We start from the raw sequence: 144179 nt of genomic DNA, 5'->3' as shown, positions 1-144179 counted from the left end.
TTAGTTTTAAGCTTGTTGGCATGTAAAAATTGACCAATTAAAGTCAGATTTTGGTGTTGTCCTTGTACATTTCTGGTCCAGTTTTTGATCTGCTTTGGTGCTAATTTATGTGTGAAATAGTGGTGCTCTAAACACTTTGATGTGCAGTCCAGTTTTTTCACATTTTCCAACTAAGGTGGCATCTTAAGAAGTGAAGAAGGACCAGAATTTGTCAATTCAAACAGTGAAGAGGTGCATCTTCTATTAGTCAAGAGAAGAGGATTTTAGAGAGAAGGAAGAATGGTAAGATGGAGAATGCTGCAAAATCAATCTTAGAAATCAGCTTGGAAGTAGATAGGCTTGCAGGGAAAAAATAGTGTTGTGGTTGAAGGGGATGTGAGTTATTACTGAATCAATTGCTTACACTAGATGGTATAATGGTTGAAAGGGATGTGAAATTAAAGAGGAAAATTCAAGTCATGCCAAATACTGAGATGCATTTTACTGAATTTTGTTTATCACTGTATCTCAAATTACATTTGTTTAAGCACTTGTAGTTCTAATGTTGGTGAAAAATTAATTTTGAAGTTAAAAAGAGTTCAAAACTATGTTGAAACTCTGGATTAGCTGAAGATTAAGAATTCCTTGCTTGGTAGCAATGGACATCATGCACCATTGAGAATGTGTGTAGTACCATAAATAGTTTAAGGTACTTTTATCCTTCTAGTGAATTGAAAGGGGCTGTCAATTTTTCAGTTCTAGGTTCTTGTCGTAGCTTGAGTTTCTAATTGGCTGGGTTCTAGGTTCTAACTCTAAAAACTCTTACATATTTGACAATCAAATTCAAACAATTCAAAACAAATTTTCACAAAACTCAATGTATACAGTATCATAAACTCCATTCAACATAACTTAACATTGAAACTGGACATTCACAACATTTTATAACAACATAAAATTCATGAAACAAGAATGAAAATAACATATCACATATAATCATGCAATTTCAGTTTAGGTGATCATACCTTCGCCTTTGTTATCCTTTATTGATCAAGTCTTCTTTGTAGACTCTCTTCCTCCCCTTCTGGCCATAATTCCTTTAAAAACTCACCTAAGACATCAAATACAAGTGTATTTAAGGTTATTCATTAGATTTTGTTCCATTAATTTAATAAGCATAGCAACAGTTTAAGCATTAGCTAATAGTATCCAAAAAGGAATAACAATAACCAACTAAAACATCACCAAACAAATTTAGCATACTGCACCAGAATTCAACAAACCAAATTCTTTGAATTTTGACAACTTTTGGCCAAAGAAATTAATCAAACAGTAGCTTCAACAATGTCCTTATGAATACATATGTCTAGTTTCACTAAATACAAATAAGAAAACAAAGTCCTTGAGTGTGACAAGTTACAGTGTGTAGTCTTTAACTTAGATGTATATATAATGATATTTTGTAATTGAATTATCCTTACACTAACACAAAAAAATGTCTTTGACATCAAATGATCTATAAATAAAAACAATAAACATAAAAAATGTGTAATGATACTTTTGTAAATAAGTGAAACGATTTTACATCATATCATTTATGGACTGACATAAACAAGATAATTTAGGTCAAATTGTTCAATTACATCCACATTTCTCTCCTTATTTTCATTTCTGAAAAAGCATGTTCAAATGCTCTTCCAACTTAGGACTTCATCTCTGGTGAATGGTGGTCATTTGATGGTATCTTTTGAACAAGTCTTCTCGTTCATTGATGGATGGGAAGTATTTCTACCCAATTGGTTTCATCATTGAGATTTGTATACTAAAGTTTCTATTTGTATTTGTAACTTGAAACGTAAACATAAAAAAAGAAGAAAAACTCTAAACACTTAGAATACTTATATGATTCAAGTCACTAAGAAAAGATTGAATCTAATGAATGTCAGCAGTAACAACAATTAAACCCTTTTACTTTGCCTCGGTACTGCTCCGATAAATAGCTTTTTGTTTTTGTGAAGACCAAGACACAAGATTGTTCACAAAATATACACAATACCCAATTATGGACTTCCTATAATCCAAGTCAGACGCCCAATCAGAATAAGAGAAGCCAAATAGGTTGAATATGGTGGTTTGAGAAAGTACAGCCCATCATGAGTGATAGTTCCTTCAACATATCTCAAAATCCTTTTTACAACTTTCCAAGGATGATTTTGAGGATCATGCATAAATTGGCAAATTTTGTTAATTGAAAAGGATAATTGTGGTTTGGTAATACTAATATATTGTAAAGAACCAATATTAGATTTATAAAAAGAAGGATCAAAAACAGATGCAAAAACCTTTGGTAGTGAGCTTTAAACCAGAAATCATACGACTGGGTTGAGGCTTAGAATTATCCATCTTTGCTCGATGGAGGATATCCTGAATATAGTATTTTAAAGAGAGAATAAGTCCTCCATCAAGGATGGAGAATATGTCTACCATCAATCATTATTTTGATTGATCTACATTTTAATTAACTAAGAGTAAAAAAAAGGTTGTGAGTGAAATGAAGTTTGAATGCACTATATTCAGTGCAACTTACTTATAAGGTTATGGGTATTAGGTATAGGACAGAGATATCAGTGTCCATGTAGGACAGGCTTACCTTCTATAGGTCTACTTCAATCATATGACTGAAACTTGGGACCTCATTTCACGCCTACTGTATATGTCACTAAAGAATACCTTTGATTGTTTGTTTGTTTTGACCGTAATAGAATGGAATCGTTTGTAATCAAACTTTATAAATAGGTGCAGTAAAAAGGGAAAAAATATATCGGTACTATATATCTAACAATGGAATTCACACGGTACTCTTCTCTTAGAAATCAATCTCAACATTATAGCACCATAAAGAACATACAATTATTTTCATAACCAAATCACAAAAACACATACATATGAACTTAACTCAAATCAATAACCAATCCGAACATGTAAAGTTACTTCCATCATGAGGCTTGTTTGAATCCTCTATGATGTAGCCTTTTTTTTCTTTAATATTAAATTGAAAATATTTTGTATGTTTTTACAAGGGTTAAGATTAGATACATCTTCAGAAACGAAATTCAAAGTCAGAGTTCTAATTCTAACCCACTTGTCACTTGTCATAATGCAAAATTCTTCCTTCCCAACTCTAATATTCGATCAAACTTTTCAAAAAGCCTTTACTCTGATCCTACTTTCCTGCCTCCTATAACACCTTTAGAATTTAAATCAGTATATATATATATATATATATATATATATATATATATATATATACACACATAAATTGGAGTCATGGAAAGCTCAATTTCTTTGTAACAACCCCACTTGGATAATCATGCTGATGTTAACATCAGATACAGTGTTGCAGTCACTGAATTTGTTCCAGGAACTTGTTCTCCAAACATTATTTTCCACTATGTTAGGAACTTGAAATTGAATTATATACCATGTTGGACAACACAAAGGAAGAAATTATAGTTGTTCAACTGATAGACTGATTTTGGAACATTTGTTGTTCTTTTTGCATGGTTAGAGAAATCATTTTTACCCAGTAGAGATATAGAGTGGTACTTTTTTGGACCTCGGGATAGGAAATACCCGATTGAGTTTAGAACAAATAGAGAAACTCCTGCAGGCTACTGGAAGTCCACTGGAAAAGATACGAAGGTGTACTATAAAGGCATAGCTCCTCAAGGAATCAGAACTGATTGGGTAATGCATGAGTATTGCCTTGATGACAAAGAGTGTGAAGACACCACTGGATTACAAGTATGTGTGTATATATATATCTTTTATATCTTTCTTTATGACACATTTATTAAGTTATCAATATCACATTATCATCTTTTCTTATGTAACCTTTCTATCACATAATATTACTTCAGTATCTCACATAGTTATCATTTTCACCTCTGTCTATCTCTCATAGTGTGTGCACACAGGCATTTGTATTCAAAATATGTAACTATTAGCCCATCAAGTAAAGCTCTCAATGCCCACTCATATTCAAAAGTGATTAAAATAAGACAAAAGAACAATAACCCTGTAGCCACGGCAGACCTATTATACAAAACCAGTAGCAATTCAAATGTAAGATACATTAAAATAATATTTAAAGAAAGTTGATAAAGTCATTCTTTGCACTATCAGAACATTCTCGGCTTCTTCCAATCAGGAGGCCAGGATCATTGGATTTTGACGGAGCATGGTAATTCAATTCACTAAATTTTTCAAACTCTGATACCCAACCAAACAAATTTTCTCAGTTGAACAAAAATGTCAAAAAAACGAATCAAACTTTTTTATGTTATTTTCTTCTTGGGTAAATTCTCCTAACTCTGTTCCTTCTTGGTCATCGTTGTACAGGCTATTCGGATATGGAATTGGAATTCACTTGCTTCAAGTAGAGGACCCCAACAACATTCCAAGAAAGAAAGAAATTAATCCGAAAGATCATCACATATCATTCCAGGCAAGGTTTCAGTGTGAAATGAAATTTGTTTCATACCATTACTTGAAATTAATTGCAGTGTGTTTGACAAAATGACTGAACCAAAAGGAAACTGACATGGTTTGTTTGGTTTTTGTGATGAATGAAAACAGTGTGAAAGCATGGGAGCAGTGAAGAAGAAGCTTGAGGAAATGGAGATAGAATACGCGCGTGGAACAGTGGAAGAAGGCGGGATCAAAGTGGATCAGTTGTTTTTTCATGACCCAGATGGGTTCATGATTGAGATATGCAACTGTGATATCCTTCCCGTGATTCCCTTACCAAGTGACATGGTTAGGTCATGCTCTAGAATGAACCTTCAGATGCTTCAACAGAGACAGACACACCAAATTGTGAAACAGGACTCAGCTTTAATGTTATCTTGAGTATTTCGCTAGTTATGCTTATTGAAATTGGCTTTTTAGGTGTACCAGTAGCTTTTTACTCTGATCCAGTATTTGTTATCAGTTTTCATAATCAACAGATATTAGCTTGCTTTATTTTAAAATGGCTATTTCTAAAAAATGCATTAGCAATCAAAATTACTACTTTGAACAATATTTTCTATAAAAAATCATATTGCACAAACTAATTCTGAGCATACATTGAACGAAGTCAGAACACATTCTTCTTAGCTTTTATAGTTCATCAATCAAAATGACAACTTACCTCGACGGTAGCCCCTTCAATAGCCTCTGAAGCGGTAGTGGAAGACCTTGACACAAAGCGACACTCCCCTGGTTGCGCCGCGTCGTCTACGCCGCCTCCTCGAATATCCTCCCTCGACAATGGTAGCCTTCAACTGAACCACCCACCACCTTCCTCAGCTCAGAACACTGCAAAACGCTACAAGAAAAAAGGTTCCACCACTGACGCGTAATCGAAAACAGTAACAGGAAAAGAAAATGAGATGGGAGAATGGGAGACTTCACCTATAATGGAGGACTGGGGAAGAAGCGTATCCAAATTGTGGTTATGGTGGGAAGCAGTCTGCACACGCGACACAGTCAGTTCGTCGACGGAGGTAGGGCACAGAATCTCAATATTGGGGAAGAAGGAGTTTTCGCGAAATGAGGGGAGGGAAATATGTCACTTTCTAATTTCATATACATCATTATCTTACCGACGGTCGTTTGCCTTCGGTAATCACTCCTGTCCATTACAGACGGCCATTATCCTTCAGTAAAGTGATACTGGACAAGCCTTCGGAAAAGCCTTCGGTAAACTACATTTACCGAAGGCCACAAGGCCTTCGGTAATGCTTCGCCGGTAATAATTGTTTTTCTTGTAGTGTGAAACCGGCGTTGATACAATTGGTGAAGAGAAACCAATTTAATGGACTGTCACATGAAAGTCCATATGAGCATCTAACCACATTCAACGATATTTACAACATTGTAAAGATCAATGATGTGCCAGATGATGCTATAAAGCTTAGTTTGTTTCCTTTCTCATTGGGAGGCAATGCTAAGCTATGATTGAATTCTTTCCCGGAGGATAGCTTTACTGAATGGGAAACCGTGGTTTCAAAGTTTCTAAACAAGTACTTCCCACAATCAAAAATCAACAAAGAGAAGCAAGAAATTTCTTCTTTTAGACAAGGCATGGAGGAGACGTTAGGTCAAGCATGGGATAGGTACAAGAGTTTGTTGTGAAAGACACCCACTCATAGCTTTGATGAAGCAACAATAGTCATTCTTTTCCTTGGAGGTCTTGGTTCACAAATCAAATTGATGCTAGATGTCTCAGCTGGAGGTAATATCAAATGCAAGACTCCAGAGGAAGCTTTTGAATTGATAGACAACATGGCTACTAATGACAACAAGATGCATAGTGAAAGAGGAGCTCCAAATCAACAGAAGGGAGTCCTACAATTGCAATCTCAAGATGCCTTGCTTGCACAAAATAAAATCATAACTCAACAGTTGGAGAATTTAACAAAGACACTCGCTCAGTTGCCAAAGGAGCTAAAGAACGTTTCACAGGTTCAACAAAAACTCTGTGAATTGTGTGGTGGTGACCATATCAATGGTCAATGTGCTTTTCCGGTGGAGGCTCTAAAAGATGTCAATTTTATGGCCAATCAATTTCAAAATCAATTTCAATACCGCCAAGGGAACTTCAACCAAGGGTGGAAACCTCACCCAAGCATGGGTCAAGGTCAGAATGGACAACCTGGACAAGTTAATAGACCACAACAACAACCATCATTATGACAATAAGTATCTACGTTAAATGAGAGATCAACAAAGCTTGAAGGAACTCTTCAACAATTTATTCAGGTGACCATCTCCAACCACAAGAGCACTGAAGCTGCAATTAGAAATCTGGAGATACAGGTTGGCCAAATGGCTAAAAAGTTGGAAGCTATGTCTGACAGGAGTTTTGAGGCTAATACTGAGGTTAACCCTAAGGAAGAGTGTAAAGCTATTGTGAGTACATGTGATGAGAGGGTGGACGAAAAGAAAGAGAGAGTTGAATTAGAAAAGAGAGACGAAAAAGAAGAGAGAAAAGGTGAGGATGAGAGAAAAGAGAAAGAAAAGAAGAGGGGAGAGAAAAATTGTGAGAAAACTGAAAGAGTTCTTCCTTATCCTAAGGGGAGTGAAAAATTTCATAAAGAGAGACAACATAAGCGTTTTAAAGAGATCTTCAAGCAATTGGAGATTGAAATACCTTTGACCGAGGCACTATAACAAATTCCTGGTTATGCAAAGCACATGAAGCAAATCCTCGCAAAGAAGAGATATCTAGAAGAGGAAACTAGTGATGAACAGGGAGATTGCAGAGCTATTTTGGAGAAATCACTTCCTCCAAAAGTGAAAGATCCAGAAAGTTTTACTATTCCTTGCGTCATTGGGAAGGAGAATATAAGGAAGGCCTTAATTGATTTAGGGTCAAGTATTAATTTGATGCCCTTATCTATGCTCGAAAGGATTGGTGATTTTGAAGTCAATCCAACCAAGGTGACTTTGCTCATGGTGAATGGATCCTCCAAGAAACCCTATGGTGTAGTGGAAGATGTTGTGGTTTGTATAGAGCAACTTAAATTCCTTGTGGACTTTGTGGTGATGGAGATGGAGGAAGATGAGAAGATTCCAATTATTCTTGGAAGGCCGTTTATGAAAACAACAAAAGTAATCATCAATGTGGATGATGGGTTGATAGTGCTTCAAGACCAAGAAGAAAAGGTGATCTTTAATGTCTTCAAAGATGAGCAACAGATTCAAGAGAAGGAGACTAATCACAAAGTTGCATGTAAGGATGCATCAGTGACTAGCCCTAAAGTTGCAAAGCCGGTCACCAAAGGTAAAAATTGTTTCTTGTCACAGGTTAGAGAAGAAGAAAAAGATGGAAAAGGAAGGATGGTTCATGGTGACTTGATGGATGCACAATTCAAATTTGGCACACCAATAAGATTCAAGAACAAGTTGTGGATTGTGAAAGATTTCAAAGAGAATGGAGCGATAGAGATTGAAGCTCCATATTCAAGGAGAGTCAAGAAGGTGGACCGAAAGCAATTGATGAGTTGGTGTGATGAAAGCAAGAAGAACACCAACATTAAAGAGGAAACTTGAGTTTTATTGGGTCAAGCTAATGACGTTAAAAGAGCACTTGCTGGGAGGCACCCTAGTGATTTGAGAACATTAATTTCTTTGAATTTATTTATTTTGGTGATGTAATTTGAAACTTTGGAACATTGTTATATTTGGGTTTAGCATCTACTAATGGATGCTAGGTTGATAAGTATTTACTGAAGGATACTCAGAAGGTACACCTACTGAAGGGTGATGGTAAGATATGCCCCTACTGATGGGTGTTGGAAGATTTTGGGTCAGGCTCGTCACGTTAAACAAGCGCTACCTAGGAGGCAACCCAGTTGATTGAAGTTGTTTTTGTTTGTTTGATTTGGTTTTGTTCTAGGTGCATTATAGGGTTTGATTGTTGAAGGTTTGAGTGGTGTGACAGACTAAGTGAGTTGAAAAATTGAGGGTTGAAGTTGAGAGGCATTGGTAAAGGACGCTTAGGGAAAGCTAGGAAGAAGGAGAATGAGTATCGCTCTTACCGCTCAGCGGAACCTACCGTTGAGGGTGAGCGCTGCAGATTTGTCTTTTTGGGTTTTAAAAAGTTGGGCTCAGCGGGATTAGGCCCATTATGTCTTTTTCTAACCCTAGGGCATGTCTAGGCCGCCACTTTCAGATTCCATTTTTCCCAAGCACTCTCAAACACTCTCCAAAGAGTTCTCTCCACTTTTCCTTTCATCCCCCTTCACAAAACCTCTCTTTCAACCATTTTTGCATCAAGTTTCCATCCAAGTTTGGGGTTGTGTGAAAGCATTGTTGTTAGGGGCTGATTTCTTCACATTCCTAGAGCATTCTACACATACTTAGCATCTCCACCCAAGTAAGTACATGTATTTTACATTCTAGGGTTTTTGAAAGCATAAATTGGTATAACATGGCTGTCTAAGCATGATTCTTGAATGATTTTGAATTTTATGCATGATTATATGAATTAATCACTATTTGGACCAATTAAATTGTTTGATTTGGGACTGGAACTAGGAAGAATGCATGTGGGAGGAGATGAGAAGCATTTTTTGGGCAATTTTGGCAAATCTGCAGAAACGCCGCTCAGCTAATGACAACATTATGGCAGCTTTGACCTTTGCTGAGTGTTTTACTTATAACTTTTTGCACAGAACTCCAAATGAATTGATTCTTTTTTTTTGGAAACTAGACTCAAAGGGCTTTCATTTGGATATTTTTATGTATTTTTTGGACAACTGGGATAGATGCAGTTTAAGTTTCAAAATCGTCCCAGTTTACTACCAGAAAAAAATGATAGCTGGAAAAAAAAAACAAGACAAGTACGGAAAGCATTAAACAGCAAGGAAATAACAAAGGATCAAAACCAAGAAACTTAGCTCTTTGAAGAACCAAGGCTCTGAAACCAAATGATGGCAATGCTCCAACTAGGACAAGCCAAATCTAGAAGCAACCAAGACATGTAAAGATGCTCACGGTTTTGATGATAGTTTGCGGAATGGTGGTGGATGAAGATAGAAGGCTCACAGTTTTCGTGAGTTGTATGGTGAGGGAAGATGTGTTTAAGGGTTCTCTAAGAGAGGTTGGGCCAACTCTTGAAGGAAGGTGGCTAAAGGAGGCCACTTGGGTTGCTTGATGACAAATTTATGAACGCCGAGAAACGGCGCCACAAACTTGTTTAACCCTCGGCAAGTATGACCGAATCGTATCAAGTAATAAACTCGGTAAGACCAAGTATCGTTCTCCCAAAGGACTCACGGCCTAGTTAGTTATATGATTTGTTGATTATTTAAGACTTGTGGACAATTGATTATAGGTTTCAAATGCAAAAGACAGTAATTAAACATGTATGCATGAATTTGATCAATGGAAAAGAGGAATACAAACACTTTAATGAATTAGATGGATGAGTATGTTGTTGGGGTTATCAATTTCATCTTATCCACTCTCATATACTTTTAGGAATTCATCATTCTTTTCATCAATTGCTAATGCCATTCTCTAAATCCCCTTGCAAGAAGGCCTATCCTTAATTACGAGTTCATACAATTCCTAGCATCCATAATAATTAATTCTGAAGTGCAGAAGCTTAACGGCAACCAACCCTCATATTCCTATGTCTAGGCAATATGCTATTGGGAGAATTTCCCTGGATCTATAATTCCCCGTACGTTCTCATATCGACAAAATCAATAATCATGGCATTGAACGAGTTAAACAATGCAAGCTTTAAGCAAAGAGGAAAAACCCTAACTAATGATGAAAGAAAGCATGTATCTTAAAATAAGATGTTAAAACACAAATTCCATATATGAGAGTTTCACAAGACTACATTGATTCCCCAACAACAATACAAGGTTTAGTTCACCATATTCATGGTGAAACTAGATGAACAATAATGAAAGAATGAAAGATAGAACCCTAGAAGGATGAGTAGGTAGCCTCAGCATCCAAGATCTTCCTCCAAGGGGTGGAAAAGAGAGTGTTTGCTTCGTCTCTAGCCAAAGATACAAACCCTAGGAAGACCTAAAGCTTATATACTATTCGTAATATTACAAAAAATTAGGCCCAAGCCAAAAATAGTGCCGCTCAGCGGTAAACTATCGCTCAACGGTAAGTGCGTGAGATTGATTCTTCCCCTCAGTGTCATTTTCACCCCTCAACAGAGCCAACGTGGGTTTCTGAGTGCCGCTCAGCGGTAGTTGCGACTTCTATTTTTGCACTTTTTGAATTCTTTTCTGATTCCATATCTATCCTTCTTCACTTCTTTCACCAAATTCACCTTAAAACCTGCATAAAACACTGAAATCAAGCATAAACCTGTCCAGCTCTCTTATTTCCAAAAATATGAACAAAAACATGATTCCAAGCTAGTTTCTAAGTGTTAAAGGTTGCTTTTAGTATCAGTTTTAAGCACAAAAATAACAGTTTTTCAACTGTTATCATTGCTCAAGCCTAGGGTGACCTTAAAAGAGTAGTATGGCACAAAAATGGCAGCATAACTTTACTCTAAATCAAAGGTGGTTACATGATGGAGAGCACCTCTATTTATAGGCCAAGGTGTCTCAAAATGGGTGAAACTTTAACCTAAAAGATCCACCTTGGTTGTCTTGGAGAGCAAGGAGAAATCCTCTCTAATAGGAGGGAGACAAGTGGCAAAAATCCTCTCAAATGAGAGAGTGACATGTGGCCACTACCTATGGAAAAACTCTCCATTCCTAGAATGACACATAGCCACTAACTAGGAGGAAAACTCTCCAATGGGAAGCTTCCACATGTTTAAAACGAAATTCCTCTCCCTTGTTCTCCAAGCTTAGCCAAAATGTTGACCCCTTAGTCAACACACCCATTTTGGAGGTCCAAGCATAGTCAACTTTGGGCCTTGACCCTTTGTTGACTTGTTTGGTCAAAATCCTATTCTATTTGGCCTAAAATACAAGGCCCAATTGAAATGCTACACTACTAGGCCCATAATACCGAGCCCAAATAAAATCTAGACTACTTAGCTCATAATACAAAGCCCAAATAAAATATAGACTACTTGGCCCAAAATACAAGGCCCAAAATTATTCTTACTCTACTAAATCTTCATGATGACTTAAGATGGCCCAAACGAAAGAGTCTAGGCCCATCTTCCATAGATGCCTCCAACACTTCATTAATGTCCTAGGTTATGGCAAGGGGTATGTCATCATCCCCTCCCTCTTGAAAAGGATTTTGCCTCAAATCTTCAACATGGCCTAAAGGCAACTTCATTTTATTCATAATCTTCAATTCTTCCTTAGTTTTCCACCAGGGTCAAATACCCATTTTATAACACAAGTTAGAACAAGTGTTATAATAGAGAGTATGTGAAGGATGTAGCTCCTAATAAGGATACATCTTAAATCAAGTGAATGATTAAGGTCTTGGAAAGTAGGAGCATTTTTCTTGAAAATTTTATTTCCCACACAATGAGGCTTTAGGTCTTTTCTTGCCATGCTTTTAGAGGAAGATGGAAAGGAGACCTTTACACTTTTACTCAAGCTTTTGGTCCTTAACATCATAATTTTCTTGTTTGAGAATTCTTGAGACTTGTGCACCATGCTTTGACACTTAGAACAAAAGGTGTCTTTTATTTTCGTTTTACCTTCTTCTTTTTCTCTTTCTTTTTCTATTTTCTTTGTCATTTGTGCTTGATCCTCTTCCACTTGAGAAGGTGTGAGAGGATGAAGTACAAACTTCTTTTTATTGTGAATGATGGTTATTTCATTGGTGTGGCCATTATGTAGAGATTCTCTATCAAAAAGCCAAGGCCTTCCTAATAAAATGTGACAAGCATCCATAGGTACTATATCACATAGCACACTATCTTCATAATTCCCTATGGATAGCTTGACCATGACTTGTTGATTAACTTCTAATTCCTTGTCCTCATTGATCCATTGAAGTTTATAAGATTGAGGATGAGGAAAAGTAGCTAATCCAAGCTTGTTAACCAACCTAGTGCTACAACAATTTGAACATGAGCCACTATCCACAACAAGGGAACATGTTTTGTCTAAGATTTTACATCTAGTGTGGAAGATGTTATCTTTTTGTGTGTGCTCTTGTGAACTAGGTTGATTATGGAACCCTTCTTATCATAAGAAGTTCTCCCTCACAAGGATGGGTATCCTTACTTGGGCTTTCTTCTTCTTTCTTTGCACCACTTCTCTCACTCTCACTATCACTTTCCTCATCTTGGCTACTATATAAATCAATACCCCTTAAGATCATGGTCTTTTTGGTGGGGCATTGTGATGCAATGTGACCTCTACCAAGACACTTGAAACACTTAATTTCACTAGTGTGAGTGTGAGATGGTGTTCCCACCCTTGGCCTTTCCTTTTCTTTCTCTTCTCTCTTCTTCCTCCCTAGATTCCTAGAGGGTTCTTCTTCTACCACTTGCTTACCCTCCCTCTTGTAGTCTTTCTTAACACTAGAGTTAGAGTGGAAAGCTTTCAAACCTTTTCTTAAGAGTTGTTGCTCTACCTTAATGCAAATTTGTACCAAGTCATTTAAGTCTTGGTAGGGCAACAATTCCAGTCTATCCCTAATCTCAAGATTAAGACCACTTAGAAACCTAGAGATGGTGGTCTATTCTTCCTCCCTAATTCACGCCCTCAACATGTAGAGCTCCATCTTGTGCCTATAGCTCTCAATGCTCATGTCTCTTTGTTGGAGTCTTTGGAGTTTGTCCATTAGCTCCCTATGATAGTATGAGGGAATGTGCCTTCTTCACATGGCACTTTTCAAATCATTCCAATAGGTGACTTGGGGAAAATTAGAGAGTCTTCTCTCTCTCACAAGGGAGATCCACCAATACATGGCATTCCCTTAGAAACTCAATGTGGCCAATGTGACCTTTCTCCCCTCACTCACTTGATGGCACTCAAAGAGTTGTTCAACTTTCATCTCCCAATCTAAGTATGCCTCAACATCTTCTTTACCATGGAAATGGGGGAGGTCTACTCTAACCTCTCTTGGAGTGTTCTCTCTATCATGAATTCTATGTGGGTGAGGTTGATAGTATTGGTTTGCAAGCCTACTATCTACCTCATGATGTGTGAGTTTAGTTGGAGTTTTGGAACTCCTCCTTGTATGACTCTTACTTCTCTTTATTTCCTCTTGGGCTTTTTGTTGTTTCGCATTAAGGACTCTAAGTTCTTCTTCCAACTTAGCAAGATACTCTTCTCTTTCAATTCTTTCTTTTTCTTTGAGAAGGGTTTCTTGCATTTGCCAAATTTTAAGTGACTTTAGCTCTTTTGCTAAATTTTTCAAAGTGGGTTTTACATCCTCACTAGAGTCACTTCCAATTTCAAACGAATTAGTCTTAGACATCCTTAAAGGTTTTCAAAAAGATGCAATGAAACAAACAAATACTTAAATTTCAATGAAAGTTCCTTAAGAGACCTTAAGGAGGCAAAAGATACCCAAGTTCACTTCTAGGAAAGGGAGGTGAATCACAATGGATTTCTTAAATACCAAGCCTTTGCTAGCCAAAGTTTACCTTAGGCACTTTTGAACCAAATTTCTCAAAGGGAACTAAAGTTGAAATTAAAGTTGACACACACTAAGTTATCACAATTAAAGAAAGCAAATAAACTAGTTATGCGACCTAATGATTAAGTTAGAAGAACTCTGGTTCCTCCAACCAACCAACTAAAAAAACGAAAATTACTAAGAAATAAAGGGTCTTCCACATGATTTTTGTCCACTGAAAAGAAAACAATTTGTTTTGACCTTTGAACCTTGAGCCTTATGCAATTTTTGAGAAACCTTTGTGAAAATCTTTACCTTGAGTTAAGTTGAGAACATTTGAGGTATTGATAAAGATCCAAGTTTGGGGTTGCTGGAAAGACTGCAAAAGGAAAAAGAAAAAGCATTAAACTAACCAGTAAGTATTTGAAAAGAAAAAGCAAAAGAAAAAGAAAAATGAAAAGAAAAGAAAAGAAAAGCTCAATGCAAGGGAAAGCTAGGAAAAGAAGGTAAGTCTGTGTGCTTCAATGATGAAATCACAAATGTCCCTCTTAACTTAAGGATTTTGCTGACTAGAAAAACCAATTTCCTTCTTAGCCCAACCAAGATACAAGCCATGAAAAGCCCTTATGATGAAAACTTGCTTGTGAGTTTGTTTGATTGTGGTTAAATGAAAGGCAAAGTTAATTTGTGTGACATTGTGATAGCAGAGTGAAAAAGGCACCAACACCTCACTATACACCTGTGAGTTGAGTGATACACTTTTGAGTGCTTGAGTTATAAACTTTTGAGTGCTTGAGTGAAACACTTTCCTTGGTGATGAGTATTTCTTTGAATATTTTATTACATCTTTGCTTGGTTGATTGATCATTCTTAAGGATAGCATCTGTTAAAGTATATGAGCAACACAATGATTTTGATTGAATTAAGGCATCTGCACATCTTGACTAAGTTCTGTATGCTGAGTTGATAAAAGTGATTGCTTGTCTGAAAGAAAAAAGTTTTTGAAAAAGGTCGAGTCATTGCAGTAATTGTTCTGAAAAGCTGAGTTACAGTCTGTTTTTCTTGAGGACAAGCAAAGTTCAAAGTTTAGGGTTGTGATAATGGTTGAAAATACCGTTATCTGTGATGTAATTTTGATACTAAATGCACCCTTTTCTGCTTAGAAACTTGGTTGGAATCATGATTTTCTGTTAAGTTGTGTGAATAAGAGAGTTGAGGTTGAATTTAATGGTTTTATGACTAATTTCTCTTGTTTTGATAGAAAACGAGATAATATGGAAAGCAGGGATGAAGTGCCATGGAGATGGAGCTCAGAAAGGCATGGAAAAGAACCAGAAGGGAGGAGTGCTCGAAGCTTGGGCGCCCTTTTTGGAGGCTTGAGCGCAGAAGACCACCGCTCACCGCCCGGGAGCCCTAAGTGGGGCGCTTGAGCGTCACTGACTCGGGCTTAGGCTTTGTTTCTGTTATGTTGTCAATCTATTTAAAGGACCCAGACGTCCTAGGTTTGGTATCTCTAGCTGGAGAAGCACAACAACACTCTCTTCCACTCTCTGAAGGCGGATTTAGATGCGAAAGCGTTGTTCCTCTATTTTTAGGGTTTTGCTATCTCATGCTTTTCCATTATTCATCTAGTCTCTCCATGTCTATGGGGAACTAACCCCAACAACACACTCATCTCATTACAAACAACATCCGTTTATCATTGTGTTCTTCTGTTATTGATCAAATTGCATTCATATTTAATTTTCAGACTTTTGCATCTTAAACCAATTATCTCGTTTTATTTAAGTCTTAATTAATCTAGTTATCACACAACTGTCTAATGCCGAGAGTCTTCTGGGATACGATACTTGGGCTTACCATTTTATATTACTTGTGCGATTTGGTACACTTTTTAATCCATTAACACTTAGCTCAATGCTTTTTCTTTTCCTTTTTCAATCTTTCCACCAACCCCAAACTTGAACCTTTATCAATACCTCACAAATGTTCTCAACTTAACTCAAGGTACTTAACTGAAGGTAAAGACTTTAACAAAGGGTTTTCAAAAATTGCATAAGGCTCAAGGTTCAAAGGTCACAATAAATTGTTTTCTTTTCAGTGGACAAAAATCATTTGAAGACTAATAAGGGATAACAAAAGATGACCTTGATATATGAAACTTGCAAGCAAGTAGTTCAATCACAGAAAATTCGGGTAAAATCATTATGCTTCCAAAAAAATAATAAGTATTCAAAAACAAACTCTAAAGCCCAAACCTCACACAGGTAAACTCTCAAGTCCCAGAATTCAGAAAAACACCCTGCTCAGTATCTCAATCAAGTTTTACATCAAGCACCTATTTCATACACTGTGAGCCATCACCTGTATATCAACACATCATATATCATCTCAACATCAATCAGCACACTAGAGTATCATAAAGCAATACTTATCACAAAACACACCAAAGTTGAACCAAAGCAATGTAGTTCATTCAAGCAAAGTACAATCAACAAAACAAATAATTAAAAGGAAAACAATAAAAACAGAAACAAAATAAAGTCTAACAATCTAAACAATAAACAGTAAAATAACAAAGATCCTGTTCTGAAACAAAAGTGGCATCCATTAGTAGATGCCAAGTACACTCATCACTCGTCATCAGAGTCCTCCTCCTCAGCCTCAGCATCATCATCCTCATCCTCAGCATCATAATCCACGGCTGAAGCTTCAGTTGCTTCAGCTCTACCACCCTCCTGTGTTGGGTCAGCGGGCCACGCCACATGGGCTGCAAAGTGATCTTGAGATATGAACTGTCTCTCAGGGAATGCAGACGTTAGTGTCCTCAGCAACTCCTGCTCGCCCCTGTATAAGGCAGTCAGTCTATAATCAAGCAAAGAATAGTACATGTCCCGCATCTGAAAAGGAGCGACATCATGAACTGGCTCCTGGGCAGGTGGTGGTGCTCTCCTGTGTGTCCTGGGCTGCTATGGTGGTGGCATTGGCTGCCCTGGCTCATCCATTGCATAGTAGTGTGTAAAGTAAGCTGCGTTCAGCTTCTTTCTTGGACGCTCCAGTGGTGGCCTAGAAACATCAATACCAGCAGCCTCACAAAGATGAGTGATCAAGGAGGGATGTCCTAGGGGTGCCTTGCTGGTAGCACCACGGGCACAACTCTAGATCTCATCAGCTATAACCTGCCCAATATTAATGTTGAGGCCCCTGAGAACACAGTAGAGGAAGATGGACCTCTTGATAGTAATGTCTGACACATGGGAATATGGCTGAATGTTGGCATGAGAGAAGGCCATCCAATACTTTGCCAGTGGCGTCAAATGGGGTCTAATGATGTGGATGGGTGCCCCAGACTTGTTCCTATGAAAGTGCCCTCCAGGCACGCATAAAGTCCGCTCCACGTCCTTATAGTCAACTCCTTCCATCATGGATGTGGCAAACTAGCACTATGCTCCCTCCTAGTCTACGCCAAAAAAAGTGTTAATGGTGTCAGCATCAAAGGCAACTCTCTTACCCCTTACATAGCTAAAGTACGTCTCATCCTCTCCCCCCAATGCTTTTGCATTTGTGTAGAATTCTTTGACAATGTCTACATTGGCAGGAGAGGGGTAGGATGCCAGGTGGCCTTAGTCTCTGTTGTTCAACTTCCTTTCAAATTGAGGAGCCAAAGAACGTATGTTGGCCACCTTCCTTTCCATCAGCAATCTTCTTCCCTCCATAGGTGGGAAATATCTCTCATGAGCAGAAGTTCTGAACTTATTTGAATAGAACTGCTCCTTCTCCTTCCTCTTTGTTCCCTTGTCTTTGGTACCAAGAGTTTTGACCCTTTTTCCTGAAGATGAAGCCATTTGTGCACATAGAGATTCACAAAAAAAAAACACAGATATCATCAAGCATTAGCCCCAAAAATCAAAAAATTCTTCTCATTCAAAAAGAGGGAAAAATTGAGAGCCCTCAACATCACCTACACAGAACCAAACAGCTAGAACAGAACAAACCAGGAAAAATAGTCACTGCCGCTCACCGCTCGAGCACCCCTCAGGGGGCGCTTAAGCAGCGCGCGGTGCAACCAAGCGTGTTCTTGCTGTATTTTTCACTTCCCAAATCAATTTCAACTCACTCCAAACCACAATTATCACAATTTAATCGGTCCAAACAATGGTAAATCATGCATAGACAGTGCCAATCATCAAAATCAAACTTTTTCATCCACATTCTTAAAAAATCAAACTTTTTAGAACTTAAAACATTAAATGGCATGACTTACTTGGTTGGAGACAAGTGATTAGTGGATAATGATCAATCAATTGGAAGAAATCTGAACTTTGCAACAGCCATACACACCAAAACCCTAAACTTGAATGATTGAATTGTGTAAAAAATGGTGAGAAAGAGGGTTTTTGGTGGATGAATGAGGGGAAAAGTGAGGAGAGGACTTAGGAGGAGTGTTTAGGGAGGCTAGAGTGAAGGAAATCTAAGAGAGGAGGCTTGGTCGAACCCTAGGGCGTAAAAAGAATGAAGTGGGCCAAAATCCCGCTTGAGCCCCAAACTTAAAACCCAATATGCAGTCGCGCCGCCCTGGCGCCCCTTAGGGAGCGCTCAAGCGGCAAGTGGCACTTTCCTACCTTAATTTTTTGGCTTGTTTTGGGCACTTCTGGCCCTGGGTTCACAGATTCTTCTTAGAAATTTTCCAGTTTCTTTTCCCTAGCTCACAAAACAACACTCAAACCAAACAATTAATCTCTCTCCACCCCTCAAACATTCAGTTATTACAGACTAAGCACACCTGAATTACAAAAACACAAATAAAACAGAAACAAAATTCAAATGACAAAAAAAAATAAAGAAACAAAATAACAGTTTGTAAAACACTTAGTTGCCTCCCAGTAAGCGCTTCTTTAACATCACTAGCTTGACCCAATAAACTCATATCACATCTTTGATCTTGGTATTCTCTTTTCCTTCTTTACACCAACAGTTCTTCAGTAACTTCCTGTTCACCTTTTTTATTCTCCTGGAAATTGAAGATTCAATCTTTATCAGTCCATCAGTTCTGAGTTCTTTCACAACCCACAGCTTTTTGTTGAATCTCACTGGAATGCTTGGTTTAAATTCTTCATGTTTCTCTAGGGAGTCTTGATGAACACTTTTTCCTTTGCTATCTTTTTCTTCTTCTTTTACCTGTGACAGAAAACACTTTTTACCTTTCTTACCTGCCTTTGTAGCTTTAGTCCTAACCTCTGGTGCATCTCCACATGCAGCTTTGAGACTAGTCTTCTTGATGAGTCAATATTTTATCGATTTCACTTAGTTGAGTGTACCGAATTTAATCAGGGAATTGTGCTTAAATGTCCAGTATTTTTCCATTTTTGCTAATTGTACTTAATTTGACCAAAAATTCTTATTTTAATTAATTTGAATTATTTGAGCTAATTATTTTCATCATTGATTGCAAGAAAAATTTTGGAAATAGAATTTGGGACATTTAAAGGTTAAATGAGGTGTGTGCTTGGAGAGACCGTGAGGTGCATCCAGCACCAGCGGGCTTGGATTTATTCACATTTAGCATGGAGTGTGGTGTCATGAAGAAAGATTAGGAGGTGCAGCCTTCATTTTAGTGAGCACACGGAGCATCCATATTGGAGAAGGGGATGCGCTGTCCAATACGGCCCACACTTGGAAGCAGCACATCAATGGACTCACGACCTTGGTCCAGCAGCTAAGGGGTGCATCCAGCAAAGCAGCTTCCGTTCTTCATATATCACGGCCCATGGCAATTAGCACAGCACAGCGGAATGGAAGCACACAGCAGCTTGGCACAGGAGCCTGATAACGGTTGAAAAACCGTTATTTTTATGCTTAAAATTTATACCAAAAGCAACCTTTAAGACTTAGAAACTAGCTTGAACTCATATTTTTTCTTTAGTTTTGTGAATAAGAGAGTTAAAGGTGAATTTAATGGTTTTGTGCAAGATTCCCTTGATTTTGTAGGCTAATTGAATGATTTGAAAGAAGAATTGAAATACCGAATGATTGTAATGCTGAAAAGTCAACCAAAAACCAGAAAAGTCAACAAGTCAACCAGAAAAGTCAACCAATCAACCAGAAAAGTCAACTAGTCAACCAGAATGCTGAAAAGTCAACCAGAATACAGAAAAAGTTCCGCTGAGCGGCACTTTTCAGGTGCCAAAATCACCGCTGAGGGGCAAAAACAGCAGCTAGTGGCAAAATGGATCATGCGCTATTACCGCTCAGCGGTAAAATACCACTGAGCGCCATTCTAAGTGGGCTTGGACCGGTTTTCTTTTGTTTTTATGGGCTTGGGCCTAATTTTCTGTATTTTTAGAATAGTATATAAGCTTTAGGACGTCCTAGGGTTTGTATCTTTGGCTAGGAGGAAGCAGAAACACACTTTTCACCCCTTGTGGGTAGATTGGGAGATGGTGACGGCTCTCCTCTTCTCTTTCTAGGGTTTTTCTATCTCTTTCATTCTTTCATTATTGTTCATCTAGTTTCACCAGGAATATGGTGAACTAAACTTTGTATGGTTGTTGGGGAATCAATGCAGTCTTGTAAAACTCTCATATATGGAATTTGTGTTTTAACATCTTATTTTAAGATACATGTTTTCTTTCATCATTAGTTAGGGTTTTTCCTCTTTGCTTAAAGCTTGCGTTGTTTAACTCATTCAATGCCATGATTATTGATTTTGTCGATATGGGAACGTACGGGGAAATCTAGATCCGGGGAATTTCTCCCAATAGCATATTGCCTAGACATAGAAATATGAGGGTTGGTTGCCGTTAAGCTTCTGCACTTCAGAATTAATTATTAGGGATGCTAGGAAATGTATGAACTCGTAATTAAGGATAGGCCTTCTTGCAAGGTGATTTAGATAGTGGCATTAGCAATTAATGAAAAGAATGACGAATTCCTAAACGTATATGAGAGTGGATAAGATGAAATTGATAACCCCAACAACATACTCATCCATCTAATTCATTAAAGTGTTTGTATTCCTCTTTTCCATTAAAGGGAAGCCACGTCCTTGAGGGAGAAGCCCACACTTGGTTCGTCCAACAGCAGCTGTTACGAGCTTGGATTCATGCAGAGAAAAGAAGAGGAGGCAGCGTTGGTGTGTGCGCTCACGGTGGGGGCTGGAAGAAGCACAGAAGTGGTGATTCATTTCGTGAAGCAGCAGTGGTGTCACATTTTGGTCCAGCAAGCATGGGAGGTGCCAGCATTCAAGTCTTCACACGGTCACTTGGGAGAAAGAAGCCTTCAATTTGGAAGAAGGGGGCTGGAATGGGAAGCACGGTTACAAGCTGGAAGATAAAGCTCTGAAGTTGTTATCTTAGTCCAACAACTCAAGGGATGTATTTAGCTAGTGCACGGTGAAGGAAAGAAGGAAGGCTGATGCGTTTTTTCTTAAAAAGAGAGCATGGCAAGCTCAAGCAGGATTTTTCCAACTTTAACAAATAGAAGCACACGGTGAAAATGGGTTGGTTTTTGGGTGCAAAAGAAGAAGTTGTCCAGCAGTTGCTGCATCCAGAAGCTGAGGTCCAACACGCTCACTTTGGAAGAGAAGTCCAACAAGCACAAGCGGACAGCAGCTTGGAGTGTGGGCACCACCGTTCAAGGAATTTGGCAACATCCATGGAAGAGGGAAGCAAAAAAAACACATGGACACCAACAAATGGAGGGTCCACCTTTTGCTTACTTTTGGCACATTAGAGAAAGAAAAATGTTAGGAAGACAGACACACGCAAAAGCTGCTAGAAAAAGCACAATTTTATTTTTGTCTTTCTTGGAAAAGCACCTCACGGCAACAATAAAAGGGGGAGTGGGAGCAGCCAGAATGAGTATGGAGTGACGGCCTGGGAGAGCCTCTCTCTTCCAGTAGGCTCCAGTAGTGTAGGCAGCAGAATGAAGAGTAGGTAGTGTTCTTCCAGTAGAGAAATGGAGTGTAGGGTAGAGTAAGTAGAGAGTGAGAGGCCGTGAAGAGGAGTTCCAAACAGAGAGAACAGTGTTGGAGCAGCAGAAGCTGAACGGTGAAGAATAGCACAGTACAGAATGGAAGGCTACGGTTGAAAATGGTGTACACACTAGGTTCCAATTTTATTTTCTTCTTGTAATGAATTTTAATTCAATGAACAGTTTGATTTAATTTTCTATCACTGAATTTTCAATGCTATTTTACTGTTCCGTTTCTGATGTGATTTAAATTCTGCTGCGATTTGATTTATGTTGTTGTTTGTGTGCCGTTTAATTTCTATTGTGTTTTCACTGTGTTGTTGATTATTTCACTTTAAATCATTCACTGTAATTTTTTTCTCTATATTTGATGCAATAATGTTGATTCCATTTTCATAATTAAAATTTATTGTGCTCTATTTTTACTGTTTACTATATTTTCGTTTTTTGTATTTTCGTTTTCTGTATTTTTTGTTTTCTGTTCCGGATTTGTTTTTATTGTTTCGTGTTCATTGTACCAATTTCGTTTTTACTGTTTTAATTTCGTTTTATTGTATTGAAATTTACTTCGACGTTTTTAATTCTGTTTTATTTAAATTCCAGTTTCCAATTTAATTTTTCCTCATCAAAACAAAATCACAAAAACCCCCCACCTTCGTGTTTGATCTGCGACTGAACCACAAATTGGTCCTTGAGAGACGACCTAGGAGTCACTTCCTAGTACTGTACTGCATTCTTTTATGCAATCAAATTTGATGGGCCGCGACAGCCCGCATCACTTCTTCACCTGGATTTGCTGCTCAACATTAAAGACATTGAAAATCACCTCCTCTTCTTGGTCTTTGAGTGTTATAGTTCCATTATCAACATTAATGATCACCTTGGTCGTCTTCATGAATGGCCTTCCAAGAATAATAGGGATTTCTAAATCTTCCTCCATCTCCATTACAACAAAGTCCACCAAAAATCTGAGATGGTCAGTTTGTGCCATCACATCCTCCACCACACCATAGGGCTTTTTGGTGGATCCATCCGCCATAAACAGAGTCATCTTTGCAGGTGATGGACAAATTTATGAACACCAAATTATGATGTCACAAACTTGTTTTCAATCGGCAAGTATGACCGAATCGTTCAAGTAATAAAACTTGGTAAGACCAAGTATCGTTCTTCCCAAAGGACTCACGGCCTAGTTTAGTTATGTGATTTCTTAATTAACTAAGACTTACAAACGAATTAATTGGGGTTTAAAATGCAAGACAGAAAATAAACATGTATGCATGAATTGTGATCAATGGCAAAAAGCAAAAGATAAACACTTTCAATGAAATTTATGTATGGATATGTTGTTGGGGGTCAATTTCATCTTATCCACTCTCATATATTTTAGGAATTCAACAATCAAATCACCATTGTTAATGCCACTCTCTAATGTACCTTTCTAGAAGGCTTCTCCCTAATCACGAGTTCATACAATTCCTAGCATTCCTAATGATCAGTTCATAAGTGCAGGAGCTTAACGACAACCAATATCAAAATTGGGAGAAATTCCCCGGATCTAGAGTTCCCCGTACGTGCCCGTATCGACAAAACCAATAATCATGCATCGAATGAGTTAAACAATGCAAGCATTAAGCAAAGAAGAAAAACCCTAACTAATGATGAAAGAAAGCATAAGTCTTAATTAAAAGATGTAAAAACAGATTCCATATATGAGAGTTTCACAAGATTACATTGATTCCCCAACAAACATAAAGAGTTTAGTTCACCATATTCATGGTGAACCTAGATGAATTACAATGAAAGAATGAAAGAATAAACCCTAAAAAGGTGAAGCGGAAGCCTCAGCATCCAAGATCCTCCTTCAAAGGGGTGGTAGAGAGAGTGTTTGCCTCGTTCCAGCCAGAGATGCCTAACCCTAGGAAACCCTAAAGCTTATGTATCATTCGTAAATTACAAAAAATCAAGTCCAAGCCCATTAAAGTGCCGCTCAGCGGTAAACTACCGCTCAGCGGTGAGTGCGTGACTTGTTTTCTCCCCTCAGCGGCCATTTTGTCCCTCAGCGGATCTCCCGTGACTTCCAGAGTGCCGCTCAGCGGTAAATTACCGCTCAGCGGTGAGTGCGTGACTTGTTTGCTCCCCTCAGCGGCCATTTTGCCCCTCAGCGGACCTCCCGCAACTCCTGAGTGCCGCTCAGCGGTAAACTGCCGTTGAGCGGTGACTTCGGCTTCTCCTTTTGCACTTTTTATTGTCTTTTCTGATTTCATCTCTCTCCTTCTTCACTTCTTTCACCAAATTCACCTTAAAACCTGCACAAAAACACTGAAATCAAGCATAAACCTGTCCAGCTCTCTTATTTCTAAAAATATGAAGAAAAGCATGATTTCAAGCTAGTTTCTAAGTGTAAAGGTTGCTTTTAGTGTCAATTTTAATCATGAAAATAACAGTTTTTCAACTGTTATCAGCAGGCTGGACTTCAAGACCACCAATCTTTTTAAGAACAGATGAGGGTATCAAATTAATACTGGACACTAAATCAATTAGGGCTTTCCCTATTTTATGGCTCTTGACAGTGCAAGGAATGGTGAACCTTCTTGGATCTTTAACTTTAGGAGGAGGTGCCTTCTGCAAGATCACACTACACTCTCCCTGTACCTCAATTGTTTCCTTCACTAAATATTTTCTTTCTTTTGAGGAGTTTCTTAAAAAACTTAGCATATTCAAGAATTTGTTGCAATGCCTCAGTCACAGGAATTTTTATTCCTAGCTTTCTGAAAATTTCTTCAAAGCACCCTGATTGCATCTCTTTTTCTTTTCTGGAGCACTCTTCAAGGTGATGAAGATTTTTCTCATTCTTTTCTTTTTTTCTCTCACTCTCTTCTTTTTCTTTTCTCTTTTCTTTTTCTTCTCTCTCTTTTAACTCAACTTTTTTCTTTTTTTTTTCTATCTCTTTCTCTTTCTCCCTCTCATTTTCTGCACTCACAATAACCATTCATTCTTCCTTGGGGTTAACTTCAGTATTAGCCCTAAAACTTTTGATAGGTATTTCTTCCAACTTCTTGGCTTTTTGACCAACATGCATCTCTAGATTCCTTATAGCAGCTTCAGTGCTTTTCTGGGTGGAAAGAGTTGTCTGCATGAACTGTTGGAGAGTTTCCTCAAGCTTTGTAGTTCTGTCAGCTAGAGAGGGTTGTTGTTGCCACTGTTAATGTTGTTGTTGTGGTGGTCTATTTAATTGTCCACCAGTTTGCCCAAACTGACTTTGTCCCATTCTAGGATGAGATTTCCACCCTTGATTGGAATTGTTGGAACGAAACTGGTTGCCCATGTAATTAACTTCTTCATTGAGATTCTCAAGCACAACACATTGACCATTAATATGATCACCACGACATAGTTCACAAAGTTGTTGTTGAACTTGTAAGACATTCTGGCACTCCTTTGGTGGCTGAGAAAGCTTCTTTGTCAAGACTTCTAGTTGTTGAGTTATAATTCTTTTTTTGAGCAAGCAAGGCATCATAAGACTGTAACTGTAGAACTCCCTTAGATTGGGATGGAGCTCCTCTTTCACTTTGCATCTCATTGTCATTGGTAGCCATCTTGTCAATCAATTCATATGCTTCCTCTGGAGTTTTACATTTGTTGTTGCCTCCAACTGAGGCATCCAGCATCAATTTGGTTTGTGAACCAAGACCTCCAAGGAAAAGAATGACTATCGTTGCTTCATCAAAACCATTGTCAACACTCAATTTTGTCCGGGTTGTAAAAAAAAAATGTGTGTTTTTATTGTTTTTTATTTTCCTTTTATTTTATTTTACCATTTTTGTTTTATTCTATTTTGATGTATTTAGATCTTTGCTTTTAATTTAATTTCTATTTTATTTCTTATATTCATTTTGTTTTAATAGAGTTAATTAATCAAAATAATTGAAAAATTGAAAAATAAAATTAAAATTTAAAATAAAATAAAAATAAAATTGAAATAAATATATGTAATAAAAAAAAAAAGAGGTGGGGAGATGAGGTAGGGGATGCGTGTCTTGGAGTGAGGGAGACAGGTGGTTAGGGGGAATATTTCCAAGATTTTTGGAAAGAAAAGAGGGAAGAAACCGTTCCTCCAGGGGAGGCAGCATCATCCTCCCTCACACGCATAATGGCACATGCTCCATAAGCTCTCCACACCTCCGCTCCTCTAACCGGGAACCACCCAACAACATTTCCTTTCATTCCGAATTCCCCACCTCCAAGATCCCCATCTTCATCTAACCATTCTCCATCACCTCCAACAACCATCATCTTCATAAAACTCTTCATTCATCTCCAACCCCACGGCCTAACTCCAATCTCCTGGATTCCCTCCCCCTTTTCTCCTTCATTTTGAACTTCATTATCTTGATCCTTAGACACGACCAACTTCATCATCTTCATCCTTTTCTTCCTCATTTTTTTTTTCTTTCCCTCTCAGACTTCCCTCACTTCAATACCATTATCATTCACCCATCAGCTAACTTCACCTACAGCAAAGAAAGAGTACAGGGCCGTGTTCAGAAAAAGTGCTTGAGTAAGGAGCACTGACCAACAATTACAAACCATAACACAAGTGCAAAATCGATCTATAGTGAACCCTGCGTGAAGAAAAGAGAAAGGGTGAACCCCTGCCTTTGGGCGATACCAAGAGCCTCGCCAACGACATCACCGGCGGCGAGGGTGGATTCGGAGAGGGTCTCGACGGTTTGGACGGCGACTCGCAGGGGGCGGCTTCGATGGAGGCGGCAGCCCATGTGCGTTCGAATCCGCGTGACTGAACCAGCCGTCACGACACCACCATCGATCTCACCTGCTCTCTCCGACTTCACGTAGAACCAAAGGAGGCTGGGTCGCGGTGGTGATCGGGGGCCAATTAGGCAGACGCGACGTAGAGAGGGGAAAGCTTGGCGCGGCAACTGGCAGGATCTAAGGCAGCCATCGGCGCATTGGCGGCGGCCGGTCTTGGCGGAGATGACGGCGCACGTGTAGAAGAAGCAACCCCCTCCTTGGGTTGCCGTTTTCGAACGGAGAAGAGGGAGAGAAGGTGGTGGCGCCACGGCCGGCAGTGGATCCGGTGGTGTTCGGTGTCGCTGGCGAAGCTATGGGATGAAGTGGCTGCTTGAGTGGTGGAGCGAGTATGTGAGGGAGAGATTTGGATCTTGGATGTTGAGTGCAAGTGATAAAATGAGAGGAAGGAAGAAGAACCCCTAATGATTTTCTGAGTAAAGAAGTTTTGGGCCTAGGCCAAGAATTGCGTAGCGCACACCCACTGCCCACTCGCACCCCTGTTCCGTTTTGGGCTTCAGCCCTTTCTGCAAACAAAAATAAAAGAAGAATTGGGCCTGTGCACACTATTTCGGGATGCACCACCATTTTCATCTTTACACCTTGGCAGATTCAAAGTTGGAGAAAAAGAACTTTGACCCAAACCAAAAGAGCCTCAATTTCACTCCACACCTCTGGTTTTTATTTCTGTACCCCTATTCATGTTGGGCTTTTCTCTTGCTTTATTTTTATGCTTTTGTTTTCTTTTTATTAGTTAGTTTTTTATTGCATGTAACCCCTTTATGATAGTCCACGCGCTTTTGTTTTTATTTATATCGGTTAGACTTGTTTGTTTTATTCTCCATAAAAATTACCAAAAAATATTTTGAAAAGGTTTAAGCACACGTGCGACCGCTCGCGTAGGCCTTGTGCTGAAAATCTTTTCCCTTTCTCTTACAAAAGTTAAAAATCAAATAAAAATATTTTGAAAAGGTTTAAGCACACGTGCGACCGCTCGCGTAGGCCTTGTGCTAAAAAACCTTTTCCTTTTCTTTTACAAAAGTTAAAAATCAAATAAAAATATTTTGAAAAGGTTTAAGCACACGTGCGACCGCTCGCGTAGGCCTTGTGCTGAAAATCTTTTCCCTTTCTTTTACAAAAGTTAAAAATCAAACAAAAATATTTTGAAAAGGTTTAAGCACACGTGCGACCGCTCGCGTAGGCCTTGTGCTGAAAATCTTTTCCTTTTCTTTTACAAAAGTTAAAAATCAAATAAAAATATTTTGAAAAGGTTTTAAGCACACGTGCGACCGCTCGCGTAGGCCTTGTGCTAAAAAACCTTTTCCTTTTCTTTTACAAAAGTTAAAAATCAAATAAAAATATTTGAAAAGGTTTAAGCACACGTGCGACCGCTCGCGTAGGCCTTGTGCTAGAAAACCTTTTCCTTCTTTATTAAAAATACTAAAATATTCCCAGCTACAAGTAATCTTTCAGCTAGAACTACGTAACCCTGATTTCTCATTTTGAATGAGAATACGTAGGAGCAAGGTCAATCCTTGTCGGGCCCAAAAAACTAAAAAAAATATATTTTTGTTTATTTATAATTTTATTTTAGGGGATAGTTAAACATTTTGAAAACCACATCATATTCGTGCATTTAGTTAAAGGTACTGCCTTAGGGCAGGCGTTGTAGGGTGCTAACACCTTCCCTACACGTAACCGACTCCCGAACCCAGAATATGGTTTTCGTGGACCGTGCTTTATCATTTTGAGGTTTTTCCATAGTTTTCCAAAATAAACTATGGTGGCGACTCCAAATCTCTTTTTAAAACCCGTTTCTTATTTGGATCGTCGTCCCGTCGCGATTCCGGTTGCGACAGATGGCGACTTCACTGGGGATGTCTAGAGAGTCGAGCCATTTAATTAGATGCGCGAATTCAATGTGGTTTTTCTTTATGTTTTTCTTCCCTTTTTCTTTATCTCTCTTTGATATTTGAATAATCGCATGTGAGTAAATCTGCCTGTTGGATATTGAACCCTAGGGTAGACAATATGTTTATATCTGCCTGGGGATTTTTCTGGTTGTTTTGCAGGTGAGGGTTTGGGTATGCATTGCATTCTCCCTTCACACACGCACATTATGCATATCATGAGTGAGGCCCTATACCCGGGTCTGAGCGCAACTTAGAATTAGAGGGGTTGTGTAGCGGTGTCACTCTGGGATGTACTTCCTGTTTGGCTATCGTGAGAACCCCAGCTAGAGTCTGTTCTCTTCATATGTGTTTTCACACCTAGTTGATTACTCGACTGTTGTGGAAATGCTATAAAGGGGGCCATAGCTCTAGTGACCGTCGACCTTTAAGTTTAGGGAACCATCCTGGTGAGATTGCATATGGTTGACCTCGAATCCGAAGCGTTGAACCTTATCTAGGGCATAAAGGGAGATGTGTGCAGCCTTATAATCCTCATTGTTTCTTAATAAAATCCAACACCTTGTATATATCTTTATACCGTTTTTATACACCTTTTTCTTTTCTTTCTTTCTTTTTCTCATGCATTTTTATGGTCTTGTCACTGGTTCTAGTCAGGAAATTATAAATTTGTGACTAAGCCTTTGAGATAAAATGGAAATTAACATGAGATCTGAAGTCAAGGGGGCTTCAAGTTCAGACATTTTAAAGGAAAGGATAGCCATTGAAGTAAAGGAGGGTAATATGGATGGCCTAAGAGAACCGCTGAAGAAAATGGAGACAACCCAAAAGGATGCATTCAGGAAGGAGTATGGGAATTTGTTGAGCCTGTTAGAGGTGGAAGTTCAAACACCGGCCATTACTCTTTTAGCCCAGTCTTATGAACCACCATTGAGGTGCTTCACTTTCCAAGATTTCCAACTAGTGCCATCAGTGGAAGAATTCGAGCAAGTCTTAAATTTGGAAAAAACTCCATACAACTACTTTGAGCAGTATATCCTTGTCTTGCAGTGAGCGAGGATCAGGAAAATACACCTAATGAAGTTGGAAAGCGAGTTCAATCAAGGGCAAAGTGAGGGGCCTTCCTCAAAGATACTTATAGGAATACCTACATCATTTGGCTTAAGAGGAAAATTGGGAAATGTTTACGAATGTATTAGCTCTTCTCCTCTATGGTGTCACGCTTTCTCCTAAATGTCAAGAACCTCGTCGACTATGCCGCTATGAATGCATTCGTGGGATACGAAGAGCGCTGTGAGAATCCAGTCGCTACCATCTTGGCTGAAGTTCATGGGACCCTTAATCATTGTTATGAGTTGAAGGGAGGGAAAGTGTTATGTTGTGTTCATCTCCCGTGTGACTGAGGACGCCTTAAAGGCCACCTGTCCCATGTTTGAGCTATGGCAGTATAAACCAAATGTGAAAGGGGCAAATGAATGGGCGCAACTTTGTACAAGTTTAAACAAAGAACAATTTAAATGGTGTGTCCCTTGGCAGCATAGATCGCAAATTATATATCATTTGCAGGAGTTAAAAATGAGCTTGGAAGAGTCTCCAACAAAATTATAGAGATGAATCAACAAGGCACGCAGAAACGCTCGTCACACATGCAGAAACGCTTGGCGCAAGGGTGACGCCAAGTGAACGTTCGTCCAGCTCTCAAAAGACAACGCTCGTCCTGAAGCAGAAGAGGACGCTCGTTTTGAAGGAGACGTTCGTCCAGATGACGTGAGAAGAGGACGTTCGTCCAGGACTCTTAGAGAGGACGATCGTCGAGGTAGAAATGGACGCTCGTCACATAGCGAGCGCACACAAGTATCGCGGACGCTCGTTGATAGAGAACGAACGGCAGAAGAAGCACAGGACGCTCGTCGCAAGAGTGGCCGCTCGACCAGACATCTCGCACAAGTGGACGCTCGTCCTAGACGCTCGTCCAGACATGTTAACGCTCGTTCAGAAAGGGAGCTCGTGCAGGACGCTCGTCACTTAGCGAGCGCACGCTCGTTTCATGGCGAGCGGACGCTCGTTGACAATGAAAGTGGACGCTCGTGTAGCAGAAAACGTTCGATCAGATAGTGGACGCTCGTCCAGACATCCAACGCTCGCACACGGACGCTCGCCGAACACAGCGCTCGTCCAGAAGAGGACGTTCGTCCACATTCGTCTGCACGTTCGTCCAGAAATGGGACGCTCGTCCAGGAACGCTCGTCCAGAATCCAACGCTCGTCCAAGGACGCTCGTCCAGAATTGGGTCGCTCGTCCAAAAATTTGGACGCTCGTCCAGAATTGTATCGCTCGTCCAGAAAATTGGACGCTCGTCCAGAATTGGGCCGCTTGTCCAGAATTTGGACGCTCGTCCAGAGATGACCCGTGACTCAATTCTTGTACCCTTCTTTATATCAGAATCCAGAGGCAGTTGGAAAGGGGGATCTAGAACGGGGAGGAGACCAGGGACGCTGCTGCAGCTGCTCCAAGGGGCTTCCATGGTGGAAAAAATCCAATTTCCACCACCCAATCCATCATTTCTCTCTTCTATGTTGTATATGTGTAGCTAAAACACCATTTCACTGGGGTTAATAAAGATTCCCTTGGCCAATGAATCGTAGAGAGGGTTAGGACAATCAAGTTACCATTCAAGTCGATCCCTCCTTACCGAAGCAAAAAAAAAAAAAACTTCGTAGTGCTGAGCAGCGGATGGAATCAGCGGTTGAGAAGTTGGAAAAATGTAGCATCAAGTTAAAAAGGAGACATCTGTAAATAATGATCTATATAAGAGTATTTCGTGGAACAAGGACAACTTACAAAGAAGTGGAAGAGAAGTCTCTCATAGCTAGCTTCCCTTGCCAATGGAGCTATTGAAAATGTCCCTAAGTTCTTAGCTGATGCTGAGTCTGTAATGTCAATCATCAACCCGCCTAAGGGGATTGAAACATTTCTCAATTGCTGCAAGAAACTGATAAGAGAAATGAAGAATGTGATGGCTAAAGCCTGAGGTGGTTGACCAAGACTTCCTGTGTCTCACGTTTTGGGAACTTCTGAATGATGAACCGCCTTATGGACTCCGTTTCGTGTTAATTTCCAAATTATACCAAGGCAAAATTTTCACAGCTTTATAATTTCCGACTAGAGTATTTAAACTACATTGTCTCTTCTTTTTCTTTTCATTTTCATTTTCATTTTCTTAAATTGTTTCATCTAAAAAAAATAATATACCTAAACATCCAAGATACCCTAAAGGACTTGAACCAGTTAATAAATCTTGGAGAACCAAGGAGAAATTCAAGATGGGATGAAAGTCGATATCCAACAACTGAAGGGATAAGTGAGCCAAATCCTAGAGGCTCTGAATGCCTTACAAAGCCCTGAAGATTCGTGTGCACCACGACTACAATACAGAGTTCGAGAGGCCTAAATTTTCTCCTCATATGGTCTTCCCCTACATTACACTTCACCCTTGGGAGAGGAATTGAGGCATGTTCACACTTAAAAGGCAGAAAATACCGTAGTTGAAGGAAGAAACAAGCTTGGGGCAACCACTTTCATGGTCCCCTAGGAGATGATTCAGCCACGCCTTGTGAGCAAGATAATGACGAAGCAACCCGAGTTGAAATCTTTCCCTCATTGTTGTTGCACCAGTGGATGTTGATGCTGACAAGCTTAAATTTGAAATACTGGAAAAAGGATAAGAGTCATGGAAGGGGGAGGAAGCTCTAAGTTTGCAAATGTTGCAGGGTTATGCTTAGTCTCAGATGATATGCTGATACCTCCCAAATTTTAAATTACCCGGAGGCACCACTTGTCCAAGAGCCATCTCATGATGTACAGAAAGAAAATGGTTGTGCGTTCCTATGATGAAAAGTGGTCAATTCGTTTTTCTAAGGTAGATTAGCTGGCATGACACCAAACTGGGGCACTCATCTTGAATCTTCGTGCATCCGGTCTTGGGGAGATTTGGTGGATGCTCTCTTGAGGTAGTACAAATACCACATGGACGGGACATCTCATTGATTACAACCACGAAGCATGGTGAAGAAGGAGTATGAATTATACAAAGGATACGCCCAAAGGTGGAAAGAGATTGTTGCTCAAGGAAAGTCTCTTATGAGTGATAACGAGATGGTTGACACATTCCTAAATACTCTGCAATCACCCTTCTGTGAGACCATGATGAGCAGTGTTTCCCTAAACTTCTCAAACTTGGTGATAATTCAAGAAAGAATTGAAATTGGTGTGAAGACTGAAAAGATCGCACAAGGTTCTACTATGACAACAAATGTGAACAAGTTTGGTCTAAGCCTGGGATAAGGAGAGAAGAAAGAGCTCAATCACATCCCACTGCTCAAATACCATTGGCCTACCCTTTGAAACTGCTCTGAGACAAAAATGGACTCGACCCAAATTCAATTTCCCACCAAACTGTTAGGCAAACATGCTGATCAAGACAAAGGGCTTATGAGTTTCACTCCTAACCTTCTGACTTATGCAACATTTCTTCCAAGTCTTCTGCATAAAAAGCTTGGTCTTTACTTGTTACATGAAGCCTGTAAAGCCTCATTTCCACAAGACTCGTGATGCATCATATACAAAAGGTGATTATCATGAAGGGGCTATCGGTCATTCCACCAAAAGTGCTGGTGGTTCAAGCGCAAAGGCAAACTTTGATTCATTCAAGATGATTAAAGTATGAAGAAAGTCAACTAGACACTAAGGCAAGGCTTGTGAATGCCTCTACAAATGCCATGAAGAAATGAAGTGGGCTTTAAGACCACATAAGAAAGCATAAGTCATTGTACAAGTAAATTTGATGTTGTGAAGTGTCTTGCTACCAGGGAAGTATGCGTTTTGATATCGCACTGTCATCCATGACTTGCAATGCAAACACTCACTACAGGGTTTCTCCAAGTAGTGCTGGAAATCGAGTCCTGAAAGGGTATCGTGAAAAAAAAAAAAGAAAACAAAATTGAAAAGAAAATGAAATAAAGTCAATCTTGAGTCACTTATCTTTCTTGCAAATCGTCAAACTTTTGTTTTTCGAAAATAGAAAAGAGCAAAAAAAAAGAAAAATGATGAATAATCAAAAGGAAAATTGGGATGTCAAGTTTTTCTAAGGTCAAGTGTTTAATCAAAAATAACAATTTGACGCTTTCTCCCGAGACGTTTGTGCGCATTTTGCTTGAAAACCTTCACCCTTCACTGTTCCAAAATAAAGGATGTTCCCCAACAAACACTGTCACTGCCCTTAGTAATGATGTAAGCCTTTACACTGGGGCAGATTGGCCTGGCCAAAATTTTCCTTGCTTGCGCTAGTAGGGTTATCCCTGAACCCATTGAGACAAATAAAAGAATTTTCAAAAGGAGAATAAGTCCACTAGATTGAAAACCCAAAAGGGCGGTCTAGAAAGAAAAGGAAAGGGAAAAATCACTCATGTTGAGGTCATCTAGTCGTAGAATTAATCTTTTGAAAAGAAAGCAATCAGAATTTGAAATGATGTGTGGCCATTTTTTCTTTACCAAAAAAAAAAACAAAATATATCCATTGTCACCCTGTTTTGAGCCAAAAATAAATCCTTTTTCAAAATTATTCCCAAGCAAGGATTGTCATCAGGCAGGAGTCAACTTAGGAAGCAGTTGAAGAGCACTCAATGATCAAACGGAGGAATCCTTCAAAATGGTAAACAAAAACGAAAAAAGAACAAAAAATCACAAAGTGATGAGGAAAAAATAAAAAAAATGGAGTTCAAGGAAAGCAAAGTGCTCAGAAGGTCAAATAGTTGACACAATGCCAGATGACAACCCTTGTTTCAAAAAAATGTATCCGACAAACATTTATTTGGGCCTTTATACCCCTTCCTTTCAATACCTTCTAGCCCTAGCCACATTACAAGCCTAATAAAGTCCACGCAAATTGAATAATGTTTGCTCAAATTTTCATAAAGCTTAATTTTGCGATAAGACAAAATGACTTACAATGAGTCCAAAACAAAAAAAAAAAAAAAAAAAAAAAAAAAAAACAAAAAAAAAAAAAAAAAAAAAAAAAAAAACAAAAACTTTGAAAAAAAAAAAAAAAAAAAAAAAAAAAAAAAAAAAACGAAAAAAGTAATGTCTCAGGAAGAAGGGATCTCTTTGCCAACTAAGCAAAAGCATGCAAAAGAAAATCAGACCAATTGGGGTCATCCTTTTAGCTTATCCTTTTCATGCCCACTACCTCTTCCAGGTAAGAACCCATACCCGAAAAACTGAGGCAGATTTGTGAATCTCACACGAATTCTTCGCCTTGCAACTCATTGACACATAATCCCAGACTGGGGCAGCTTTGCGGATCTTACTTGAATTTTTGACCCGAATTTTCAAAGATCCATACCCCATGCTCATTTCCCCAAACACCAAACTGGGGCAGCTTTTGGGTGTCTCGTTTCCTTTAAGCAATGTATAAGGAATGATGTGCTTATGTGGTTGTCCCAGACTTCTCCAAACCATTCTAAATAGCTCTCATTCTTCACTTGCCAGTAAATTCAAGCAGGTGTGCGTCGATGTCTCGAAAGGAAAAGTCAACATGAAATCATATCAAACATTAGACCTCGAATGTATGACATTCCTCAAATTCACAAAACATTGAAAATAAAGATCAGTTTGATGATGATTGCAAGTAAGATGAATGACTCAAGCAAAAAAGAGAGACAAAACACAAAATAAAGCAAATGTTTTCCATATGTGTGCATTCATCCATCAAAAGAAAATCTTTCAAATCGAAACCCTCTTCATTCATATGAATGGTTGTCGAATCCTTCTTCGAAAATACAAAAAGAATAACGTTATGGTTTTTTCGTCAGGTCATGTTGTTTCATGGTGATCATGTTTTTTCTCTCATTTTGGGGTTTTGACATTCACATTCTTATACCCTATTCACCGCCTTTAAGTTAGTGTTTCAACATTCTACCATGGTCTTTATACTTTGTTTCTCCTATCCTCATATTAGGACCTTCTCTTTGGAAATGGTCACTGATAGCTTTTCAAAAATCAAAATTTTGTCAAAAATTATAAAAAAAAAAAAAAAAAAAAAAAAAAAAAACATTTCACAAAACTACAAGTTTCAAGAATTTCCAAATCCTAAAGCCCAGTTTTCACACTGGCCCCCAAGCCTAGTTTCCACACTAGCCCAAAAGCCCAATTTTCACATTGGCTCCCAAGCCTAGTTTCCACACTAGCCCAAAAGCCCAATTTTCATATTGGCCCCCAAGCCTAGTTTCCACACTAGCCCAAAAGCCCAATTTTCATATTGGCCCCAAGCCTAGTTTCCACACTAGCCCAAAAGCCCAATTTTCACATTGGCCCCCAAGCCCAGTTTCCACACTGGCCCAAAAGCCCAATTTTCATATTGGCCCCCAAGTCCAGTTTCCACACTGGCCCCAAAAGCCCAGTTTCCACACTGGCCCAAAAGCCCAATTTTCACATTGGCCCACACAGCCCGGTCCCCATACTGGCCCATAAGCCCAGTTTCGCCTGGCACCCTAAACTCATGTTTTTTCTTTTTGTAACGGCCCTCTGCTTGGCAATGGTCGGATTTAAATTTCTGTTCTGTGAGTTTGGCCCTCTGCGAGGCAATGGTCAAATCCAGGTTTTAGTTTTCTGTTATCGGCCCTCTGCATGGCAATGGTCGGATTTAAATTTCTGTTCTGTGAGTTTGGCCCTCTGCGAGGCAATGGTCAAATCCAGGTTTTAGTTTTCTGTTATCGGCCCTCTGCATGGCAATGGTCGGATTTAAATTTCTGTTCTGTGAGTTTGGCCCTCTGCGAGGCAATGGTCAAATCCAGGTTTTAGTTTTCTGTTATCGGCCCTCTGCATGGCAATGGTCGGATTTAAATTTCTGTTCTGTGAGTTTGGCCCTCTGCGAGGCAATGGTCAAATCCAGGTTTTAGTTTTCTGTTATCGGCCCTCTGCATGGCAATGGTCGGATTTAAATTTCTGTTCTGTGAGTTTGGCCCTCTGCGAGGCAATGGTCAAATCCAGGTTTTAGTTTTCTGTTATCGGCCCTCTGCATGGCAATGGTCGGATTTAAATTTCTGTTCTGTGAGTTTGGCCCTCTGCGAGGCAATGGTCAAATCCAGGTTTTAGTTTTCTGTTATCGGCCCTCTGCATGGCAATGGTCGGATTTAAATTTCTGTTCTGTGAGTTTGGCCCTCTGCGAGGCAATGGTCAAATCCAGGTTTTAGTTTTCTGTTATTGACCCTCTGCATGGCAATGGTCAGATTTTAAATTTCTGTTCTGTGAGTTTGGCCCTCTGCGAGGCAATGGTCAAATCCAGGTTTTAGTTTTTTGTTATCGACCCTCTGCATGGCAATGGTCAGATTTTAAATTTCTGTTCTGTGAGTTTGGCCCTCTGCGAGGCAATGGTCAAATCCAGGTTTTAGTTTTGTGTTATCGACCCTCTGCATGGCAATGGTCAGATTTAAATTTCTGTTCTGTGAGTTTGGCCCTCTGCGAGGCAATGGTCAAATCCAAGTTTTAGTTTTCTGTTATCGGCCCTCTGCATGGCAATGGTCGGATTTAAATTTCTGTTCTGTGAGTTTGGCCCTCTGCGAGGCAATGGTCAAATCCAGGTTTTAGTTTTCTGTTATCGGCCCTCTGCATGGCAATGGTCGGATTTAAATTTCCGTTCTGTGAGTTTGGCCCTCTGCGAGGCAATGGTCAAATCCAGGTTTTAGTTTTTGTTATTGATACTTTACTTGACATTGGTCATTCGGCATCGTGACTTGAATTATTTTTGTTCGTTTTCTTTCATGATTGAAACCCGGACAAAATTAGTGTCTTTATCTTTACTTAGCTTTACTTAAATAATATGAAAAGATTAAATTTTCATATTATTTAGTAATATCTAAGTAAAGAGGGGCAGCTGTCAACACTCAATTTTGTCCGGGTTGTAAAAAAAAATGTGTGTTTTTATTGTTTTTTATTTTCCTTTTATTTTATTTTACCATTTTTGTTTTATTCTATTTTGATGTATTTAGATCTTTGCTTTTAATTTAATTTCTATTTTATTTCTTATATTCATTTTGTTTTAATAGAGTTAATTAATCAAAATAATTTAAAAATTGAAAAATAAAATTAAAATTTAAAATAAAATAAAAATAAAATTGAAATAAATATATGTAATAAAAAAAAAAGAGGTGGGGAGATGAGGTAGGGGATGCGTGTCTTGGAGTGAGGGAGACAGGTGGTTAGGGGGAATATTTCCAAGATTTTTGGAAAGAAAAGAGGGAAGAAACCGTTCCTCCAGGGGAGGCAGCATCATCCTCCCTCACACGCATAATGGCACATGCTCCATAAGCTCTCCACACCTCCGCTCCTCTAACCGGGAACCACCCAACAACATTTCCTTTCATTCCGAATTCCCCACCTCCAAGATCCCCATCTTCATCTAACCATTCTCCATCACCTCCAACAACCATCATCTTCATAAAACTCTTCATTCATCTCCAACCCCACGGCCTAACTCCAATCTCCTGGATTCCCTCCCCCTTTTCTCCTTCATTTTGAACTTCATTATCTTGATCCTTAGACACGACCAACTTCATCATCTTCATCCTTTTCTTCCTCATTTTTTTTTTCTTTCCCTCTCAGACTTCCCTCACTTCAATACCATTATCATTCACCCATCAGCTAACTTCACCTACAGCAAAGAAAGAGTACAGGGCCGTGTTCAGAAAAAGTGCTTGAGTAAGGAGCACTGACCAACAATTACAAACCATAACACAAGTGCAAAATCGATCTATAGTGAACCCTGCGTGAAGAAAAGAGAAAGGGTGAACCCCTGCCTTTGGGCGATACCAAGAGCCTCGCCAACGACATCACCGGCGGCGAGGGTGGATTCGGAGAGGGTCTCGACGGTTTGGACGGCGACTCGCAGGGGGCGGCTTCGATGGAGGCGGCAGCCCATGTGCGTTCGAATCCGCGTGACTGAACCAGCCGTCACGACACCACCATCGATCTCACCTGCTCTCTCCGACTTCACGTAGAACCAAAGGAGGCTGGGTCGCGGTGGTGATCGGGGGCCAATTAGGCAGACGCGACGTAGAGAGGGGAAAGCTTGGCGCGGCAACTGGCAGGATCTAAGGCAGCCATCGGCGCATTGGCGGCGGCCGGTCTTGGCGGAGATGACGGCGCACGTGTAGAAGAAGCAACCCCCTCCTTGGGTTGCCGTTTTCGAACGGAGAAGAGGGAGAGAAGGTGGTGGCGCCGCGGCCGGCAGTGGATCCGGTGGTGTTCGGTGTCGCTGGCGAAGCTATGGGATGAAGTGGCTGCTTGAGTGGTGGAGCGAGTATGTGAGGGAGAGATTTGGATCTTGGATGTTGAGTGCAAGTGATAAAATGAGAGGAAGGAAGAAGAACCCCTAATGATTTTCTGAGTAAAGAAGTTTTGGGCCTAGGCCAAGAATTGCGTAGCGCACACCCACTGCCCACTCGCACCCCTGTTCCGTTTTGGGCTTCAGCCCTTTCTGCAAACAAAAATAAAAGAAGAATTGGGCCTGTGCACACTATTTCGGGATGCACCACCATTTTCATCTTTACACCTTGGCAGATTCAAAGTTGGAGAAAAAGAACTTTGACCCAAACCAAAAGAGCCTCAATTTCACTCCACACCTCTGGTTTTTATTTCTGTACCCCTATTCATGTTGGGCTTTTCTCTTGCTTTATTTTTATGCTTTTGTTTTCTTTTTATTAGTTAGTTTTTTATTGCATGTAACCCCTTTATGATAGTCCACGCGCTTTTGTTTTTATTTATATCGGTTAGACTTGTTTGTTTTATTCTCCATAAAAATTACCAAAAAATATTTTGAAAAGGTTTAAGCACACGTGCGACCGCTCGCGTAGGCCTTGTGCTGAAAATCTTTTCCCTTTCTCTTACAAAAGTTAAAAATCAAATAAAAATATTTTGAAAAGGTTTAAGCACACGTGCGACCGCTCGCGTAGGCCTTGTGCTAAAAAACCTTTTCCTTTTCTTTTACAAAAGTTAAAAATCAAATAAAAATATTTTGAAAAGGTTTAAGCACACGTGCGACCGCTCGCGTAGGCCTTGTGCTGAAAATCTTTTCCCTTTCTTTTACAAAAGTTAAAAATCAAACAAAAATATTTTGAAAAGGTTTAAGCACACGTGCGACCGCTCGCGTAGGCCTTGTGCTGAAAATCTTTTCCTTTTCTTTTACAAAAGTTAAAAATCAAATAAAAATATTTTGAAAAGGTTTTAAGCACACGTGCGACCGCTCGCGTAGGCCTTGTGCTAAAAAACCTTTTCCTTTTCTTTTACAAAAGTTAAAAATCAAATAAAAATATTTGAAAAGGTTTAAGCACACGTGCGACCGCTCGCGTAGGCCTTGTGCTAGAAAACCTTTTCCTTCTTTATTAAAAATACTAAAATATTCCCAGCTACAAGTAATCTTTCAGCTAGAACTACGTAACCCTGATTTCTCATTTTGAATGAGAATACGTAGGAGCAAGGTCAATCCTTGTCGGGCCCAAAAAACTAAAAAAAATATATTTTTGTTTATTTATAATTTTATTTTAGGGGATAGTTAAACATTTTGAAAACCACATCATATTCGTGCATTTAGTTAAAGGTACTGCCTTAGGGCAGGCGTTGTAGGGTGCTAACACCTTCCCTACACGTAACCGACTCCCGAACCCAGAATATGGTTTTCGTGGACCGTGCTTTATCATTTTGAGGTTTTTCCATAGTTTTCCAAAATAAACTATGGTGGCGACTCCAAATCTCTTTTTAAAACCCGTTTCTTATTTGGATCGTCGTCCCGTCGCGATTCCGGTTGCGACAACCATGAATAGGTGTCTTTCTCAGCAAGCTCTTGTATCTATCCCATGCTTGCCCCAAGGTTTCCTCCATGCCTTGCCTGAAAGAAGAGATTTCCTGCTTCCCTTTGTTGATCTTTGACTATGGGAAGTATTTGTTTAAGAACTTTTCAACCACATCTTCCCACTCAGTCAAGTTATTTTCAGGAAAAGAGTTCAACCACGGTTTAGTATTGCCTCCCAATGATAAAGGAAACAAGCTCAATTTAATAGCATCATATAGGACTCCATTCAGCTTCACAGTATTACAGATCTCATTAAAGGTTGTCAGATGCTCATATGGACTTTCATTTGACAGTCCATTGAATTGGTTGCTCTTCACTAGATGGATCAACGCATGCTTCATCTCCATACTTGGGGCATTGACCCTCGGCTTTGCCATGCTGTTAAAATGGTGAGGGCCAAGTGGGAAGATGTGGTGGCTAAGTTTCTGAACAAGTACTTCCCTCAATCCAAGATAAACAAAGGGAAGCAGGAAATCTCTTCTTTCCAACAGGGCATGGACGAAACCCTAGGTCAAACATGGGATAGATTCAAAGGCCTATTGCAGAAAACTCCTACTAGTGAATTTGATGAACCTATAGTAGCCATTCTTTTTCTTAGAGGATTAAAATCAAAGAATAAATTAGTGTTGGATGTCTCAACTGGAGGTAACATCAAGAATAAGACTCCAGATGAAGTTTATGAGTTGATTGAGAATATGGCTACCAATGACAATGAGACACATAATGAAAGACGTCAAGTCCAAAAAAAAAGAGTTCTCCAAATCCAATTTCAAGATGCTCTTTTCGCTCATAATAAGATAATGACTCAGTAACTTGAGGCCTTAATGAAGAAGCTCTCTCAACTTCCTAAAGATCTTCAAAATGTTTCTCAAGCTGGACATCAACATTGTGAGCTATGTGGTGGAGATCATATTAATGGACAGTGTACTATGCAAGCCAATACCCAAGAAGAATTGTATTATATGGAAAATCAGGGCTGCCAAGGTAACTATAATCAAGGGTGAAAACCTCACCCAAGCATGGGTCAAGGACAAGTTGTATAATTTAATAGACCACCACAGCAGCAATGGCAACCACAACCCTCTTTATCTGATAGGACTGCAAAGCTAGAGGAGACACTTCAACAATTCATCCAAGTGTCTATCTCCAATCATAAAAGCACTGAAGTTGTCATTAAAAATTTGGAGATGCAGGTTAGCCAACTAGCTAAGAAGTTGGAGGATAAGTCTAAGAAAAATTTTGGGGCTAATACTGAAGTTAACCCTAAGGAGGAGTGTAACGCCATTATGAGTATAAGTGGTGATATGTTAGTTGAGAGAGAAATTGAAAGAAAAGAGAAAGCTGAGTTGAGTGAGAAAGAAGAAGAAATTGAAGAGAGAAAAGAGGAGGTTGAGAGAAAAAAAATTGAGAGAGATGAGGGAGAGAAAAAGAAAGAAGAAAAGGAAGAGAGAAAAGAAAAGAAGAGAAAAGAAAATGAGGAAGAAGAGGGAGAAAAAGGAAAAGAAATTGAGAAGTCCCTTCCTTATCCAAAGAGCTTTTCAGATACCCTTGACTGAAGCATTGTAACAAATTCCTGCTTATGCAAAACACTTCAAGCAATTCCTCAATAAAAGGAAGAAATATCTAGATGAAGAAACAATTGAAGTGCAGGGTAATTGCAGTGCCATTATGCAGAAGACTTTTCCTCCAAAATTCAAAGATCCGGGAAGTTTCAATATCCCTTGCACCATTGGTAATCACGACATAGGAAAGACTCTAGTTGATTTAGGGGCTAGCATCAATCTGATGCCCCTATCTATGCTCAAGAAGATTAGTGGTCTTGAGGTCAAACCTACAAGAATGATCTTGCAAATGACAGATAGATCCGTCAAGCATCCTTATGGTGTAGTAGAAGATTTTGTGGTTCCAATTGATAAACTCAAATTCCCAATTAATTTTGTGGTGATAGAGATGGGGAAAGATGTAGAAATCCCTCTCATTCTTGGAAGACCATTCATGAAGACAACCAAGGTTGTAATTCATGTAGATGATGGAGTTTTAATATTGAAAGATCAAGATGAAGAAGTGACTTTTAATGTCTTTGAAGATGTGCAGCCAATTCAAGCAAAGAAGACTAGTCCTAAAATAACAGATGAAGTTCTATCAATAACTAGTCTACCTAATCAAGATGCTAAAATGGTCAAAAGGAGCCATAATTATTTTTCTCCAAAAGTAATTGAGGATGATGAAGATAATGAAGAGCAACTAGTGCACCAAGACTCGATGATGGACAAAAATGAACTCAAACCTGGTAAACCAGTGAAATTCAAGAACATGTTATGGGTTACCAAGGCTATCAAAGCAAATGGAGTTGTTGAGATTGAGGCTCCTTATTCTAGGAGAGTCAAAGTGGTGACTAGGAAGTTGTTGAAATTATGTTGGTGTGATGAAATAAAGAAGCATGCCAATATCAAGAATCCAAATTAAGCATAATGGTGTCAAGTTAGTGACGTTAAAGAAGCGCTTACTAGGAGGCAACCCAGTTTTATAAACCATTCTTTTTAATTTTTTATCTTGTTTGTGTTTGTTGTGTCTAGTGTGATCTAGTATGCAATGGTATGTTCTGGTTTGGGGTGAATGTTTGTGGTATGATGCATAAAATTTTAAGATTCAAATGTAAAATGTGAAACCTTGAGTTGGAGAAATAGGAAGCTTTGAAAGTGTAGTGGAATTGTCATCTTAGACTGATTGACGCTGAGGGCCCTATGCTTGTGGGCGCCCAAGGCCAGCAGATTAGCTTGGAGATTGCAGGACTGAGTCGCGCACAGCGCCCTTCTGGGTGGCGCGCAGTGCCGACATTAAATGTAATTAGGCCCAACCAACCCCCTAACCCTAAAAGACTCGACCAAACCCTCACTTTTCACTCTCACACTTTCTAGTCACTCAAATCCCTTACCCTAAGAGTTCTCTCTCAGTCTCTTCTTCCTTTTGATAACATTTGAAATATCGTTATTTTTATACTTAATTTTGACATTAAAAACACCCTTTATGACTTAGAAACTAGCTTGAAATCATCTTTTTGCTTAAGTTGTGAGAATAAGAGAGTTGAAGAATGTATTATTGGTTTTATGCTTGGTTTTCCTTGTTTTGACAGGAATTAAGATGAATTGGATGAAGAAGTTGAAGTAACAAGGAGTTGGAGTCAAGAAAGGCTGGAAAAGTAGCACATAGAAGAATCGTAGATAGCGTTGAACATCATTTTGGGGCGCTGAGTGCTAATTTAGAGGTGCAACCACTGTTTCACGCTTGAGCGCCACCATTGAGCGCCAATTTAAAGGTGCAACCACTGTTTCATGCCTGAGCGCCATCGCAGAGCGTCAGTTTAGTGCCGCAACTACCGCGGGGCGCCCTTTTGGGGCGCTGAGCGTCGACGACGTGGGCTTTGGACGACCTAGGATTCATATCTTTTGGCAGAAAGAGGCGCAGAAACACTCTTTTCATCCCTCGGAGGCGGATTTTGGATGCGGAAGCTTCAATCTTCAACTTTTAGGGTTTTATCTTTCATTCTTTTCCATATTTTCATCTAGTTTCACGATGTCTATGGTGAACTAAACCTCCATTGTTGTTGAGGAAATGATGTAATCCTTTGAAACTCTCATGTATTGAATTGATTTATATTATAAATGCTTTACTTCATTAATTGTTAGGGTTTTTCCTCTACGCTCTATGCATGCTTTGTTTAACTTATTCAATTGCATGATTATTAATGTTGTCGATATAGAAACATATGGGGAAATCTAGAACTAGGGAAATTCTCCCAAAAGCAATACCTAGACATAGGGATAGGAGGGTTGGTTGCCTTTAAGCTTCTGTGCGAATGTAATGCATAATTAATTGCTGAAGATACAAGACATTGTGATCTAGTAATTAAGAGTAGGCTTTCTTCACCGAGACATCGGGTTTAAGGTAAATTAGACATTAACATTAACGAAGAAGATGAATTCATAAATACATGAGAGTGGATAGGATAAGTCGGAAACCCCAACAACATAATCATTCCATATTTTATACACCAATCACCCGTGCATTCTTCAAGTCAATTGATCAACACTTGCATTCATATTTATTTTCTGCATTACAAACACCATGATCTTGTTTACAAGTCTTAATTAATCAATAACCTACATGAATGTCTAGGCCGTGAGTCTCTTGGGAAACGATACTTGGTCTTACTATTTATTATTACTTGATACGATTCGGTACACTTGCCGGAGTGTTAACACATTCTTGATGCGACTGTCGCGGCCCATCAAATTTGATGTGCATTAAAAATGTAGTATAGTGCTAGGAAGTGACTCTTAGGTCGTCTCTCAAGGACCAAATGCGGTTCGAGTCTTAGGTCAAACACGTAGTGGGGGGTTTTGAAAGTGTTTTTGTGCTTAGAAATGAACTAAATTAAAACCGGAAATTAAATACAACCAAACATTAAAATAAATGAACAAAGCATGAAGACCGGACGATCCTACATATGACCGAACTATTGTACATTAAGACCGGACGGTCTCTAAAGCAAGTGAGAAAATTGAAAATGCAGAAAGATAAAGAACCCGAACAAAATAGACAGCATAGTGAACTGAAAAAGTAAACTGAATGGTCCAAAAGCAAGATGTTCAATCAGGAGCAATTGAAATGCAACGAAACTTGAAATGAAATTGCTAAATCAGAATTTAAATGCAAATTGTAGCTTTGAATAAAAGAAGCAACGTTTAGCTAATAATCAAAATGCTCATTGCAGCAGAAGTAAAAATTTAAAGAAGACACATTGATGCTTTTGAAATGCAGCGGCTAAACTAAATAAATGAAATGCGGATTGTAATCTTCTATCAATGCAAATCCATAAGTGAAGAAAGCGTCAGCCATGGGAAGCATACAGCAAAAAAAAATGCAACATTCATCACTAAAACGGTGTTCAAAAAAGGCGTGAACAGTAAAGTAAAATAATTATAAATGATTCAGCTGCTTGCTTTTCAATGCATATGTAGAATATAAGAAATATGTTTCAGTTCATGCGTGAAGAAAGAAAAAAAAATGAGGAGACCTCGTGAGCAAACCGTGTGCTGCTTCTGCTTTCTAAAAAAAACTAAAACGTTTTAACAAAAACTATGAGGGTGGCGGCTCTGCTCACACGTCTCTGCACACCACGTTCTCCACTAGAATACGCTACATTTTTCTCTTCCAAACAAAGATAAAAAATTCACAGCCTCCTTCTCTCTATCCTAGAGTTGACAGCAGCTGGAAAAACTTCTGTTCCATTCTAAAGAAAAGCCAAAAAATTCCTTCGGTAGTGGCGGCTGTGTATCTCATTCCATCCAGTTCTACGGGTCTTGCTGGACACAACCCGCTAGACGTGTGTTAATTGCCATGTGCCCCCTTTGCTGGAATAAAAACCGAGACTCTTTATCTATGAATAACCATGCACACCTCCAGGCCGTGACACCTTGCGCATGCAGCTGGTTCCCCTCCATGACACCACACACTTCTCAATGTGCTAAAATGAAAAGGGCGGAACCATAAAAAAATGCAATCAAAAGCCACTAACGTTGAGCTTTCATTTCTTTTCCCATAACAGCGTAAACAAAATTGATCCATTATAAGCATAGAAGCTCTCAAAACAACATTCCAAGCAAAGCCAAAAAAAAAAAATCTGAGAGAGTGGCAGCTACATTCCCTTAAGCCAAAAAAATAAAATCATCTCCAACGTGCTGCTGTGCCCGAGAGTTTCAAAATGAAAAAATATATCTCCATCCCCTAGGTGGCGGCTGGACCATCTTCTCATTGCTGGACACCACCCTTTGCTGCTGTGCTGGACTAAGACCGTGACACTTGCTGGACACAACCCCTGCTGGACCAGCTGCTGTCCGCGTGAAGGCTTGCTGGACTTTTGATGTGACCTGTTGTACGCTGCTGCCAAGCTGGACCTGCAACCAAGCTGCTAGATTCTCCTTGGACGCGTGTTGCTGCTGCTAGACGTGGGATGTTACTGCTGCCCGCGTGATGCTGCTGGGCTCCCGTGTGCTCTTTCATTTTGCTGGACCGAATCAACGTGGATCTTCCAATTGAAGCATCCCTTTTTGCTGCTGTTATGGGCCGTGACCTCTTTCTTCTGCTGGACGTGGTTGCCATCTGTTGGACCGCTTCTCATGTGGCTTCTTCGTGCACCTCCATGCTTCAATGTCCGTGTCCTGCCAAAAAGAAAGTGAAGAAGTCTCTCCGTGGCGGCTGCTCACTTCAAAAATATACGGGTCAATGACCTGCTCTCCTTTTCAGCTTGCTGGACGTGCAGCCCATCCCGTGTGCACCTCTCCAAAGCTGCTCCTGCTGGACCAAGGCCGTGACACTTCCTCCAAGCTCCTCTTGGACGTGTGCTGTCTTCTTCAAAGCTGCTGGACCACTTCTTCTTTTGCCACCACATGTTGCTGCCCGTCACACCCTTTCTCTCCATTCACACACCACTTCCATGTGAGTCCGCGTGAAGATAGTTGAGTGCTATTGTTGGGTAGAGTTTCCTCTCCGAGCCGTGGCAGCTGTTGTGTGCACCAAGCCAATTGCTAATTCAACAATTTCTTCAATGTGAAGCCCTCTGTACGCGCGCACTGCAATGCTAATTGCCTTGGACCTTCTCTAAAGCGTGACATCTCATGGACGTGCGTGTTGTTGCTGCCTCTCCGTGTGCACTCCCATAATTGAAATTCACACCTCCTCTTTCATTTTAGCTTAAAATATAATTGATGTGGCATTTCTCTTTAAGTCCCAAAATATTATCCAACAATTTCCCTACAATTAATAATGCAAATAATTAGTCTCAGATAATTCAAATTAATTAAAATAAAAATTTATGGTCAAATTAAGCACAATTAACAAAAATGGGGAAATACTGGACATTTAAGCATAATTTCCTAATTAAATCCGGTACAATAAACTAAGTGAAGTCAAAAAAATATTGACTCATCACCCACCACCAAAGATCATTCCTTTCACTCAGATTTGCTTCCATACTTCAGATTTTGGGGTGGTTTCAAGTTGTTGCTACTCTTATCTAACCAAGCCCTAAGTTTTCCAACTCTTTTGTGCATCTTTCAAGCTTTGCATCTCCACTCAAGTAGGCATCTTCATTTTTTTCTTAAAGTTTTTGATTTATTGATGATGTTTAATTCTATGCACTATATAATGTTGACACTACTGTTTGAACTAATTGGGATGGAGTTTTGACTGATAATTTTTGAGTGAAACATCTGCATTGATCATTAGAATTGTCAAAACACCATGTTAAGTTTTCTGTCATGACGCTGAGGGCCCCTTGAGTGGCGCTCAGCGTCGACAGGTCTGTGTTTGCCATGATTTTGATTTTTGTTGGTTTTATCTAAGGTGCATATGGCATTGAGGGCCTCTGTGAGGGGCGCCCAACACTGGCAAAGATGATTTTGTGATTGTTTGATTTGTGCTTCAATTTTCAGAGGCCTATGCTTGATGTTCTCTGTGATTCATTTGGGAATATGAATTATGTTTTGGCATATGAAAGCATATTTGTGACCTTGGATGAGTAATGGGTATAATTGGATTGTTATGTTGCTTACTCATTAGTGTTTTGCGTTGTGTATAATTATGGTGTAGATATGGCCTCATCCTTAGGTTCTAAACTTATAAATACTATTGTTGCACAAACAGATAAAAGGAAGAAGAGGAAAGAACATGCCTATTCCAACAAGTTCCTCTCACATATGCATGAAATACATTTTGAAACGGTTCAAAATTGTAGGTTACTGATGGAGAGGAAGGTTGGGTTGATAGCTCTCATGACCCCTCAATTTGAGAGGGAGTTGGGAAGAAGGCAATGGGAGCAGCGGGCTTCTTACCCTACACCTGCCAACATTTTAGTAGTTAAAAGGTTTTACGCTAATGCAAAGTCCTTTGGTGTTGACTGAGAGATGTATATGAGCTATGTTAAGGGCAAAAGAATCCCTTATGATGTTGACACCATCAACACTTTCCTGCGTACTTAATGGACAGGAGAATAGTGTCAGTTTGCTTCTTCAATTGAAGAATACATCAACTATGCTGAAGTGGAGAGGACCTTATGCATCCCAGGGGGTCATTTTCAGAGGAATAGGAAGAATGTGCCTATTCATATTAAGAGGTCATTCCTTACCCCCTTGTCTAAATATTGGATGGCATTTACACATGCAATTATTCAACCCTGCTCTCGTGTGTCAGATATCATCACACATCAAGCCGTCTTCGTCTATTGTGTCCTCAGAAGATTGAACATTAATGTGGGGCAGGTTATAGCAATTGAAATCAAACAATGTGCCCATGTTATAAGTAATAAATCTCCTCTAGGGAACCCATCTCTCATTACACATCTTTGTGAGTTAATAGGGGTGAACATATCTACTCATCCATTTGAGACACCGAGGAAGGAGATAGATGTCTCATACTATACCCAGTACTACATGCTGGATGAAGAGGGGTTACCAGTACCAGCACCTCAGCCTCCTAGGTAGGGATGGCAACGGGTCAGGTCGGGCACGGATAGTGCCTACCCGCAACCCAACCCGCATGCAAAAAAACCGTACCCGCAACGCGACCCGCTACCCGCTGGATATCCACATAAAAAAATCCGCGAACTTTTTTCAACCCGCGGATACCCATTGGATACCCGTTTTCAACCCACAAATATTTAAAAAATATATTTTGTGAATTTTTAAATAAGGTTTAAATTAAACTACAGGTTAAACAGAACAATTTAATATATTTGCTACATATTAAAAAGAGATAATGTAATTTTTAAACAAGTTAAAGAAAACAAATACTGAAAAAAAAAAGATATGAGGAAGAAACACCACATAACTGAAGTCTCAATTTAGTCACAAGATTAACCCACAAATACCTATCAATGTATGAAACAGAGAGATAAAGAACTTCCAAGAGAACGCAAACAGGAACCCTAAACCCAAATTCTGAAAACGAATGCAATCACAAAAATCTCCAAACCGCGATAACCACCAAAGTCTTAAAAAATCCAATTTGCATCAATGAACTAAAATCCAAAAAAACTCGAAACACTCATTCGAATCATAACCCCAAAATCGCTTCACCAATCAACAGGGAAGAAATCAAGAAATGAACTCTCAAAACACAAATCAAAACGTACAAAAGAAACCCCCAAAATCAGAGAACAAATAAAACCCTGATTTTCAAATCCCAAATCGGAACAAAACCCCAATCAGAACCAAGAGAGAGGAAAAGGGAATGGAGCCTACTTCCTACGCGAGATGAACCAAAAGCGAGAAGAAAAGAGTCATCCATTAAGAGAGATATTTCTAATGAGATTCTATGTATATGTTTGATATCTCTATTAGGGTTTTAGGTCAAAAGTAATGTAACCCCTTTTTTCTCTTTTTCTTTTAAAAAACGGTAATTGAAAGGAATCCTAAGTCATTGTTATTAAAATTTCCCTTTTTTAAGAGTAATAAAAAAATTAATTTTAAAAAATATTAATTAATTTTTATTATTTTTTTTCGGGTAATGGGTATCCGCGGGTTGGATAGTATAATACCCGCATCCGACCCGTTTAGAAGGGGTATTAAAATACCCGATACCCATTACCCGCTGGTAATAAATATTCGCGGATAGTAACTATCCGTCACGGGTTTTATCCACAGATATCCGCGGGCGTAGATTTTTTTGTCATCCCTACTCCCAAGATCCATAGGAGACCTCCGTCTGCTCAGCAAGATCTGTTTTAGATGGGAGACATGCACATGGCATTAGTGAATGCCAGGTTTGATGCATTATATAGAGGTCAGAAGGCGTGATTGAGGAGCATGACATTCGCCTTTCCTGAGCGTCAGTTTATGTCTCCGGACGATTTTTCAGCCTATGTTGCATGGCCCGGAGTTGTGATAACGGTTGAATTTACCGTTATTTGTGATGTTATTTTGATACTAAAATAACCCTTTTTCACTTTGAAGCTTGCTTAAACTCTTGTTTTAGTTGAATTTGGTAAATAAGTGAAGAAAGGTTATACTTTATGATTTTTATCACTAATTCCCTCAATTTTGTAGGTTATTGGTATGATTGGAAGAGGAGCAAAAGTATCCAGGAGTTGGAATCCAGGAGGGACAACAAAAGCACCGGAACAGAAGGCTGTAACAAGGTTGAAGAAGGCCCGTAGGGCGCCTAGTTGCCCTTTTCTGGGGCCCTAGGCGCTGGTTGTCACGTAGCCATGCCTGGTTGCCCTCTTTAGGGGCCCTCAGTGTTAGAAGTCTTGCAAGGGCGCCTGGTTGCCCCATTTGGGGCGCTGAGCACCACTCACCTCGTAAGCACGCTTGGGCACTCTCTCCAGGGGCGCTGAGCGGTAGTTAGCTACACCGTAGGACGCCTGGTTCCCTCAGCTAGGGCGCTGAGGGTCAGTCTCTTTACAGTCACGCCTGGTTGCCCTTAGTTAGGGTGCTGAACGCCAGCGAAGTTGGGCCATGATCCAATTTTGATCTATTTAAAGGCTTCTACACTCTAGGGTTCACATCTTTGGATGGCTGAAGCAAGGAAACACTATTTTTGACCCTTTGGAGGGAGATTGGGCATGTGGGAGCTTTCCCTCTCACTTTCTAGGGTTTCCATTCTTTCATTCTTCCATTGTAAGCCAAGGTTCTCCACGACAATGGAGAACTAAACTCATTTGTTGTTGGGGATGATGTAACCTCTAAACTTTCATGTATTTGAATATGATTTAAACATTTTATGCTTTTTTCATTGAATGTTAGTGATTTTCTCCTATTCTTAATGCTTGTTATGTTTTGGTCATTCATGACTTGATGTTTGATTTATTTGAGTATTGGGAAATATCTTATGAATCATGATCTAGAGGATTTCACCCAAAGGAAATATTGCCTAGGGATAGGGATAGGACGTTTGGTTGTCTTAAGCTTCTTTTCTCAGTGCGGAATTGATTATTAGGGATTCAAGGAATTGAGGTCTAATAATTAAGACTAGGCCTTTTATGCCGAGGGATCAGTTTTAAGTAATTTCGTAAGTGACATTAACATTCCAATGAAGAAGATGAATTCTAATATGCATGAAAGAGAAGTAGGTGAAATCTAACCCCAACAACACCATCATCACATATTATCAACTTCATCCATTCATTTTTGTGTCAAGCCTCAATTGATCAATTTGCATTCATATTTACTTTTGTTGTATTTGCATTTAAACACCAACAAAACAGCTTTTAAGTCTTAATTAGTTAAGGTATTACACAATTGTTAAGTAACACGAGTCTCTTGAAAAACGATACTTGGTCTTACCATTTTATATTACTTGATACGATTTGGTACAGTTGCTAATGAGTTAACACCGACGACGCAGCATAGTGAGGCAGTGCGACGACTAAGGTTTATGTTTGGAGAAGGGTTGAAGGAGATGCTGACGTAGTAGGGGTGAGGATGTGGCACAACCGTTGGTTCTCTGTGTTAGTGATGGACTGTCACGTGACACCATCTTAGGAAATATGACTTAGTAGTGGTAGGAGAGGTATGTGTAGGAAAATTTAGGGTGTAGGAGAAAAGGATTAGTGTTTGGGCTTACTTGTTGGGCCTGTTTCAGAAATAGGAGTGTATATGTAAAATCCATGGTATATTCAGTAAAAACTAATGGGAGAGACCCATTTTGTGTATTGGACTTTTAATTCCACAATTTAAATGGATAGAACTTTAATTTCAACTGCACAAATAAACATTAAAACATCCAAGAATAATTTATGCGCTAAAACTCACTTTTTTCGTCTTTTTAATCCCCAAACCCACTAAATCCAATCGCTACAAATTCACTTTAATCAATAATTTAAGCACATGAATCTCATAAAAAATTTTAATTTTAAAGCATAAATGTGGGCATAAATATGCACTCATCACACCCCCACACTTATCCTTTTGCACTCCTGGGAAAAATTGACTAATTTCAAGACTTTGTTCTGGGTTATTTTATTCCATATTTGCATTTGGATCAAAAGAATGAATAGCACCGGACATAGATCAATCATTTAGATACCACTTTGTCATGGACATGCAAATGAAATCACTTTATTCTTCACACATGAGTTAACTTTTTTTTAATTCCCAAGAAAATCAAATATGAAAGATAACACTCAAGTCAAAATGTATCTATTTCTCTCCTTCTCTCAAGTGTTTTTGGCTTGTGTTTACGCTCAAAATACTCATGTAAGTAAACACCTTTGATATTTAGCAAGATTCTAACATTCACATACATCAGAAAACATGCATTTATTGATCATGAGGGCTTTTTAAAGGTTTTATTGAGGTCAAGGCAAAGGTAGGAATATTTTTTTTGGAATTTCTGAGTTTTTAAAATTGATATAAAAGGAGTAATGACACTTTATTTCAAAAACAACTTTATTTCTTACTCTTTTAAGGAAGATTTATTTTTCTCTCTATTTTTTTTGTTTTCTTTTTCCTTTTTTTTTCTTTTTAAAACTCCAACTTTTCATCTTCCTTTCTGTCCTTTTTATTATTTTGTGGGTGGGCTCACCCACACACTTATTTCTAACAGAATTCATTACTCCTTCTTCTTTCCTAAGGTAAGGAAGATATGATTTTTCTTCTTTTCTCATTTTACAATGACTGAAAACAAGAAAAATAGTCTTAAGGCTCAAAGGGGTTTCCAATAGATTAATGTTAGGACAAGTTTATTTGGCCAAGTAGCTAAAACAAGAAATGCCTCAATCATATCAAATCATGCATATTCACCTCAATTGCACAACATAGAATAAAGTTAAATATTAGAGTATCAACAAAACATAGGCAAATCAATCAAGAAAATTAGGTATGACACATGGTGGTCCATCCTATGGACTGATGTCATAGATCTCCCTTCACCCTATGAAGAACTTTCTTCCCAATAACTTACTCCCTTCACACTCGACGGTTTTCAAAATCCAATTAAGGTCTTAACAAATTTTGAAACCTTCAAATAGCTACCTCCTTCTCCATTTTTCAATTTCAAATAATCAAAACCTCCTTCTCCAATTTTCACTTTCAAATAATCAAACCACGAACAGATCATGGAAAATCTAAACGTGAATGAACCACTTTCCAGAAGCAAAATAAAGATGAAGAATACAAGGGTCTTATGCAAAGATGAAAAAGAAAAAGAATATGGTGCACAGAGTGAGACAAAGATGAAGAAAAGAAGAATGGGATCGTGCAACTACGAAATGAAGAAAAAGAAGAATAGGATGCAAACAGCGATGAAATGAAGAAGAAGAATGAGTGAATGTATTAAGAGAGAAAGGTTACAAGAGTTTACTTAGTTAAAAAAAATTATAGAGAATAAATGTAGAAGTTTTAATAATTTTGAAAGCACATAAAGCTTTAGAGGTGCAAAGCATTGAAAAACAAATTTGTTAAAAAAAATTATAGAGAATAAATGTAGAAGTTTTAATAATTTTGAAAGCACATAAAGCTTTAGAGGTGCAAAGCATTGAAAAACAAATTTGTAGTACTCCAACTATAAAATTGATTGAGTCTAAACAATAAGAATAAGAAAAATGTGATATGGACAAAAATAAAACCCATGCATAGCAAGTGTGATGGATTGTCTCCATGATTCCTAAAACTCTCCATACGGGGAAAGACAGATTGATAAAGCTAACACAGGAAATCTTTATTCGAGAATTGAGAGTTCACAGCCCAAATGTCATAGAAGGTTAACAATGTTTTCTTTTGATATTTCATCAATTGATTAATTCCTTTATTTTGTCGAATATTGGATTCTTATCAACGTAATTGCTCCAAGGATGTCTTCGATATGAGTAGAAACAAAATAGACCGGCGATGCCAATTTACATGTTTCTTCTTCTACATTGACCTTTCCAATCAAACAGCAAACCCTCAACTTGGTTTGATTAAGTGATTAATTTTAACATTTCTATTTATTTGGACCAGCATAATCCCGAATTAAATTTCAAAAGGCTTTCACAGATTTATGCTTGGCATCTGTCCATAATTCACAGATTTCTAAAAGAATTCGCTGCGACATCCGACAATTGTTAGAAAATGGACGCATATTAAGATTAATTAATCTAATTTTAAAGCACATAAAACAAAAGCAATATTTTCAAAACTTTCTCCAATTAAACATAGTGTCATCTGTTAATATCTATGCATTTCTAAACGTACATTCTGTTTGCTGCGTGAAATTTGTTTCAGCTAGTTTATATTCCAGTTCTCATTTCCACCTTCGAAGATGGTGCAATTTCTTGATCCTGTTCGACCCATACACCAAAGTAACTGGGATATGTTAACCAACACATTTAATACTTCAAGCACAAGATCATCGAAAAAGTTATTGAAATTACGTACTGGCTACAAGTTATCCTGGCATCAACCAGCATGACAATCTCTCACCACATAAATTAATTCAGATTCCAAATGAGTTGGAATAACCAAAGTCTACATGAACACAACACAGAACAATCCCCAAATTCTACATGAAGACTTGTCGACCGTTCCTTGCATATCTCCATCACTATGGGCATTGTGGCAAATGCTCTGAATCAGAATCACCTCTCTGTCGTTGCATCACTTGTCTTTTCGTTAGACGACTGTCGAACAAATTGTCCACGAAGTCGAGGTCGTTGTTCAGCTAATTTCTTTCTGCTCTGATATCGAACCTAAATTAAAACGACGTTGAGTTAGCTCCACAAGACAAATATATCATCCAAATACTAGAAAACCCTTACTCTACTGAGTTGACACAAATAGCTCTTCTAAATGTTAGGGAGTACTGGTTTTAAAAATTGTTTTTTCTTTTTCATTTTCATTTCACTAGTTACAAAACTGGTCTTATTTTCACTTTGTTTCATACTTTCAAATGTAGTATATGAAATTACAAAAAGAAAAAAATTCGTTTCATGTTTGAATCTTTGAAATAAGAAATAAATTGAATAAACGTACATGTTTAATTCATAGAGTAAACAAGAAATGAAATTAGAAGCGCTTTCTCAAAAACACAAATAGATAGTGGTTAATGTGAATATTCTTGAAAAGTTTTGTATTTAACAGAGTAACAGAGCAAGAAAATCTAATATCAAACCATGTGTGGCTAAGTAGTAAAAGAGATTACCTAATACTGGGAATCACAGGTGTAGCTCAGTAAAAATATAAAAATGGTAGAGCTAATGGTTTAATTCCCTTGTTAGTACTCTATTTAAATAACTCCAAACACAGTAATTGACTCCTTAAAAGACACTTGAGCTTTACGAACCTTTTCGTGTATAAAGTGTTTATTAATAAAAGATCAAAAAATAGTCACTACAAAAAACTCGAGTAGATGCCTTTATTGGTTGACCAATTCGCACAGGAAGGGAAAAGAAAAGGGCGTGATCCGTTTTCTTATTTCTTGTTTCTTATCTTTGGTAATCTTGGGCAGATTTACTGCTTAGAAAACCCAGGCTAGCCATTACCTCCTTGCTGCTTACATCGAGATCAATTGTTGCCTAAAAATCTATGGAGTTTTCACCCACAACAAAACCGTAGCCACCTACACCATGACCACCCCTAGCTTGTCTTCATCACAGCCATCATGTTCAAAGCACTACGACCTGTTTATTTGGTAATTCAACCACCTCAACTGCTGCTGACCACACTTCACATCAACCACCCTTCTCGGGTCAGCGACCAGACTTCACATCAAATCTATAGAACTGGCTACATCACATAGATTATAACCAGACCTGCCCTCCTGTGTGTACTTTTCAGAGCTTCTGGGGCACATGAAGATCAGATGCTGTCCTGCCATAGTCAGTTCTTGATACAATTGGCCCCTTTACTCTCATTGGCCTTACCTCTTTTGCAAGGTTATTGTCCTATTTGTGGCCATTAGTGGGATCCATCATCAAACCTTGGGCGCATATTCATTTTTTAAGCCCTACTTTTTGCTACTGCAGTGTCTGAAGGAGAGGACCCGAGGTCAATCTCGAACTCAATATGGTCCAAAGTATACATGTCCAAAAACCCTCATTAATTTCGACATTGCCTTCTTCTAACTAGATCAATGGTTTAACTTGGTAGTGTACACAAAAAGCATACTACCCAGGGTAAATTTTTGGTACGAAATCCATTTCAAGGTATTCTTAGGTGAAATTTTGGTGACATTGAGAAAAGGCCAAAAGTATTTGAAAGGTCGGCACAATTTCAAGTATGGCTCAAAAGATTTATTAATTGTTATGAAGATCATTCTTGACAAAATAATAATGAAGAAGTTGCTTTGAGACAAAAGTTGATAGTTAAATTGGTAGAAGCATGTGTAAATCAGAAGAAAATTACCCTATGTAATGGAATTAGAGAAATCAAAAAACAGTGACTGAATCCAGATAGAATTAAACTCCTTCCAAATATGGAATAGCCACTAAGCAAGTAAAAACAAACCCCTGGATGATGAGAAGAGCCAGCATCTACTCAAAATCACCATCAAAAACTTCGAAAGACCCCCACCCCCCAAACCCATTTTCATTTGGGTTCCCTACTTATATACCCCTTTTCTCTCTCCCTTTAGCATTGCAGAAAAATTGGTTTAGCATGATATGACAACATTGAGAAAAGATAAAGGACTTTACGATGAAGTTAGGCGTTAATATAAAGTCTATCAGCTTTAGAAAATGCAAAGAACCGTTGTGCAAAATAATCAATCGTGACAAGCAGTTGTGTGCCATTACACAGATTGTTGATTGGTGGGCAGAGCAGTCGCAGAATCTCCAAAATACCCTTATTTTGTTATGGTAATTTCAAAAATTAACATACTTATTTAGGTAAGTTTCTAAAACTATTTTCTCTCGTGCAAGCCAATTCTTTCTTCTATACCCAAACCTTCACTCCCATCTGCACACTATTTTATTCTCCAGCAACCAAGTTCTTTTCCAACTAATTGACCATTAGGCAACACTTCATTTTTTCTTTCAGGTTTCTTATTTTCTTTATTTTCCATATTCTTTTCTCTGTTTTTTTATAAAACTCACGTTAAGCATCATTACGCTGACACCCCAAACGACAATCATTTGTCATCATATGAAAATTTATTAAACAAAAAGATAAACCCTATTACGTACCCGAGTAGGACACGTAATTAAACACGATCACAGTAGATAGAAAAAACAATGACTGAATGATAATGAAGGAACGAATTTCTTTTATTGATGGTAATATCTGAATAAACAAAAGTAAATGAGGGTAATTGGAAGCATAACCGCCCTCACAGGAGCATAACCGCCCTCACAGGAGCATAACCGTCCGTCAACAAAACTCAATAATAAAAAACATGCCCTAAACAATAGCATCTAGCTTTATTTATATTAAATATTTCCCTAGAATATAATTCTATTTACTATAATTAACTTATACTGAATATTTTATTTCTCTAGAATATAATTTTATTTACTATTTTATACTGAATATTTTTCTAGGATATAATTCTATTTACTATAATTAACTTGTACTGAATATTTCCCTAGGATATAGCTCTATTTACTATAAATAACTTATACTGAATATTTTTCTAGTATATAGCTCTATTTACTATAATCAACTTATATCGAATATTTCCCTAGGATATGGCCTTATTTCCTATAATTATTTCCCGCCCATCCTAACTGTTGTCCCAGTTAGGATAGTCACTCTTCAACCGATCGGCTCTAGCTCTTCACCGCCTTCCGTTCGGCTCCAACTCTTACCCACCTTCCACCGTTCGGCTTGCTTCCCCTGCCTCCTACCGTTCGGCTCCAGCTCTTCACCGCCTTCCACCGTTCGGCTTGCTTCCCTTTGCCTCCTACCATTCGGCTCCTGTGCCTTCTACCGTTTGGCTCCCGTGCCCTCTATCCTATCACCCAGTATCCTATCAAACCCATTCTTTGTTTTTTTACTCTCTTTCCCTTTTTTTTGTTCACGCATTTGTTATGATTAATTTCTCTGTTTTGTTACTTTTTATTTACTTATTTTCCCTTTTATCCCTCTTTTTAATTTTTTTTCTGTCCTATCCTCTTTTTGTTTTTTCCTATGTCTGTGTTTCTTTTTCTAGATTTTGGGTCGTTTTTGTATTCTATCCAGCAAAAACAACTATGGCATCTTTCTCCTATCAAAACACCGAAAATAAAGAGATTCCACATAAAAAATAGCAAACTCAACTGCTAGCACATCAATGGCATCTTCAACTGCAGTGTTAAAGCTACAAGTAAAAATATTGACAAAGCATTTAAGTGGAACATCTTAAAAGTGTGACACGTGCTTTTTGTGGAAAAGCATCTAGTGGGCGAATTACAAGAGCCCCAATCATCAAATCCCAGAAAGAGAGAAAATGTGAATGCTATTGGAGATCAGCGCATATCAATCAGAATCTGTTGGAGATCAGCACATATCAATCAGAATAATTCAATTCTGATTTGTACAGCTGATAATAAAATTCATTGTAAATAAGATCAGTTTTAATTCCTTATTTAGGTAGAGCATTTATAGGGAGACTCCAAGTGTCCAGAAAAGGATGACCCCAACCTCAACAAATGACAACTAGAAAACAGTTTGGTCATGTTACGGTTGCTTGACATCATGACCAGTGAAATTGGGGAAAATTTCATGTACTATGGCCCTGCCAAGGAGATGTGGGATGTAGTGAAATAAACCTACTCAAATGTGGACAATATGTCTGCATTATTTGAGATTAATTGAATATAGTAAAACTAAGTATAGGATTAGTAGAAAATATGTTACTAGACTATCTCCAAGAAACACACAATACCCAGAAGTAGATTCTCTGTCAATAATAGAACCTGCATAGTCAGCATCAGTATATATCTTCATAGTCCATGTGTCTTCCCTTAATAATAGCCCCTTTCCTGGACTTGGCTTAAAGTATTGGAGAATTTTGTCAACTGCTTGCATGTCTCTCTCTCTTGGATCATGCATAAATTGGTTCACTACACTAACTGCATAAGCAGTGTCTAGTCTTGTGTGTGATAGATAAATCAATTTTCCTACCAATCTCTGATATTGGGCCTTCTCTACAGGAGCACTTTCTTCACTTCCAATTCTGTGATTCTGTTCTATAGGAACTGTTGAGGTTCTACATCCCAATTTTCATGTTTCTTTGAGGAGATCAAGTATATATTTCCTTTGGGAGATGAAAATTCCGTTCTTGGAGTAGGAAACCTCTATTCCAAGAAAATATTTGAGTTTTCCTAGGTCTTTCATTTCAAATTAAGCTGCGAATTTATCTTTTAATGCCAATTTTTCTATTTCATCATCTCCTACAATAATCATATGATCTACATAGACAAGCAATAGAGTGAGTTTACCTGTAGAAGAGTGCTATATGAATAGAGTGTGATCTCCTTGGCTTTGTCTGTATCCCAAGGACACCATTGCTTTTGTAAATCTTCCAAACCATGCTCCAGGGGATTGCTTAAGCCCATACAATGCTTTCTTCAAGAGGCATACCTTGTTTCTTTCATTTTTCACTTCAAAGCTTGGGGGAATCTCCATGTACACTTCCTCTTCTAGATTTCCATGAAGAAAGGCATTCTTCACATCTAGCTGGTGTAAGTCCCATCCAAAATGAGCAGCCAAAGCGAGAATAACTCGAACTGTATTCATATTTGCCACTGGGGCAAATGTCTCCTCATAGTCAATCCCATACGTTTGGGTATATCCTTTTGCCACCAATCTAGCTTTATATCTTTCTATTGTCCCATCTGCCTTATGTTTCACTATGAATATCCATCTACACCCTGCTGCCTTCTTGTCTCTTGACTTATCAACAATCTTCCAAGTTGAATTTCTTTCTAATGCATTCATCTCTTCTTTCATGGCTTGATTCCAATGTTCAAGTTTCATGGCCTCCTGGATTGAGGTAGGAATTTTTGTGGCATCAATGGAAGCAATAAAAATAAAACTTTTGTGCGTATCAGAGAGATTGTTAGTGCAAACATACTAAGAAATAGGATATTTAGCACATGATCTTCTTCTTTCCTTTCTCAATGCATTGGGTAAATCCTCAGTAATACTTACCTCCTCCTCATTGATATCTTCAAGGATCCTCATCTCCGGATTAGACAATTTTTCTTACTCGAGAGTCAAAGTGGGTTGTTTTCTTCTTTCATATGTTTTGCCAAAAAATTTGTCTTCTTCCTCTTCTTTCTCATTGTGGACTATGGTAGCTTCATTGCTCAGGTCTTGGACATCCTACAAAGACAAACATGGTAATGACAAGAAGGAGAGTTCATCCACTTCAAGTGCTTTCTCCCCTGAAGTGGTGGACTGACATAAAAGGTTTGTGTTTCATGAAAGGTGACATCCATGGTGATAAAGATGCGACGACTCTGAGGATGATAACATTTGTACCCTTTTTAATCAGAAGGACACCCAATAAAGACACATTTAAGAGCTTTGGGATCTAATTTACCACGGTTAGGATGATGAGAGTGAACATAAACAACACATCCAAAGACTCGACTAGGTAGACTTGTTATTAGGGGAGAAGTAGGAACAAAAGACAATAGAACTAATGTCATTTAAGATACGAGTGGGTAACCTGTTGATGAGATAGGTGGCAGTTAACACACCTTCTCCCTAGTAATTATTTGGAACAGACATTTGAAAAAGAAGATGACGATTCTTTCTTTCTGCAACCCCATTTTGTTGAGGGGTGCTAACACACATTAGTTCATGAACAATACCATTATGAGACAAAAAATTGAGAAATTCATGATTCACATATTCAGTACCATTATCAGACCTGATTCTTTTGATATTTTTTCCAACTTGATTTTGGAAAAGACGGAAAAAATTGACAAAAATTTGAAAAACTTCGGATATATTTTTCATGAGGTATGTCCACGTGACACGAGTACAATCGCAAATAAAGATAACGAACCATTTGGCTTCAAAAATAGAATCCATGACACGACCCCAAACATCAGAATGAATTAAATCAAATGGAGACATACTCTTTTTATCACTACAGGATAAGATGCACGATAGTGTTTTGACAATTGACAAATATCACAAATAAAAGACTTAACCGACTCTTTAGTAAACAAATGGGGAAACAAGGACTTGATAAGACTAAATGAAGGATGCCCAAGGCTTTGATGACGTAACCATATTTGGGAATTTGCCCACGTCTCAGATGTAGCTTGTTGACTCATGATTTTTGTGTATCTTTGGTCATCAAACTTTAAAAAATACAACTCACTCTGCTCCTTAGCAATTAAAATCGTCTTCCCCGTGGCAAGGTCCTCAAAAACACAATAAGTTGGAAAAAATGTTACTGAACAATTTAAATCCTGAGTTTTTGCACAGAGATAAGACTATTAGCTAATTGAGGAACGTGTAAAACATCCTTCAATACAATAGATGAGTCCAAAATTATATTCCCAGAGCCGCATATATGTATACCTTGACCATTCGCAACTGTAATAAGTTGTTCTTTATTTCTTTTACAATTAGTCGAAGGACACACTAAAAGGTGTCATATGATCAGTTGCACCCGAATCAAGGATCCAAATACCTTGAGACACATGACCAACAGTATTGAGACAAATCTTACCTTTTATGGACAGAGTACATGATCTAGAGGGCTTACTCATTGATTCAACCATTGCTTTCAAGCGCTCGAGTTCCTCCTTATAAGCTTTCATATCAAGATCTAGTGGTGGTTTTAATGAAAAAGCACTTTGTAAATCATCCCATATTTTTTTGCAGAAGAATGAAACATATAATTTCTACTTATCTTAGGAATCATGGATTGCCACATCCAAGTCATAATTAGTGAGTCTTCATTGTCCCAAATAGAAAAATGACTGTTGTCTGGTCCTGGTCCTCCTCTATCTATGTGATCAAGTCTTGAACAACCCTTGAGAATCCTTCGAATAAATTGGCTCCATTGTAAGAAATTATGACCATCCAACCGACAGGTACCCCCTATATTTGGTAGGTCATTAGGACCTAAAGGAATAACTTTTACTTCAGACATTCCATAGAACGCAACCAAGAGGCTCCGGTGACCTTTTCCGAGAGGACAACGGCATGTGGGTCACACCGAAAAAAGGAGTAAAACTTAAAACTCATATCTACTCAAATATAGGCCAAACGGGTCGTCATCGACCCTAGGAACAGACTCAAGAGGCTCCGACGACTCTGTCTGTGGTGGTAGCGGCGAGTGGGTCTCACCGGAGGTGGGCGCATGGGGACGCGTGGCGGCTTCTCTCCCGAAGCGACTTTCGGCATTGTGGAGCTCCAAGATTGGGAGCTCTGACACCAAGTAGAAAATAGGATTGATTTTTATTATTCTAAATCATAAAAAATACATTCTCATATCCTCTATTTCTAACAATCTAATTCTCCTAAAAAAGGGAAATAGGGAAACTAGGGTAACAAAATAAAATAGAAGATTATACATCTATTTTCTCTAATTAGGAAGATTCTAAAGATATCTTCTCTAATTACAACAGGATTAATCTCCATTGTGTCTAAAACACACATAGGGTAATATATTTATAATGAAGAATGATACAAGTATATATGGCAACCAAACATATATATGGTAAATAGAAAATATTGTTAAAAAACAATATCAACAATATCTACCAATATCAAACAATAGCAAAAGTTTATGTTTCCCTAATTAACATAAAACATGATATATCTAAGAAAGCATACTTCATGAAATGCGACAAGGTGATTTCTCAGTCACTGAGTAGTTTAATACACTCAGTAAACATTGGCAACAATTGGACATACTACATCCGTTAAAGGCCCAACAATGGCAACAACAGGGAACCGGCTTTGTCCACCTTGTTAGTTTCCTTCGTCTCATGTTTTTGTTGCGTTTTGGGATTGCTTGAAGCACCTCCTTTTGTGATTATGGAGACCCTTTGAAGAGATGTATAGAGTGGGGCAAATGGCCTAAGCTTTTTGAAGTGCTTACGAGTGAAAATGGCCATAAGACAATGAATGGCATGCATCAAACGATACCTTGTTAAGGTAGTTTTGAGCTAAAAGGAGGTATGATCCTTTCCAGCTTGACACTATGCTTTGAAATGTGGTGTTAGAGAGTAGACAAAGGTTATGAGTCGTAACTTATATGCATGGTGATATGTTAGCTCATGTGTCGAACAATGTATTTGAAATTTTTGATGTGATATACATGTATGTACATTCGTTTTTCTTTTAGTTAACTTACCCTTTTTGCTTCATGTTTGTGATCTTTGTTGCAATAACTGTGTTGGAAAATGCGAGCAGAGAATACAACAGGTGCTAAGGATGGTTGGCAATAGCGAAAGCAAGAGGCCTTTGTAGTGTAGCTAAAATTTTTGTAACAAATCATGTTTTGTAAAACCTCTTTTAAATGTTAATTAGAGGAATGGATTAAATGTGTATGTTAAATTTCCTATAGATGGGCTATAATGCAGTAGACATGTCTGTAGGGCTATGATTCATTAGACAAGGGATATGAATGGCATTGTACGGGTAATGTGACACTCAATTGCGGGGTTTTACATTGGACTTTACCTCCTCCAAGCTAAAGCATTAGAAGTTGAACCCAATACCAACTATTGTGCAACAGTACCTCCAAATAGTAAAAGTTGTGCCATATTGTGGCATTATCGACAAGGCCACCCAAACTTTACATACTTGAAAAGAATGTTTTCAACATTATTCATTAAAAATCAGGAGTTGTTTCAAGGTGAAATAATGCAATTGTTCAGACATACCCACCTCAATACTATAAACTGTCTCAACCTTTATCCCTTATTCATAGGGATATATGGGTCCATCCCAGGCAAATAATGTCACTAGATCAAAGATGGTTTGTCACCCTCATTGAGGATCACAAACATGTCATTTGGGTTTTCCTAGTGAAGGATAAATCAAAAGTTGGTAGAATATTTAAATTGTTTCATACTATAGTGGAAACACAATTTTAAAGCACCGCTAAGGTGCTGAAAGTGGCATATTCCTCAGCTAGTCCCCCCACCAAAAGGGATACAACTGCTATTCACATCAAACCAAGAAATTTTACCACACCATGGATGTCATGTTTTATAGAAATCGGCCTTATTACCCATATGTTGGCATTCAGAGGGAGAAGAGTTGTCCAAGTAAAGTAGTAGAATCCCAACTTTTGGGATTTGACCTAGCCGAATTGGCCTAATAATGCAGAGCTAATTAAGAGTGCACCTGCAATAGCAAATGCAGAGCTAGCCAAGACGGCATCTGCAGAGAGGAAACTACAGTAGCAAATGCAAAGGCAACTGAGACTGCACTTGTAGCAAAGCCAACTAAAAACTACATTACTTGCACTAGAAACTAAACCAACTGAAGCTAGAGAGAGGATTGCATCTCAGCAAAATCATGGTCCCAGCTACATGAGAAGACAACTGGACAACATACTTCAAGAAGAGAAGGAAGGGAGAAGAGTGTAGCACAACTTCCAAGGCAAAGTAATGAATCCAACCAAGCTTCAAAATATGAGTTTTCCTTAGGTAATATTGTTTCTAATCCTGAACTTAATCATGACGTTGACAATCCCGATTGAGAAATGCGTTCTACAGAAAATTGTCACGAGGTATAGGTCTTTTGTGGCATCTCTTGACAGCACACATATCCCAAGGAATGTTTAAGTGGCACTCCAACAACTAGAATGGGTAACCGCAACAGATGTCTAAAGTGGCACATGGTAAATCACTCTACCAGAAGGGAAGAAACCAATTGGATGCAAGTGGATATTCTCCATCAAATACAACGCTAATGGTAGTATAAACTGGTACAAAGCCCGATTGTGGCAAAAGGGTTTACCCAATCATATGGAGTGGACTACGAAGAGACTTTGCATAAGTGGCCAAACTCAATTCAATTTGGGTCATACTCTCTTTAACTAAATTTATATTGGCCACTTTATCAACTAGACATCAAAAATGTCTTCCTAAACAGTGAACTAGTAGTCTTTTTGCAAAATTACCCTAGGACTTGAATCATCCAAAACCTCAACCATGGTGCGCAAGCTCAGAAAATCTCTATAGGCCTTAAGCAATCACCGAGAGCATGGTTCAATGGATTGACTTAAGATGTCAAGGAAGACAGGTTCAAACACTCCATGGAAAGGAAGGTATTGTTTATGTTGATGTAGTTATCACAGGAAACGATATGATCAAATCAAGCATCTGAAGGAGCTTTTGGCCAAGGAATTTGAAGTGAAGAACTTGGGTCGGCTCAAATATTTTATGGGGATGGAAATTGCTCGGACAAAAAATGTTATTTATGTATCTGATACGTACCCAAGAGTTTATAAAAATAGGTCGGGCAGAGTTTATAAGAGGAGAGAAAAGGGTGACGTGGCTTTGTGAGGGAATTGTGTTAGTTCGAAGAGAGAGAAAATGAGGTGTAGGCTGTGAGGGGGGAGACGTTTTGGTTTTTCGGTGGAGTGGGAGGAGAAGAATTATTACGATTCTTCTCAGGAGCGACGCTCTGGGCAGAGGGTCTTGAACCTTCTGAGTTTTCTGTTTTATAATAACAGTGAATTTTCACCATTCTACTTTTCACACTTCATATTCTCGATTGTTCCATTTATTCCTAAACTCTGATTTCTATTAATTGGTCCGACCTGCCAGATCAATATTTCCCGATCGGAGATCATGCCACCAAGAAAAAACAATGTCCAAGGAGAGCCAGCGGGTGAGGAGAATGAGGCAGATCTTGTTGTGGGTGAGGTCGCTAAACTCAAAGCGGTGGTCGAGGAGCTTGTAGCGCAATCGCTGCAAAGTCAAACCAACTTGGAGAAGCTGCGTAAGGATTCAGCAGAACAGATCGTAACCTTACGCCGAGAAGCCGCTGAGAATCAATCAAAGCTCCTTCACTTAATTTCGAAGTTCACTAATATAAATGAGGGGGAAAACGAAGAGTTGGGGTCAGGATCGGTGAATACGCAGAGAACGAAAAGTATGAGACAACTCGAGGGGGACGATTTAGCCGAATTTCGGCAATCGATGAAGAAGATAGAATTACCACCATTCTATGGAGAAGACCCAGCGGGGTGGATAGCAAGAGCTGAAGTTTATTTTAACGTACAAGAGACAAGAGAGGCAGTCCGGGTGAATCTCGCACAACTGTGTATGGAAGGGAGCACGATTCACTTTTTCCATGCTTTATTAAATGAATATGATGAGTTAACTTGGGAAGATTTGAAACGAGAGATGCTGGAGCGATATGGAGGCCAAGGAGAAGGGAGTATTTATGATCAATTGGCTGCCATAAAACAAATAGGAAGTATCGAAGACTATATTATAAGTTTTGAGTGTCTCATTGCTCAGGTGCCACGAATGCCCGATGAACAATACTTTTCTTATTTTACACAAGGTCTGAAGTACGAAATACGTGCGAGAATACGAAGCTTACACGTGGCACATCCTATGTCCAGGGGTCGCATGATGAATGTAGCTCGCGCCATCGATGTGGAGATATCAGGGAGAAATAAAATATGGCAGGGAAGGGGAGAGTCTCGAGGGGATAGGTATCAAGTAGGGCATCGACCCATTTCAACTGTGGTGGGAAAAACTGGGCCAAAACAGAATGGGGGAAGTTGGGGAGGAAATGGGCCTGGCCCAAGTGTTCAGAAGGATTGGGGTGCAAAGAATAAAAGGGGGGTCACGTGATAGAGGAGCAAATCATCTTTGTTATCAAGAACTTCTCGACCAAAAACAAAAGGGCTTATGTTTCAAATGCGGTGGGGTGTACGGTCCCCTTCATCAATGTCCTATTAAGCAGCTAAGGGTGGTCATGGTGAATGAGGAAATCCAAGTTGAATGTGAAGGAGATGAAGAGGAAATGAGGAGAGGGATGACGAAGATGAGGTGGTGGCAGAATGTACAACGTTAAATCTCTACTCTCTCACGAGAGACCGAAATGATCAACCGAGGACTATGAAGTTACGGGGTCTGATTGGGGAGATTCCGATGTTGTTCTTGGTCGACAGCGGAGCCACGCACAATTTTATTTCACGAAAACTTGTGGAAGCTTTGGGTTGGCAGTGGGAAAGAACCAAGCAAATGAAGATTCTGATGGGAGATGGGCACAAATCCGAGACTCAAGGGATTTGTCGAGGTATCAAAGTAAGGATTGATGATGGTAAGTTTGAAATTGATGCTTTTCTCTTCGATTTGGAGGACATGGACGTGATATTGGGGATGTCGTGCTTAACGACGTTGGGAGAGACCACTGTGGATTGAAAAAAACAGCAAATGAAGATCCAGACTCAGCAAGGAGAGAAACTGCTAAGAGGGGCCCCTCATGGGGATTCATTGTTAATTTCAGTGTGTGGGGTGTTGGAGGAAAAAGAGAAGATGGAAGTTGCAGGGTTGGGTCCAGAGCAACGAAGCGTCTTAAATCACTTGCTGCAGTATTTCAAAGATGTGTTTGAAGAACCTAAGGGGCTACCCCCTAGACGTGTAAAGGAACACAAAATTCATCTCAAACCAGGACAAGAACCTATTAACGTGAGGCCTTACAGATATGCGTATCATCAGAAGAATGAAATTGAGAGACAAGTGCAAGAGTTGATGGAAGTGGGTCATATCAGGCATAGCCAGAGTGCTTACTCGAGCCCAGTCATTTTGGTGAAGAAGAAAAATAACAAATGGCGCATGTGTGTTGGTTATAGAGCTCTGAACAAGGTCACTATTCCAGATAAATTTCCAATACCAGTTATTGAGGAGTTATTGGATGAGTTGCATGGAGCCAAATATTTCTCTAAATTGGACCTTCATTCAGGATATCATCAAGTCAGAATGAGGGAGGAAGACATTCCAAATCCGAACCCATGAGGGTCACTATGAGTACCTCGTGATGCCCTTTGGACTTATGAACGCCCCGTCGACATTCCAAGCTCTCATGAATGAAGTTTTTCGGACGCTGTTGAGACGAGGGGTATTAGTGTTTTTTGATGATATACTCGTGTATAGCAACAGTTGGGAAGAGCATATGCAATTGCTTGAAAAGGTGTTAGAAGTGTTGAGGGATCACCAATTATTTGCGAACAAGGAAAAATGTTTGTTTGGCCATGAGAAGGTGGAGTATCTGGGACATTATTTCCATACATGGAGTTGCGGTGGACCCAGCGAAGGTTAATAGTGTGTTAGAGTGGCCAATTCCCAAGAACGTAAAGGGAGTTCGTGGATTTTTGGGTCTTACAGGCTATTATCGTAAGTTCATAAAAGATTATGGTAAGATAGCTAAACCACTAACAGAGCTTACTAGAAAGGATGGATTTGGGTGGAATGAACAAGCTCAAGAAGCATTTGATGAGCTCAAACAAAGGGTCACATCAGCACCAGTGTTAAGGCTCCCAAATTTTGAAGAAGAGTTCGTCCTGGAATGTGATGCATCTGGGACAGGGATTGGAGCAATCCTAATGCAAGGAAAAAGACCTGTGGCATACTATAGCAAGGCCTTGAGTTCACGCAATTTGACGAAGTCAGCCTACGAAAGAGAGTTGATCGCAGTGGCATTGGCTATCCAACACTGGAAGCCTTATCTTTTGGGTCGCAAATTTACTGTTTTTTCAGACCAGAAGAGTCTTAAGCAATTAATGCAGCAAAGGATAACGACAGGTGGACAACAAAATTGGTTGGCTAGACTATTAGGCTATAATTTTGAGATTGTTTATAAGCCAGGCAAAGAAAATCAGGGGGCAGATGCTCTATCCCGAAGTAGAGATGAAGAAGAAATGAAGAGCATGGTCTCTTTTCCAGTTTGGTTAGATGGGCAAGAGCTTAATGCAGCGGTACATGTTGATGATAAATTGAAGATAATAGAAGAAATAAAGGCTGGACAGGTTTATGTGGGATATGAATATAAACAAGGCGTTTTATATTATCAAGATCGCTTAGTGATACCGGAGAAATCTGTGTGGGTCAATAGGTTATTGGAAGAAGCTCACTCTACTCTGCAAGGGGGTCACTCAGGGTTTTATCGAACCTACAGAAGGATTGCAGCCAATGTGTACTGGAAAGGAATGAAGAAAGATGTCCAACAATTTGTCCAAGCCTGTGATACATGTCAGAGGCAGAAATATCTAACAGCAGCCCCTAATGGTTCATTACAGCCTTTACAGATTCCGGAAAGAGTTTGGGAGGATATCAGTATGGATTTCATTACTGGATTGCCCCGGTCTAAAGGCTTTGAAGCAGTTTTGGTAGTGGTGGATCGTTTAACAAAATACTGCCATTTTGTTCCCCTTAAACATCCTTATACGGCAAAGTCATTGGCTGAGATTTTTGTAAAAGAAATAGTAAGGCTGCATGGAATACCGAATTCGGTGGTGAGTGATAGGGATCCGATATTCATGAGCTTGTTCTGGAGAGAGCTCTTTAAGATGCAAGGAACAAAGCTGAAAATGAGCACGGCGTATCATCCGCAATCGGATGGACAGACTGAGGTAACTAATAGATGTCTGGAGACTTACCTCAGATGTTTTATTACTGATCAACCCAAGACGTGGGTGATTTGGATGCCGTGGGCAGAGTTGTGGTTTAATACCACTTATCACAGTTCCACAAAAATCACTCCTTTTGAAGCGGTGTACGGAAGAAGTCCTCCTAAGATTGTACAGGTGGTTCAAGGAGAGGTGAGGGTAGCAGCTGTTCAAAAGGATCTTCTAGAGAAGGATGAAGCACTGAGACAGTTGAAGTCTCATTTATTACGTGCCCAAGACAGAATGATGATGCAAGCTAATAAGCATCGAAGGGAAAGACATTTTTCGGTGGGAGATCTTGTGTTTTTGAAGTTGAAACAGAATAGACAGCAGTCGGTCATGAGCAGAATTAATCATAAACTAAGTGCTAAATACTATGGACCATTTGAAGTAGAGGAGAAAGTAGGAGAGGTGGCATATCGTCTAAAATTACCACCTACTTCAAAGATTCATCCTGTTTTTCATGTATCTTTGCTGAAGAAAGCGGTGGGCAAGTATAAGGTTGAGGATGCTCTCCCTACCAGGTTAGATGATGACAGAGCTGAAATATTAGTTCCCACGGCCATCTTAGCCACTAGGAACTACACCAAAAGAGGAGAAACTAAGAAGCAGGTACTGGTTCAATGAAGAGAGCAGAATGCAGATGAAGCCACTTTGGAAGATGAAATAAATATTCGAAGTCAGTTTCCAGAGTTTAGCCTTGAGGACAAGGCTTTAGTTCATGAACAAGGCATTGATACGTACCCAAGAGATAATAAAAATAGGTGGGGCAGAGTTTATAAGAGGAGAGAAAAGGGTGACGTGGTTTTGTGAGGGAATTGTGTTAGTTAGAAGATAGAGAAAATGGTTTGTTATATATTATGAGGTGTAGGGTGTGAGGGGGGAGACGTTTTGGTTTTTCGGTGGAGTGGGAGGAGAAGAATTATTACGATTCTTCTCAGGAGTGAGGCTCTGGGCAGAGGGTCTTGAACCTTCTGAGTTTTCTGTTTTATAATAACAGTGAATTTTCACCATTCTACTTTTCACACTTCATATTCTCTATTGTTCCATTTATTCCTAAACTCTGATTTCTATTAGTATCACAATGGAAATACAAACTGGAATTACTTCAAGAAACCAACATGCTTGGGTGCAAGGCAGCCAATACTCCCATAGAACTGGAAAAGAGAGGTAAAGAAGAAAGTCCACCAGCTGATTAAGATAGATATCAAAACCTAGTTGGGAGGCTAATCTACCTAACTCATACTAGGCCTGATATGTTGTGAGCTTGGCTAGTTGCTATACATCTAACCCAAATGAAGCCCACATGAAAAAACGGCAAACAGAATCCTCCAATACCTCAAAGGCCCACCAGGTCAAGGACTCTACCTCAAGAAGAACTCAAACAGAGGCATTGAAGTCTATACTGACTCGGATTGGGCAGGATGCCCCTCTGTTGTGTGGGGACACTCCATGACTTGTAGAAGCAAGAAGCAATTGATGGTGACAAAGAGTAGTGAGCACCAGAATTCAAAGCTAAGGCTTATCTGTTAAGGAATCTGGCTTAAGAGGATGCTGGAGGAAATCAGAATTCCTATGAATTATATGAATTACGCTATTAGGATATTATGTGACAACAAAGCTACTATAAGCATTGCAAAGATCCCAGTCCACCATGATATGACAAAGCATGTGGAGATTGACTGACACTTCATTAAAGGAAAAAGTGATCATGATATTACAAGTGTTGACCATGTTTCATCATTCAGACAAACAGCAGACATCCTGACAAAGGCTCTTCCAAGGAACACGTGAAAACATTAGATCCACTGTGAGTATGATAGAAATCTACCACCCAGATTGGGGGAGTGTTGGAGATCAGCAGATATCAATCAGAATCGTTCAATTCTGATTTGTACAGCCCATAATAAAACTTAACATAAATATGATTAGTTTTATTTCCTTATATATGTAGAGCATTTATTGGGAGAATTATTTCCCTGGTTTTCAGGGATAGATTAGTGTACAAAATTATTCCCTTGTATTCTATTTATACCTCTTTTTGTATATTTCACAAATCAGAAAATATACATCATATTTTCCTCAAATGCTTTAAGGAAAACATAGGAGGATGTTAAATTACAATTGAAGGTGTCTTATGTGCAGAATAAAGGAGAAACAATGTTGTATTTGGAGGGGGTGCAAGAAATTTCTTGGCTTCAAAATGGGAAAAGGCCTCTAACATCATCAGCTGAGGTGCTTTACCCTTTGCCAAGGAGAAAATGTTTAGGGCAAGATTATTAAACAATAGTGTTAATTTGTAAGCTCAGTTTTCTGCTCACACAGGCAAATTGAGCTGAAATGATTTTGGAATCAAATCTCAATACTAACATAAACTCATGCGGGAGCATATAAAACTGTTAAAAAGTACAAATTCATCTCCAAGTTAGCAAGTCACCTCCATACCCATTTAGAGCGTTGCAACACCCTACCACTCCTCCAAAGATCGTTGGGTCACAGAAGCGGCACATTTTGACCCGAATTCATTTTGGCAGCTAGCTGTTTCACTCATGACAACATCTTGCTAGTTCTGGACATGACTGTCACTTGAAGGGAGTGCCACTGTCTTTACATGTCACAGCACAGAAACGCTCAAGAATATTGTTTATGGCAAGAACAGCTGGATGGAGAGAATAGAGATAGGAAAGACTATAGTATCACCACCAGAAGGTTGGATATATTTGAGGGGTGGGATGGTGAGAAATAGTTAGGCAAAAAGGGGTTTTAGGAATTCTCCCATTGTTATATTCAATTTCTTTTGTTGAAATTTTCTCGAGAATTATGTTTACAGAGGTCAACCACTGGGAAAAAGAAGTATATATAGTCTAAAACATATAATTTCCAGTTTCTACATCATAGCAATATATATTAAATCACTTACTTATGTACTCTATGGACTGTTACCTTTTTATGAAAGCACCTCTCCTTTCTTTCTTTTCTCTTTTGGCGAAATTTAGTTAAGGCTGCTTCCCTTTGAGAAGTCTTGTTTTGATCTCCTCTGTTGGCACTTCTACTTCCACTAGCATCGCCACTGCCACTATTCCCAGGGAGTCCATTGTTGCTTTCCATGTTTGTTCCTCCAGCATTAACTGCTGTGCTGCCCCCATTTTGGCCATTGCTTCCATTGTTGCTTCCTGAAACACTTCTATTGATACTGAGGTTTCCAACATTACCTTCAACTAGCACTTCTACCACATTTGATGAACCACAATGTGGAGTAGCAGCAGTAGCCAATTTCTTTGCAGATTCAGCATCATGATCAGGTGGCAGCTGGTGCATGTCATCAGTACAGTTATTGTTTTCATAATGGAGATGGAAGTCTGGAGCAGCAGAATCTCTATGTCTGTCTACTTTAGGTAATGCCAGCATTGTTGCTGCTTTATCTTCAGTGTTATGTAAGATGACTTGTTGAGATTTACAGACAAGGTTGTTTTTTATAGGCTGGAAAGCGGATGTTGGGTACAAACATTTGGTTGAAGCCACTGCTAGCTCACTTATAACTGCAGATTTAGCATAAGCATTATTAGTAGTGGAACCCATATCAATGTTATTGCTAGCACCATTTGAATTTTGGTTAGGAAGATTGCCGCTTGAATGAGATTGAATATCATGAGATGAATCTTTCTTTGTAACTTCTAAGCTATTATTATAGGGAGAATTGCTTCCAACACATCCAGTGGGAGATTTCTTAGCGTTAGAGGCTGCATTGTACCTGTAGCAAACGAGTTTTAACAGTTAAACAGTTAGTTATCCACCTTAAAATGAATTCAGAACAACAAAAAAATAAACAGTAACATAGTATCATTATACCTTGAGAAAGCAGACTGATCAGAACGTCTTAAGACATTCCTATCATCCTGAATTATAATACCAGTATCTTTAACTCCTCTAGGCCTCTTTAAACTAAGGTCAAGAGATGGCAATTCTTCATCATTATTAGTACCTTTATTTTCACTATCTGAGGACTTCAGCCTTTTATTTAAGGCTTCAAATTCTCCACTATGCATCTGATAATCAGAACTGCTAGTAATGGCTTCAGACAATGATAAACCTTTGCACCTTAGCTTGATTGATTGATTTTCACAATTAAGGTCCAGTGATTTAGAGGGGCCGGCATCAGGTGCATTGCTATGTTTAGAACCTGCAGTTTTGACTGGAACCCCATTGATATAGTTGACCATGAAGTCAATATCTCTATTGAGTCAACTTTCATCTCTTCCAGGGAAAAGAATTAAATACGATAAATCATCCCAAAATAAAGGTATACTCATATACAAGCATGGGCAATACAAACATGAATGCATGAACAGCCGGCGACCCGCACTTAGGGAATCAACTCTCACCATCTCTTTCACATTGTCTAGGGAAAAATAAAATAAATCTTCCCAAAAGAAATGTACATGCATATTACATAATCTGCAACAAGTACATGAATGCATGTATGAACAGCTGGCAACCCACACTTAGGGGAGAGGTTACACATATTAATCGAATGAGATCAATACGTATGAAATGTAATAAGAAACAAAACTAACCTCTACACCCTTTTTTATTAGCAAAAGACAATCAAGTACCCACATTAAAGGGTCTAGAACTTGAGTTTTTCTCATAGAGACTGGTTCCTAAATGAATGTCACCTACAGGGAATTTAACCTATGTTCTAAAGAATCATGTGCTACCAAAAAGGGTACCTAAGGCAAACCCGAAAGCAGAACAACATAATGAAAACAACGAAGAGAATATTAAATCCAATGCTAGGGAAGAAATTTTTTTCTACAAATCCCTAAGCAAGATAGGACATACAATTAATGCCATGAAAAAATTCACTCAACAACACATCATAAAATTGACATTATCGTCAAACACATACAATTTGGTTGACTGTAAGTGAGAAAGTTAAAGCAGTGACATGAAGATCAAGACACTTCGGCCTTACCAAGTTGTTCCTTCTGTTCTGAACACTCCTTTGCACCTAGGGAAGCCACCTTGTTCCCACCGAGTTCAGCATTGGAGTGAACAACTTGAGCACAAGTACTGTCAGGGCACTCAGCTATTTGATCCCACTGAGAGACAGGTTTGGGACTATCAACTTCTACAGCACGTTTGGTCCATGAGCTCTGCATAAGAAGAAAACAAAGAACTTGTCAAGTAGCTCTTGGTTACAGGAATTAGAACATGACCTCCACTCAATAACACTGTCTCAGTTAGTCCCATCCAAGTACGCTGACAATTTTCTGTGGTGTTTGCTGTTTAACTGTTTACTTCACTAAGATATTTGAATTTAGTGATGTTTTAATGAATGACAAGTAAAATTATGAAGGTTTCTAGCCCTTTACTTTTTCACAAACTAACAAGTGAAAACAGCATCTCATGCAAGTCTCATATAACACCACAAGCAGAATCACAGGAAAAAAAAAAACAGAGAGAAATGCAAAATTAGGTGTATTATACAATTATCAGAAAGTACTAACGAGAGCACAATTCCTCCAGAGTTACAACTATATTAGAGGTTTCCCTCCTCTCTCCAAGTCACACAATGTCTTCCTACTCTCCCATTCCCACCTCTTTCCCTATATTCACTCCTGTAAAGAATTCTCACTCCCCTGCTGCCAGATTGGCATTCTCTCTTTAGACTAGACAAGGCACATAACGGGCTTCGTGAGATAGTAGCAACTACATAAACCACTTATTTTGCATTAAATTAGTGAAACACAATGCGCTACACTTCCTACTCAATGTAAAAAGATTTTTTACAACATTACAATTCGTAAAATATAAAACTTTCAAATTAACAGGTTGCGTCCAAAGTAAACCATTCATTTGAGTATGTGTATCAGTTATATTTAAGGAGAAATAATCAACTTTCTGATGTACATGGCTGTAAGATTAATTACACCCTGGCGTAGGTGGTTTACATGTAGATACAAAATGAACATGATACTATACTGTGAATGTGTAAGTGGCTAAGGTTAGGCAGTTCAATCTAATTTAAGACCCAACACCATGAAACATAGTCGGGTTGGGTCAATTGACTAAATTGGTCATATATTTTTCAAATTTGAAACAAAAAATCATAAAAGAAACGACATTTATGTACCCAAAATTAGAAAAAGCACATTACTTAAAGTATAAGTCCAATTGTCTACATCACAAGATCTTACACGTACCCTGAATAGCATAATACATGTCCCAAACAACATTAACAATTAATTTACTATTAATGTCAAAACCATGATGGTCATTATGCATTTTAGGAATTTTTTCCTAACTATAATTTTAGGTTAGGTTGCTTTTGTCTCCTCTGATATTGTATACAAGAGAAACTCTCGTGGACGACTAATTTCTGAATTGTCCCTAACTCGGGAACAAAGATGCCCTTGCCAGGAGTAGCTTCAGAAAGATGACTAATTTTTGGAGCTGACCTTGACTCGTGGAACACCTTCTCTATCTACTACTCCTACCATTACTTCTGCAAAACTCAACTGAAAAACTATTTAACTTGGTCTTCTTCCATGGAGTTATGGTTTCTTGGTCAAGGATATCATGATCATCTTGAACAAGATGTTTTCACTATATCTGATGAAGAAATATCTAAGTGGCAAAAGCTTGACTTTCAATTATGCATTGTCCTATGGCAAGGTCTTAGAAATTACGAGACCTTACAAAACTTGCTCCTCTTTTTGGAAAAAGATAGGAGATATTTTTACTAATTGTTAGATATATTATATCTTTTATCTTTTAGTTAGTCGTTATTATTTCTCATTTGTATTTTGGGCTTAGCCCATATTTCTTCTATTATAAATAGAGAACCCTATGTGTGTACAACATCTCTTTGATGCAACTCAAAGGGTGACTTCCCTCAAACAAGCCAATCACGATATGGTCGCTCACATAGGAAAGGCTCGTGCTACTGTAGAAGAGTTAAAGAATTTCTCTGTAACTGATTCTTTAGAAGGTATCAACAAGAAGCTTGATAAGTTTTACATGGTCCTCATTCTAAGAAGGTCGTACTTAGATTTTGATCATGTTCGTGATCAAATTTTAGCTAGTGATCAAGTCCCATTAATGGACAACTTAGTTACTCGACTTCTTCGGGTGCCTACATTAGTAAACAACAAGAATTCAATTGATGGTATTGAAACATCAGCTATGGTAGCACCACAAGGAAGAGGAGGCAGAAGTAACCGAGGAGGACGTGGTGGTCGTAGTATGTGTCCTCAATGCACATATTGTAAGAAAATAGGCCATACCCAAGAGAAATGTAATGCATTACATGGCTATCCAGACAGACAAAGTTGCTCAAGTTTCTAAATCTGATCATCTAGAATCCAGAATTTCAAATGAAGAGTACCAAGAATTTTTAAGGTACAAGTTTGGAAAATCTTCTAATCTTAGCCAATCCTCCTCCATGTCAAATGTGTCAACTGCCTACATATCCAATATGTGGAAGGTCATAGTCTATGGATTCTTGACTCAGGTGCCTCAGACCATATCTCTGGTAACATTCCTTCATTTTCTTCCATGTTCTCTCCGAAAATTCCTCATTTTATTACCGTTGCCAGTGGATCCAAAGTGGCATATCAGGGAATTGGCAAACTTTCCTTATCTCCTTCACTAAATTTAAATTATGTTTTGTATATTCCTCATTGTCCTTACAATTTAATCTCCTTGACCTAATTGACTTGTTGCTTAAATTGTTCTATAACCTTTATTGTTAATTCCTTTGTTATACAAGAACATGGTATGGGTCGTCTAATTGGAGAAGGACATGAGTCTCAAGGACTTTATTTCTTAAAACCTAGTTCTTCAGTTTCATGTTTTACAACTTCATTCCCAAAACTTTTGCATGATCGTTTAGTACACCCAAGTGTGTCCAAGTGGAAGATGATGGTTCGGAGTCTCAAAAACATTTAAGTCTTACATTGTGAGTCTTGTCAGTTAGGAAATAATGTTAGATCTTCCTATCCTAAAAGGTATGAGACACAATGTATTTTTCCTTTTTCAACAATTCACTTTGATATTTGGGGACCAAGTCATGTTACTTCGTTTGGTTTTAATTATTTTGTAACCTTCATGGATGAACTCTCTAGATGTACTTGGGTTTATTTAATGAAAGAATGATCTGAACTTTTGTCCATATTTATGTCCTTTTTTAATGAGATTAAGAACAAATTTGGGAAGACAATTAAAATCCTCAAAAATGATAATGCTAAGGAATATTTCTCTGGAACATTTTCTTCATTCATATCTTCCCAAGGAATTTTACATCGGTCAAAATGTCCCCACACTCCACAACAAAGTGGCATTACAGAGAGAAAGAATAGACATCTTATTGAAACTGCACGCTCCCTAATGTTGAATATAATATTCATGTCTCATCATTAAGGCAATGCTCATTGTCTATTTCCTTATCAATAGGATACCTTCTTCCTCTCTTGAGAATAAAGTTCCCCACTCTATCATTTTTCCAAACGACACTCAATATCGTGTCTCCCCACATGGGTGTACTTTTTTTGTTCATAATGTTTCTCTCTGCAAAAGCTATTAAGTGTGTTTTCTTGGGATACTCTCATGTTCAAAAAGGGTATAAATGTTATTCTCCCTCCACCAAGAAATATTATATGTTTGTTGATGTCACATTCTTTGAGGATACACCTTTTTCTTGTTGTCTATGGAGGATCGTTCATCTGCTCAACAAAATGTTTCCCCTACCATTATGTGATCCCTTGGTTATTCCTGCTTCTTTACCTCAAACTCAATGCAAATGACATTGTTCCTCCACCTCTTCTCACATATCAGCGTCGGACATGATCTCAAACTCAAACCACTGAAGATTCTCAAGACCTAGATACTCCTCCATCAGATTCCCTCACCATGGATCCTTCATCCTCCTCACCTTCTCTTGACTCAAATGATAATTGTCCATTGCTCTTCAGAAAGGTATTTGCTCTACTCGTAATCCATATCTTATTCATAAGTTTTTGAGTTATCATTGTTTGTCTTCTCCATATTTCTCTTTTGCTTCTGTTTTATCTTCCATTAAGGTTCCTAATAATGTTCATGATGCACTTGGTCATCCTAGATGGTGCTAAGCCGTGGTTGATGAAATGTAGTCACTTGAACACAATGGCACTTGGGACCTTGTCCCTTCCACCTGGTAAGAAGGTTGTTGGTTGTAGATGAGTTTATGCTATTAAAGTTGGTCCTACTGATACAATTGATCCTCTCAAAGCTCGTCTAGTAGCTAAGGAATACACTCAAGTTTATGGCCTTCACAACTGTGATACTTTTTCTCCTGTGGCTAAAACCAGTACGGTTCGTATTTTCCTTGCTATGGTTGTCATTCGTCAATGGCCCCTTTACCAGTTGGACATTAAAAATGTTTTTCTTCATGGTGATCTAGAAGATGAGATATACATGGCACCAAAAAGTCAGTGACGTCCCGTTTGGCCCATATTTGAGGGACTTCCAGAGAAAGAAAGAGCACTTCCAGACGCCATTCTTTGATAAAAAGAGGAGAAGGAACCAGAAAAACCGTGAAGAACCAGAAAAAACCGTGAAGAACCAGAAAACCCTAGGGGGTTTCTTAGGGTTTTCTTAAAGGGGAGCTTCTGGACACGCCAAAGTAATATTTTGAGGGGCAGAACAGACAGAGGAGCAGAGGGCGACAGCTATGGAGGTGACGCGGCGACTTTCGGGTGAGCAGAGGGCGGCGCGTGGACAGCACGCGCCTGTTCGCAGCGCACAAAGAGGCGGCGCGTGGCGGAGCATGGAGGAGAATCAGGCGAACCCACCGGTGGGGTTGGCTGTCGCGTGAAGAGGCGAACCAGATCCAGTGGTCGCCGGACGGAACAGTGACGGCGGCCGGCGGCAGACGGCGGCGGACTGTGGCGAACGGCGGTGGACAGCAGCGGACAGATGCGAGGTGGCGGACAACCAAGTTGAAGAACTACAAAATGCAGTTGACAGCTGCAGATAGTGGCGAGACAGCCGCGGACAACGGCGAACAGCACCGGACAGATGCAAACAGCAGTGACAGTGCTGGTGGACAACCTAGGACAGAAACCAGAGCAGGATGAACCTGCTCTGATACCAACTTGAGATCTAAAACTGAGAAAAATAGTTCTGAAGGGCTTGTTAGACCCTTCTCAATTCTCTTATTTATATAGATAAAACTGACACAATAGATGGATGGAAGATGAAGAGATTGTCCTAGACTGCTAGGAACAATCATTATAGATAACCCAACACACAACTACCTACTTTAGGCCCTGCTATACTAATCATAGGTAGACTTAATAATTATTCTAACAGAAGCCACCAACACAATCTAGTCCTTCACCACCACCAGATCTTGATATGAAAGCTTATAAGGAGGAACTCGAGTGCTTGAAAGCAATGGTTGAATCAATGAGTAAGGCCTCTGGATCATGTACTCTATCTACAAAAGGTAAGATTTGTCTCAATATTGTTGGTCATGTGTCTCAAGGTATTTGGATCCTTGATTCGAGTGCAACTGATCATATGACACTTTTAGTGTGTCCTTCGACTCATGGTAAAAGAAATAAAGAACAACTTATTATAGTTGCGAATGGTCAGGATGATAGAGTATAGGTTTATGAGAGGAGAAAGAAGAGTTAGGGGGGGGGGGGGGGTAACCGGGAAGTATTTTAGAAGCCTAACTATTACAGTTAGGGGGAGCGGGAATAAGCTCATATAAATAGAGTTGATGTACTTCTGTTTCGAGTTAGCTTGGAATTCTTTTGTAAAGACAGGAATATCCCGTGGAGGGGGATTAGGCTCCCTAAGGGTTATTATACGTGTACATTGATTGAATAGCAATACAGAAATTCTTTCTTTGTGCCATCAGAGTTCTTGTTGTGTGTGTGTACTTGGAGTTGGATAGGTTTCATATTCAGAAACCTATCACAGGGTATACCTATATGCGGCTCTGGGAATATAATTTTGGACTCATCTATTGTATTGAAGGATGTTTTACATGTCCCTCAATTAGCTAATAGTCTTATCTCTGTGCAAACACTCACAAAGGATTTAAATTGTTCAGTAACATTTTTTACAACTTCTTGTGTTTTCAGGACCTTGCCACGGGGAAGACGATTTTAACAGCTAAGTAGCAAAGTGGGTTGTATTTTTTAGAGTTTGATGACCAAAGCAACACAAAAATCATGAGTCAACAAGCTACATCTGGGACATGGGCAAATTCCCAAATATGGTCACATCATCAAAGGCTTGGGCATCCTTCATTTAGTCTTATCAAGTCCTTGTTTCTCAGTTGTTTACCAAGGAGTCTGTTGAGTGTTTTAATTGTAATATTTGTCAATTGTCAAAACACCATCATGCATCTTATCCTATTAGTAATAAAAAAAGTATTTCTCGATTTGATTTAATTTGGGGTCCTGTCATAGATTCTATTTCCAGAGCCAAATGCCTAAGAAAAATTTGAGAGAACCTAAATCTTTGGTATAAATCTGCTGCGTAGGGAGCTCTAATGCCTCAGTTCACCCGTCTTTTGTAAAAGACTAGAATAAGACATCATGGAGATGTAAATCAGCAACTGGTTGTGTAATGGGTGATTTTACAAAGAGAAAACAGCAATAAGGGTTGCTAAGATGAAATTGCAGCAATGAAGGATTGCACCCTCTTGAAGATAAAATGGAAATGAAGACTGCAAGGGGTAAAAAAGACACCGGGGAAAAAACTTAGCTTTCTGATGCCATGTGAAAAAATGTATAGGCAGTAAGAAATAATCATGGGATACTTTTCTGGATATGAAAAAAAAACAAACATTGGTATTTATAGGAAAAATGAAATCCCAATAAAAGGAAATAAATCTCGAGAAATAAAACTTTTCATCCCAATCCCTTAACTTTAGGGACATATTACAAACAAATCTATATTTATTATTCAATCAATCTATATATCTATATTGTTTAATATTTACACTCATATTTCAACAAGTATGAATTGACAAATAAAAATAAAAGAGATCCGTAAAATCTAACTTTACCCTTAAGATCCATGCATGCGTGATTTTCAAAAAATACTGAATTTATACCTGAGTGCCACTACCATTGTCACTTCCATCCCCATTATTCAGGCCTACACTTCCATTATCATCTTCATCGTTGCTCCCAGAATTATTCTCAGACTTCTCAAGACTCTTTGATTTAACAGACTTCTGTGTTTGCGTTCCACTTTCACTGCCACTCCCGCTAGACTGCAATGCTCATAATTGACAAAGTAAACAAAGGCCCACATCATATGAAATAGACAATTTTAAGCATGAAATAAAGTATCACAAATCTTACATTGACATTGAGAAAAAATCCATGGACATTTATTTAATAATAATAATAATACTAATGGTAGTAGTAATAATCAGTAACTCTCGCGTTTACATCAATCCTACCATAGTATTTTTAGCCCATAGATTTAGCAAAGGCAACAGACTGCTTGTATCTTCATACATATTATTGGCCATAAAGAAAAGGAAATAAAAAATATAGCGTGAGGAAAGAAAAATTCAAATCAGCTTACACTGTGACATCTTCTCCAAACGTGCTGCCACAGGTTTTTGAGCTCATTCTTTCGAATGGGTTTGACTAGAAAGTCAACGGCACCCTTTGACAAACACTTAAAGACTAAACCCATAGAATCAAGAGATGACATCACTGCAGACCAATTTCATTAGAAGCCATAGAAAAGAGTAGCTCTTTTACGGTATGTGATGAGAAAAAGAAATGCTTCAAACAAAACATATACAAGCACTTGGAAAAACTTACTAACTACTGGAATATTTTTCCGAGTTTTGTGGCCCATAATCTTGTACAGAAGACCAATGCCTGATAAACCAGGCATTGCCACTTCAGTTAAAATGAGATCAATATGATTGGTTAAATCCTCCAATATCTTCCAAGCTTGCAATCCGTTAGCTGCTTCAATAACTGAAAAAAAAAACAAAAACACATTAAGCTCTCATGTAACAGTATTACACTCGTCACAGAATTATATTAAAAATTATTAGTCAATCGATACATAAGAGCTTGCTTTACAATAATTAAACATAACAACAGAAACTGAACTCTTCAAAACTAAAGTCAGGCAGGCTTTACATGCTTGCTTGGCCTATATTGTAAAGGAGTCCAATAGAGCACCTCTATATTTAGGGGCAACCAGGTCCTTTCCCTGTAGCTGTTTCTACTTTACCATGAATAAAATCGGGACCATAGTTGTATAATGTAATAATCCTGTGCGTGACAACAGATTGCTTTTATGCCATATACTTACAGGAACTAGGATATAAATTTTCAATATAATTATATATTTATTTTGTTGTAATTTGAGATAATATCTTTAAAATCTTCCTAATTAGAGAAAATAGATACATAATCTTTTATTTTATTTTATTTCTCCTAGTTTTCCTAGTTTTCCTATTTTCCTATTTTCCTATTTAGGAGAACTAGATTATTACAAATAGAGAGTATGAGAATGTATTTTTTATGATTTGAGAATAATAAAACAAGTCTTATTTTAAACTTGGTGTCAAAGCTCCTGGGCTCGATTCCGCTGCAACAAGTCATACCGCCGCCGATGTCCGACAACAGCCCCTGCCACCGTCGCCGGTTGGGGTCATTGATAGGGCAGAAAGGTGCGCCGAACACCGCCGCAACAGACAGGGTCGTCGGAGCCTCCTGAGACTATTCCTAGGGTCGATGACGACTCGTTTTGGCTGTATTTGAGTAGATCTGAGTTTTAAGTTTTTCTCTTTTTTCTCGGTGTGACCCACTCGCCGTCGCCGCCACAGAAGAGTCGTCGGAGCCTCCTGAGTCTGTTTTTAGGGTTGGTGATGACCCGTTTGGCCTATATTTGAGTAGATTTGAGTTTTAAGTTCTGCTCCTTTTTTTCTCGGTGTGACTCATACCCTGTCATCGTCTTGGAGACTCCTGGTTGCGTTCTACGGGATGTCTGAAGTAAAAATTACTCTTTTGAAAGCAATGGATGAATTAATGAGTAAGCCCTTTGGATCATGTACTCTATCCATAATAGGTAAGATTTGTCTCAATATTGTTGATCATGTGTCTCAAGGCATTTGGATCCTTGATTAGGGTGCAACTGATCATATGACACCCTTCAGTGTGTCCTTCGACTCATATGGTAAAAGAAATAAAGAACATCTTATTACAGTTGCGAATGGTTAGGGTATACCTATATGCGGCTCTGGGAATATAATTTTGGACTCATCTATTGTATTAAAGGATGTTTTACATGTTCCTCAATTAGCTAAAAGTCTTATCTATGTGCAAAAACTCACAAAGGACTTAAATTGTTCAGTAACATTTTTTCCAACTTATTGTGTTTTTCAGGACCTTGCCACAGGGAAGACAATTTTAACTGCTAAGGAGCAGAGTGGGTTGTATTTTTTAGTGTTTAATGACCGAAGCAACACAAAAATCATGAGTCAACAAGCTACATCTGAGACGTGGGCAAAATCTCAAATTTGGTTACATCATCAAAGGCTTGGGCATCCTTCATTTAATCTTATCAAGTCCTTGTTTCCCCACTTGTTTACCAAAGAGTCTGTTGAGTCTTTTAAATGTGATATTTGTTAATTGTCAAAACATCATCGTGCATCTTATCCTATTAGTCACAAAAAGAGTATTTCTCCATTTGATTTAACTCACTATGATGTTTGGGGTCCTATCATAGATTCTATTTCCGGGGCCAAATGGTTTGTTACCTTTATTGACGATTGTACTCGTGTCACGTGGACATACCTTATGAAAAATAAATCCGAAGTTTTTCAAATTTTTGTTAATTTTTTCCATCTTGTCCAAAATCAATTTGGAAAGAATATCAAAAGAATCAGGTCTGATAATGGTACTGAATATGTGAATCATGAATTTCTCAATTTTTTGTCTCATAATGGTATTGTTCAGGAACTAACTTGTGTTAACACCCCTCAACAAAATGGAGTTGCAGAAAGAAAGAATCGTCATCTTCTTGAAATAACTAGAGCTCTTCTTTTTCAAATGTCTGTTCCAAAAAATTACTGGGGAGAAGTTGTGTTAACTGCCACATATCTCATCAACAGGTTACCCACTCGTATCTTAAATGGCATTAGTCCTATAGAGTCTTTATTGTCTTTTCTTCCTTCTTGTTGTTTTTGTTCACTCTCATCATCCTAATCGTGGTAAATTAGATCGCAGAGCTCTTAAATGTGTCTTTATTGGGTATCCTTCTAATAAAAAAGGATACAAATGTTATCATCCTCAGAGTCGTCGCGTCTTTATCACCATGGATGTCACCTTTCATGAAACAATCCTTTTATGTTAGTCCACCACTTCAGGGGGAGAAAGCACTTGAAGTGGATGAACTCTCCTTCTTGTCATTACCATGTTTGTCTTTGCAGGATGCCCAAGACTTGAGCAATGAAGCTACCATAGTCCATAGTGAGGAAGAAAACAGATTTTTTGGCAAAAAATGTGAAAGAGAACAACTCACTTCGACTCTCGAGCAAGAAAAATTGTCTACTTCGGAGGTGAGGATCCCTGAAGATATCAATGAGGAGGTAAGAATTACTGAGAATTTACCCTTAAGTATTATTGAGGATTTACCCATTGCATTGAGAAAGGGAAGAAAATCATGTGCTAAATATCCTATTTCTGAGTATGTTTGCACTAACAATCTCTCTGATAAGCACAGAAGTTTTATTGCTGCCATTTATGCCACAAAAATTCCTACCTCAATCCAAGAGGCCATGAAACTTGAACATTGGAATCAAGCCATGAAAGAAGAGATGAATGCATTAGAAAGAAATTCAACTTGGGAGATTGTTGATAAGCCAAGAGACAAGAAGGCAGTAGGGTGTACATGGATATTCACAGTGAAACATAAGGCAGATGGTACAGCAGAAAGATATAAAGCTAGATTGGTGGCAAAAGGATATACCCAAACATATGGGATTGATTATGAGGAGACATTTGCCCCAGTGGCAAAGATGAATACAATTCGAGTTATTCTCGCTTTGGCTGCCCATTTTGGATGGGACTTACACCAGCTGGATGTGAAGAATGTCTTTCTTCATAGAAATCTACATGACGAAGTGTACATGGAGATTCCTCCAGGTTTTGAAGTGAAAAATGAAAGAAACAAGGTATGCCTCTTGAAGAAAGCATTGTATGGTCTTAAGCAATCCCCTAGAGCATGGTTTGAAAGATTTACAAAAGCAATGGTTTCCTTGGGATACAGACAAAGCCAATTTATGCATGATCCAAGAGAGAGCCACATGCAAGCAGTTGACAAAATTCTCCAATACTTGAAGTCAAGTCCAGGAAAGGGGCTATTATTCAAAAGAGAAGACACATTGACTATGAAGATATATACTGATGCTGACTATGCAGGTTCTATTACTGACAAAAAATCTACTTCTGGGTATTGTGTGTTTCTTGGAGATAGTCTGGTAACATGGAGAAGCAAAAAGCAAGATAAAGTATCTCGTTCTAGTGGGCTTTTTAGGAATATAATGTATAAAACTGGTTATCATTATTTTTGTTGAAATATAATGTATTTTCTAGTGGGCTTTTTAGCGTGGGCTTTTTAGGAGCCTTATGTTTTTTGTTTTTATGTTGATCAACTATCCCTTAAATAGGGTAGTATGTGTATTAGGGTGAAGAAGACAATAATAATAAAATATTTTCAGTTTCTCTCTCAATTCTAAGTTGGTATCGAGAGCCAGTTAGGTTTAGGTGTCATCGGTTATCATAAATTGGATGCATCGTGTTCCTTTATTTGTCAGAAATTATAGTAGAGATGAGTGTTCCCAACCTTCTAGTTCTTGTCCAGCCAAGGAACAAGATGACGATGCTAAGCGTCTATGGACATATCTTACAAAGATAATAACTGCACGTGGTTCTGGTGGTGGAAATTAAGAAATTAAATGCAAATTTTGTGATTTAACATTTAACAGATCTTACATTAGAGTGAGGGAACACTTGTTGAAAATTTTGAGAAGGGGATTGGAGCTTGTGAAAAGGTAACAAATGCCAAACTCAACAATTCAAGATGTTGGACAATGAGGCTACATTGAAGAAGTTAAAAACAAAATTCGTCTCCTCAACCCAGTATCCTCACCAATGGATACAAAACAATGGTAATGTTGATCCGAAAAGGAGAAAAACTATAGATGTTGTGTTTAATATGCAAGGTAGAAAGCAACTTGATTATGAAATTGGTAGAATCATTTAATCTGCAAGATTGTCATTTCATCTAGCATGAAATCCTTGTTATAGGAAAGTATTTTCTTATGCAACCAACCTCCTAGTTATAATAAATTAAGGGCAATATTACTTCAAAAAGAGAGAACTCATGTAGAGATGTTTTTACAACCAATTAAAAAACTCATGGAGCCTCTTCAAGATATGATTTGATTATATTAAATAGAAAGACATAATATGATTTGATCGGAAAATAACTTAATATTTCTCACTATTAAATATTGATTTTGTTGCCTAGTATTTATCTCTTCATTATAAATAAGAGAACATATGTATATACACATGAATTCATTATAAATAAGAGAACATACGTATATACACATGGAGCCTCTTCAAGATATGATTTGATTATATTAAATAGGAAGACATAATATGATTTGATCGGAAAATATCTTATTAAATATTTCTCACTATTAAATATTGATTTTGTTTCCTAGTATTGTATCTCTTCATTATAAATAAGAGAACATATGTATATACACATGAATTCATTATAAATAAGAGAACATGTGTATATACACATGAATTCATTATAAATAAGAGTACATGTGTATATACACATGAATTCATTATAAATAAGAGTACATGTGTATATACACGTGAATACATTATATTTCTTCTCAATTTCTCTCTTCTCAACATGCTACCAAAGTGTTTGCCTAGTGAACCCACCATCTTTAAAAGAATTTTTTTAAGAAACCCTTCTATCCCATTAAAAGGTTTGTTCATTGGTCCTAATAGCCTAAATATGATATGACTTAAAAGGAATATCTTACCAAAATATTTCTTATTGTTGGAGATCCTACATGGTCATCTAGATATATAATCAAATTATAATATATAAATTGTTGCAATCCTTGCCAAAAAAAATCAATTTTGTGAAATTGAGTTAGGCTTAAAATATACTTTTTAAGATGGAATCAGAATCTATCTTACTCTTTATCATGCCACCAGCACCCGCAAATATCTTGTCTCATGCTTGAGACATTCAATTCTTATTGTGAGGGGATTATATTAGTAACAAGCTTGGTACATATACTAACTTGAGGGAAGTGTTAGATATATTATCTTTATTTTATATTTATTTTTTATCTTTAGTTAGTTTGTTATTATTTCTTATTTATATTTTGGGTTTAGCCCATATTTCTTCTATCATAAATAGAGGAACCTATGTGTATATTCAATATAAAGGAAGATTAATCTCATATATATTTTTCACTATATTTAACATGGTATCAGAGCTAGGTTAGAGCCTATCCTAGCAAGATTTGTGTAGACATATTGTTCCACCCGTTATCAGACCATCATTAATGTCTAGTCTCACGCTCGAGATGTATATACCTCGGCATGAGGGGATGTGTTGGAAGTCCTACATCGACTAGAGATAAGCCAATTTAAAGTATATAAGTGGGTACAAACCTCACCTTACAAGTCGGTTTTGTGGGGTTGAGTTAGACTTAAAGTCCACTTCTTAACAAATATAAACAAATTAAGGTATATAAATAAGTGCAAACCTTACCTTATGTTAGAATATTTATCCTATTTATCATGATTATATTGTGCCTAGGACTATCCTATTTATCATGATTATATTGTGTCTAGGTTACCCTATTTATCATGATTATATTATATCTAGGTTACCCTATCATGATTATATTATGTCTAAGGTTACCCTAATTATCATGTACTCTTGTATCTGTTAGAATATTTACCCTAATTATCATGATTATATTGTTTCTAGAGTTACCCTATTTATCATGATTATATTGTGTCTAGAGTTACCCTATTTATCATGATTATATTCCATATTTATCATGATTATATTGTGTCTAGAGTTACCCTATTTATCATGTATTCTTGTATCAATTTATTTTTATAAATTGAAGATTATGAGAGGGTTCAATTATGAACCCCTCAAGAATTGTTTTATACTTTCAATCTCAAGTTGGTATCAGAGCAGGTTGTCTGAGTCTCTTCCTACTCTGTCTTTGTTGCCGCCGGTGGCCAGCGCCGCCACCAGCAGCCTTAAAAATTTCATCCTTAAAAATTTCATCTTTTTTTAAATACCTCAATGAGCAGTCATGTTCTTGTTTTTATCTAGTCTCTAAACCCTAGTTGTTGTCCGCAACTGTTTGTCGTTGTATGGTGTCGTTTGTCGTTGCCTGGCGTTGTTTGTCCTTGTCCACTTGGCACTATTTTTCCACTATGAGGAGTTGTCCACATAAGTTTGTCACCATCAACCTCTGTTTACTGTCATTCCGACGTTGTCCGCTAATGCCCGCCACCGACCACCGCCACAGTTTATTCCGACGACTAATGGATCTGGATCGCCTCCTTCAGCCATGGTCAACCATGCCTGTGTCGAGGGCTAGTTCTCATCCAAGCACTGCCACATGCGCCACATTTGTTCAACCTCCGTTGCCGCTGCCGTCTCGTTTTCTCTGGTGAAGTTAGGGGTTTTGTGCGCATCGAGGAGCGCGACCCATCCCTGGTTGTCGTTGCCATTCGTCTCGCTGGACCAAAAGAAAGAAAAGTATTCTTTGTTTCAGCATTGTTCCTTAGCCTCTTTAATGTGTGTTTAGCTTTGCATATTGTAGCAGCTGTGATGTTTCTGATGGCTTGTGTAATTTATTTACAAGTCTCCAAGGAGAGTCAATGCTAGAGACTATTATGATTTTTCACCTTCACGATTTGTGTCGTCATTTTCGTCGTTTGGCGTGAGGGGAGTATGTTTCCCGCCACTGCAATATGTTTCCAGCCACCGCATGCCCCATCAGTCAATGATGGTAGTCCATGCAGTTTTGTCCTTTCAGTCACTGCAAGCCCCCATCACTTCGTCAGTCAGTGATGGCAGTCCTTGTAGTTTCTCCATCAGGCAGTGATGGCAATTTAGTCCCTGCAGGCTCCATTAGGCAGTGATGGCAATTTAGTCCCTGCAGGCTCCATCAGTGAGTGATGGCAATTTAGTCCCTACAAGCCCCCTCAGTCAGTAATGGCAATTTAGTCACTGTAGTGAGGGGGAGTATGTTTCCAGCCACTAGTTAGACACTAGTCAGAGGCCCCAACAAGTCAGAGATGACAGTCCCTGCTTTTAGCCACTGCAGGTCCCAATTAGTCAAAGATGGCAGTCCCTGCAGTTTTGTCGCTTTCAGCCACTGCAGGCCCCAATTAGTCAGAGATGGCAGTCGCTTTCAGCCATGCAGGCCCCAACTAGTCAGGGATAACAGTCCCTGCATTTTTGTCGCTTTTAGCCATGCATGCCCCATCCTTACTTGATGGCAATCTAGTCTTTGCAGTTTGTCGTTGTCTACCACTCATCATTCACTTTTGATGGAAATCAACTTTGTCAAAGTCATCCTATTTGAAGGTTCATGATGCTAGATAAAGTTTCATGGTTGTCCAATATTATTCTCCATAAGCTTATGAGGTGTCTCTTTGGTTATGCTGGTTTGTGAGTCCAATTTTGTTTATAGACATTCTCTTGATGGTCTGAAGCATATGTGCATCTTGTTCGAAGCCAAAGTTACCATGTCTATTGTCTCGACATTCAAGACAAGTTCATTTTGTTGGAGTGAGTATATTTATTCCAAGCTTGGTACATTACATACAATTTGTATGTTCTAGCTTGAGGGGGAGTGTTAGAATATTTACCCTATTTATCATGATTATATTCCCTATTTATCATGATTATATTGTGTCTAGAGTTACCTATTTATCATGTATTCTTGTATCAATTTATTTTTATAAATAGAAGATTATGAGAGGGTTCAATTAAGCCATCAAGAATTATTTTATACTTTCAATCTCAAGTGTATCAATTTATTTTTTTAAATAGAAGATTATGAAAGGGATCAATCAAGCCCTCTAGAATTATTTTACAGTTTAATTCTCTAAGTCCTTAAAAATCAATATTGCAAAGTTGAGTTAAACTTAACAGATATTGATTTTGCTTGCTACTATTTTATTTCTTCATCTTTATAAATAAGAATACTTCTATGTGTACTCAATACACATAATCCATTATATTCCTTCCCAATTTCTCTCTTAACAAAATGGTAGTAAAGTGGCACCATACTCCACGACCAATTTTATCACTAATCCTTTCAAAAAGAGCCTAAAGGGTGGGTGTGAACATTTTTACTCATGGACACAGTGATCCACAAAGATCTCTAATTAGTTTCGTGATTAAGCCTAACTCAACCTTATAAAATCAACTAGTAAGGTGAGGTCTACACTCACTTAAATAATATAATTCAATCATAGTTCTAGTCAACGTAGGATCTCTATCACACCCCCTCATGTCAACACAAAACATCTCAAGCATGAAAGTAGAAATTTGTGACGTGTCAAATAGAATGTGGCACAATAGGCCAACAAACCTGCTAGGATTACTTAAGACTGAAAATATGAGTGTGAGAAATAGAGAAGATTGGGAGAAAATATCCCTTGTGTGTTTAGCATAAGCATGTTTATATCAAGTTGAAACAAGGAAAAACAAAGAATAACGACCATGTAATAGGAGTCTAACAAAAGCCATTTGGCCACAAGAGAGAAAACATCAATGTAGTCCTACAAGTGTTGAGTATTGTTGGAGGTTCCACATTGAGTAGAGATATGGCCGGATTAGTGTATGAGTAGTTGCAAACCTTACCTTAAAAGTCAATATTGTGACATTAAGTCATGCCTAAAACTCACTTCTTAAGATAGTATCACATCTTATTCTACGAGTGTTTGTTGGATCCATAGTGTCACATCTTATTCTAGCAATGTTTGTTGGGTCCATAGTGTCACCGACTGTTAGGTTCACAATCAAACTATTTACAAATATCTAGTCTCACACTTAAGATGTCCAATCGTCAACATAAGAGAGTGTGTTGAAAATCCAATGTTAACTAGAGATATACCCAAATTTAGTATATAAACAGGTACAAACTTCACTTCAAAAATTGATTTTGTAAGATCAAGCTCGGCCTAAATCTACTTTGTAAAGTGGTATCAAAGCCTAGTTCATCTCAATGACCAACTTAATCGAATACGATATGGAATACGATATGGAACAAGTGTCGAAAGTCTTTCTGATAAAAGTTTCATACAAGTGTCTCATTATGATACCGCAACACAAGTAATAGTCACCAGTACGGTACTCGTGATTAAGAAATGTTCTAACTCAAAAGATAATGTATCAATGTGGAAGGGACTTAAACATAAGGGGCAATTGTTGGAGTTCAAATATGAGTTGAGGTCTTGCATTGTGTAGAAATGGGAAAGTTGAGTAACACATAAATGAGAAAGACCAACATCATATAACCCTAAAGTTTTAGGTTGAAGGTAGAGTAAAGTTCTATTGTACGGTTGACTCGTGACTTGTTGGTGAAGATCTCTCCATTGTGTAATCCCTTCATAATTGTCCAACAACTGGTTTTTGAACTTGTCCTGACAAAATTTGGTGAGTCTATCATGTCATTTGCTATTGAACTACTCACAAATATTTGGTCTCATGTTTGAGAAGCTCTGTTCTTAGTGTGAAGTTATGTATTGAAGATGTCACATTAACTAAAGATATAATCAAATTATAGATAGAAGTGAGTACAAACCTGACCTTAAAAGTTGATTTTGAATGGATCATTAACCAATTTTTAGATATTAAAAGTTAAACATTTACACACATGAACAATCATCATATTAGCAGGACAAAGGTAATAATACGTCTACTATTTTTAGCATGCACTCGTATGTACAGCTTATAAACATACAAAAGAAGATAAGCAACATAAAATTATACAAATTCAAACAGGAGTTGTTAAAAGGTTGGTGCTCAGACCTAACCAAATTATTAAAGGATTTAATTATAATCAGATAACTAACCTTCATAACTACAATTGCGAAGCAGTGCAGTGACAACATGACGAGTAGAGTCATCAATCTCCACAAGCAAAACTTTAAGGGATCTAATATGCAAAAATCTCTCCCAACATATTATTGCCCCTTGAGGCTGTGGAATATGCTGCTGAGCAGAGGACTCCACAGTCCCCTCCTGTCCAGCCTTAACTCCCTCGGCTAATCCATTGCATTTCACTTCATCACCCTCGCATAACTCGTGTTCCCCGCCAGCAATCTTCTTCCCATCTCGTAAGCGCTGACTCAGTTCTTTCAGCTCTTTGCTGTCACCATCGACACTCATCTGGACAACCCTTGTCATCCAGAATGCCCAAATTTACAGTGAATATAACCCGTCCTCATCCAAAGAAAAACAGCACACATCCAACAATCTCCACGAACCCCAACCCAAATGCAACCGCAAATCACTAGATATGCAGTTAAAAAATATATATACAACGAATACAAGAAAGACTAGCAAATGCCTTGACCAAATATCCACAGCGCTCTCAAACAAAACCCTTTCTACAACAACTCTAACCCTAATGGCGTACAATCACTTTCTTAGACCATTCACTTCAAATTCAACACAAAATTATTCAAAACTAACCATGGATCCTGCAAGAAGTGCTTCAATTTTTCTTCGTAAGTATCTTCCAAACCCTAACTAAGCTGAAGAACTTACTGAGGCCTTCCGTGATTTAATTTACTGAAAATTCAAAACTTCAGAGCAGTAACCGTACACACACAAGATCGTTGCTCAAACATGAACATCCAGAACCAGAAACGACGCATCGTATTCTTCGTGCTAAATCGCTGACACTGTCAAAAACGAATAGATTTGAAAATAGAAAGAAGAAGAAGATATCCTCATTCCAAATCAAAAATTTCAAAAAATAAAACGAGGATTACCAGGTGAGAAACTTCACAAATCGCCATTATGGAGTCATTAGACAAAAGATTGGAATTACGTCATTACGTCATAATAATAACAATAATAATAAAAATGAAACCGCTGTTAAACCTTAAAGCGAAATTAGGATAAACAATTTATCCAAAAAAAAAGTTGTCCATAAATGGGGAAAAAGTCTTGAAGGTGGATCGTGTTCTATTGTGAAGATGAAACGAGATTGACCAATATGAAAGGACGGTGGAGAAGCAGATAACGCCGACGTTAAGTTTAGAGGAGAAGGAAAAGAAAGATATTGGGTGGGTTGGAAGCGCGATGACCGCGGTTGATGACGTGGACGAAGGGAAGGTGTGGAATGTTCGCGAACTGCCACGTGGCGAAGATATTTCCAAGTCTGCATGTTTTTGCAGACGCGACTCTGCTGACGTGGATCAAATCAAAAGCCTGGTGCTCGAGAACGAACAAGGCTAAGAGAAGATCTTCAAGATTTGAAAAAGGACACGTGGCATAATCTCGCTTCACAGGATTCTGGCTTTAAGTGCAAAGTCACAACTTCATCGAATTTGTGTCAACATAAAATGACGGTAATGACCTTAGAGATTCGTACATAAAATTAAAAATTTAGTTAAATTATGATTTCTATTATTGATTAAGTCCGCAATATAAAAACATTACTTTCCGCTCATTAATCTACCTAATCTATAGAAGTTATTGCATATCAATGTGATTTAAACAAAATTATATTTTTAATCTATTTTAAATTCAAACTTCATAGATTAATAAATATGAATAAAAAATATATTTATATTAAATATTATTAATAAAGTTAAATAATAAAAAGTATTAATAAAATGATTAGATATATTATATCTATCCAAATAAAGAACTGAAATATTTATAATTTAATTTGTCTGAGATGACGTCGTTCCTATTATATAATTGCACCTTGAATATCGCATTGTTTCATTACTTCGAATTATCAACATCAAATATTTTGTTTATTCATATTATTCTAATGGAATATTTATTGATTTTGTTTTACAAATAATTTTTAAAAAAAAACTATATTTCTCTTCCAAACGTTATACTTTCTGTATGATATAATTTAAATATAAAACTTTTACTATTAATTTATATCAACAATGTGTTGGTATTAATATTAAGATTTAGTAGTTTGTAAAAAAATACTACTTATTCATAAAAATATAAAATTTAACAAATCATTAATCAAATTTAATCATCTGGGTTTAAAGTACAGGTTTTTTAGAGTTTGCATTTTGAAACAAGAAAACTCCTTACTTTTGTTTTTTAATGGAATATCATTTAATTAACGAGAGAAATTCATATTCAATCATTCGTAGTAAACTTGATTATATAGAGACACTCGTATTTTTTTTGTACAGTAAATAAATAATTTTATAGACTTATTGATAATAAATATATATCTTTAATATATAAATTATGTTATAATTAAGAATGTGGTGAAAAAAATACTTTCAAATATATACTTCTGTGTTAGATCTAGAACCAACTATTTAAGATCAAAGATTGTTTTTAACTATGACTTTTAAATATTGTTAAAAAGTAATTTATAAATAAATATAAAAGATGATAGAGGAATAGAAACTATACGTAATTTGAGAAATTTTTTTGTAAATTATTATAAATATTAATAATAATTAATTAAAAGTGAGAATTGTAATATCCAAAAAAATATAGCATAAAACTATATACAGGACTCATCATTTAATAATATGATAGAACAGTTATAGATCATAAAGTTAATCTTCCAGTTATTACAAAATAACCATAAAATTTAAAACTTTACAAAAGCTTCCTATACTATTGCAAAATTATAGACCACTAGGATGTCAATTTAAAATCATCATTATTACAGAATCATAAACCACTAGGATGTCAATCACTCACCTAAGACCGAGCGGCCATGCACGGGTAAGACTAAAAATCTAACTCTATTGATGAATTATTGACCGACCAAAAGTCTCAAAACCTAAGATTCACTGGTTGAGGAAAACAAACCAACCACAAGACGAGAAATGTGATCAGAGTTTTAAAAGAAGAAGAAAATAAACACATGCAAACATAACTTGGCTTGCATGTGCCAGAAACTAGACTTTCTCAAAATGAGAAAAACCTACCAGCTCAAACCACCACTTGATCCTTGAAAAGAGAACTCTTGCTACCAGCCAATCTCAAACACAATCTGATGAATGATCATGATACATCCTAGAAGATGTAGAGGAGCAGAACTGAGAGATTGGAGGCGCAAGGAGACTTGAACAGCTGCTGAAACCAATGGAACAGTAGCAGTAGCAGCTGCAGATTGTGGTGCATAATTGGAATTTCAGGAGCAGATTGGTGAAGAACTTAGGATGTGAAGCAGCGGATGAGAGGTGTTTATGGTGAATGGAGATGGAGGCTAGCTTGGAGAGGTGATTCACAACTCAGAAGGCTTCCTAGAGTTGGAAGGAAGTTGCAATGGAAATCAAGCTAAGAAGAGACTCTTGGAGAAGGAATTTACTATGCATTTCAGCAGAAATTCTTTACTAAAAATCCAAAAGTGATTTACAAGCTTTTCCTATGAGATTTTATAGATTAATCTCAAGGCTTTAAGCAAGCAATTTTCACGTTGCAGATCTGAACCCATGTGCTACATGTATGGCTTCTAAAACACGTGAAAATTGAGTTTTATGTGAAAAAAACATTTACTAATGCAGCCCCATAGAAGGATAAGTACACCCCTTTTTGTATATAAATGTCCTTTTTACCCTTCTCCATGTTTTGGCAGATTGGCATATCTTCTTGTTCTCCAATTTTCCATCCAAAGATAGCAAATAGTACTTGACCTTGAGGAGAATATTCATCTTGGAGCTTTTTTTGGTCATTCCCCTTGTGATGGGTCCTATGGTGTTAGACCTTCTTGTATCATCCCCTCCCTCTTGAGAAGGATTTGTCCTCAAATTTGATAGTGCTTCTGAAGACTTATTTTTGGTGTTTCACAAGGGTTCCTCCTGGGTCAAATATCCATCTGCAATAAGCATCAAACATATCTCTAATTAGTTTTCTTTGACCCAATAATATATATAAAAGACTATGTGTAGAAGAAGGTTTTCTAATTTTGAAATTTTTAATGTTAATATAACAAAGAAACCTTTCTTCATTTGAAATTTTATTTGTATCTTGAGTTATTGGTAACCATAAAGGTATCCATAACCCAAGTTGTGACTTTGCATGTGTTGAAAGTGATAACATTTTTAAGGATGGAGTCGCAAAGTCTTTGAAAGAAAAGTGAAATTTGGAAATTTCAAATATAAATGGAGAAAAGTGAAAGGATAGAAAACCTCCCCTTAAGAATCTAGCTTCTAGGGTAGGAGGAGATGTTGCCCTTAGTTGCTTTTTCTTTTCTTCCATTTCTATTCTTTCAACTTCTTCTTTTTCTCTTCTTTGTGCTTCTTTTCTCTCTTTCTTTCTTCTTTTCTCTTCTTCTCTTCTTTCTCTTTCTTCCTCGTCTCTTCTCTTGTTTTCTTCCTCTTCTCTTCTCTCTTGCTCTCTTCTTTTCTCTCTTACTTCTTGCTTTTGTTTTTCTCTTTTTAATCTCTCAATTCTATATTTGCTTGTCTCTTCCCATAGCCTTTTAAGTTTTCCTAGAAACTCACTTTCCCTACGAGAGAACCCACTTATATTTTGAATGAATGACTCACCTTTTCTAATAAGCTCTCTCATAAGTTCTAAGTTTCTTTCAATTTCTCGAGGCACAAACTTTCTTCTCATACAAGCTTTCAATTCATTCCAACCATGAATGGGATATTTTCTACCTATCTTAACATGATATTGCCTATCATCCCACCACTCTCTTGCATGCTTTTTAAAACTAGAAGTGTAAAGACTAAGAATATAAGATTTATTATCTCTAGAATAGAAGGATTCGTATTTACTTTTTCTCACCATGAATGAATGCATGTCATTAATTTCCTTTTCCCAAGCTAGGTATGTTAATGCAACAATATCATCACCAAAGAATGGAATGTTTTCACTAGCTTGTTTATACAAATCATCTTCAATCCTATCAAATTCATAAGATGAACAAGACTTCCTTCTAGCTTTATCATGTTCTCTTTTGATGCCTTTGTAAGTAAGTTGCTTATCAAAATTAAAATTCCTAGAAGACCTATATGAATAACCAGACATCTTTGTTTCTAAAAGTTTTTCTAGTGTAAAAGATATACAAGATTCACACTTTAGACAAGTCCCACGTAAGAGAGGTGAGTCATGAAGACTGCTTAAGTACCAAGTCTTGCCTTGCCAGAAATGTCTTAGGTTACTACTAGTTACCCTTTAAACTAAAATCACTTTTAAAATCAAAGGACACAACCTAAACTCTAAATTCGGACCCCTAAGAGAGCTTCCTATTCGCACAAGATATATGCTATCTAGTCGAAAATTGGAAAAGCAATTAAAGTGAGGTCTCCTAGGTGAGGCTTAGACTTTGGATCTAAGACACACTCACCGCCTACTCAATTTTAGGTTATGAGACTTCTTTGAGTCTAGTTACAAATGAAGGAAGAGCACTTGTGAACTCTAGCACCTCACTTGCTTGGATTTGGAACTTACAACCAAAGAAAACCAATAGAAATTACAAAGAAATTTGGTAAATTGGAAAGGAAAAGTTAGAATAGGCTAAGGAAAACAATGTGTGCAACTTTGGTTGCTCTCAAAGAACTTGAATCTACTGGATTCCAAACAATTCTCTTAGCTGCAAAGTGCTTAAACAGAGAAATTAATTTTTCTGCAGTATAAAACTCTGCTGCAAGTCACGGTTTTTCCTTCTTCAGGACTCAACTTCATTCACTTTCCTCACCAATTGAACTTCCTTTGATGCTTCCACTTGCATTGAGCCATTTGAATTATAGTTCACCTATCCAACAAGCCAGTTAATCACAGAAACTACCACCACAATTGCCAACAAAATCACATCCAAGTGACAGCAACACCAGGACTTTTGTCAAACAGCTGGTGTGCAGAGTGTTCAAAATTCAGAAAAACAAACAATTAAATGGCTATCAATCACGGTGGCACATCAAAATGATCTTAGGAATGGCTCTAGAACATATTTAAAACGCAATAAAAGACCAGAAACCAGAATCAAGCACGAAATAGCTATGCAATAAAAGTGGACCAAACTATTTGTTGAAATGTCTCAATGAACTTGCATTAATTTTTGACAGCAATGTTCAAAGGTGCAACCAGAATTTCAAAAACAGGATGTATTGGTCCTATTCTGCCTTTTAATGTTTTAATTACTCTTTTTTAACTTGAACTTTTGATATGTTATGGACCAATGGCTTTTACTACATCCACTCTTATTGAATCAAACAACCAAACTTTGAATCTCTGGACCAAAAAAATTTACTGCATAGCTCTTGGCAGCCAGCACAAATCTACCCAGAAAAATGACCAAATGCACAGTACATTTTATATGCTCATTCCAATGACTTAAACATGTTTCAATGATGAGTGAGGACTTGCAGAAACAGCTATAATGAGCTAAATCACTGTGTAACAGAATTGGAATATTGCAGTGGTCATTTTCAGCTCAAATTCACAACCACAAAGTTCAAAATGTAGATTGGCTTTGATTCTGGATTAAAAACATCAAAAGGAGTCTGAAAATGGTATTTGAAAGTTGCTCAACACAGCAGAATCAACTTAAAAAATGATTGGCAATGATCTAGTACCAATCCAACTCAAATTATGCAGAATTTTTAACTCAAAACACTTGCAGATCGGCTACTGCATTTTTTTGATGCTTACAACTTTACAAAACACTTGGAATCAAATCATTTCATGTTCCAAATGATTCAGACATTAACTCATTCAATTGTTGTTCAATAGAACAGTGCACAATGCTAAATGAACAGTGGAGTTTTGTTACAGCAGTAACACTTTCTGGAAAAACAGAACAGAAACTAGAAAAACCATGCAGATCTGATTTTGGTTGGCAAATTTAAACACCTGAGCTCATCTCTTGATTGTTCATTGCTCTTAATTGGTGTAGCCACATCCAACACTTTCAGAACCGTAAAAAACTTGGTTAAAAACCAGATTTGATGACAAAACAGCAAATTAACCAAACATGACTAAGACAAAACGGAATTGATGCTCAAATGATTAAAATGACTCAAAACAGCAAGAGATAACCGAATAAAATGATGATAGACTCAAGCAAATAGAGCTGGTATCAATAAAACTCAAAACATAGAAGCCTAAACACATCATAGATGCTGAAACAGAAACAGACTTCAGAAGAACCACAAGACATAGTAGGAATTGAATAACAGTTTGGAAAATGAAAGATGAAACCACTTATCTCACGGTTCAAGTTAGAACCTAAGCTCTGAATACCACTTGATGGAAGCAACTCCAAGCTTCAAGAACGGAGCAGCTTCTTGGACAGAATGACGCAGCGGACTGGTTGGATGAGTGGCAAACGGAGGTGCACACCAGGTGTTCGATGGAAAGTTTGGTGCGGTTTTGGAGGTGTGTTTGCAGTGTTTCTAGCTCAGACAACCTTCCAAGGGGGAATGAAGCTAGAGATAAGTGTGCTAAGAAGGCACAAGTCAATGAACTTGAAAGAAGAAGTGGCTGGAACCAATTCAACAGCATTTCACTATATCAATTCAAGTTAGAACCTGGCTCTGATACCACTTGATACATCCTAGAAGATGTAGAGGAGCAGAACCGAGAGATTGGAGGCGCAAGGAGACTTGAACAGCTGCTGAAACCAATGGAACAGTAGCAGTAGCAGCTGCAGATTGTGGTGCATAATTGGAATTTCAGGAGCAGATTGGTGAAGAACTTAGGATGTGAAGCAGCGGATGAGAGGTGTTTATGGTGAATGGAGATGGAGGCTAGCTTGGAGAGGTGATTCACAACTCAGAAGGCTTCCTAGAGTGGAAGGAAGTTGCAATGGAAATCAAGCTAAGAAGAGACTCTTGGAGAAGGAATTTACTATGCATTTCAGCAGAAATTCTTTACTAAAAATCCAAAAGTGATTTACAAGCTTTTCCTATGAGATTTTATATATTAATCTCAAGGCTTTAAGCAAGCAATTTTCACGTTGCAGATCTGAACCCATGTGCTACATGTATGGCTTCTAAAACACGTGAAAATTGAGTTTTATGTGAAAAAAACATTTACTAATGCAGCCCCATAGAAGGATAAGTACACCCCTTTTTGTATAGAAATGTCCTTTTTACCCTTCTCCATGTTTTGGCAGATTGGCATATCTTCTTGTTCTCCAATTTTCCATCCAAAGATAGCAAATAGTACTTGACCTTGAGGAGAATATTCATCTTGGAGCTTTTTTTGGTCATTCCCCTTGTGATGGGTCCTATGGTGTTAGACCTTCTTGTATCAGATCAGATGAAGGAAAACGTGAGAATTTGTAGAGAAAAGGATGATAATTTAGAGAGAAGGAGGAGAAAATGAGATTTCAGAAAATTGGGAAAGAGAGTGCATGCAAAAAGTGACACCAGATTTGAAATTTTCACTTAAATACTACCGTAAAAAACCGGTCCACTTTCTGCTCACACCTGTCTTCCACTTTTTGAATTTCTAAATTCTACATAAATTTAGGGTTCTGACAAGAATTTTTTTTTCAATAATTTTTAGTGTATTAAAGTATATATACTCCATATTAAAATAATATAATATAATTGTGACTTTCTCTGTAGATTATATTATAATATGATTAAAAAAATTTAGTTAGATTAAATTAAGGAATTAATACCATATAAAATTATTTATATTCATTTATGTTCTATTCGTTTTGGGTGGTACACTATAGATAATGATTTAAGTGGATGGATTTGAGATTTAATTTATGTTCGTTTTCATGGATTTTGCTGGGATATAAAAAAATTTCATTCTTAGCTTGAAAGGGAGATTTGAAGATGATTATAATGAAAAGACATACTTACCCCCATATAATAATATATGAAAAATGTATGGAATCGGCTTCTCCAAACTACATGCACCTGTAATTGAATGAGTGAATCAATTATAACTACGAAACTTTGTTAGTTTTAATAATAATATTAAATATTAATAATAAATATAATAATAATAATACAATTTTTTTCATGTTAAAAATTAAATTTATTTTTATTATTTATAATAACTTACAACTATAAATAATATTAATAATTATCATTTTATAATATTTTTATGATATTTTGATATTTTTCAATTTTAATCAATTAAATCATTTTTCTTATTTGTTACATAGTCAAATCCTACATTAATTTTTACACACTTTGCTTTTAAATTCTCTCTCACTCATTCCCAAATTCTTTCAAAAAAAACAATCAATTTATTCCCAAATCTCCTAAAATCCATATATTCTCTCTCGTCCAAATTCATTTTCTAAAGTAAACACAACATAGATACAACTTTTTTTAAGAAATTATTATGTCAATCATTCATGTTTACATCATTTTCTACTTTCCTTTTTTACCATATATTTGTTAGTAAAGTTAGACATTGTATTTTTAGAATTACGAGGTTATCAGGAATTTTTTCTTTTGTTAAGTTATAATTTTTCTTTTCACTTTTCATTTCTCCTAACTTTGTTATTTTTTATGATTAGTTTTTTCCATATAAATTACTTGTCACAAAGGAATTATTCTCTGGCACCTAAATTCTTTAACTGATTAAAATTTATAATTAATATAAATTACATAATTAAAATAAATTATTTATCAATATAAAAAATAAAATAATATAAATTCTTTAAATTATAACTTATAAACAGTTTTATCTTTTACTTAAAATATTTAACCATATTTGTATATTTTTTTAATTATTAAAATGTTTAAGATCTTACATCTATCATGTTATGTTTCACATAAGTAATTTGGATCAATGTTTAACATGTTGAATGCAAACAAGCATAACCGTTCATATTTTGCTTTACCAACTCAATCAAGTCATTTGGTAGACTAATCTTATTCTAATTTTGATTACCTACTCTTTATTGATTTCAACTTTCATTACATTTTCTACTAGTTAAGGTCTCTTGTTTTTTAATATGATGAGGGGTTAATTTTAGTCCTTAACAGAACAGGTGATGAGTCTTTGTCATGACCATTGGAGAAGGTGTAATGGAATGAAGTTGAATTGAGAAACTTGGAACTCAAGGAAGATCTGGTGGAAATAATGGAAGTTATGGAGTGCTCTTAAGGAGAAGTTGGATCAACTCTTTAAGGAAGGAACCTTGATAGCCAAAATTAGGAATCTTATTCTAAAGTGATTCTTTAAACATTACACAATGCAATTTATGCATCAATTTGTTATATCATTCAAGAGTGATTTTACAAAAAGGTTAAACACCTCGATTTATAGGCTCAAATCTTACCTAAGGTTGCACCAATGGAGGGAAAATCAAGGTTAAATATTCCCTTGTATGCTCCAAAAATTAAGGCACCATGAGTAGATTAAGTGACACTTGTCCACATATGTTTTTAACATTGCACCATGTATTAAATGAGAAGAGTGTGCATGTCTCCTTGTCTTGAGGACCAGCCTAGAGTTTCGCTTAGGTCTAGGTAGCCCAATTAGAACCTAGGTAGGTTGCTCTAATGTAGAGAAACCTTGATATATTTTAAGTCCAAAAATCCTATACTACTTGCCCCAATTACAAGACACAAATCTTTTACAGTACTTGGTCCAAACACAATGTCCAAATTAAAATACACAAAAAACACTAGAAAGAGGACAGGGGAGAGGGGCTTAATAGTGTTTTTTAATTCTTTCACAAATCAATGCTTAATAACTATTGCAAGAGTTAGACAATCTGTAATAGATGTTAGAAGTTTGTGTTTTCAATAAAGCGTTTTAGGAAAATATTTCAAACAAGGGAAGCAATAACACAAGTATTTTATACTGGTTTACTCAATATAAGTTATGTATAGTCTTCCTCAAGAACTCTTAAGAGGTTTCACTAATCATTTTCAAATATTACAAACAAGTACAAACCACTTGTGGGAGTATTATCAACCACTCATGGTTTCCAAGTACTATAATTCACTCCTAGTTTCAAGTATTATAAACCACTTTTGGTTTCCTTAGTCAATCCTAACTAGTCCGAGTTTAACCACTCCTGGAATACAAGTATCACCAACCACTTCTATTTTTTCTAGACAACTGTCTAGAACGTTTAACTCAACTAAGTTAAACAATACAAGTGTTTTGATTCATTTATGCATATCCAAACACAATTAGTGTTTTTTTATTACAAGTATAGATTTTGATAACTCTTAAAGAGAGGATAAATACAATACAATGAAATCTGAGAACTTGTGAAGTTCTTTCTCTTAGGTTGAAGAGCTTTAGACAATATGAGCTTGGAGAGCAACAAAGTAAATATTTAATTATCTTTCTTGTATATGCTTTCTCTTTTCTCTTCTCTTTTCTATGTCATCAACTATGATAACCTTAGCAACTTCAAAAACTTCTCTTCTGCAAATCGTCTTTATATAGCCCTCTTGAGAAATTACCATTGGACACAAAGTTGACTTCAAATAGACTTCATAGCCTTTTCAGGTAGTTGGTCAAGCTCAACTCTACGTTGTGGGATGATAGTGCTTTATCAATGCTTTCTTTCATGAGTAACTTGTACGATCTTTAGATTTAATAACTTTAAAGAAACATTCTATGAATATATTCTTATCTCTCCATGTCTTTTTATCCTTTGTTTATAGCTTCTAAATAAATCTTAGTGTTGACATTTCCTACACAAATAATGAGAGCAAAACATGTGAGCAAAGAAACACTTTTTTCGTACACCATTAAATGATTTAAATATTAATGATCACTAAGCACATTGTTTGTTTAAAACATTTTGGTTCATGTTAGCATTGTTTGATAAAAGTATCGTTTGAAAGAAAAGCATTTGATGTGTCATGATATGATCTATTAAACACTTGTTTCATAAGGTTGTCTAAGCATTAATACATCATTTAGTTATGCTTAACAAAGCTTGATATTCATATGCTTTATCATTTTTTTTCAAGTGCTATGGTGATTAGACACTTTGTTAGGAGTTTCATAGCATTTGGTGCTTTTATGTCTTATGCTTTGGATACATTTGAGATACCAAATAATTATATATATCTTTTGATAACATTTAGTGCATTATACTAATATACTAGATAATTTGTTCTGTCAAACGCTTAGAGGCTTAACGCGTTTGATTTTTGAATCTTAAGTTTCAATGTTTAGCTTAGTGTTTACATGAATTATGTTTTCATTATATCAGACGTTGTTTTCATTTAGACAAAATTTACTTCAAGTATTGTATTTTTTTACAAGTGTTTATCTTATTCAATACTCTAAATGGATTGTTATATCTGATAGACATATGTTTCATTCAGTATTATCCTTTGGCACATGCCATCGTTAAACGTTACATTTTGTAATTATTATTTCGTAGAGTGTTGTTCGTTAAACTTCAAAACTCGAGTTGTTAGAGTCTAGTCTCTCTAAACAATTTTGTATCAATAATCTCCCCCTTTTTTTATGTTTAACAAAAACCCATGCTAAATGAAATATATCTATGAAGATTTTATGTTAGACTATGGTTCAGATCGTTTAATTATTTTATAGCCTAAACGATATACTATAAAATGTTCAAGAAATGTCGATGGTGTCATAATGTAATTTATAAAAATTGGCATTAGAGACACACATCAAAATTTTATGGCATTAGAGTATTGTACTAATTTTTTACAATCATTAAGATTTTAATTTTACCAGAGTGTTAGAATCAATAGATTGCAAGTGTCAAACAATGTTTAATGCATATGCATATAAGAGCAAATTAGTAGATAATTTATTATAGATCAAATAATCATGTTATAGCAAATACATGAACAATATCAGAGTAAGTGGAATTGTATCAAGGTAGATGATTGTAAAGTTTGTTTTCAAAGTACATTCATTATTTTATCAAGGTTCCATGTAAGACTTGAGAAAAACTAGTTATTTGAATATCTTTGAGATAAGGTTTAATTTTAGTACCATGTGATTAATTGATTATAATAGTGAGGTAAAAGTCTTGTATGCAAGTAAAATATGATAAGCATATGTATGGTTGTAGTAAAATATGATATATGCTAAATAAGAGGATAATCAATGGTTATATGTCAACCAAAAGAGCTTGGTTGGGTGTAAGACCCTTGAAAAATATTTTCATTTAAAAGGATATCTATATATTTTAATTTCGAAAAAAATTGTATAATGCTACAGTAAAGTATGTATAGTGCTACAGTGAAATGTCTCGTGAAAAGTGTGTTGCTATAGTAAAATGTAGTAAAACTACAGTGTTGCTACAGTAACAATGTAGTACAACTACAATACTGTTACAATAACAAAGTAGTACAACTACAGTACCCCTCACTTCAACTATAAATAAGGGTGAGAAAATGAAGATTTTGATGATTGAAGTGAAATTTGTGAAGAGAGAGCACAAATTTAGTAGTAGATAAGGATATTTGAGGGCTAAGATCTAAGTTATAGAGAAGATTGTGAGAGATTCTAAAAGAGCATGTAAAGAGAGTTGTTTGTAGAGAAGAGCTTTCTTTGGGAGTATAGAAGGTTTTGAAGAGTAATGGAGGGAGGTGCTGCTCAGATTTAATAGAGAAAAGACCAAAGTAGTTCATCAAGAAGTAAGGGGAGCTAAACCATGTCTCTTTATTTATTTATTTATTTATTTGAAAAGATGATTATATGAGTTTATTATTTGAACATGGATGTTGGTTGTTGTTTAGAAAATATACCTCTTGAGTAATTGATGTTCTGCCAAGTATGAGATTTTATTAATTGTGGGACAATATAGTGATATTATATGGAGGGTTTTAAAGTGTAAGTTATTAAATTTTGTTAGAAACATGATGTTTGTAAATGAATGTGAGATTTGTGAAACTTGTTGGGGAACACTTTGGCTAAGGAAAGACTTGGTATTTAAGTTGTCCATTGAGACGCACCTCTCTTTCCTGGAAGTTGACTCAACAAGCTTTCAACTTATCTCTTTTCAGAAAACAAAGACTATATGTCGTCTTGATACCGAAATTAAATGGGATGTTGGTTATCATATTTATCTTGTTGTTTTTGTTCAGAAAAATATTTGTTACATGTTGTTTTTGGTGAAGATTTTAGAGTATAAATACTTATCATATTATGACTTGTTGTGGTTTTTTTATTATTATTTAAAGATGGTTGGTTATATGGTGTTTTTGGTGTATGTTTTGAGTAGGAATATTTATTATATTCGTGTAGTAGTTTTTGGTGGTTCAGTTTATAAAAATGTGTTTGGGGAAGTAATATGTTATGATAAATAAGAATTATGGTAATATGTAGAAATTTGACCACATAGCTAAATTAAATGGATGATTAGTAACATTACATAGGTAGCCACTTATTAATTATTGAGTCAAGTCTCTGGTACACAATTCATGTATATTATAAGAACATTGAAAAGTGGGGAATTATTAAATTTGAAACATATTCTTAAGCGTTTAGAAATTTTAATTATAGATTGTGTATGACCTATCATCTTTGTTAATTTGAATGATTATTTATCTATGTTTGAACAATTATGAGTATGAATATAAATGAATTTAATCATTATAATTTTTACATGAGAAGCTTGAGGAGAAATGAGTTTCAATTGATGTTGGAAATGTTGAATATGAATGTGTTTAATTAATAAAGAATTTAATGATTGAACAATTACATGTGGAGAGTTATGGATTTGGTGTGTTCATGTGTTAAGTAATTTTATTTGCCGAAGCAGTAATGTTAAATGAACATTCATGTGATGTGATAAATGTTGGATTACTATTGTTGTATTCACGAATTGAAGATATGTAAGTAAGAAACTGATTTCTCCTTGTTGGTATGTTATTGTTGAATCTAGATTTCAAAATAAAAAGTTGAATGTTTGGTATAACTAATTAATGTAATAATCTTTGGTGATATTAATGATTTGATAAAAAAGAACATGTGGAAAATAATTGTATGTTATCTTGATGGTTATCTTGGATTAACATGGAAATGGCTAGAGATGAGGTATACATGTGTGAAACTACGAGTATGTATGTGATGAATTAATGTCGTTGTGATTAGTAACATGATAGTGAGAGTGATATGTTGTTTCAGTTGTTATTGAGGAATGATTTTATATTAGGTGTTATCATGTAGATTGTTGGAATCATGATTGGGTATGCTGTGAATGTGATGGATATATATATATATATATATATATATATATGGAGAGAATTATGAACTTTTGATAGTGGAGGATGTATGTTCATATTATTTGTTAAATCAAGAATGAGCATGATAGAGTGGCGACCGTTTTAGGCAGATGATTTTTGTGTGTTATGGTTGTATTGTTGTAACTGTAATGTCAGAATTGTTGGTGGGTTTCCCTGGTAAGTCTGGGATTAAGCAGAGTGACTTAGTAAGCTTATGAAAGCAGGCAGAGAGCGGTCTGACCATAAGGATTTGACATAAGTAAAGTACTCGTAAGTCTTATAGAAGCAAGCAGAGAGCGGTCTAACCATAAGGCTTCGGATAGTAATGTATAGTATACATGTAAGGCTTAAGGAAGCAGTCAGAGAGCGGTCTAACCATAAGGCTTCGGGAGTAAGTATAATATATTTGTAAGGGATTATGGAAAAGAAAATTATGACTTTGAGAGGTTAGAGGATAATCTGTTATGGAAAAATAAAAGATACAATAAAGTGAATCAATAGCATCCAAATAATTGGGTGTATAAATCATAATGATTTATGTTTTACTATAGATTGAGTATGTTTAATGATCGTATGGGTAACTCACTCTTATTTGTTTATGCAATGATCGTATAATTAGTGTGGTTATACGTGAGCAGATGATGTTGGAGATGCAGTTGGACATGCTTAGAGACGAGTGACATGTTGGGAAAAATATTAAAAAAAAATATTTTTCTCCCTCTAGCTCATGTACTCCCAACAGCTCCCCCTGAATTAGATAACCTATCAATATTAAAAAAAATATTGTTTAGCGCATTTTCTCTGTTTATCGTATTCTCCCTTTTGAGCAGTTTTCTTCCCTTAGCATATTCTCCCCTTTTAGCATACGATTTTTACCAATGTTTAGTAGTTTAACATTTTGAAATTCTCCCCCTTATTTGATAAAGATCAAAAAAGGTTATGAGAGAAACATAACATATGACAATATAATTATTAGAGAAAATTACCATGAATATATTATGTGAATCAGAGCAAGAGTGTTAATTGGAGGAATTGTGGACCAAGTATAAATTTATGATAGCATGAGTTGGTTATTAGTGTATTCAAATTGTCTTGGTTTAAAGCTATTTTTGAGGAAGTAGAGTAATGAATTTGTGAATTTGGGGTTAGGTGCTCAATTGTTCTTTTGGGATAGTTTTGGTAAGTTATATGGGACTTGCTTGAGTCCCTAAATTGCTTGGAATTGTGCCACAATTGGTAGAATTCAATTTGGGTCTCTAAGTTGAGTTTTTGTAAGTTTTTGGGTGAGATCTTGATGCTACTTGTTTAGATTGATGTTAGAAAGGTTTAGATACACTTAGTTAAGTTTAATTAAGTATATAACACAATCTAGGAGGATTAGAAGTTGGGGGAAATATTTGGAGTTGGTAATTTTGGAGTGAGTTAGGTAATTCTGCAGTTTGGTGCTGCAGAATTATGCAGACTCGTTGAGCGAGTGGAGTCGCTCAACGAGTGGTTATATAGTCTGGCACACTGTCTTTCTATTTCGCACAGCGAGCAGGGACATTAAGCGAGTGAGTTAGGGGTCTAGACCACTGTTTTAAAGTCTCGACCAGCAAATGGGGTCGCTAAGCGAGAGGGTAAGGTCTGGGAACATTGTGAATTTAATTTGACCAGCGAATGAGGTCAATGAGCGAGTGAGTTGGGGTCTGAACCACTTTCTAGAGGATTTGCTTAGGGAGTTGTGTCGTTGAGCGAGAGGTCGGGGTCTGGTAGCACTGGAGTTTTATTATATCAGCGAGAGAGTCCGCTGAGCGAGTGGTTTTGGAGGATTGGGGTTGCTCAGCGAGGGGGTTCGCTGAGCGATTGGTACAAATTTTGAAGTACTATATTCTTCTTTTTGTTCTTGACAGGTTTGAGATATGTAATTGATTCAATTGTGGATGATGTATGATTGTGTATGAGCTTTATATGAGTATCAAAGTAAAATATATGGTTGGCGTGGAAGAGAATTCAAAGGAGGAATTTCTCAGTGGCGGTTTCAAAGGTTGTAAGTATGAATATGGGAAGCTCAGTCTTGGAGTTTATCTTGACATTCTAATGGTCACTTATTCTCAAGTAGAGAGAGATGAGACATGTCGTGAGAATAGCAGGAGGTCCTAGCCTAGGGGCTTTTCCTTGACCTAAGGTGAGTGATAACGGAATAACCTTGTGTGGTAGCTTAGGGTGGGCCAACTCTTTCACCACAACAAGTGCACGAATTATCATAGCTACATATTCATACTACTATGGATGGTTAAGTTAATGGTTGGTCAAATACAAAGTTTAGTTTGGTTTGATGTTTTTGTTTATGTATCTTATCGGACTGTTTAATCGTATTCCTGATGAGTGCATATTTATGCCCACATTTATGCTTTAAAATTCAAATTTTTGATGGGATAATTGTGCTTAAATGGTTGATTTTAAGTGAATTTGTGATGATTGGAATTGTTGGGTTTGGGAAATAAAGAGACGTAAAATGTGAGTTTTAGTGCATAAATTATTCTTGGATGTTCTAATGTTTATTTTTGCAGCTGAGAATATAAGTTTTATTGGTCCAAATGGCAATTCAAGGCCCAAAATCAGATTTTATTTGGAAAATTCAGAAGGGGCTAAAGTGCAGATAGAGGAAATTTCAGGATATTTGTGCAATTTTGGAAAGTCAGAAAATCTAAAAGATAAAGTTTAGTTGTTGAATTTAATTTGGGAATATCAACAGAAAATATCTTCCAAATAATTTTATCATTATCTAAATCTTTTAGTTATTTGGAAGATATAGGATATAAGATAATTGAGTTAATATCTATCAAATATTCTTTAAAACTGATTTAATCTAATGAATATTTGAAAGATATAATATATCAACAGAAAATATCTTATCAACAAACTATTTAGAGTCCAAGCCCAATCAAGCCTATATAAAGAGACCCAAGGGAGGCAGAAAAAGGGGACTTCACTTCATTCATTCTCTCATACTCCTCTCACTTTTCTTTCATCTTGTATTCAACTTCATTCATGGAGAGCTAAGCATCTAGGGCTATTCTGCTGTAATTCCATGACGGATTCTGAGGTTACGTTCAATTAATGCAATTGTTTACTTTGATTATTGATTTAAGTTGTTCTCTCTATGTCTTTCATCTCTCTATCTTGTTAAAAGCAAAGATTTTTGCATCATAATGTGTTTGAATCTACATGCATATTGATTATATGAGTTTTAGGGTCTCTAGGTTTAAATTGAGAATCTACTTTGATTTAATTAAGGAACTTTCATATGATAAAATGGTTTTTACTATCAATTGAGAATGTACTTTGGTTGATTAGTAATAATTTCAACTATAATCAATTGAGAATTTACTTTGATTGATTAGCTTTTAATTTGGTTAGGAGATTTAAGAATAGACATGATTAAACACAATAAAATTTGATTGAGAATGTACTTTGGTTGAATTAATTGTGAATAATCTAAAAAGGTTTTGCATTTGATTGAGAATTTACTTTGGTTAAATGCATGATCGCCCTCAAATTAATTAAGAATGTACTTTAATTAATTTGAAACTTGAATAATAATCAATTGAACAATTATTTGTGAATAACCCATGATGAATCTATCTTGGAAAAGCAGTGGAATTAGCCTATTTCATCATAATTGTTTTTAAGTTTCTTATTCATTCTTTAAACATTCTTAAACCATTACTTTTATTCATAAGCATTGCATAACATTCATAAAAGTCAGATATTCGAAAGCAATTCCGTGTTGGTTGGGAGACAACTCAGGGTTACGTTAACCCTATCTACTTTCTTAAATACTACTTGGCAATACTGAAGTTGCCTTGAAAGTAGTATTAATTTGATAGCTTCAACGACAGCCTATCAAATTTGGCGCCGTTGCCAGGGAATACGGTTAGTATTTTGAATATTTTGATTCTTATTTTTACTTTTATTTTTATTTTTATTTTTATTTTTTTTATTTAACGCACATACATTTAATTTAATTTGAGTTATTTTGTAGCCTTTAGTCTTTCTTGTTTTGGCAAAAATCCTTTTTCTTGTTTTTATTAAGAATTTCTCTTGAGAAATACTTGAGGCTAGTTTTAATACACTCTGGCTAGGAAAGACTTGGTACTTAAGTTGTCCATTGTGACGCACCTCTCTTTCCTGGGAGTGAACCCAACAAGTCTCTCTTATTTCTTATTTGAAATCTTTATCTAAAGCAAGAACAAAAAAAAAAAGAGAAGAAACAAAGAAACAACTCCAAGCAGATTGCGTAGTGCATGACCAGAGCTAACCCAGGAGAATTTTATCAAATTAACCCGGAAGTGGAAAGGAATTTACGTAAGCTGCGAAGAAGTTTGAAATTTGGGTGTTCTACTGAGGGAACACTTCCTACATCTGAAGTCATACCACCTTCATTATCTCCCATCACAAACATATCATCAAATCCTTTACCTGATCCTAACCCAAACAATATGGCACAAAGAACCATCAAACAGTTAGCCACCTCCCACAATACAGCTATCCGAAGTAACATTGAATACCCTAATGAGGAGTGGGAGTTGAGACCTGACCTGTTAAATGCCTTACCAAAGTTCAATGGGTTATCAAAGGAGAATCCACACAAGCACTTGAGACAATTTCACATGTTGTGTGAAAACTTTAGATCTCCCAAGATCACTATAGAGAGCCTTAAAATGAGAGCTTTTCCTTTTACTCTTCAAGGAGCAGCTCAAGATTGGTGGTATTATCTCTCTACACGTATTACAAATTGGGAAACTATTGAAAGACTCTTTCTTGAGAAGTATTTTCCTGCATCTAGATTATCAGCTATCCGCAGAGAAATTCAAGATATAAGACAAAGAGATAGAGAGAATCTTAGTGAATATTGGGAAAGATTCAAGAAACTATGTTCTTCATGCCCTCAACTCCATATGGAAGATTTTATTCTAAGCTTTTATGAAGGCTTAAGTCCTACTGATAGGTCATGGGCAGATGCTGCAAGCGGAGGATCTTTCTTAGACAGGTCACCAGAAGATGGTATAGATCTAATAGAACGGAAGGCAGTAGACAATCGACAGTATGGCACAAGAGAAAATTCAGTGACTTTGTTGAAGGGAGTGCATGAAATTGATAATGGTGCAGTTGATGGAAAGAGGATAGATGAAAGATTGAATAAGCTAGAAAGCAAACTTGACGAGATTGCAAGTTTGTTTAAAACCTCAACTCCACAAATTGCTAAGAAGTGTGGAATTTGCATTTCAACTAACCATTATACTGATGAATGTCCTAGCTTGGTGGAAACCACTGTGGAAAACCCATCTCAAGCTTTTGCTGCAAACATGATTGAAGGAAATAGACCATACCAGAATTATCATGATTCGTCCTCTAATAGATATCAGCAAAATAGGCAACCTTATGTTCCACCTCAACAAAGGCAACAATCTCAGCCTGAAATGTCAATGCAAGATTTCATGAAAACAATACTTGAGCAAAATTCAGAAATCAAGAAATCAATTGTAGAGTTGACTCAGAGGGTGGAAAAATTAGAGGCTAAGGAGTCAAATAAACTACCTGCACAAACAGTGATCAACCCGCAAAATGTAAGTGCTATTACTTTGAGAACGGATAAGCAAGTAGAAGGCCATGAAGGAACCCAAGAGGATGAAGATAAGGAGAAAGAAGGAGCGCAAATTGATGACAATGGAGGATCAAGTGAACCATCACCTAAGACTACCACTGATAAATTCAGGTTAGTATCTTCTAACTCTTCTTCTAAAACTTCTTCTTCTTCTTATTCTCCACCTCCTCCATATCCAAATCGGTTGAAGCCGAGAAACAAAAAAATGGAGGAATTAGACCAAGAGATTTTAAATATTTTCAAGAACGTGGAGATTAATATTCCTTTGCTAGATGCTGTTAAGCAAATCCCTAAATATGCCAAGTTTTTGAAAGAAATTTGCACAAATAGAAGGCGTTTTAGGGATAATGAAGTTGTGAATTCGGGAAGAAATGTGTCAAGTTTGATTAAGAAGCATATTGAAATACCGCGAAAATGCAAGGATCCAGGTATGTTTTCTGTTCCATGTGTTATTGGAAATTCAAAGTTTGACAATGCCATGCTAGATTTAGGGGCTTCCATAAATGTGATGCCTTTATCAGTATTTACTTCTCTATCTTTGGGACCTCTTAAGGCTACTGGTGTGGTCATTCAACTGGCCAACCGTAGCACAGTTAACCCTGCAGGTGTGCTTGAGGACGTCCTTGTCCGAGTAGACAAGTTAATTTTTTCTGCAGATTTTTATATCTTGGACATGAAGGATGATGAAGGAATCAGTCCAACAACTATTATCTTGGGAAGACCTTTCATGATGACAACACGAACCAAGATAGATGTGCATGCAGGATCATTGACAATGGAGATAGGAGACGAGAAGGTGCGGTTCAACGTGTTGGAAGTTAGGAAGCACCAGATTAAAGATCATTCTTTGTTTTGTATTGATTTATCAAGTGATGTTGTAAACAATTTTTCTTTTTCAAATATGTCGTGCCTAATTTTGGACGAAAAAGGAAACTGTAAAGCAGGTAATATTGAGGACGCGGTATTAATAGATGATACCTCTGTGGCGTCCGAGTGTGATGTTGAGGTGGTTGAGATTACCTCAGGCAGTAAAAGTTTGCCATCTGTGGTGCAGCAACCCATTTTGGAGTTGAAACCTTTACCGTCCCATTTGAAATATGCTTATCTTGAGAGGGATGGGAAACTCCCTGTTATTATATTTGCATTACTTACCGATGAGCAGGAAAAACAGCTATTACAGGTTATCAGAGACCCCAAGAGAGAAATAGGCTGGACTTTAGCAGATATTCCTGGTATTAGCCCTTCTTTTTGCATGCATAGAATACTTTTGGAGGAGGATGCTAAACCAGTGAGACAACCTCAAGGAAGACTGAATCCTCAACTGATGGGGGTTGTAAAGAAAAAGGACACCAAGTTGTTACAAACAGGTCTTATATATTCAAATTCTGACAGCACTTGGGTGGGCCCTATACATGTGATTCCCGAGAAATATGAAATCACAATGGTCAAGAACAAGACGATGGATGGAGTGAATTTGACCACTCCAACATTCCTTCAACCATGAAAGAGGTAAGTTCCCTCACACTTTTTCTTTGCATTTTATATAAGGCATACATTAAGGACAATGCATAGTTTAAGTGTGGGGGTGTGGGGAAACAATTAATTTTGTTCCCTATTTTGTTTGTCTATTTTGTTTGTTTTTAATAAATATTTGCATTGGATTTGAGAGTTTGAATCAGTAACTGGAATGCTCATGAATTCAAGAAGAAGAAAAAAATGAGTCATGTTGATATGAGTGGATTGCTTTTATGATTTGTTGATTGAGTTGACTTGAGAATTTCCTGATTAAATCTTTTGTGGAAGAAATTTGAAACCATGTGAGTTTTGGGCTTAATGTTAAGGATGGACCACCATGTGCCATACCTTTTTTTATTTTTGTGATTTGCCCGTGTTTTGCTGATACTCTAATAGTTAGCTTGATTCTGTATTGTGCAAGTAAGGAGAATATGCATGATTTGATATGATTGAGGCATTTCTTGTTTTAGCTACTTGGCCAAATAAACTTGTCCTAACATTAATCCATTGGAACCCCCTTTGAGCCTTAAGCCTATTTTTCTTGTTTCCAGTCATTATCAAATGAGAAAAGAAGAAAAATCATATGTTCCTTACCTTAGGAAAGAAGAAGGAGTAATGGATTCTGTTAGAAGTAAAGTGAGGAATAAGTGTGTGGGTGAGTACCTCACCCACAAAATAACAATTAAAAAAGCAAAAAGGAAGATGAAAAGTTGGAGTTTTCAAAAGAAACAAAAAAGAAAAAAAAATCTTGCTTAAAAGAGCAAGAAATAGAGTTGTTTTTGAAATCAAGTGTCATTACTCTTTCTATATCAATTTCAAAAGCTCAGAAATTCCAAGAAAATTTCCTACCTTTGCCTTGGCCTCAATACAACCTTTAAAAAGCCCTCATGATCAATAATTGCATGTTTTCTGAAGTATGTGAATGATAGAGTCTTGTTAATATCAAGGGTGTCTACTTACATGGGTATTTTAAGTGTAAACACAAGCCAAAAACATTTGAGAGAGTTGGAGAGGAATAGATACATATTTACTTGAGTGTTATCTTTCATATTTTATTTTCTTGGGAATTCAAAAAAGGTCAACTTATGTGTGAAGAATAGAGTGATTTCATTTGCATGTCCATGACAAAGTAATGTCTAGATGACTGATCTATGTCTAGTGCTACTCATTCTTTTGATCCAAATGCAAATATGGAATAAAATGACTCAGAACAAAGTCTTGGAATTAATCAATTTTGCCCAGGAGTGCAAAAGGATAAGTATGGGGGTGTGATGAGTGCATACTTATGCCCACATTTATGCTTTAAAATCCAAATTTTTGATGGGATAATTGTGCTTAAATGGTTGATTTTAAGTGAATTTGTGATGATTGGAATTGTTGGGTTTGGGAAATAAAGAGACGTAAAAAGTGAGTTTTAGTGCATAAATTATTCTTGGATGTTCTAATGTTTATTTGTGCAGCTGAGAATATAAGTTTTATTGGTCCAAATGGCAATTCAAGGCCAAAATCAGATTATATTAGGAAAATTCAGAAGGGGCTAAAGTGCAGATAGAGGAAATTTCAGGGTATTTGTGCAATTTTGGAAAGTCAGAAAATCTAAAAGATAAAATTCAGTTGTTGAATTTAATTTGGGAATATCAACAAAAAATAGCTTCCAAATAATTTTATCATTATCTAAATATTTTAGTTATTTGAAAGATATAGGATATAATATAATTGAGTTAATATCTATCAAATATTCCTTAAAACTGATTTAATATAATGAATATTTGAAAGATATAATATATCAACAGAAAATATCTTATCAACAAACTATTCAGAGTCCAAGCCCAATCAAGCCTATATAAAGAGGCCCAAGGGAGGCAAAAAAAGGGGACTTCACTTCATTCATTCTCTCATACTCCTCTCACTTTTCTTTCATCTTGTATTCAACTCCATTCATGGAGAGCTAAGCATCTAGGGCTATTCTGCTGTAATTCCATGACGGATTCTGAGGTTACGTTCAATTAATGCAATTGTTTACTTTGATTATTGATTTAAGTTGTTCTCTCTATGTCTTTCATCTCTCTATCTTGTTAAAAGCAAAGATTTTTGCATCATAATGTGTTTGAATCTACATGCATATTGATTATATGAGTTTTAGGGTTTCTAGGTTTAAATTGAGAATCTACTTTGATTTAATTAAGGAACTTTCATATGATAAAATGGTTTTTACTATCAATTGAGAATGTACTTTGGTTGATTAGTAATAATTTCAACTATAATCAATTGAGAATTTACTTTGATTGATTAGCTTTTAATTTGGTTAGGAGATTTAAGAATAGGACATGATTAAACATAATAAAATTTGATTGAGATTGTACTTTGGTTGAATTAATTGTGAATAATCTAGAAAGGTTTTGCATTTGATTGAGAATTTACTTTGGTTAAATGCATGATCGCCCTCAAATTAATTAAGAATGTACTTTAATTAATTTGAAACTTGAATAATAATCAATTGAACAATTATTTGTGAATAACCCATGATGAATCTATCTTGGAAAAGTAGTGGAATTAGCCTATTTCATCATAATTGTTTTTAAGTTTCTTATTCATTCTTTAAACATTCTTAAACCATTACTTTTATTCATAAGCATTGCATAACATTCATAAGAGTCAGATATTCGAAAGCAATTCCGTGTTCGTTGGGAGACGACTCAGGGTTACGTTAACTCTATCTACTTTCTTAAATACTACTTGGCAATACTGAAGTTGCCTTGAAAAGTAGTATTAATTTGATAGCTTCAACGACAGCCTATCAATTCCTATATCATTATTTGTTTTCTTCTAACTTACCCTTCTATTTGTGTTTGTGTTGTATCTTTCCTTTGTTTTCTCTTCTTGCTATGATCATCCTATGAGTGTGAACAGAGGGAGATGAAGTGTCCCTGGATTAGGCTATTGATGAAGGAGAAGTTGTAGAGTAGTTTCTTCGGAGCAGTAATTGTAAATAGTTTTGGGTTTAGGATGTTAGTACATAAGGTTTTAAAATTTTATAGTTATTTTGGATGATTGTAAATACTACCTTATTCTCTAGTTTATAACTATTATATAGTATCATGTTTGTGATAACTCTTTGATATAGTTTTATGCTATATTTTTGGGATGTTACAAAAACAATATATCAAAGCATGGAATTGATGTATTAGAGCATTAAAACAAAAAATATGTATAAGAGAAAAAATATATTGTACATTGTCTAGACTCTTTTAGCTCTTAAATGTTTGAATCTCCCCATATGATTCCCCCTAAATGATATTGTTAGTGTGTTAAGACAATATCGTCTAAAAGAATAGACTGTCTAGCATCTCGAGTTTTGAAGTTTATCAAACAACATTTAACAAAATATCACTTAGTATATATCCTTACTAAACGCTCATAAGACAAACCTTGACTATCAAGTATAAACAATTAAACAACATTTGACAAAATTATGTCTAGTAAAGAAGCAATAAACGCTATATCTTATCAATTGTCACTACTTGAAAAAGCACAGACTTGTACTAAACATTTATTATATGAAATATGCTTCAACACTCTATGAACGTATAAATCATTAAATGAATGTATGTACTGTACCTTGTCTGTTATGCTTTTTCCCTCTTTATCTATGCAGATATTAACAACATTAAGATATACTCAAAAGCATTGCACGAGGATCAAAAATATATTGTGAGATAGGAAAACATTCCTAGAATGTTTCCTAAAGCTTTATGTCTTTGTATGATAAGCCACCTACTCTTAACAAAGTCATCCATCTTTAAGGGACGGTCATCTCTCGATGAAAGCTTTAAAAGGAAAACTCACACAAGAAAATATAAGAACTTTTGCTATCATTGTATCATTATTATATTATTCTCTCATAAGCTTACATCGTCTAAGTTTGTTCATAAAACAAAAGAAAAAACTTCACAAGTTCTCGAAATTTGTTGTATTGTATTTTTCGTCATTGAGAGTTATCAGAATTTGTACTTGTAAACCAACACTGACTGTGTTTAGGAATTCTGAAGAGAATTAAAACACTTGCATTCTTTAGCTCAGGAGAGTTAAACGTTCTAGATAGTTATCTAGGGTTGATACTAGGAGTGATTAAAATACTTAGATACCAAGAGTGGTTAAACTTAGACTAGTCATGATTGATTAGAGGACTAAGAATGGTTAATATCCTAAATTTTTTCTATCCTAAATCAATATATAATGCTGCCAAATCGGCCAACAAGAACAAATGTTATAGTTGTTTAAAAATGTATTGCAATTAACTTTCCAAATAATTTTTAATATTTCACAGAGATATCACCTAAATAATATGGGCTACTAAAAACAATTCCAGCAAAAAACAATAAGAGTTCATATGGTAAAAAAATTCCAACAAAAAACTTTTTTTTTACCCATGAAATAAGAGTTTTAAGGAGTGGTAAAAAAGAATTCCAAAAAAAACCAATAATCATTGCTATTAAAACCAAAAATAACAAGTTAATACTATTATTTCCAATAACATCATTTATTTGTGATAATTTTTGTTTATAGTTCATACTTCATATTTCAATTGTGGATATATAAAAGGTCAAAACTAGACTATATTTACTGATTTTCTATTTTTTCAGATCTCGTAAAATTATAAAAATAGATCATTATTTATTAAAAGAAACAAAAGAGTTGATTAACGTAAAAAAAAATGAAAAAAAAATATTGATTAACGTAAAAAAAATATCATTTTTTGTTATTAATTGACGTTGAAAATTGTTTTCAACATTAATTTAACGTGTTCCCTTATAAATTTGGTATTTTTTTGATATTAAATACCGAAAATACCGACGATGAAATAAAGTTGAAATTCAACTAGAGATGGTGTCGTGCTGCATTCTCACGGAGTACATTGTTCCCACTAAACCTTTTGTAAGAAATATTAATGAGCTAAAATTAATATTTTGATACTGGAATGTTAAAGAAGGCATTGCTCTAAAGGTCTAGGAAACATAGAGAGACAAAAACATTGTAAATTTTCAAATATAAAATTACAAAACTACAAAAATAAAAAGCTGCAAAACTAAAAAATTTCAAAATTAAAAAATTACAAAATTATAACAACAACTAGCCAAGGAGACAGACAAGATAATAACCATATCACCTAGATATCACCTAGATAACAGGAAATTTGAGAGAAGCTCAATTGAAAACTATAATTTTTATAAATACTCAATAGATCGTAAAAATTCATTAGAAAATCAATTGAAAATTTTCAAATTTATATACCAGAAACTTAATCTAAGAAATGAAAATAGAAAAAAAAAGTAAAATACTACAAAATTAAAACAACTAACCAAACTCATTCATTCAATTATTTTTCTCTTATTTTTATTATTTAAAGACTATCACAATTCAATCTATCATTCTTATTACGACGCGTCTCCTCCCAATGAAAATTGCAAAATTTTATGGATTTCATTTTTTTTTTAATTTTCAATAAATTTTAAATTTGAAAGGATAGAATGAGACACAATAGGTATAATAAAAATGTATTGATAACTTTCACTATTTTCCTCTAAGAAATGCTTGATAGCAAAAAAAAATAGAGTAATAGAAAAAAGTAAATAAAAAAGAAAAGTAAAAAATTAAAATCTAAATTTCAAAAAATAGAAAATAATTAAGTGTAAAAAAAATTGGTTAAATTTATTTTTAATTTCTTAAATTTAAGATAAATTTATTTTTTCTTCTCATAATTAAAATCTATGACTTTAGTGCTTTTAATTAAAAAATGTTTTGTTTCAATTCAACCAGCCCAAAGACGTTAAAGCATACAAATATTAAAAATAAAAAGTACCAAAAAATTTAAGAACAATTGTATTTTAATTTTTTTCATCCAAACAATTAACATTATTTCTATCACGAGTAATTTTTTCATTAAACCCTAAATTCTAAAACGTAAATCAAAGAAACAACTTACAAATACTTTGGTTTTGAGAGCGTCATTGCAAGTACTGATTTCGGAGACTTTTTTTATGTACCCTATGTTTTCTTCTATCACTGTCATAGTATCGGTGAATAATTTAGTTACCTCTCATTAACAAATTTGCATATCATGTTGTCTTTCAAATTTGTATTAGACATTATACAATTTAGAATTTTATATTACAAAAATTATATAACTTATAGCATAAAATTTTCATTACAAATTATATAATTTTAAATGTATTTTAGGTTGTCTTTTAAATTTGAATTATAAATTGTATAATTCGAAATATAAATTATATTTTATATTTTAAATTGTCTTGTAAATTTGTATTATGAACTGTAGAATTCAAAATCTTATTAATACTTCATATTGTCTCTGAATAAATTTGCATATTGATTATACAATTAAAATATAATTTACATTATCAATTATCTTTCAAATTTATATTACAAAATGTATAATTTAAAATATAAATTTATATTACATATTGTATAATTTAAATTATTCTTACAATCCAAAAACTAAATGGAAAAAAATCTTACAATATCCTTTTCTATCAATTTGAACAAGTATATAATTGAAAATTTAGAAAATAGGGGAAGTAAGAAAACATGAGGAGCATGAAGAAATTCCCCCTTATTTGCCACACGAGTTTCATTCAAACTAACCAAATTTACGATCTCAAGCTCTCCGAGCATTTAGGGATGTTTCTTCCTATATCTCACTTTTTTCTTCTTACGCCCCCCATAAAATAATATTTTCCAAATTATCTTTCATTAAAATTATAATAAAAATCTCTATACCTTATTTTAAATATTAATTGGATGTTCTGTAAAATAATTTATAGATTAAAAAAAAATACCTTTCAAATTCAAAAAGTATTTCCAAATCTCGTAATGATTTTCCAAAAGATATTTCTAGAACAGTTAATCCAAAATATAAAAAAATTCTAAAACAAGTATTTCAAAAATAATTTTCAAAACATTTATTTTGAAATATATTTTCTTATACTTTCCGGAATGAATGTTCTGGAAAATAATTTCTAATTGTAGAGGTGGGTGGAAGAAAGGAAACTTAATTAGCTATCAAAGTTGAAACTTAAATAAAAGCATTATAAAAGTCGAAACCTACCCAACTGAAGAATGAATCCTTTTATTGCAGTTGTTCAATGTGCATCTTCCTCCATACAGTTTGCCGTTAATATTTGGGTTGAAGCACACCTTCCCTCCCTGGCTATTGCTTGCTTTCCTTCACAGTCTCCATTACTGCATAGAATGAAGAGAAGGCCTAAAAAATGTAATGGGAAAGCGGAAGAAGAAAAATGAAGAAAGAATGAGGGTGGGAGATGCAACGGCGTGGGTGGGCGAGGGTTTTGCATTTTAGGATTTTGGACTATCAGGGTAAAACGGGAATTTTAAATTTTATGAGGGACAAGAAAAGAATGGGGTGCAAGAAGAAGCACCCAGCATTTAGGGTTCCTATTTATTCACTTCTGAAACCCAAAGTAAAATATTCTCCCCATATTGGCATAAAATAGGACAATGTTTTTTTTTTTTGTTGCCTTGATCTAAATTCTTAAAAAATAAATAAAGATGATATTAGCAAAGGTAAATTATCTTTCTGCTAAAAAACTGAAATAATATTTAGGCGCTAAAGAATATGCACTTTCTTTCATGTATTCCTATCCATATAAACAACAAATGTTTCTATTTTATTCTTCTTATTTATCTCTTCTCCATTCAACTCATCAAACAAATTATCCAAGAAAGGCTTTCCACCTTATTTTCTCGGTGGTGCTAAACAAACAGTTGTAGAGAATTCAAGAAGGAATATAAAAGCTCCTACAGGCTAAATAGATAAGATCTACCTTGCCAAACAAAAACTAGAGAATTCTTGTTCTATTAATTCAAACTACAAAAACTTTGTTGAAGCAACAAGCATATTCAATGAAAGGATGGGTATTGTGAAATCAAAATGACTTATTCAAATAACATGGAACATCATGAAAGGTTTACCTGGAAGCTACTCCAATAAAAGTCTTCCCTAAATTTCGAGCATGAGATGATGCAAAACAACAAGTTCATTCACATTTGATTTACAATAATATTACATGCTGTGATATACTCACTCTTCACTATAACATTACATGCTGGGAAACTCCTCCCATATAACCAAATTAAAACGAAAGAAATACTATCCGTTTTATCAGATTACAGCATTTCAAATATCATTATTTGTCCAAAATAATACTAAAAGGGAAGTTCCCTTTCTTTGGTTCTCTGTCCTGCAAAATTGCCAAGCATGCAATATATATGCACGCAAAGAATGACATACTTACAACCATGATACATTATTATATCTTTATGCTGCAGCAGATCGCTTGTCTTCGTAATCATCAAGATTAAGGGCTTGTAGCAACTTAGGCCAAGATTCTGGGATTCCCCCTGGCAGGTTAAACTCCAATAATTTTCCTCTGCTACGGTAAAATTCCTCCACAGGCTGAGTCTGAAATCACGAAAGTCTTTTAAATTTATGGAAAGGGAAGCAAAAAATCATTTACAACAATGTAACTATAAGCAACGGGGAATTGGAAACATCAACGTCAACAAATTTGCCCAGATATTTTATAAACATCTCATTATAAAAATAAATATACAACAAATACGAAGCCACTCAAGCAGTCATTCTATTTGAAGTCCACATATAATAATAATATAGTGTGCACAATACCATTTCACGGTATATTCGAAGCCTTTCTTTGACTACTGCTTCGGTATCATCTGATCGAGTAATGAGCTTAGAAATGCAATTCGCAGGAGGAAGAAGTGGAGCCATAACCATTCCGGGGCTCCCATTCTCAGCCTTAATGTCAATTGAAGCAACATTAAAATTACCCCCACACTGATTACAAATTCTCCTACCAAGGCATTTCTCAAGCAGAACATCTTCTCGGAGCTTCAGATTGATTACCGAGTCAATGTCCGTTACCCCTTCCAATATTTCCTGCACCGAAAAACAAAAGCTAAAATTTGAGTACTCTATAATTTAAAGTTTTATATTGCTTCTATGAACAGGAAGCACGCAACAGAACTGTTGTAACTTAAACACATAAGGGGGGTGAAGACGCAGAAGCAGAGAGAATTAAAGCTGCTTATATGAGGGGGAAGTAGAAGTTGATATGGTGGGAAAATCAAATCATAAAAAAAAAAAGTAGATCAGGTAAATCGCCTTATGAAATCATCAGGTGTATCCATACAAAGAAAAAATTATTCACATTTCTTTAAAAATTACATTTTCAGATTTCAAAACCGACTATCAGTATTTATGTTCCTTGTACTCATCCAAAGATTTAGTAAATAAAATGAGGGTTAGTACCTATAATGAAATACACTTTACCAAAGTGAAGAAACTCACTGCTTGCTTTATTGTTCTAGGAAAACCATCAAGAATGAATCCCAATTCGCCTTTAGCTTCCTCAGCTGCAAGTCTCTTTGACAATAAACTTATTATAATTTCATCTGACACCAATTGACCTTGTTTTACAATTTCTGATAGCTGTAAGAAAACAAATATTAAAAATAAAATGTAGAAGAGATGATCCGATGGACATAAATTAAACATTGTAACCCAGCAAAGAGGCAACAATTAGGCTACAACATATGAAATTGAAATACCATAACTATATGTATTAATGGAAGCTCATTTATTGTCCGTCAACGGATCTCTAAAAGTAAAGTGTAGTAAAATATCTAATACCTTTTTTTAAAACGAAAAAATCCAATACCTAAAGCACTTAAAAATGGAAAAATGAAAATGGAAATCGAGACATCATTCACTAATTTAGTTCACAATTAAAATTACAAAAATCAATGTTCAAGACTTAAAGACTCACTGGCTTGGTGAACAGGTAGATTTTCCTCATTCCCAATATATAAATTACGCATGCAATTAATGTTACAAGATTATGTATACACTACTGTTAATAAATAATACGAGAATATTTATAATTAAATAAGAATAAGGAGTTAACAGCGAACAGACGATTAGACCATTCTGTACGTCCTTAGTCTCTTGCAACAAAAAGGACAGATATGATGAAAGATCAAAGATACAATCAATGCAAAAATACGGGAATGCCAAACTGTTTGAGATACATCAGAAACATGCATCTCCAACCACAGGCTTAAATAAGAATAAGACATGAAACGTCAATGACACTCCTCACTATTAACTAGTTTTCACAAACCAAAACAACTAGCCTGTGAGTGACAGTGTTTCAATTTCCAGTGAAATGAAAAACCAAAGAATAATAACTATTATCATGTCCAAGTTTCCCTTATGCAACACCATATTGAAGACATTTCTACTCAGTTACACAGACTTGGATACCACAACAAGAAACGAGACTAGACCCAATCAACCTTGAGCCATGGGGCTGGCAATACAGACAACTCAGTGTACGTTTCAAATATTTTAAAAACTTTTCACTTCAGTTTTGTTTAGTTTTATTTTACATGTTTTTTAAAGAACCCTCTCCGCACATCTACATAGGAAAATCTACTTAAGCATAATTTAATTGTCTAACTCCTATGCATGGAACTTGAGTCCAAAAGTCTGTTTGCAAAGTGACAAAAAAAAAAGAAAAAAAAACGACTAACAAAGCAAGTAGTGCTTAAGTAAAGTGGCACAACAAAACACATAAAGCTGTCCAACTCCCACCATCAAGATCAAAAGCTGGAAGTTCAGTATGATTTAACTTCTATGCACCATCACAATAAAAGAACTTGTAATTCTTAATTTACAAGAAATCACTACTATAATATGACTTTTAGGTTAGTTGACTTTTAAGATAATCATCATAACATAACAGTTCGTGTTTTTGAGATTGAATAACAAATGTTTAATATTTTTTAAAAAATAATAATCATGCTTCATTTTCTTCAAGCGCCAACCGTACAAAGAAAATTTTCAATAACCTTGACGAAATCCTCGTCAAAAAGATCACGAAGCTGAAAAATAACCTACAAAGTTCAAAAAACGAGGAGGAGGAAGACGAAAACCTGGGAAGAGAGGGGACCAGAGGAGGCGAGTTCGTCGCGGACGAGATCGCCGGTGGCGATGTGCGGGACGGCAAGGAGGTTGGAGAGGCGACTGGCGTAGGTGCCTTTGCCGACGCCGGGACAACCGAGAAACACCCACTGCACACACCTCTTGCTCAGGTTGTCGAGCGGCGGAACCCGGCGGAAGGAGGCGGCGAAGTGCGGCGGCGCGTTGACTTGGGAGAAGGAGAAAGTTCGGGTGGCCAGAGGAGAGACGAAGGAGGCGCGCTTGGCGAGGCGGAGGCGGGTTATGGCCGCCATGGGATTTGCAGAAGCGAAGGAATGATGAACCACACGGTGAGTGATTGATGATGAATTGATTAATATGTTAACTAATTCTTCGCTTTTCTATTTATACCATATTTGCTTCTAAGTTTCTTTTGTAATGCGTGAATAAATAAATATCAACTTACATTTTTCAAAGAGGATATAAAAATAAAAATAAATAAAGCACGTGGGTAAATTTATAAATGTCGAAGAGGAAACGTGGACAGTTATTCAAGCCTTTAAGATGCAATTTGAGTTTTTATAATGGATAACGACAACATTCTTTTATAATATTATAATAATTTACGTGATTAGTTTAAAATTATTTTATAATTATTAATAATAATCATAAATTTTACCGTGAATCAATAACATATGATACATAGATAATATTAAAATGTTGTAAAAAAAATATTGTCAAAGTATCATTATTCTTTTCTTATAGATACCTTTCTTTTTCCTTTAAAATACTAGCATTTACTTCGTACTTTTTTTAATTTTTGAAATTTCTAATAAAAATAAGTACACTAAAACTTTTGAAAGAAAAAAATATAATTTGGGATAAGGTTAGGGATTTTGAGTGGTTGAGCGAGAGGTCAAGGTCTGGTAGCACTATCTCGAAGATTCGCTTAGAGAGTTGTGTCGTTGAGCGAGAGGTCGGGGTCTGGTAGCACTCGAGTTTTATTTTATCAGTGAGAGAATCCGCTGAGCGAGTGGTTTTGAGTCTAGAGGTATTGTTTGAAGGATTCACACAATGAGTAGGGTCTCTGAGCGAGAGCACTTTGGGGTTGCTCAGCGAACCTCGCTGAGCGATTGGTACAAATTTTGAAGTACTATATTCTTGGTTTAATACATCATTTGGTCCCTACGTTTGGGGGTTTGGTTCAAAATGATTCTACCTTTTGAAAAAGTTCAATAAGACCCCATATTTTGTTTAAAAATGTTCAATTCGGTCCTTTTCGTGGACGCCATTAAAAACATAACGGTGCTGATACCACTGTGGCCAAATCTGAGTGAGGTGTTATGTTGGATGATTACGTGGCACTGTGAAGTGAAGTGTGGATTCTTTTATTAAAATCAAAGAAAATTCCAATCTAAAATAAAACGCTAACGTTTTAAGAACCCTAAAGTAGAAATTAGAATCAGAAATCCTAAATTGGGGAAAATTAATTGTTATACAAGTGCCTTAAGCACAAATTAATACTACTTTTCAAGGCAACTTCAGTTTTGCCAAGTAGTATTCAAGAAAGTAGATAGGGTTAAAGTAACCCTGAGTCATCTCCCAACGATTACGGAATTGCCTTTTAATATTTGAATCTTATGAATGCAATGCAATGTTCAAGAATAAAAATGATGTTCGGAGAAGGTTTAAAGAACAAATAAGAAACTTAAAAACAGTTATGATGAAATAGGCTAATTCCACTGCTTTTCCAAGATAGATTCATCATCGATTATTCACAGATAATTGTTCAATTGATTATTATTTAAGTTTCAAATTAATTAAAGTACATTCTTAATTAATTTGAGGGTGATCATGCATTTAACTAAAGTAAATTCTCAATCAAATGCAAAACCTTTCTAGATTATTCACAATGAATTCAACCAAAGTACATTCTCAATCAAATCCTATTGTGTTCAATCATGTCTAGTCTTAAATCTCCTAACCAAATTAAAAGCTAATCAATCAAAGTAAATTCTCAATTGATTATAGTTGAAATTATTACTAATCAATCAAACTACATTCTCAATTGATAGTAAAAACCATTTAATCATATGAAAGTTCCTAAATTAAATCAAAGTAGATTCTCAATTAAACCTAGAAACCCTAGAACTCATATAATCAATATGCATGTAGATTCAAACACATTATGATGCAAAAATCTTTGCTTTTAATTTGATAGAGATGAAAGACATAGAGAGAGAACAACTTAAATCAATAATCAAAATAAACAATTGCATTAACTCAATCTAACCTCAGAATCCATAATGGAATTACAGCAGAATAGCCCTAGATGCTTAGCTCTCCATGAATGGAGTTCAATACAAGATGAAATAAGAGAGAGAGAAGTGGTGAATGAATGAATGAAGTGAAGTTCTTTTCTGCCTCCCCTGGGTCTCTTTATATAGGGCTTGATTGGGCTTGGACTCTGAATATTCAGTTGATAGAATCTTTTATCTTATATCTCCCAAATAACTAAAAGATTTAGATAATTATAACATTATTTGGAGGATATTTTTGGTTGATATTCCCAAATTAAATTAATTCAACAACTGAATTTTATCTTTTAGCTTTTCTGAATTTTCCAAAATTACACCCAAGCCCTGAATTTCTTCTATCTGTGCTTTAACCCCTTTTTAATTTCTGAAATTGCAAGAAAGCCCCTCAGTTGACCAACCTTGACTAGATTCAAAATAGAATTGACCAGCTTTGACTGATAGACGTGGCCAATGAAAACTTGCCACATGTTAGCCCCTTCCCCATCCAAAATTAGGGTTTCAGATTGGGGGAAAGGGAAAAACTTGTGCCGCATTGTTCCTGCGCCCCGAAGATTGTTCCTGCGCCCCGAAGGTTGTTCCTGGTGACTTTGGATTCACTCAAGGAGATGAACATTATGGCTACGCTCTCATGGTAGGTCCCTGCGTCTGCGCCGTGAAGCTTATGGATTCGGGTTTCTCGAAGGCATGATAGGGTTTGCTGATTTGAGATTTCTTTCTACATTTTAGGGCTCCTCTGCTTTGTGGCTTCTGTGATTGATTTGCAGTTTATGGAAGTGCGGTTGGTTGCGCGTCGGTGGAGGGACTCACCTAGTGGTGGCCGGCATGACTGATGCGCTGTGATGGTGGATGACGGTCCTTGTGGCGGCGGCTCAACGAGGAGATGGTGCGGTGAGGATGGTATGCGAGCTTTGTTCGGATTGGGTTTTCTAGGTTTTTGGATTTGCAGGTCTGATATGATGATTGGCCGTGGAAGAAGGTGGTGTGCGACATGGTGAGGCGGTTTCGCGATGAAGAAGGAGGAGCGTCGGCATGGTGAGCAACGGTGGTGATCTGGCGAGAAAGGAGGGAGAAGACGCTTTTGGTAGTGGCCTTGCAGCAGCATGCGCGTGGTGGCCGGCGGCGTTGCGCAGGAGGAGGCTCGCGGTGCTCCGGGATGGTGGATGAAGAAGATGAACAGTGGCCTGAAGGTTGACGGTAGTGGCTGCAGGGTGGCTGACGGCTAGGGTTTGGATTGGGAATTAGGGTTTTCTGTGGAAGATGATGACGTGGCAGAGGGGGTGATGTGGCAGCATGTGATTGGATAACACTTAGGATTTTAGATTGCCACATGGCATGATCTGGTGGAGTCTAGTTTAGGAGGGGTAGGAGTAGGAAACTTAGGGGTGTAGAAGAAAAGGCCTAGTGTTTGGGCTTGGTTGTTGGCCTGTTTCAGAAATAGGAGTGTATGTATTGATTTTAGGAGGTGCAAGGGTAAAGTCTGTCTGTTTGGCCCATCTGTACATTATTTTCCAAATAAAACCTGATTTTGGGCCTTGAATTGCCATTTGAACCAATAGAACTTATAATTTCAGCTGCACAAATAAATGTAAGAATTTCCACGAATAATTTATGCAATTAAAATAACTTTTTAAGTCCCTTTTAATTCCAAACACAATATATTAAATCATCACAAATCCTCTATAAATCAATCATTCAAGCACATGAGTTTCATCAAAAATTTAATTTTAAAGCATAAATGTGGGCCTAAATATGCACTCATCAATGATCATTGCAAAACAAAACACCACACAAACAACATACAAACACAAGCAGAAGGATAGGGTAGATATACAAAGATCATACAATTATAATAGCATGTAACATACAAAGTTCACTCAAACAAAGTATACTAGATCAGACATCCTAACATGTTATATTCTAGACTTGACTCGTCCGGACTTAGAATGATTGTTGAGCTATGGCAGGTCATGCACTCGTGGTGGCCTCTACTGCTTTGCAAAGTCGTTGCCAATGTGTTTCACTCTACCACAATCACGAGGTTAGTCTGTTCTGGGCCTTGAGGCATACTTGGATCCCCCAAGACTAAGACTTCCTTCTACTCCTCACGACATGGTTCAATCCTCTCTACTTGAGAATGATTTTCCATTGGAGTTTCAGGATAACCCCCTAAGACTAAGCTCCTGCATTCATTCTAAACAACCTGGAATCTCACCAAGAGATTCTACAATGAAACTTACATTCACCCCTTTGAATCACATACTTTCATTTGGAATTGAACTCGCAATAATACTCAATTATATACAACAATCCACCTTCAAACATAATTCACAATACTTACCATAATTAGTTTAATCAAACTCAATACAAAGTAATTAAAGAGCAACAAATTCAAACCTTTCGCTCTGCGTACCCAATTCGCAAGGCGAAACAAGGAGTCCCTCGCATAGCGGCTCCAAGTCGCTATGCGAAAGTCTAGACAGAGACCAACCTTCCTAACCTACTCGCTATGCGACCCTTATCGCTCTTCGAATCAAAATCAGGAATAACTCCAGACCCCAACCAGGCGCACAACGCCCTGATTCGCCATGCGAACCACTAGACAGAGAGCAACCCTCTTGATGAGTGCATATTTGTGCCCACATTTATGCTTTAAAATTAAAATTTTTTATGAGATTCATGTGCTTAAATGATTGATTTAAAGTGAATTTGTGATGATTGTAATTGTTAGGTTTGAGAATTAAAGAGATGTAAAAAGCGAGTTTTAGCTCATAAATTATACTTGGATTTTCTAATATTTATTTGTGCACCATCGCACCGTCACGCAGCAACCGTGCTCGTCTTTGCGTACCGTGAAACCGCGCCGCTCTGCCACCATCGCGAGTCCCTCACACACAGTTGACGTCACACACAACCAAATTTATCTTCTTCGCGCCGCATCAGCAAGCCACAACGACACACCTCTACGGATTTCAAAACCTGCACTTAGAAACCCAGGAAGAGAATGCAAGGGCGACTCATCTGCAACCTCCAACCGCGAAGCAAAAATGCGTCAGTATAGCCATCATTGTCAGCCGCGAGGGCCTCCACCAGATTGCGAGTTCGTCTAGTCTCGAACCTCCATTCATCTTCTCCATCCACCACCACCAGAGCACCAGCCAGCGTCGAACCTGCAAGGAGGAAAATTCAGAGAAGACCAGCGCCTCCAGAAAGTGAAACCTCTCTCCCATTCTAGCGGCGCAACGACAAGCCCTTTCCCCCAATCTGTAGAACCCATATTTTGGGTGGGAAAGGGGCTGACATGTGTCAATCCCTCATTGGACGTGACCTCTTTGGTCAAAGCTGGTCAACAGGGGCTTCTGGTGCAATTTTGGAGAATTCTGAAGGGGCTAAAGTGCAGATAGAAGAAATTTCAAGGCATTTGTGCAATTTTGGAAAGTCAGAAAAAAGCTAAAAGATAAAATTCAGTGTTGAATTAATTTAATTTGGGAATATCAACAGAAAATATCTTCCAAATATTGTTATAATTATCTAAATATTTTAGTTATTTGGAAGATATAAGATAAAAGATTCTGTCAACTGAATATTCAGAGTCCAAGCCCAATCAAGCCCTATATAAAGAGATCTAGGGGAGGTATAAAAGGACTTCACTTCACTTCATTCATTCTCTCATACTTCTCTCACTTTTCTTTCATCTTGGATTCAACTCCATTCATGGAGAGCTAAGTATTTAGGGTTATTCTGCTGTAATTCCATTATGGATTCTGAGGTTAGGTTGAGTTAATGCAATTGTTTATTTTGATTATTGATTTAAGTTGTTCTCTCTATGTCTTTCATCTCTCTATCAAATTAAAAGCAAAGATTTTTGCATCATAATGTGTTTGAATCTACATGCATATTGATTATACGAGTTCTAAAGTTTCTAGGTTTAATTGAGAATCTACTTTGATTTAATTTAGGAACTTTCATATGATTAAATGGTTTTTACTATCAGTTGAGAATGTACTTTGATTGGTAGTAATAATTTCAACTATAATCAATTGAGAATTTACTTTGATTGATTAACTTTTAATTTGGTTAGGAGATTTAAGAATAGACATGATTAAACACAATAGGATTTGATTGATAATGTACTTTGGTTGAATTCATTGTGAACAATGTAGAAAGATTTTGCATTTGATTGAGAATTTGCTTCTGTTAAATAAATGATCACCCTCAAATTAATTAAGAATGTACTTTAATTAATTTGAAACTTAAATAATAATCAATTGAACAATTATTTGTGAATAACCGATGATGAATCTATCTTGGAAAAGCAGTGGAATTAGCCTATTTCATCATAATTGTTTTTAAGTTTCTTATTTGTTCTTTAAACATTCTCCAAACATTACTTTTATTCTTGAGCATTGTATTGCATTCATAAGATTGAAATATTGAAAGGCAATTCCGTATTCATTGGGAGATGACTCAGGGTTACTTTCTTGAATACTACTTGGCAATACTGAAGTTGCCTTGAAAAGTAGTATTAATTTGATAACTTCAACGATAACGTATCACCTCTCCAACCATTCTCACAACGCCCAAACTCGTTGTGCGAATGTCCAGACAGAGAGCAACCTCTCAAGTCATTCGCACAACGCACCAACTCATTGAGCGAATGCCCTTGGTAGAGAGCAACATGCCATAGTGACTCGCTATGCGAAACTATTCGCACAGCGAATCTGCATAATCTGCAGAATGAAATTCTGCAGATTTATACAACTCAACCACAACATACCAATTCTAACTATTTTTCCCAACTTCTAACACCCCTATATTGTATTTTATACCTAATTAGACTTATTTAAGTGATTATAAACCTTTCTACTATCAATATAAAGTAATTAAGACTCAATTCCTACTCTAAAACTCCAAATTCAATAACTTAAGGACCCAACTTCAATTCTACCACTTTTCACCTATTTCTGACTATTTTGATGACTCTAAGAAGTCACAATAAACCTTCCTAGATTGCCCCAAACAACCAAAAGAACCATTGACCTCTAATTCCCAAATTCACTACCTCACTTCCTCTAAAAATGCCCCAAAACACTATAATTCACTTAACCATCTACCCAATAACTATCATACCAGTTTTAACATCTCTAATAACTCACTTACAGCAATATATCTTATCCAAATCAATTCACAAACATCAATTCACAATTTTACATTTAGACATTCGAATACATCCAATTCAATCCACTCCAAAAATACAAATTATGCTCTAAACAGCAAATTAACACATAACTCAACATATACACATCTTATACAATAATTTAAAGAGAAGTTGGATAGTGAATGGTCAACGTCTCAAGCATTATTTGGGAGGAGAAGTGGAACGCCTCTCAACAGTTATGAAGTTGGTGGATCCATGAGTTTATTGGGTCAAGCTAGTGACGTTAAAGAAGAGCTTACTGGGAGGCACCCCAGTTTTCTAAACTTGTCTTTATATTTTTGTGAACTTTATGTTACTTCGGTTTTTAGAATAGGTGTTGATGTACTCAGTTTGAGACCTATATCTGTTGTGATGGTTTGATATTGATTTGCATGTGATGAGTATTTCTTGATGATGCTTTGATATTGATTGATGTTGAGATGATGCACAAGATGCTGATATACAGGTGGTTGTTCACAAACTGTGTGAACAGATGCATGATATTATGATTGTGATTATGATGCTAAGCAGGATGTGTATTTGGTGTATGGGGAACATTGAATTATTTTGTGTGAGGTTTTGAACTCTAGAGTATTTGTTGAATGATTGCTATTCTTTTGAAAGCATGAATGATTTTGCCCAGGTTTCTATATTGAACTACTTGCGTGCTTGTGTCATATGATCAAGGCCATTTTTGATTACCCATTTTTTTTAGCCAATGCATGATTTTAGCCGAAATGAACAAGAGCACGAAGTGTTCTACCCTTTTTGAACCTCAAGCCTTAAACATATCCTTTGTGAAAATCTTTACTTTGAGTTATGTTGAGAATCATGATGTGGTATTGATAAAGGTTTAAGTTTGGGGTTGATTGGGAGAATTGAAAAAGAAATTAATGAAAAACATTGAGCTAAGTGTTGAGTAAGTATGAAAAAGAGAAAATAAAATAAAATGCAAAGAAAGAAAAGCACAATGCAAAAAGGGGAAAGTTGGGAATGAGTGAGATTGGGTTGCCTAAAGAGAGATTGTACTTGAATGATAAATTTATGAATGATTCTCTTAACTCAAGGATTTTGTGATCTTGAAAAACCAATTTTTCTTCTTAGCCCAACCACGGTACAAGCCATGGAAAGTCGTTGTGATGATACTTATCTGTGAGTATGATTGATTGTGTGAAATGAAAGGCAATTTTGTTTTATGTGACATTGGGATAAGTAGAGTGAAGGAGTGACCTCTATATACACCTATGTGATTGAGTGAAACACTTTTTTTGGTGAGGAATAGTTCCATGAATACATGATTACATCTATGTTTAGTTAATTGATCATTCATGAGAATAACTGATGACAAATTTATGAACACTGAAAAACGGCGCCAAAATCTTGTTTAACCCTCGGCAAGTGTGACCGAATCGTATCAAGTAATATACTCGGTAAGACCAAGTATCGTTCTCCCAAAGGACTCACGGGCTAGTTAGTTATATGATTTCTTGATTATTTAAGACTTGAGAACAAATTGTTATAAGTTTCAAATGCAAAAGACAAAAAGTAAACATGTTTGCATGTGATGATCAATGGGAAAGAAGAACACAAACACTGAACGAATTATATGGATGAGTATGTTGTTGGGGTAATCAATTTCATCTTATCCACTTTCATATATTTTAGGAATTCATCATTCTTTTCATCAATGTTAATGCCACTCTCTAAATTACCTTAAACCCGATGTCTCGGCGAAGAAAGCCTATCCTTAATTATGAGTTCATACAATTCCTAGCATCCCTAATAATTAATTTTGAAGCACAGAAGCTTAAAGGCAACCAACCCTCATATCCCTATGTCTAGGCAATACTGCTTTTGGGAGAGTTTCCCCGGATCTAGATTTCCCCATATGCGTCCATATCGACAAAACCAATAATCATGACATCGAATGAGTTAAACAATGCATGCATTGAGCAAAGAGGAAAAACCCTAACTAATGATGAAATAAAGCATGTATCATAAATATGATGTTTAAACACAAAATTCCATATATGAGAGCTTCAAAAGATTACATTGATTCCCCAACAACAAGAAGAGTTTAATTCACCATATTCATGATGAAACTAGATGAAATACAATGAAAGAATGGAAGAGATAGAAAAACCCTAGAAAGAGAAAAGGAGAGTCGTCACCATCTCCAATTCTACCCCCAAGGGATGAAAAGTGTGTTTTGCCTCTTCTCCAGCCAAAGATTCAAACCTTAGGAAGTCCTAAAGCTTATATATTATTCTAAAAATTACAGAAAAATAGGCCCAAGCCCAAAATAATGGCGCTCAGCGGTAAGCTACCGCTCAGCGGTAAGTGTGTGTGTTGAATTCTTCCCCTTAGCTGCATTTTCACCCCTCAGTGGAGCCAAAGGGTGTTCATTAGTGCCAGTCAGCGGTAAAATGGCGCTGAGTGGTACTTTGGCTTCTTTTCTTTTGCACTTTTTGAGTTCTTTTATGATTCCATCTCTATGATTCTTCATTTCTTTCATCAAATTCACCTTAAAACCTGCATAAAACACTGAAATCAAGGATAAACCTGTCCAACTCTCTTATTTCCAAAAATATAAACAAAAGCATGATTCGAAGCTAGTTTCTAAGTGTTACAGGTTGCTTTTAGTATCAATTTTAAGCATGAAAATAACAATTTTTCAACTGTTATCAATAGCATCTGTTGGATATTATGTGATTATGTGAACATCATGATGAGTGATTTTAATCAAGGCATGTGTACATCTTGACTGAATTCTATTTGATGAGTTGATTTGAGTAATTACTTGTTGATAACAGTTGAAAAACTGTTATTTTCATGCTTAAAAGTGATACTAAAAGCAACCTTTAGACTTAGAAACTAGCTTGAAATCATGCCTTTTGTTTATATTTTCAGAAATAAGAGAGCTGGACAGGTTTATGCTTGATTTGAGTGTTTTTGTGCAGGTTTTGAGGTGAATTTGGTGAAAGAAGTGAAGAATAAGAGAGAGGACATTAGAAAAGACAAGAAAGAGTGCAAAAAGGAGAAGTCGAAGGCACCGCTCAGCGGCAAACTACCGCTGAGCGGCACTCAAGAGGTGGCGTTGGAACCGCTGAGGGGCAAATGGCCGCTGAGGGGAAGAAAGAAGACGCGTAACCACCGCTGAGCGGTAAATGGCGCTGAGCGGCACTTTTTGGGCTTGGACTTTTGTAATCTTTTGTAACTCTAGATTAGTATATAAGGGCTTGCACGTCCTTTAGTTAGTATCTTTGGCAGAAACGAGGCAAACACTCTCTCTTTCACCCCTTTGAAGGAGGATCTTGGATGCGCAGGCTACCTCTTCACCTTTATTGGGTTTATTCTTTCATACTTTCATTGTTATTCATCTAGGTTCACCATGAATATGGTGAACTAAACCTTGTATGTTTGTTGGGGAATCAATGTAATCTCTTGAAGCTCTCATATATGGATTTGTTGAATACATCTTTGAATTAAGACATATGCTTTCTTTTCATCATTAGTTAGGGTTTTTCCTCTTTGCTCAATGCTTGCATTGTTTAACTCATTCTAATGCATGATTATTGGTTTTGTTGATACGGACACGTACGGGGAAATCTAGATCCGGGGAATTTCTCCCAATATTTTACTGACAATATTATATTGGTTGCCTTAAGCTCCTGCAGTAATGAACTAATCATTAGGAATGCTAGGAATTGTATGAACTATTTGATTAGGGAGAAGCCATCTAGAATGGTACATTAGAGAGTGGCATTAACAATGATGATTTGAAAGAGGAATTCCTAAAATATATGAGAGTGGATGAGATGAAATTGACCCCCAACAACATATTCATTCATTTAATCCATTGAAAGTGTTTATCTTATGTCTTTGCCATTGATCAATTCATGCATACATGTTTATTTTCGTCTTGCATATTAAAATTTCAATCATTGTTTTCTTAAGTCTTAGCTAATCAAGAAATCACATAACTAAACTAGGCCGTGAGTCCTTTGGGAAGAACGATACTTGGTCTTACCAAGTTTTATTACTTGAACGATTCGGTCATACTTGCCGATTGTGAAACAAGTTTGTGACATCATATTTTGGTGCTTACAAATTTGTCCATCACTTGTCTTGGAAGAAAGAGTTTTTGAATGTGTTGAACCATTGTATTGATTAATGGAAGACTAAGTTACATTTTGTTTGCTTGAGGACAAGCAAAGTTCTAAGTTTGGGGTTATGATAACGGTTGAAAAACCGTTATTTTTATACTTAATTTTGACTTTAAAAACACCCTTTATGACTTAGAAACTAGCTTGAAATCATGTTTTTGCTTAATTTGTGAGAATAAGAGACTTGAAGGTGGTATTATTGGTTTTATGCTTGTTTTTCCTTGTTGTGACAGGAATTAAGATGAATTGGATGAAGAAGTTGAAGTAGCAAGGAGTTGGAGTCATGAAAGGCTGGAAAAGTGGCACATAGAAGAATCGCAGATAGCGCTGAGCATCATTTGGGGGCACTGAGCGCCAATCTGGAAGTGCAACCACTGTTTCACACTTGAGCGCCACCGCTGAGCGCCAGTCTGGAAGTGCAACAACTGTTTCACGCCTGGGCGCCACCGCTGAGCACCAATTTGGTTTTGAAAGCACTGTTTCACGCTTGGCCGCCACCGTTGAGTGTCATTTGAGTGCCGCAGTCATCGTTGAGCGCCATAAGTTGGGCGTTGAGCGCTAGTCTCGTGGGCTTGGACTTTTTCTACACTCTATTTAAGGTTTTGGACGACAAAAGGTTCATACCTTTGGACAGACGGAGGCACAAAAACACTCTTTTCACCCCTTGGAGGGGGATTTTGGATGCGGAAGCTCCGATCTTCAACTTTTAGGGTTTTATCTTTCATTCTTTTCCATATTTTCATCTAGTTTCACCATGTCTATGGTGAACTAAACCTCCATTGTTGTTGGGGAAACAATGTAATCCTTTGAAACTCTCATGTATTGAATTGATTTATATTATAAATGTTTTACTTCATTAATTGTTAGGGTCTTTCCTCTACGCTCTATGCATGATTTGTTTAACTCATTCAATTGCATGATTATTGATTTTGCAATATGGACACATATGAGAAAATCTAGAATTGGGGAAATTCTCCCAAAAGCAATATTACCTAGACATAGGGATAAGAGGGTTGGTTGCCTTTAAAGTTTTGTGCGAATGTAATGCATAATTAATTGCTGGGGATACAAGACATTGTGAACTAGTAATTAAGAGTAGGCTTTCTTCACTGAGACATCGGGTTTAAGGTAAATTAGAAAGTGGAATTAAAATTAATGAAGAAGATAAATTCATAAATACATGAGAGTGGATAGGATAAGTCGGAAACCCCAACAACATAATCATTCCATATTTTATATCAATCACCTTTGCGTTCTTCAAGTCAATTGATCAATACTTGCATTTATATTTATTTTTTGCATTATAAACACTGATTTTTGTTACAAGTCGTAATTAATCAAGAAGCCACATGAATGTCTAGGTCGTGAGTCTCTAGCAAAACGATACTTGGTCTTACCAATTATTATTACTTGATACGATTCGGTACACTTGCCGGAGTGTTAACAAGTTTTTGGCGCCGTTGTCGGGGACTCATGGTTTAACTATTCTATTCGTGTGATTATTGATTAGTTTTGACTTGATTTTTTTGTATTTTTTTGTCTTATTTTGTTTTAAAAGTGCTTTTTAGGGTTTTGTTTTCTTGTGTATGCAGGGTATAATTCAAACTAGAAGCAAGAAAAAAACGGAACCTCTTCTTGAAGGATTGGAAGAGAGTAGAAGGAGAAGGAGAATTTGAACATCTAGAGAATTATTTCCTTCTTTGGAGACACTTTTACATTCCTTACCACAAAGATCTAACCAGAGTACTGAAGAGATGGCTGGAGAAAATTATGGCAGATGCACTCTGGCGGATTACACCTATGTTGTTAGCCCTCATCACTTTAACAACATTGCTAGGCCGAGGGTCAATGCTACAAACATGCAGGTGAAACCGACGTTGATACAATTGGTGAAGAGAAACCAATTTAATGGACTGTCTCATGAAGGTCCATATGAACATCTGACAACATTCAACGAGATTTGCAACACTGTAAAGATCAATGGTGTACCGGATGATGCTATAAAGCTTAATTTGTTTCCTTTTTCATTGGGAGGCAATGCTAAGCTATGGTTGAATTCTTTCCTAGAGAAGAGCTTTACTGAATGGGAAACTGTGGTTTCAAAGTTTCTGAACAAGTACTTCCCACAGTCAAAAATCAACAAGGAGAAGCAAGAAATTTCATCTTTCACGCAAGGTATGAAGGAGACGTAGGTCAAGCATGGGATAGATACAAAAGCTTGTTGAGAAAGACGCTCACTCCTGGTTTTAATGAAGCCACAATAGTCATTCTTTTCCTTGGAGGTCTTGGTTCGCAAACCAAATTAATGTTAGATGCCTCAGTTGGAGGTAATATTAAGTGCAAGACTCTAGAGGAAGCTTATGAATTAATTGACAACATGGCTACTAATGATAACGAGATGCATAGTGAAAGAGGAGCTCCACCTCAACAGAAGGGAGTTCTACAATTACAATCTCAGGATGCCTTGCTTGCACAAAATAAAATTATCTCTCAACAGTTGGAAGAAGTGACAAAGAAACTTTCTCTATTACCATAAGAGATATATAATGTTTCACTGCTTTAGTGGCAGAAGAAATAATGGCAGCAACAACCTACTCCATGTGAGAAGACCACGAAGCTTGAGGAAACCTTCCAGGAATTCATGAAAATGAGCTTATCTTATTGTAAGAATATAGAGGCTACATTTAAAAGCATGAAGATGCACATCGGGCAATTGGTCAACAAGATGGAGGCTTGTGAGAGAAATGCAAAAAGTAATCTTAGGGAAGAGTGTAAGACCATTGTTACTAGAAGTGGCAAAGTGTTAGATGAGAGAAAAATAGAGAGAAAAAAGAAAGAAAATGTGAGTGAGAAAGAAGTAATTGAGCAGAAAGAGAGAATTGAGGGAGAAAAAAAAGAAAGAAGAGGTAGATGAGAGAAAAAAAGAAAAAGATGTTGAAAAACCACTTCCTTATCCAGAGTCTTATTCATGGAAGAAGAAAGAAAAACAACTTGAGCGGTTCATGGAGAATTTTAAGAAACTGGAGATTACCATACATTTCTCTGAAGCATTGCAACAAATGCCCTCATATGCAAAGTTTTTTAAGGAGCTCCTCATGAAGAAAAGAAAATACATTGAAAAGGAGACTATTGAAGTACAAGGTAATTGCAGTGCAATCATACAAAAATTATTACCTCCTAAGTTTAAAGATCCAGGAAGCTTCACCATTCCGTGTACCATAGGAGAGTTGGAAGTTGGAAGAGCATTGATTGATTTGGGAGCAAGCATTAATTTAATGCCGCTCGCTATGTTCAAAAGAACTAAAGGTTTGGAACTCAGACCTACTAGAATGGCACTCCAATTGGCGGATAGGTCTCTTAAATACCCGTACGGGGTGGTTGAAGATGTGCTGGTGAAGGTAAACAAATTTGTATTTCTAGTGGATTTTGTCATAATGGAGATGGGGGAGAATGAAGATGTGCCTCTCATCCCAGGGAGACCATTTATGAAGACTGCTAGAGTTTTAATTGATGTGGAGAATGGCAAACTTAAAGTGAGAATGCAAGATGAAGAATTGAATTTTGATGTATTCAAAGCCACGACACACCCTAAAGATGATAAACCTTGTTTCCAATTTGATATGCTTGATGAAGTTTGTATGGTGCAAGAGAAGATGGTACGTTGTTGTTCTCCATTAGAAAAAAACTCTTATTGATGCCTGTGAAGATTTGAATGAAGAGGAAGAGAAATTAATTGATGAATGTATGACGGATTTGGAGACGTTAAAGGAAATCCCAATAGAGGAGGCTAATTTTGAGATGATTGATACCAAAGAAGAAGTCAAAGAAAAGAAGTTGGAATTAAAGATGTTACCATCGCATTTGAAGTATGTTTTCTTAGAAGAAGATGGAACGAAGTCAGTCATCATTAGGAATTTTTTACTTCCTGAAGAAGAAGAAAAGTTGGTAGAAATATTGAAAGCCAACAAAGAAGCTATTGGATGCTCAATCTCAGATCTCAAAGGTATAAGCCCAACTTACTACATGCATAAAATATTTATGGAGGATGACTATAGACCAAGTGCTCAACCACGGAGAAGGTTAAATCCTGTGATGAAGGAGGTGGTTAGAAAAGAAGTATTGAAGCTGCTGGAAGCTGGCATTATATATCCAATCTCTGACAGTGAATGAGTGAGTTCAGTACAGGTAGTGCCAAAGAAAGGTGGGATGAAAGTAATTTATAATGAGAAGAATGAGCTTATTCCTACTAGGACAATTACTGGGTGGCAGATGTGCATTGATTATAGGAAGTTAAATAAGGCCACTAGGAAGGCTCATTTTCCCCTTCCTTTTATGGATCAAATGAGGTCATGCTTTTTATTGCTTTCTAGATGGATATTTTGGATACAATCAAATTGTGGTGAATCCAAAAGACCAAGAGAAGACGACATTCACATGACCATTTGGTGTATTTGCTTACAAAAAGATGTCATTTGGTTTATGTAATGCCCCAGCTATGTTTTAAAGGTGTATGTAGGCAATTCTTGCGGATCTCATAGAAAGTGTATTGAAGTCTTCATGGATGATTTTCCGGTGTTTGGAGATTCTTTGCAAAGGCGTTTGGCAAATCTGGATATTGTCCTCAAGAGATGTGTTCAAACGAATCTTGTGCTTAACTGGGAGAAATGTCATTTTATGGTAACATAAGGAATTGTGTTGGGTCACAAGATTTCTGCTAGGGGGATTGAAGTGGATAAAGCCAAAGTAGAGGTCATTGAGAAACTTCCACCACCAACAAATGTGAAGGGAATTAGAAGTTTTCTAGGCCATGTTGGGTTTTATAAAAGATTTATTAAAGACTTCTCGAAGATTGCTAAACCATTGAGCAATTTGCTTGTTAAAGATGTACCCTTTGTGATGAATGAAGAATGTATAAAAGCTTTTGACATCTTGAAAAGCAAATTGGTTTCGGCCCTAGTGATTGTAGCTCCAGATTGGAATCAAAATTTTGAACTAATGTGTGATGCCAGTGATTATGCAATAGGAGTTGTGCTTGGTCAGAGAAAAGAGAAGGTATTTCATACTATTTATTATGGTAGCAAAGTTTTGAATGATGCCCAGTTGAACTATTGTACTACTGAGAAGGAATTTCTGGCTATAGTTTACGCCTTCGAGAAATTTAGACCTTACGTCATTGGGTTTAAGGTGATTATTTACACGGATCGTGCAGCTATAAAGTATTTGTTAACAAAGCTAGATTGTAAGCCACGTGATGAGTCAATGTTTTCTTGATTTCACTTAGTTTATTGTGCTAGAATTAATCAGGGAATTGTGCTTAAATGTCTGGTATTTTTCCATTTTTGCTAATTGTGCTTAATTTGATCAGAAATTCTTATTTTAATTAATTTAAATTATCTGAGGCTAATTATTTGCATTATTAATTGCAGGGAAATTGTTGGATAATATTTGAGACATTTGGAGGTCAAAATAAATGCCACATCAAATATACTTTAAACTAAGCAAAGAGAAGGTGGAGATTAAATTATATCTTGGGCTTCACACACGGACTAGGCACTTGGCTTTTGGTCCAGCAGCTTGGATTTGAGCAGGTGTGTTTGGAGAGAATGGGAGGTGCAGCAAAAGGAGACAGC

The 144179-nt window shown here is 36.8% G+C and overlaps 3 protein-coding genes and 4 pseudogenes across 4 annotated transcripts; 3 read left to right on the top strand and 4 right to left on the bottom strand.

The window, feature by feature from the left end:
* The first annotated feature begins 3733 nt into the window (after window positions 1–3733).
* LOC148194246 (glyoxylase I 4-like) lies at window positions 3734–4890 on the top strand (annotated as a pseudogene).
* A 6929-nt stretch (window positions 4891–11819) lies between these two features.
* Window positions 11820–13911, bottom strand: LOC148194245 (uncharacterized; annotated as a pseudogene).
* Window positions 13912–16685: 2774 nt separating this feature from the next.
* LOC148194244 (uncharacterized) lies at window positions 16686–17919 on the bottom strand (annotated as a pseudogene).
* A 37113-nt stretch (window positions 17920–55032) lies between these two features.
* PRR7 (pseudo-response regulator 7) lies at window positions 55033–94602 on the bottom strand. 2 transcript variants are annotated; one of them, XM_088096260.1, is made up of 9 exons: window positions 94335–94602; window positions 93411–94244; window positions 83055–83216; window positions 82810–82943; window positions 82328–82489; window positions 75188–75368; window positions 74062–74404; window positions 73156–73963; window positions 55033–55372 (listed from the first exon to the last, which is right to left on the bottom strand). In XM_088096260.1, the coding sequence occupies exons 2-9, from the start codon at window positions 93742–93744 to the stop codon at window positions 55262–55264; spliced, it is 2235 nt and encodes a 744-aa protein (XP_087952386.1). In that variant the 5' UTR covers window positions 93745–94244; window positions 94335–94602; the 3' UTR covers window positions 55033–55261. The 2 variants fall into 2 exon arrangements, with proteins under 2 accessions (XP_087952386.1, XP_087952387.1); XM_088096261.1 differs by having other exon boundaries at window positions 74062–74392.
* LOC148194243 (uncharacterized) lies at window positions 55384–67396 on the top strand. The gene has a single exon (XM_088096262.1). It carries the CDS (start codon window positions 66380–66382, stop codon window positions 67394–67396), a length of 1017 nt encoding a protein of 338 aa, XP_087952388.1. The 5' UTR covers window positions 55384–66379.
* On the top strand, window positions 87042–87853 carry LOC148194242 (uncharacterized; annotated as a pseudogene).
* Window positions 94603–123887: 29285 nt separating the features above from the next.
* LOC124820847 (putative adenylate kinase 1, chloroplastic) lies at window positions 123888–127266 on the bottom strand. The gene is made up of 4 exons (XM_047292624.2): window positions 126886–127266; window positions 125240–125380; window positions 124556–124828; window positions 123888–124330 (listed from the first exon to the last, which is right to left on the bottom strand). The coding sequence occupies exons 1-4, from the start codon at window positions 127183–127185 to the stop codon at window positions 124187–124189; spliced, it is 858 nt and encodes a 285-aa protein (XP_047148580.1). The 5' UTR covers window positions 127186–127266; the 3' UTR covers window positions 123888–124186.
* Between the last annotated feature and the right edge of the window lie 16913 nt (window positions 127267–144179).

The sequence above is a fragment of the Vigna umbellata genome, chromosome 8 (genome assembly GCF_029865625.1).
Source record: "Vigna umbellata cultivar VRB3 chromosome 8, Vumbellata_1.0, whole genome shotgun sequence".
Taxonomy (NCBI): domain Eukaryota; kingdom Viridiplantae; phylum Streptophyta; class Magnoliopsida; order Fabales; family Fabaceae; genus Vigna; species Vigna umbellata.
This window is presented reverse-complemented; position numbering and strand designations above follow the sequence as displayed.

Coding starts and splice junctions, on each gene's coding strand:
- LOC148194243 (XM_088096262.1), top strand. CDS start 66,380: ATGCCACCAAGAAAAAACAATGTCCAAGGAGAGCCAGCGGGTGAGGAG.
- PRR7 (XM_088096260.1), bottom strand. CDS start 93,744: ATGACAAGGGTTGTCCAGATGAGTGTCGATGGTGACAGCAAAGAGCTG. Junction 82,490..82,809: donor TTTGGAGAAGATGTCACAGT/GTAAGCTGATTT, acceptor TGAGCATTGCAG/TCTAGCGGGAGTGGCAGTGA. Junction 75,369..82,327: donor ACAATGGTAGTGGCACTCAG/GTATAAATTCAG, acceptor CTTCTTATGCAG/AGCTCATGGACCAAACGTGC.
- LOC124820847 (XM_047292624.2), bottom strand. CDS start 127,185: ATGGCGGCCATAACCCGCCTCCGCCTCGCCAAGCGCGCCTCCTTCGTC. Junction 125,381..126,885: donor CTGGTCCCCTCTCTTCCCAG/GTTTTCGTCTTC, acceptor GTTTTCTTACAG/CTATCAGAAATTGTAAAACA. Junction 124,829..125,239: donor CTAGAACAATAAAGCAAGCA/GTGAGTTTCTTC, acceptor TTTTCGGTGCAG/GAAATATTGGAAGGGGTAAC.